The following is a 144,179-nucleotide window of genomic DNA, read 5'->3' as shown; positions in this document are numbered from 1 at the left end:
ATACACTCCGGTGGATAGACGTCGTACGAAATAATAAAAATTATTACGCTCGACGTATAACCGCCCATCGTGTAAAAGTTGTGTTGAAACACTGTTTTGCTATAAATCATTTTTTAATTAACACACGGTGCATAAAATAATTAGACACAGAGGTCCTTTTGCGTAGCACGTTTATGAGCATTCTTCAAGAGTAAATTTTGATTTTCATTGGGCAGGTGTAAGACATTGGAAGATGAATCTTGTTTTGAAAGCATTTAGGCTGGTCGCAGAAATACAAGGTTTGAAAAAGGTTCACCTTGTTTTTTTCCTCGACTCACATAATCAGCCTGTCACGCAATGTACTTTTTACATGTAAATGTAAACATTGCAGGATAATACGCCTTCCTTCCAAGCTAGAGTAAGATTAAGGCGAAACATTACTGAGGGCTTTTTTTTTTTTTTGCTTCAATATAACTCATATCTAAAGCATAATGCCATTATAAATATTCAGACATTGCCAATTATTATGTTTTAAAACGAAGACCCAGCTGCTAACTGTAGGAAAGAATCCCTGAATGATATTTAACTTCTGGACGAATGTAGAATCGTGTTTTATTTTGAGCAGCGCTTTATCTCCAGTTACACTCGTGTCTCTTTATAGACAAATTCAAATAACTTGTTTATCCAAATTCTGCTGCCTAGAATTAGATAAAGAACATCATTAAAATGTCACATCTTGATTAAGATTGTTTTTGTTTTCTTCTGTTTTTGCTGATGTTGTTCTGTGTATGTGCGTTCTAACATCTAGAAAACAGTAATTCGCGTAATATTAATATTTCCTTGATTTGTTTGTTTCTTTTGGATTTGACGTCGTTTTTCAACAGTTTTAAATATTTGTGACACAACATAAAGAATAATGTGCATGTATTGGTGTCTAAGAATGTAATAATTTGCTTAAAGCGGAGTATTATGTTTCAGTTATACCTCGAGTAAACATACATTGTAAAATTTCCAAAGACCTTATTGGAACAAATTTTAAATACTATCAAGGTTGAATATTTCCCGGTCGGGTTTACTTGTTTCCAAATCACCAACGTTCCGATGAGTTAATCAGGTAATTAAGACGCTTATAAATGTCTTCCTAAAACTAATAAGTCCATGAGTTCCTGTTAATGTTAACTTTTTCCTTCAGTAAATATTTTAAGATGTGATTTAAGTTTGTAGTTTATACTAATTTATTTCGATTTTCGATTTGATGAAAGCTTTAAGCTTATTTGAACTGCTATCGATTCCGCTTCCTGGGAAACACAGTACTGGTGTCACAGAATAAGGCGTGATCGAGACATCAGTGGTGCACGAATGCATAACCCTAAGGTTGAGCCTTAAGCACTAGATTATCGCACCCCCCCCCCCCCCCCACCCCCCCCCCCGCTCCCCATTGTGTTGTTCGGAATAAGGAAAAAGATAACACATGTCTGCTTAGGTGATACCGGATAGTCAACCTGTGAAAAGCAGTAACATCCGAGGCTGGTCTGTGTTTTGTGTACCAGATTTGCAATGTAAATTAGTGAATATCACTTTTAAATGATATTATCCATATACAGTCAGACCAAGAGTTCATAGTTGCTTTAGCCGACACTATTTTTGCAAACGTCAAAGACATTCAACAAAAGCGTAAGAATGCAATTGCATAAGTACCTGGTCAATAATACTGAAGGATCATAATCTTTTGATAGAGATGAAGTCTGTTTTTCTTTTTCTTTTAATTTACCTAATGCAAAATGTAAATATGTGGGTCTATCCATATAATAACGTAACGAAAAGTGTACATATAAGGATATTATGCTCCGACATCAAGATGTCACTTTTATGTGCAATGCCCAAATTCATGATTGTTGATATTGTTTGTTCTCTGTTTGTATGTTTGTTTGATAGTTGGATTTAACGTCACGTCGACATAATCTTAGGACATCAAGCGACTTTCTTGCTCTAAATTTTTAAGAAGGCTCTAGTTGCTCCTCCGGGTCTTTCAGTCACCACAAGCGAACACCCAGGTAGAACCATCGGCTTTCGCTTCCTCTAAAGAAAGAATTCCTCAGCCCAAGCGAGGTTCACGAAACCAGGTGGTAAGCGTAAAGTGTTCTTAATTCATCGCTCCTTTTCACTCGGGCACGGAGGCACCTACTTCTTTCTATTCTCATATTGTGATATATATTTATTACATGTATTTCAGTGGATTATTGAGATGATAAAATAAAATATGTCTGGTATTTTTATTTGATATTTTCCCTTGTACGGAACTACAATTGAATGCAGAAAATATGAAGAAGAATACGAGTTAAGATAAGCGTGAGTTCTTGTCTTAAATGTACTTCAATAATGCCAAAGACGTACATAATTTCTGCAAAAACAGAAAAATGTGCACAATTCATTTTTTAAAATGTAATGTAAACCGATATTTTTTATAGAATTATCAAACTTTAATTTACATGAACACTGTGATATCATTATGCTGCACAGACGTTATAAAAGTCATATATCTACATTTTTACATTGTCATGGCAAAAATAAAATCTAAGTTTGCAACTTTCAATAAATGCAAGAACTAAAACTTTTATGATAAAAAGTTTAATCCTTCAGGTCGTTTCTGCTTTATCAGAATCTTACAAAAGATATTTGCTTGTTTTCATAAAGACGACGAATTTACAGTGGCATTATTTTTGCTTAATGTAAGTTATAAAAGCGTACGTACCTATCTCCTGTATTACCCCAGTCACACATACGGCGCGGATAGCTACGTCTAGCCACGGACAGAAACGTAGTAATTCATATTGATAAGTACCGATCCGTAATTGAGCCGTACCTTAAAGTAGTAATCCGTATCCATCCGTACGGTTCAGATATCGTAGTCGCAACTTGACCGCGATAATTGACCTTAGGCTGATAATTCATATCGATTATTTCATTGTAGAAATCAAGGGTGCTTAGGGTAGCCGTGTATATCTATATGGAATTTGTTTGTATACAGTGCAGTATCAAAGTATATATATTTACATTTGATCAGTTAAAATTTTCAAATACACTAATTCATATTTACACAAATTTATATTTCCTTTTTCTCGTGAAGCTCGTGTTTTACGTACACTCCTTTTCAATAATAGCTTGTGCCTCATTATGTATTATAATACAAAAGTCAACCATCGGGGTCAAATTGCGTCCACTATACGGATCTATACTGATTACTACGTTTCTATCCGTAGCTAGACGTAGCTATCCCATAAAAATGTCTACGTCACTGCAAAGGGTAAGACAGGAATGGAAGATAGATAGACGGCCGGAAGTGCTGACAAATAAATAAGTAGGTAGGTACATAGGTACCTTCCAATCTATTCATCTGTCCGTCCGTCAATCCATCTATATAGTTTCGATTGACTGATATTAATCCTGGTCACGAGTTATTTTATTGTCTCCACAACTTATCAAATTGTGGCCACAATTTACTAAGTTGAGGCAACAATTTAATAAGTTGTGGCCACAATTTACTAAGTTGTGGCCAAAATATAAATAAAGGGTTGCGGATGTCACCTCTGTGCCACCGTATTTCAGACACAATGTCTTTTATCAAATCGTCACGGAGAACATACGCCCTGTCCAGTGATCGGACTCACGATCCCGCAATCCGTAGATCTGCGCTCAACTTATTGAGCTAAGAGGGCGGGCCATATATGATTGACATGTATGTAGATATATAGGAAAATAATAGACAGCAATGTCAGAACAAACAATCACAGGAACATAGTGAGGAACCGCCTTGAAGCAGTCAGTGACAAGCATGCGAGTTCGGAATGTACACGGGTTTAATATGCACATACGCTGTTTCCAAACTTTCATAAGAGTGTGAATAAAAGTTATTCTTGACACTCAATGACAACAGGTACATATTTATAAACCACGAAATATATATCAATGTACTTGCTGATATAAAAGGTACAGAAACAAGAAAACAAGTCAGAAAAAAATTGTATGAAATCGTACCATTCTGCTAAACACCAAAATTGACAATATACCAATCAATAAAGAAGAACAGATATACCATTATGATGTAAAAATTGACCTAGAGGTTTTATATAATAATATATATACGGATGATATTTTGCAGACATCGATCTTATCTCCAGACAATAGGTCTATTAAAATGATTTCCTTACATACGTCTGTGTATATAAGAAGATCGCCAGAAAAATACACGGAAACAGACGGAAACTAACGATGTAAAGTGGAAGCAAGCAGCAGGCATTAATTGATAGAAGAATGTAGCATTTTCTTTCGTTTTATTTCTATTTACAGTTACTTAAAGTTTCCAGACATCCATTTACCTTGATTTTAAATGGTTCTTTGAGATTCATAATTATCTGTTTATATCATACACATAATTTAAGAATCCCACAAACGGTGGAATTATCTGAAAACAAAATCAACAAACCACTTCTTCCCGGAAGTGGATAAGACAAAATTTATACAAATCTTATATTGTTTTAATTGAGAGTACTTTATCGGAATATTCTCACAATGATGAACAGAACGAATGTTTTCACATTTTTTAAATAACATTAATTAGGACAGTACTAGAGATCAAAATAAGTATCAATACATATAATAATATACCGATGCACATGTTTAAAAATGTGGCCATTTGTCCAAAAGAATAATATAGAGGACATTTGTTTCTTTTCCGTGTGATATCGGAATATATCTTCACCGATAAGGGAGACAATTGAATATTTTCACGAAGGCGAACAAATTTTTGTTTTAATGTTATGCTAATTTGTGAGGATAAATATTGAATTGTCTCCCTTATCGGTGAAGGTTTATTTCGATATCTCACTGAAAGCAAACAAATTTTCTTTTCATTTTATGCTAATTTGTGAAGATCAACGAATTTTCTGTTTATTACATGCTTACATATTCAAAGAGACCGATACTTCATGAAAGAAATCGAATTTATTTAGGCTACCGTGTTACATATGATGCATCCGCTAAATAGCAATAGTCACTTATGTACATTGATATCGAATATTGGTGATTAGGTCTGTGAAATCTAGACGACGCCCTTTTGTTTTTAAAAACAAAAACTGCATTTAGATATTTTGTTTAAAACTTACATGATTCGCGGCTAACATAAAGTGGCAAATGTCGACAGGTTAAGTATGCCTATTGTTCGGGTCAATGCCGTCAGTTTGTTGAATGACCGAAAGCTTAGTAATACGTTTTACCACAGGAAACACATGCAGGAGGTCAGATTAAAAACAAAAACAAAAAAAAATGTAAATAACTGAGGAATAAACGGAAGACCTAGGTAAATCAAGCTGCAGAATTAATTATTATCATGGAATCAATAGAAATAGCTAGGAAATATTGATCTAGGAGCTGCATAGCATAACAAATTATGTCGCGAAATTCGGATAGAAAGAATACATCTGACAACTGGCTGGGAAAGTACTTCGGCGAAAATGCTGGCATATTACGTAAGGTTGAGATGATGTTTTGTAATAATTTACTAAGACAACAATCAACTACATGTGCCGTCGCCAGTATAATCTACCAAACGATAGTAAACATTTGAAAAGCGGAGGAAGCACACACATTCACGAATGGCAAGTTCCAACAACCATGGTGATATTTCTAGAGCGTTACTGTTTTTTCTTTTGAAATAATCAGTATAGCTAGATTGTTCTACACAGGATTATCTCGCTGTACATAACTCGTGTATGACTGGAAAATTAGGGTAATCATAGGGTACCAGTAACTCTAAATGCAACAAAGGGAGGAAATTAAAGAGTATATTTCACGGGAGATATTTTTTTTTCAAAAAAAAGAAGTTCGACATTGTATTCACCGGTTAGCATAACATAAATAAGAATATTTCATTGGTTGAAGGTGCGGATGGAAAGTAACAGTTACTGTTTGGGCATTAACAAGTCTCATCAACACATTCAACTAATGATAGATTCTTTTTTTTTGCATGCCATATTCTTCAGTTAATAGATGAAATTAAGTAAAAGCAATATTTTTCTTTGTGGTACATTTTTATAGTAGTGTATAGATTTACTCATTCATTCATAAATTACAGCACGTGCGACATTTTCAAGCACCGGCTAAAACATGGAAAAACCTGCCCAGCATGCACAAATTTACTATCTTCAGTTGATATTTCACTTTACTTTTGGTAATGTTAAAAGTAAGGTTTTTAATAAATAAACTCACATAAACACATACTCGTACAAATGTGTATGACCTCCCTTGGATTGCAGCGTATAGATAGATTGCATAATCATGAGCCTACGTACTTAGGGGAGTCTAACAACTATCTAATACATTCTTATATTGATATCAATCTTACTTTCTTAAACAATATGCAAGATAATTTTTGACAATTTAAGAAACTTTAAAATAATTTTCATTGTCTTTTTCATGTTTTTCTTACTTTGAATATTTAATTCATTATACCACAAGAAATCCCAGTTGATCGCTCTTCACTTGTCAGTAGTTTCATAGTATGAATGCATTGAAGCATTATTTGGAGCATCTATTCTGGCCTGTTTCCTCGGGGCATTTTTGTTCTCTTTCTTGATAAGCATTCTGCAAAAGCACTGCCTGCATGCCTATATGATTCGTTCGGTTTTTTCGGGTGTGTTTTACGTGCATGTCATTTTTTACCATTGCGATAGTTAAGTTTATGTTTATACTAATTTATTTTAGGTCGATTGTGAAGCAAGTTCTACAGCTTACATTAATCCCTCTCTGCGCCTCATTCCTGATGAAGGGGCCTCCGTGGCCGAGTGGTTAGAGTCGTTGACTTCAAACCATTTGCCCCTCATCGATGTGGGTTCGAAACCTCATTTGGGGCGTTGAATTCTTCACGTGAGGAAGCCATCCAGCTGGCTTCCGGAAGGTCGGTGGTTCTACCCAGGTGCCCGCTCGTGATGAAATATTCACGGAGGGGAACCTGGGGTCTTCCTCCACCATTAAAGCTGGAAAGTCGCCATATGACCTAAAATTGTGTCGGTGCGACAATAAACCATACAAATTGAAATCATTCCTGAAGAAACCCATCGCCGAAGAAAAGCGAGTTTCCCTTTTAATGCTGATCGCCGAACAAGGGAGCTACTGGTACCATTATTCACGTCATTAGTATGACGCGACCGGGGATCGAACCCACGACCTCCCGCACTCGAAGCGGACGCTCTACCTCTAGGTTATCGAGGCGCTAAACGAGTTACGTACCCAGCTGGTTAAATAGATTTATAGATAGATTTTATTTACACAGTCTTTTAACGCTAGAACATTATTAAGAGTGTGGTTCGGAGTGCACCATTAACAAGTTCCAACTTCATAGTGGTGTTTCTTCCACTGACCTTTCTAATGTGGTGTCTCACTGCGTGCCTTAATTTGATTGTTTTGTACCTGTTGCCTTAATATTTTGCTTTGTCTGTATGTGTTAATGTTAATGGTAGTTATTTATAAACACTGCTTTGGGGCTTCGTTTAAGGGAAGGTTGTGTACTTTGAACATGATTATTCATATTCGATATTTGTCATTATCTATCTATCTAATCATGTCGTTTTTTTTTCGAGTTTGACTGTAGCTAATATTTGTATATAGTAAGTGTTGGCAGTCTCGTTGATTCAGAATTACTCTTTCAATTTCCTGCTTTTTTTATATCGTACTTATATAACATTATTCAAATATGACGGTTGCAAAAATATCTCTAAATGCTATACATATGCATAGTTGATAATAGATACATATAATGATAAAGTAAATGATAAAGTAAACCCAGAAACAGTTGCTAAATAATTCACCTAATGAAACTAGCTTCTCTTGAATTCCGTTTTATAACTGCTAACAAAATCCCTAAAGAACAAATACCTTTCTACAAATGTAGATAAATAGTTTCTTTACCACTTGCCTGTTTTCTTGGTAAGTTAGTCTTTTGTGTAACAAAAGTCGTTTCAGACTTCCCGGCGGAGTTTACAGACATTGTACTCTTATTCAATAATGATAAACATAGACCCTATCATTCACAAATAAGCGCGACTTTGGCATCCTATGAATGGCAATACAGAAAATGTATGTATCTCAGCTATAATTTGCAGTGAAAGGATTTTTCCTGCCAGATAAATTGCTAAGAACACTGATTACCCACAGTCATGTCCGTATTTTAGCCAATTTCAGTATTGTTTTTCCAATGATAATTGCGTCGTTGTGGATCTGCAATATATGCATGGACGCATGTATAATCATTTTTATTATATATATATCTATATAAATTCTGTAAAAAAATCTGCTTGTATTTCACAATTAAATATGAACAGACCGACAAAAATTCAGTATTGTACCTTTTAAATTCCGTATTGTACCTTCCATATTGTATGCTGCCGGACTATTTTCATTAATATGCATGACCCGACACATTTCTATAAAAAGCGCACATAAAAACTTAACTATGTTCCATTTAATATCGATAAACATTGAAGATTTCGTTCAAGAACAAAACAAGAATCAAAGTGGTAAAGGTATATAATAAAAGGGTCATTATAACAGTAGCTAAATCTGGGACTTTGTATTCGGCTCTCGTGGATTTTGCAAGGTCGGATCACACTCGGCGCTTGCGCGCCTCGTGAGATCCGATCTGGCAAAATCTACTCGAGCCGAATACTGCATCCCAGATCAAGCTACTGTTATAATAACCCTATTATACAGTTATTTCATCCAAACAATTCATTGTGTTGGTTTCTCAGTTATATCCTCGTTGTTGAAACTACGCAGCAAGACAAGAGTAGTATAGGATGATCGTAGTCCTAAACCAATGATAAACCCTACGGATTTATCAGAAATTGAATGTAATAAATCATTTTATTTAATTTATACAATAATTGTATATTTGGTGAAGCCTAAATGAAATAATGTTTTGGTTCTTATGAGAAAAAATAAGTTAGACAGGTAAAGAAACTTTCGAATCCTACCCTATCAAATATGGATTACCTGAATTCACTTGAAAACGTAGATACTGGTAAAAGATGTAATAAAAAGGATTCTTTATAGTTTTCCGCTTTTTAGCATATTGCAATGAGTGTACCAATTAAGAACAGAAAATTAAAATCAAAAACGTTTAATCTTCTTTTCTTTTCTTTCTTTTTTTGACATAAGAATAAATTCAGCAGAACTGTGAAATCATTTCGTCGGCACGATATTTCATGGGGATGACAACATCGTTTATCACCATTTTCATTTGAGACGCTTTACTTTGAAAAAAATTCGTTGGTTTCAATTTTTGAACGTAGAATGAACCATAATTTGACAAGATCGTTTTGATTTAATTTTGTGGATTGATTCAACCACGAAATCCATGCATGGTTCAATATCTTATTAATTTCAGTTTGTAAACTAAACGTGTGTAGCTCTTTGAAAGAATTACTGTGTAGGCTAAACTATAAAACGGTCAGAACAGTGCACTTCTGCTCACCTCTTGTTGTCACGTGTTTGTATGTACGTAACAAAACTTGCCGAGATGATACAAAAGTACAAAAACATGTTTTGTGCAATCAAATACATTTTCCGTAATACCAAATCTATACCGAGGAAACATACATCATTACTTATGCACTGAACACAGCAGGGTAAATACTTCATAATTAGAGTCTTTCTCAGAAAGGAAACTTTATTGCTTCACTTCATAGATTCTAGCTATAACTTTGCAGTTTCAGTAATTGAAACTGGAAATAGAGACTGGCACGAAGGTGTTTTCACATGCGCAGTTTAACTTGTAATTAAGTTATTGCACCACAGCACATGGATCATAAAACATGAACCAATACGGTTCATTGGAGACGTACATTTATTTGGCGGCATAATTACAAACACTTTATGCGTAATTATCTTCCAGCAGAAGGTTTCTGGTCGCTTAAGCTTTTGCAAACTGCTGAATTCATGAACGATCTACCAAGCATAGGCATGTCGGTCAAACGGAGGCCTGACAATCCTCGGTTAAGGGTTTCCGAGGAGAGTGTCACGGATATCAGGACGAATTAAGTGTTACTTGCCGTCATAGACAAAGACTAATATTGGGATTTCACACAAAATGTTATGACTGTTCAATATTTAACATGTTTGATAATATAATTTTATTTTCATAAAATCAGCGATTATAATTGATTTAGTTAAATAGTAATATAAAGATAATGCCATTTTTCTGAAATGTCAAATATCATAAAACGAGCAATTTTTCTATGTAACGTATTTATGTTTACCGTGTGACATGTTTATGGCGACATTGTTTTGATTATCGATACTTTGGACTTTTCTTTTACTGAAACTTCGTCTGTGATACATGGCACCGGCATTCCAAGTTCATTTCCAACAAGATTTTCCTGTTTTTTCAGTTGAAGTTGATGTCAGTTTATACATGGACAAATTTTCTCAATGACAATTTTACTAAATCCTATTTTCTTCTCTTTGTCGACATATATGTGCATTTCATTGTTTTGGAAATTGCATGTCCGCTTGAAGGTTTGAATGAATAATACCTGTACTTAGTCCGCCTTTTCTTTTCGCGCAGAATGTTTTCTATCTAGACAGTCTAAGTCAACAGTGTCGGTATCTTCTTTCAAATCTGTACTTGATACATTACCTTACCGCAGCTGTCACACTGCCCATGAATAAGAAGAACTTTGTATGAAATGGAGATAGACATGCAGATCAAAACTCACCTTTTTCTAGACTTAAACGCGTGGCGTATACGTTTTCATGAATGACTTTAACAACATTCCAAAGCAATAGACTTCATGTAAATTCATCTATTTGAAACTGGCCTGTCAAAACAAGATTTTTTTTAAAAAGCAGTCCATCTCATGATGTTTCATTTTTTGACAAACTGTGTCATAAATTCAGGAAACAAGGCTTTGAGGCATAACGTATCTAGTTTAAAACTTCAACTTCAGTTTGATAACTCGTCATAATCCACAAACAGACATTTACTAAGAAGGGTACTGGAAAGGTATCTTCTTTAGTTTTTGGATATGTTGTATTTTCTTTATCGTTGAATCAAACAGTCGTTTCAGTGCTAAAATTGTTTTGCAGGTGTGTCTATGACACTGCAAACAGTAGGTTATCAAAACTTCTGGTTGTGATGTCGATCTTTTTTATTTTGTATGAGCATGGATATTTTCACTTTCCGTAATAAGGCATAATTTAGGAGTATCATCACTAAGATACTCATCTTTTAAATTAAAAGCTCTTAGACAATATACATTTGTATAAATAAAGATGCTCTGTCGAAATCCAAAGAGCAGATGTTTTCAGTGATTTTGTACACTACTTTTTAATAGAGCCGGGGTATCTACAAATGGGAACATGTACCAGGCCTCATCAATTTGTTGAATCAATTAACGAAGTACGTTTCATCTAGCAATTAAAATCAGCAAACTTAAAATCGAACAAGTACAATAACTACTAAAACTGCTTTTTCAGGTATTCCATTCTCAGAATTAAAAATTTCAAGCACAAATAATTGTCGCTGATTCGATTTTACGTGTAAATGAAATAAAAAAATTTTCGATTCCTGATAAAATGCATGAACATACATTACTTGAATTTGAGTTACTAATGAAAATTAAGTTTTGCTTTTTGATCTTTATATGTTATGGCCTCTTTATTGAAATTTGAAGGAAAGAATATAACCGATTCTAATATGACCAGGGAATGCTTAAATCATCACAGCGATATTATGTTGACATCACGTCTACGTGATATTTAGCCCAATGTACGCATCGAGAAATAGGGCTTTCAAATTTGATCAAATATTTTACATAAAAAGGCCTGCTGAATTGCTAAAATGGACTGGTCCACCATTCAATTTGGGCAGTACCATTTATCATTCGAAGGGGTGTTCACTGAAAATTTACAGACTGAATAGCGAACTGTGTAGACCATGATGTGCAGGCTGATCTTGGTCTGCACTGATCGCAAAGACAGTATCACTTGCCACCAGCAGGCTAAAGGTTAAAAGCGAAATATCGCATAGCACAACTGTCTTGATTGATTTATACACACACTGAGTTGGTAATTCGCTGTAGAGAAAAATTTGCCATCATTTTATGCTTTTTAATTAATTGAACTATTCCGCAAGACGTATTACCATTTCCGGTCCAGACGTGCATAAACAAAGGAACGTGACGACCTACCATTTGGCGCCATACATCCGCGAAGAAACAGTTATATCATATTTGAATTATTTTTTACAATAAAAGACGTATTAGAATCAGAATAATTTATAGCAAAGCCATGTTTTAACACTATTAATACACTCCGGTGGATAAACGTCGTACGAAATAACTTCAAATTATTACACTCGGCGTATAAACGCCCTTCGTGTATATATAGTGTTGAAACTGTGTTTTGCTATAAATTATTTCTTAATTAACGCACGGTGCATAAAAATAATAAAATAAACGGACACAGAAGTTCAATTTGCATGGGAAATTTATGAGCATCCTTATTTTGATTTTCATTTAATTAGCAGGTGTAAGACATTAGAAGATCATTCTAGTTTTGAAAGCATTTAGGCTGATCGCAGAAATACAAGGTTTGACAAAGTTTTGCCTTGTGTTTATTCATCGACTCGCATAATCAACTCAATTTACTCTACTATGCTCATAAATGTAGCAAATTTTAACATGATGTAGACATTACAGGATAATACACCTTCCAAGCTAAAATGAGATTAAGGCGAACCGTTATTGACAGTTTTTACTTCTTCAATATAACTCATATCTAAAGCATAATGCCATTATAAATATTCAAACATTGTCCAGTTATATACTTTTAAAATGAAGACCCTACTAACAGAACGAAAGAATCCCTGTTGAATGATATTTAACTTCTGGAAAAATTTAGAATCCTGTTTTATACACTATTGGGCAGCGCTTTATCTCCAGTTACACTCGGGTCTCTATATCGGCAATTTCAAATAACTTGTTTATCCGCATTCTGCTGCGTAGAATTAGATAAAAAGATTATTAAAATGTCACATCTTGATTAAACTTGTTTTTGTTTTCTTCTGTTGTTGCTGATGTTGTTCTGTGTATGTGCGTTCTGACATATTGAAAACAATAAGTATAAATAGTTATTCGCGTAGTATAAACATGTGTTTGATTTGTTTGTTTGTTTTGGGTTTAACGCCGTTTTTCAACAAATATAAATATTTGTGACACAGTGCGCATGTATTGGTGTCTAAGAATGTAATAATTTGCATAAAGCGGAGTATTATGGTTTTATGTATATACCTTGAGAAAACATACATTGTAAAGTTTCCAAAGACCTAACTGGAATAAATTTTAAACACTATTCCCGTTGATATCACCCGGCCGGGTATTATTTGTTCCCAACTTCCTGTGCCGACAAGCGTTCCAGTGAGTTGACCAGGCAATTGAGACGCTTATAAATATCTTACAAAAACTAATGAGTCCTTCCTATTTCGAAGAAATCAAACGACGTTTCATAGATTCTCAATGTTAACTCTTTCCTTTAGTAAATATTTTAAGATGTGAATTATACTAACTAATTCCGATTTGATGAAAGCTTTAAGCTTTTTAGCACCACTATCGAGTCCGCTTCCTGGGAAACCCAGTACTGGTGTCAAAGAAGAAGGCATGATCGTGACCCCAGAATCCACAACCCCAGGATTGAGCCTTTAGAACTAGATAACCGCTCCCCTGTGTTTTTCGGTATAATGAAAACAAAAACACATGCGGGATATTGTCAACCTTTGAAAAGCGGTAACATCCGAGGCTGGTCTGTGTTTTGTGTACCAGATTTGCAAATGTAAATTGGTGGATATCACTTTTAAATGATATTATGCATAATTGTACAGCCAGACCAAAAGTTCATAGTAGCTTTAGCCGACACTATTTTTATAAACGTCAAAGCCATTCAACAAAAGCTTAAGAATACAGTTGAAAAAGTACCTCGTCAGTAATACTGAAGGATCATAATCTTTTGATAGAAATGGAGTATGTTGTTTGAACTTTACCTAAATAAATGCAGAATGAAAATAATTATGTAGGTCTATCCATGAACATTGTACATAATTATAAAGACAGTTCTTTTATATAAATAATGTAAAAACTAAAATTATAAAAAAACACAAATGTAGGATGAAATGAACTACCTGAGTTTATATGAACCTTACATTCAACTTTTTCTTTCAACATATGTATAAATGCTTCATTGTATTTGAATAGCTAGTAATGTGTTAGTGCTTCTTTTGCATTTTGTGAATTATGAAAGAGAGATATTATGCTCCGACATCAAGATACAATTTTATGTGCAATGCCCAATTCCTGAATTTTTTAAACTGATTGTTGATAATGTTTGTTCTCTGTTTGTTTGTTTGTTTGTTTGTTTGTTTGATAGTTGGATTCAACGTCACGTCGATATAAATTGAGGACATCTGGCGACTTTCTGGCTCTAAATTTTTGCGGCGGGCCGCTTGCGGCCTCTGCCGCTTAGTTAACACTCACAGTTTCAAAGTGTGTCATCGCGCGGAAGATCGAAAATTGGAGACAATCCGAATAACACATCAGATTGAAGCGTAATAATTCTTGTAAAACGGATAGTTTAATGAGAAGAAGGGTTAATGGTTTAACTGCGTGATGATTTATAAAGTATTTATATCTTGTATGGTAAACCTGTTTTATACAGTAATAAACCCTTCAAACTAGTTCAATAACAGAACTATTTGACTTCGCGGAATGTCATTGGACAAAACCAAACAACACACTGTGACAAAATAGTCTACATTTTCATTGTTATTACACCGTAAAAATGCATTTGATGAAGTTTGTATATTATCCTACTTTCGTGCATTTTAATAAGAATAAAGAAGAAAATCTAGGCGAATGATATTTTTGTTTTAATAGGTATTACCGGACTTCTTTAATTATTGTTGTTTATGACGCCATCTTGTTTTTGTGAATGAAACAACAACAACAACAACTTCTAAAGGACATATCTGTTTATGCGGTGATATTTTTTTTATAAAACGAGCTTTTAATAGGAACGTGAGACCGTGTGCCCCGTGTCAAGGTTTCACTAATATATAGCGTATGCCTGCCGTATTTGCAATGACCACAAAATAGTTTTTATAACGGAAACGTTCGAAGAAGCGGAAAATGACTCATCGATAGCATTATAGATTTCTGCACTTTAACAGTTTAAAAAAGTCTCAAATCAAGGAATATTGCATTTGGAAGGGAATGTTATTGAGGAAAAGGTTATCTATTTTTCTATCAAGCAGCGTTATGGCTTGTGTATAGATTTAAATCGGGCCTTACGTTTGCTTGGTAAGAATGGGTATTCCAAATTGCAACTAGTACTACTAACTAGCAGAACTTCGGATACTTCACAAGTTTGGCATCAAATTAAAAGAAGATTTCTACGTCATTCATGTTCAGCAGGGCACCGATTGACAGAAGGCGGGTACAAAACACAATGTTAGCCATTGATTTCTCTGCTTTTATTTCATGATGTTTGGGATTTTTTTGTCAGAGCTATTTTATGAAGGTTAATAATGTGTAGGGTGTATTGATTTTTAGCAAAGAAGTATAACTATAAATATACAGAATCGCAACTGGAGATCATCTCCCGCAGGCACGTATCCCCACGATAACTGGTGTTATCATCTTGAAGGGTTAATGCTGACTTGATCAATTCGGATCAAATCGATAGACGCTTATTAATTTAAAACTGGTGATACATGTACGGCCGTCACGTAATAAACCGAATCGGGTCCAATTTTCAAACGAGCACTGTTGATTTCTCAGACTTCCAATCATAAACTCATTTCTTCCCTGTGATCTTGTAGAAAATACTAACAACATTAAAAAAAACACCATTAACATTATAAACAAACGATCTTAACATAGAAAGTTTTTCACGATACAAATTTTTATCCTGCTTTCTGTTTCATACACTGGTAACGGCTGACCGAATCGGGTCCAATTTTCACAAGACCACTTCTGAATTTCCAGACTTCCAATCATAATTTATTCCTTCCTTCCCTGTGTAAAAAATATATATATAGTCAACATTAAAAAAACACCATTATCATTATAAACAAACAATCATGACAATCTAATAGAAAGTTTTTCATGACAAATTTTTGTCCTGTTGTATGGTAAAAAATTTCATACATTTGTAAAACGAGATCTCATTCAGTTACCACGTGATGTGTGCGAGATTTGCTCTATGTGCCTTTCAAGTTGCGGGTCTGTTTATTCTTATAGGCTAAGCGCTTTGTTTTTAGGCAATGATTAGGGGTCAAGACTCCATTACCAGACATCTAGACAAGTTCCATTTATCTCTGTACAGATGAATTAAAAATAAAATAATAAACAATGTTTTCTTTAGAATTAAAGACATGGATTGTGCTCATGAATTGTTGAATTGGTTTAAATAATGGTGACAGTCGTTAATTGCTGTTAAAATTTTCTATTCAATATGCCTCAGACCTTCGAGTGAGAGCAACATACATGTAATTATGATTAGAAGATAAAAAAAATTAAATGAAGGCAACTTTAGGCTAGGCCGTTAATATACTCATTTGGTTTATTGGGATGACTTATTTTATGATATGATATTTTTTAATCCCTCTAAGCCTTACCCGTATCAGCATTTTAATGTTAGGAAAACGAAGACATTAAAAAATAAAAAAAATGTCATATATACTGGTCAGACTTACTGCTACAATATATTAAACATTAATATATTCATGTTGAATTTAACTAATAATTTTAAATAACAGACATAAATCTATATAATATAATGTAAACAGGTGTGAGTAGATATTTACCCCGACACCTGTTTCAATACGCAGCGGACGCGAACGACACTAACTTGCAGAAAGAAAACACATATACATTTAAAAAATGTCAGTGATGCAATTTTATGCTTTAATGTCGACATGAATTCATTATCAGAGAGAGATGTAATCTATACAAATACATTGTACATGTACCAGAAAACATTCACAACGGATTTCACTGAAGATTTCTTAAGTTTGGACATGACGGGACAGCGACAGTCAGATTTATGTTATCACACTGTCCCAAAACGTTCTTCTTTATGACAAGAAATCAGAACTTTTACCAGCAATTACCTTATACACAGTAACACAGTACATAATAAATTAATAGTACATGTATATGTTGTAATTATTGATGCCCGGACTAGGAGTGTAGCGATATGCTTAGTCTCACAATACAATACATATCATGTGACAAAATTAAAAAAAATTAATGTTCCTTCTCTTGGAAAGTACTTGAAATTTTGCTGTAAAGTTAAAGAAACTGTAATAAATGATACATTTGTTTAGTTGCTATCTTCAACAGTGATTGTATGGAAGTTTTCATTCAATGTCGATCTCTACTTTTCACTGTATCGTAAAACAGACCTATGATACGATACTCTTATATATATAACAGTGAATTTCGATATGTCATTAATTACACCTTTAGCCCGGACCTCTAGACCTTAATGTATTTATTGTGTGAAGCTGTACATTTCCGTTTTGCTAAATGAACATGTAATATGATCCATAAGACATAACGTGATGAAAAACAAAAAAATTAAAATATCGTAAAAAATGAAGTTTAAAGGTAATATTAAGCATGTATTACTAAGCTTACTTATAGAAGTAACACATACCTGGATACCAGCTGCTAGTTACTCTAGTTGTTGGGAAATTTTATTTAAAAAAAATGATATTAAATCAGACGATAAATAGAACAGTAGGTTTTTATAGTCTCCTACAGGTGGAACACCGGAATGGATTATAGGAATGACGCCTATTAGAGCGCAATAAGTAGATTTGCATGTACTTGACTTATGCTTATAGGTCAAAGATCAGTGTCACTATTGAAGGTCAAGAAAAATTTGTTTCTGCTGATGGATTATCTAGTGCTACATAAAAATGTTCCCCATGATGAGACAGTGTGTCAATGCTTGATCTATGCTTGTCGGTTAAAGGTCAAGGTCACTGTTCAAGATCAAGTAAAAATTTGTTTCTGCTACATTAATTGCATCAAAGGATATTTTTAGTACTACACAGAAATGTTCCTCATGATTATGCTATATGTCACGCACATGACCCATTGTTGTCGGCCATAGGTCAAAGTCATTATTGAAAGTCAAGTAAAAAAAATTTTCACCGGTTTGGGACTTATGTATTGCCACGGCTATACTCGGTCTCTTGTTCATACAGACCAGGTGTCTCAAGTGTTTTATTTCAGGCATTTTTCATCAACTAAAAAGTTTTGTTTCTTTAAATCTCTTGTTTGATATTATTGCTATATCAGATACACATATTATCTTCATATTCTGGTCGGATGATTTTTCAAAGTTATTGTCCTTTGATTTACATAACATAGTATACAAAAGTTCCATTTCCTGGAATTCATCAATCTTTTATCGAAGATTTAATCCGAAGAGGATATGTGCATATTTCTTGATGTTCCAGCTTCCAGCCAGATGGTTTTTCACTGACTTATTGCCCTTTGGTAATTCAACTTAGTTTACTATAGTACCATTTCTTGTCCAGAGTATTCCTCAGCAACCACTGGCTGGAATTTATAGTAGCTTCATAGCAAGCTTCACTGCCAAGAGGAAATGCGCGTTCCAGTCAGATGATTCACTGAGTTACTGCCCTTTGATAATTCAACTTTAGTACACTATAGTACCATTTTTTTGGTCCTGGACTGGAATCCATAGAAACTTCATCGGAAATTGCATATTATCTTCATGTTTTGGTCGAATGATTATCACTGAGTTACTGCCCTTTGATTGTTCAACTTTAATGAACTATAGCGCCATTCTAGTCAGGATATTTCTTGGCAACAAAAGGTGGTGCGCATTTTTAGCTCATCTGAGCACGAAGTGCTCAAAGGTGAGCTTTTGTGATCGCTCTGTGTCCGTCGTCGTCCGTCTGTCTGTCAGTCGTCCGTTGTCAACAATTTGACTGTTAACACTCTAGAGGTCACAATTTTGGCCCAATCTTAATGAAATTTGGTCAGAATGTTACTCTCAATAAAATCATGGATGAGTTTGATATTGGGTCATATGGAGTCAAAAACTAGGTCATCAGGTTAAATCTAAGATAAAGCTTGTTAACATTCTAGAGGTCACAATTTTGGCCCAATCTTAGTGAAACTTAGTCAGAATGTTACTCTCAATCAAATCTTAGAGGGTTCAATATTGGGTCATCTTGGATCAAAAACTAGGTCACTAGGTCAGATCAAAGGAAAAGCTTTTTAACACTCTAGAGGTCACAATTTTGGCCCAATCTTAATGAAACTTAGTCAGAATGTTACCCTCAAAATAATCTTGGACGAGTTCGATATTGGGTCATCTGGGGTCAAAAACCAGGTCACCAGGTCATATCAAAGGAAAGGCATGTTAACACTCTAGAGGTCACAATTTTGGTCCAATCTTAATGAAACTTAGTCAGAATGATACCCTCAATAAATTTTGGACGAGTTTTATATTGGGTCATCTGGGGTCAAAAACCAGGTCACCAGGTCAAATCAAAGGAAAAGCTTGTTAACACTGTAGAGGCCACATGTATGACCATATCTTAATCAAACTTGGTCAGAATGTTGATCTTAATGATCTATTGGTCAAGTTCAAATTTGGGTCAGGTGGGGTCAAAAACTAGGTCAAATCAAAGGAAAAACTTGTTAACACTTTAGATGCCACATTTATGACTGTATCTTCATGAAACTTAGTCAGAATGTTAAACTTGATGATCTTTAGGTCTAGTTCGAATCTGGGTCATGTCACTTCAAAAACTAGGTCACCAGGTCAAATCAAAGGAAAAGCTAGTTAACACTTTAGAGACCACATTTATGACCATATCTTAATGAAAACTTGGTCAGAATGTTAATCTTGATGATCTTAAGGTCAATAGGTCAGGTGAGCGATACAGGGCCTTCATGGCCCTTATGTAATTTCATCTTATGGTGGGATAATATTCCAGTGAGGTTCTAATATTTTATTAATTCAACATGAGTATTTTTTAAAACTATATGTGCCCAGTCAGCGAATTCCACTTTTTAGCTCACCAGAGCACGAAGTGCTCAAGGTAAGCTACAAGATACAAGATACAAGAAACTTTATTTAACGTCGGATACTATATATAACAAAAACATTACCTTAAAGCTATTTCCCGACAAACATATGTAAAAAATAATATAACTATTAAAAAAGGCTGTAAAAGAAAAGTACATGGTTAAAGCACAGCATAAAAAAAGATAAGCATATTATATTGGTACATGCAAGTAAAAATACAAGTCTATGGACATAAATAAGGAATTAGTAGTTGACAGTCGGGTATGTGACAAGTGTGAGCCAAAAAACCTAATTCCCCAAGTAAAGTACTTATATCCCAACCTACCGAAAGAAAGATGTAGAAAGGGAAAAGGGGCTTGAGAGGGTCATACACAGTGCCACACCCGTCTCTGTCATCTACAATGTTATCACAATAAAAACAAATTGGTACCATGCATGAAAGAGAGAGAAAAATGATATATATAAAAATATATATATTAAGAATATACTAAATTATGACTTATATTACTATTTAAATGTAAGTACTTAGTTAAAATGAAAAAGTATTGTTAAGATAATGAATAAATGGATAGATGAAGTAGTAATAAAAGTTTAAGATATGCTTCGCCTGGTTTTGCCAGCTGTACGGCCAGTCCACACGCGCTGAGACTCCACCAGGCGACAGGTAAAAAGTTTGTCTATGAAAAAGAGTTCTAAGATAACAAGCAGTATGATAATAAGTGGATAGAGTTGGGTATAAAGAAAAAAAAAGAAACTAAGCACAATGCAGGGTAAATAAATAAAATAATAATAATAAAACAAGCAGCACAAAAAAACCCTAAAAACATAAAAAACCAAAAAACATGGAAGCAGACAAACAAATTAAACTGATAAATGCAAAAATGTCTTTAGCTGAGGACGAAACTAAGAAGCACACAAATAAATAAAGCAACATAACAAGCCAAGCAGCAAAGAAAAGTATAAAAGCAACTATAAGCACATGGCACATTTACATTTGGGACCAGTCCAGGTGCGGATCAGCCTGACAATTGTGACCAGTTATTGTCCGGCTGCGTTCGTCATGCGACATGCGTCATCCGTCAACATTTACCTTGTTAACACTCTAGAGGCCACATCTGTGACCCAATCTTATGAAACTTTGTCAGAAAGTTTGTCTTAAAGATCTCTTGGTCAGGTTCGAAACTGGGTCATGTATGGTCAAAAATTAAGTCAGTAGGCCAGATCAAAGGAAAATCTTGTAAAATCTCAAGAGTCCACAGTTTAAGTTGGAAATTCATGAGAATTGTTTAAAGTGTTTGTCTTGATGTCCTCTAGGTCAAGTTCGAATCTGGGTCATGTGGGCTCAAAAACTAGGTCACTCGGTCAAATCCAAGGAAAGGCTTGTTAACACTCTAGAGGCCACAGTTGTAACCCAACCTTTAAGAATCTTGGTCAGAATGTTTGTATAGATGATCTCTAGGTAAAGTTTGAAACTGTGTCAGTTAGGATCAAAAAACAAGTCAGCAGGCCAGATCAAACGAAAATCTTGTTAACCTCCATAGTTTAAGTTTGAAACTCATAAGAATTGGTCAGCATGTTTGTCTTGGTCAAGTTCGAATCTGGGTCATGTGGGTTTAAAAACTAGGTCACCCTGTCAAATCAAAGGAAAAGCTTGTTAAAACTCTAGAGGCCACAGTTGTAACCTGATCTTTATGAAACTTGGTCAGAATGTTTGTCTTGTTAATACTCTAGAGGCCACAGTTACCCAATCATCATGAAACTTTGTCAAAATGTTTGTCTTGATGATTTCTAGGTCAAGTGTGAATCTGGGTCATGTGAGGTCAAAAACTAGGTCAGTGGGCCAGATCAACTCTGGTGTGTGATATAGGGCCACCATGGTCCTCTTGTTTCTTTTAATATGCAATAATCTTATTTTGGTGAGCATCCATTGGGTTTACCATTATTTTCTTGTTATTCTATGCCTTTTATTCTCGGTAAAAAAGGAAAAAGACAATCAAACAGACATGAACTCATCTTTTAGACGTATGTAACATTGCATTAAGTTGATATTCATGCGGATACTTTCATCGGTATATGGCTTTTATCGTTTTGCTAACATGCAGATTAGAATAAAAAATTTGTCTAGTCAAATATGGAATATATAATGGATCCAATACAGTAATATATTGGACAGTCACATGGTACAAATGTGATTCGCTGAGAAAAATATGTATTCAATGATATGTGTATATTCTAGATGCAAATTTATAATTAAAATTCAAAATCTCACTGTTTTGAGAAAGAGAAATTTTAAAATATAATCTTCCATTATATTTCATGTCTTCTATTTAAGCCCGCCGCATTCAGCACTTTTAGTGCTTTGATTTAGGAAGGCTCTAGTTGCTCCTCCGGGCCTTTTAATCCCCACAAGCGAACACCCAGGTAGAACCACCGGCTTTCCGTTATGAAGCTAAATCGTTTCCTCTAATGAAAGAATTCCTCAGCCCAAGCGAGGTTCACGAAACCCGATGGTAAGCGTAAAGTGTTCTTAATTCATCGCTCCTTTTCACTCGGGCACGGAGGCATCTACTTTTTTCTATTGTCATATTGTGATATATATCTATTACATGTATTTCAGTGGATTATTGAGATGATAAAGTAAAATGTCTGGTATTTTTATGCCCCCGAAGGGAGGCATATAGTTTTTGAACCGTCTGTCCGTCTGTCGGTCTGTCAGTCTGTCGGTCTGTCCGCAATTTTCGTGTCCGGTCCATATCTTTGTCATCCATGGATGGATTTTCAAATAACTTGGCATGAATGTGTACCACAGTAAGACGACGTGTCGCGCGCAAGACCCAGGTCCGTAGTTCAAAGGTCAAGGTCACACTTAGACGTTAAAGGTCATATTTCATGATAGTGCATTGATGGGCGTGTCCGGTCCATATCTTTGTCATTCATGCATGGATTTTAAAATTATTGGGCATGAATGTGAACCACAGTAAGACGACGTGTCGCGCGCAAGACCCAGGTCCGTAGCTCAAAAGTCAAGGTCACACTTAGACGTTAAAGGTCATATTTCATAATAGTGCAATGATGGGCATGTCCGGTCCATATCTTTGTCATTCAAGCATGGATTTTAAAATAACTACGCATGAATGTGTGGCACAGTAAGACGACGTGTCGCGCGCAAGACCCAGGTCCGTAGATCAAAGGTCCTAAGCTCTAACATCGGCCATAACTATTCATTCAAAGTGACATCGGGGGCATGTGTCATCCTATGGAGACAGCTCTTGTTATTTGATATATTCCCTTGTACGGAACTACACTTGAATGCAGAAAATATGAAGAAGAATACGAGTTTAGATAACGCGTGAATTCTTGTCTAAAATGTACTTCAATAATGCCAAAGACGTACATAATTTCTGCAAGAACAGAAAAATGTACACAATTCATTTATTAAAATGTAATGAAAACCGATATTTTTATAGAATTATCTAACTTTATTTTACATGAACACTGTGATATCATTATGCTGCAAACACGTTATAAAAGTCATATATCCTTTCCGCAGCCTTAACGTACTAAAACGTATTAGCGTCTGATGGCCCTTTCACGCTTCCGTAGAAACAACATTTATTACACGAAACTTATTTTGAAAATATTTCTGAAATGTCTTGGTCTGCAGCTCTCAAATACGGTTATATCTTACATCAAAAGACATATACTGACTCTCTCAGACAACATCAAAAATGACATTTTGAGCGATTTGATGAAGTTCCAAAATTATCAATGTACCCTTGGTCCGTTATGGACCCCTGTGGGATTTCTGTTTATCCAGAGCTCAAATATTTTTTCATAGATTAAAAGCTGACATGCTGTACTAAAGCCCAGGTAATTTCAATTCGTAATAAAGTGCTGAAAATTGGCTCCCCAATAGCAAAAAAAAAAACGAAGTCCACGCGCATACATTTAGACGGGGTGACCCCTGCGCGTGACCCCTGACTATCTACGAATCAAAATGCGGCTTTCGTTTTCAAGTTCAGCATTTCTACTTTCATTTTATTTACTTCCGGAAATAGCTGAAGGTCGAGTGACGTCATTTTCTGTGTTGTCAAAAACATACATAATGCCTGGCGAGATTGCATAAATATGTGCTGGCCGTCCTACGGTTATCTACATTTTTACATTTCTTAATTTCTGGCTGCTATTTTGCAATGTCATGGCAAAGATAAAATTTAAGTTTGCAACTTTCAATAAATGCAAGAACTAATACTTTTATGATAAAAGTGAAATCCTTAAGGTCGTTTTTGCTTTATCAGAATCTTATAAATGATATTTGCTTGTTTTCATAAAGGCGACGAATTTACAGTGGCATTATTTCTGCTTAATGTAAGTTATAAAAGCGTATGTACCTATCTCCTGTATAACGCAAGAGCCTTTGAGAGCGATTTGTGGAGTCAGCAGTCAGTAGTAATAGACTGGTTTCAACTTCTATTGCGTATTTTCATTCATAGAAATAAATTTGCAGAAGAGATGTCTGACTAAATCCATAGAAAGGAAGTTTCTATATTGAAAGCCAAATAAAAGTAAGTGAAAATCAATAGACATAAGTACTGACATTAACTATATATTTATACAGCATTATCAAATTGTTCTCCAGGAACTGTATTAAATCCTAAGTATAGATTTTACAGAGCTAACATATAGGTGTTCTGCTCCCCGTCGTCTGTATTTACTAAATAATTTCAGACCAGTAATACATTATATTTCCTTAATCATTTCAGACCAGTAATCCATTCATGGAATGTATATTTTACAGTAGATTTTTATATCTTGCCAGAACTAATTCGCTCTTTTCAAATCAATATTAACATCCTAACCTAAAAGTAACTTATGGGATATACAGGGATATTTTGATAGATCCTCACTATGCTAAGGAAACAGCATCCAGTCGCATTTTGTAGGACAGGTTATTGAGCTTTATATATTTACTTGAGGTTGCCGAAGAGATATCTGTATTGTTTTCATTACATTGTGGTAGAAATTGTGGCACAAAGCAAAGTGTGAATTACAATGTCAGTGTGACTAGTAATTGTCACAAATTGACATACGCCTTATTTTATCTGTAGTGTAAATGCAGGTATTGCATCATATTTTTGTAAATTTTTGAGTTATTGAGGTAAATGTTAGATTTCACGCATGAAATACCTCTCATGTTTTTCTGTATTTCATAACTTAAATTTCCATCCATGTAAATTTCATTAAATTCGGTTCAGTAATAAGAAAGTTGATATTCTATAAACTTCAGTAATTTATGTTTTTATCCCCAAAACCACTATAATGGGCCTCAAATTGTCAATTTCAATCCGCGCCAAAGTAGTTAGTTTCCCCGGCTATATCGTGAATCCCGTGGAAATACAAATAGTCAAGAGTTTACGCAAAGGCCGTGAATCCCATGAAATTTAGTATTTGGCGGGACATTACCCTTTAAATAGACTGGACTAGATATGCCTTGCGCACACCACCTTCCGACATTATAGACGAATCTATGTCTGATTAATTTTTCTTGCTAGAAAATTATGCTCGATCGAGGTAAGAAATTTATTTGTTAGATTTTTGTATGATTTTTGCATTACGATTTTTATTTGGTAAATTTTTGTGCATTCTACAGAATTCTGTAACATTTATTTTTCGGCATATGATTTTGGCTAGTTTTGGTATGTCAGGATAATTTATTAAATTTTTCAGACTTTTGTAAATTATTTCGAAAGAGGAATCTAAAATGTTTCATTTATATAAGATGTAAAATTTGTACTGAAATTTGTAACATGATAATTGTAAAGCACTGTTTCAAAAACTTATGTCAAACATTTTGTTAATTATGGAACGCCATTACTGCATTGTATTGTTATGTATAAATCTATATGGCAAGTCTAGTACCATGTATATATTATGCCAGTCTATATTGCATATACATACAGTGTCCGTTTGTTGTATGACATTAGACATTATATTGATACAAATTATTGTATAACGTTTGATTTAAATTGAATTTTGTTAATTTGTAGTTGTAAATAATAGCTGCAGTTTATCATGTTCGTATCTATAATGTTTTCATCATAAACTTTTCATATCTTTTTCATACTTTAACTTAGGTCTTTTAAGTAAGTAATTTTTGTAATAATGGAAGTAATTAGTGAAGTATTTTAATCACGTGACGTATGAACTTAGTAGCAGATATATTTTGTATAAGTAGCACGTATTATTTATGGGAGCCTACGGAGGTATGGTGTACCCAAAGGAGCAGTTTTATGCCCTGACTTATTTGTTTTGCTATGGTGCTTACCATATGTTATATATTTTAGCTTCTTCCGCCAGACGATTTACCTGGTGATGTCATAACCCGGAAGTACAATGCCCGAGGTTCACTTGTCTTCACTCGCCTGGATGTGATTTTTCCCAGCGCAGAGCTTGCGTCCCATGGTTGTGCCGTAAACCGCAAAGACGCTGATTTTTGTTATCCTCAGAAGTCAGCTCAGGGATGCAATCGCCTACCACCATAGGGAGCCAATACGGAATCAACGTATTCACGGTTTAAAGGGACTTTATTTCAAGATACGTTTGATATTGTTTGTGCTACTTAAAGTTCGCAATTAAATTAAAGAACTGTGACACGTCACTTTAGAATGGAACTGTAAATTCTTTTGTATCCGGAGATACTGAACTTTGATTTTTTCTTTTCTTTCTTATAATCAGTGTTTTTTTCATATCATCTATGCATTGTTAATAATCATCTTATGTAAATAAATTTGTAAATATTGTAAAGGGTGTTGATTTGTTCTGATGGTTACTGTCGCCGGTATGGCCTTTCCTGTCACAGTAATACAAGGTCGCATTTCTTTGAAGATTGTTTATCTTATATAGAATATATAGGGAATCAACTGTTGTATTAGATACATTTTGTAAAAGATTATCCTGTAAAACATTGACCATTGAACATTTAATGTCGACATTGACTTAATATTCTAAATGACCCGTAATGACAGTCAGAAATATCAATGTGATTATGTTTTTTCGTTAGGCAATTTGGCATTTTTCGGACATAAATACATGTATAGCTGAACGTACACATGGCTTTCCGTAACAACCGTAGATTAACTTAAATTATCACATGTTTGACGTCGCGAGAGTGTAATAAAGCCATTAGATAAAAAAGATAATACACTATAGTGTAATAAAGCTTTGACGTCGACGTCGTTTATAGTATAGGAGACGTTGGTCAAAATGACTTGTTTATATAGTAAAAGAAAGTAGAATTTTTGGTGTTTCGACAGGAAAGTCTAACATGTGATAAAAAGAATATTACATTTGTGACTTTTCTCGCATTTTAATATTTTATATAACTCGTTTAATAAATTCAATATGAAAAGACACTCATGTAATATCCTCTATGTAAAAATTCGAAAATTTAAGACATTGTGCATTGATACAGCATATTTTTTTCAAAGCAATTATCCTGTAATATCCTGTCGTGTCACGTGTCAAATTACCTTGTGAAGGAATGCCCCAGTGGTACAGACATTAATTTTAGTGAGAGTAAAAATACTGATGTATAATACTTTCTTTGTTACCCTAAGATATATCTTTATACACTAACTGGACTTAACCCTTAATTGACTGCGTTTTAAACGAGCTCACTCACTATATTGAATTGCCTTTTTTTAAACCACATAGTAGGTTAGCTCTTTGTATCTCAAATCAATAATTTTCCTCGGACTACCTACACCAGATTTATTGTATGGACTCACAAACTGCAGGGATCCGACAAATCAATCAATAGTCGTCTCCCTACCCACCCCAAACGTTTACAATGTTTTATTGTAGGGATAATACACGTTTTTTTGTGTATTAACGTCTGCAGAAGCCCGCGGGATTGTTTGTGACCAAAACCAAAGGTCGAGGTCACAAACATATCCCAAGGGCTTCTGCAGACGTTAATACACAAAACAAACGTGTATTGTCGCTATTCTTGCATAAAAATATATTTCACGACGATTTATGTATTGTTTTCATATGTGATAACTTGATGATTCCGGTATATTTTTTATTTATTATTCCTGTTCTTGGAAACGGTAAACATGTTTTAAATATCCGTATCCAGGGCCCAGAAATAAAAAAACACTATCAAAAGCACATCTGAAGGATTTTAAGTGATTTTTTTATCTCTCATTATTACAAACATTAAATTACCAATAATTGTTCATATCATTTCACAATTTGGTGGGCTCGATCACAATTTCAAGAATAATAACTTAACATTCGAGTTATCTTGAGTACGGACACGCAGTTGGAGTACGGATGAGTACGAACGTAGTGACAAGTTTCCAAGCTGTTTATATAGATTCTTCGAGAAATTTGATAAATACATACTGACTGATACTTACCAAAATCATAAATATGATACCTAAAAACAAAGAATCGCACAGGGAAACACGCGATTCTTTAACATTCACGGTTGTCTACAAAATCTGAATTGACGCAGAGTTCTAAAAGGGGCCCTGGGAAAGCATTTCAAAAATAAAAATCGGGTATTAACAGCACGTGAATTGCCTTGTTTGCACACGATTTTTCTCCCGTTAATACATAGGCGGATCCAGTGAAAAAAGTAGTTTTTATGCAAGAATGTGATAAAATATATTTTGTTGACTGGTATTAAAGGCATACCGTCTGTTAAATCGTCCCATTAAATAGCATTTTGTAAATGGCCGACTTTGTGGAGTGTGACTTGTTGTGTTTGCAGTTCTCAATATTTCTAGGGATTATACACTTGAATTTCTTCTTTTTAAGCAATAGCATACAACTGATGATATTCGGCGTAACTTCTGTATAGGCAAGAACGTCTTAACGTGTCTATTTGATAAGGTAATCTGCAGGCAATGTCCTTGAACTAAATCGTACGAATCCTATGGTATAGATGTCTAGCTTTTTTTTTTCGCATTTGGGGCAGATAGTTAATATTTCAGCGTATACCTTACTCAGCTATACCTACCATGTCAGATTAAGTCCCCATTATAATATATTTACAATCATCTATAATGCTACGAGGTTTTCTGCTGCCTTAAGTGCTGAACTTGTTTAATAATGTATCCACTCCGAGCGACACAGAATATGGATAGATCTGACTCAGCTAATATATATTTATATCTAAAGTATTTGACTGCAGTATTGGTATTTCAACAATCTTGTATAGGTTCAAACGTTCGCCTTTAACGCTGTTACCCGTCTATCTTAGGCTGGAACTCTCATTTTGTCTAAATAGTTTACCAACTTTGAGAGGAGCTTGGCTTCGTCACATGGTATGGATAAACAATGGTTTGGAGTTTGTTATCTGTGTCCTAACATTTTGATGCTCACCTTATATATGCTATTATCTATTAGCATTTGACTACCATATGGGTAGATATTCCATGCACTGGCTAGCGCTCTGTAACTTCCCTATTCAACTTTTATTCCGTAACTCTCCTTCTGTCTGTGACACACGCTTCTGTTCACCAACTTAGAGAGAAGTGATCGCGTGTTCTATAGAAAATATAGATTATAGATTATATCCTCCATGTGTCACCTTATTACCTCAAACAAGTCCAGTAGATCAACTTATACTTGATCTTACAGCGATGTCAGGGCAAGGAGAATACATTATGATACTTTGAACAAGTCATCATTGTAATAAACCCAGTTTCCTATATTAAATACCAACAAGTGGTATTAAATACCAATTCGTGTTAGGAAACGTAAAATGGTGTGGAGAGTACTACCTGTACTCATATATCAGGTTATTAGTAATAATATATCAAATACAAATTATTCTGACAGTGTAAAAGGCATGGACATGTGTGAATTTGTGATTCATGCTAATACATGATTTCTAAGATCTTACATTTATATTCAAAAATACGGAAACACAATTTACACCAGCCTCAGTTTATGCGGCAAATAAACAAATTCTGAACTTTGTAACAAATGCTTTTAGTCGAGTGCGGATGTTTAAATGATGCATTTGTATTGTATTGCAGAATGCATTGAAAGAAATGTTTAAGATATTCCAGGAGAAAGTGTTAAGTGCATTCGTTCTTAAAATAAGGTAGTAAACACTTATGGAGCCTAAGTGTTACAAAACTAGGTATTCTTCATATTTTACAAACATGCTGTAAATAACTCTAAAACCGGGCAGGTACTGCTTCAGATATTGATATTTGAAATATTTTAGCCAGTAATAATGACTTACTTCATGAAAATTATATAGCTTCCAGTTCCAAAATATTCAGAATGATTTAAGTGATCATCCATAAAATTGTGTATGACAAAGCAAATATTCTACCTGTGTATGGAGACATAATGTGCATCGAACCACAAATTAGATTACATGGATATATTTGTCTACTGGTTCAACACTATTTAACTATGATTCTATTAATGTTATATAACATGCGACATGTGATTAAATATGTAAATAACAATCAGATGCTGTGATTCAATCATGTTTTATGTGAATGTGAATACAGACAATTGTATTCAACTAGTAGAAAAGAGAGGCAATACGTCCTGTCAACACTACAAAGAATTCAAAGAGCTTCATATCTTTAAGACAACGTTTAACAGAACGTCAATCTAGAGATCGTTTTACAACTAAGAGTTTTAGAGGACACGTTCATTTAAAAGCGTCAAAGACGCGCTTCAATCCTTAAGACACGTTTCACAGACGCGTCAGTCCTTTAGACACGTTTTACAGACGCTTCAGCCCTTTAGACACGTTTTACAGACGCTTCAGCCCTTTAGACACGTTTTACAGACGCGTCAGTCCTTTAGACACGTTTCACAGACGCTTCAGCCCTTTAGACACGTTTTACAGACGCTTCAGCCCTTTAGACACGTTTTACAGACGCTTCTGTCCTTTAGACACGTTTTACGGTCGCTTCAATCCTTTAGATACGTTTTACAGACGTTTCTTGACATGAATACCAACGTAGTTTGCAGCATTGCATATGTCAATAAATGTGTATTAATGAATTGCTTTACAGCTTTACTATGTGATATTTTATTCCACTGGGCGGCTTCTAGGCACCAGGCGACCCAAATGCATTTGACTTGTTCTATACATCATTTGTTCGATGCAGCGAGCATGAGATATGATACCACTAAACAATAAATGTCAAGTTTTACAGTTCTGTCCACTGACTGGCAAACTAGTCTACACTAGATAACAATATATGTTCAATCTATCTTTCTCTGTTTAACACAATAACCACATAATGTTTATATCTTTACCTAATTATGCAATTCCTCTTTTTATTGTTTTAGCGTTTTGTCATACAATTTTTGAGAATTGAGAAATTATTCAAGCCTTATAGTATAGAAATACGCGATTATTGTTCCGTGGATTATTTTTGTAATCTTCAAAAGCCAGTACAAAGCATTTTCAAATTCTATCTTTTTTTAGATAAGTGTTTCAAAGCATAAAATGAGCAGATCAGCTTTTCTACACATAACATCAAAAACAAAAGTTCGCCTAGCTAAAGCGCTGATTAATTTTCCTCCGTATTCTCTAGTGACTTTATTATCTGCACAATATTATATTAAGTATTATTCGTAACAAAAGATAACACAACGACCGTGTAATTCTTAATGATATAAATATCAATTTATATATTGCTTAATGCAGAATTACCTCCGTTTTAAGATGGATATAGATGCCTCAATGTTTAAGGTAACTGATTCTCACCGATGTGGGTTCGAGCCAAGTCAGGGGTGACCATCTGGCTATCTTTAAGATGTGACGCAGTTCTACTTAGGTCCCTGCCCGTTGTGTACTTATCACATATCACATACGAACTAATATACATTCAAACAAAGTATTGGCGGTAGGAACGAGGCGCATTAAAAGACTTTTGATAGGGGAATGGAGATACAATGTGACTTTTGACATTCACTACATATAACAGGTTCATTTTCATATATATGGGGAACAAAATAAGTGCAGTTTTTTAAATTATAGTCTCCAGAAAGTTTTGCTTTGCTAATTTAACTCTTATGTAACTTCAATAAAAATGTTTGTTCCATAGTTAAACTTTGTAAGCATTTTATCTGTTACTGCTGTTTGACTATTGTTATCAGAAAACATTTTAGCCTGATTTTAAAATAGAAATGTCGTAAAAAATGGATACAGCTCTTTTCTCGTTAAATGTCATTCTCAATTAAATTAAAATTTTCTATGAATTAGCTTCCCGTAACCTTTTTATTGCATTTGCAGATTTACATTGTCAATTGATTTAACGCCACGAGTGTTTATTTTCGTAACACCCAAGGCTATCATTCCAATCATTTGATCATCAAATGCATCTTTTTAAATCTATTTTTAGCAACACGAGACAATGATCAGAGCAGAGACCGCTTGGTAGGAATATTGGAATAATTGGTACTAGCAGTTTCTGTTGAAGTGATTTTCTCCTAGGCCTGCAGCTATATATTAGGGCAACGAAGCACACAGCAATCATATATTGGCAAATACTGCACAGTCTTTGCTTCAACTTGGCACTGAAGACGCTTAACAGACGCTTTTAGTGACAAATAAAGGAACTAATCCAGCGTAGTGTCGCTCTCTCAGAGTGTTTGGAGTCGTACATTGTGATTTATCAGTTTTTTCTGCAACGCTTTATTGGCCAGGAAGTTTATTTCCCTAGAAGTTAGATTTCTCAGGGGATGAATAATTTAGATTGATTTTCAGAGTATATTTTGTAATTTCACATTCCTTATTTCTCAGAGAAGATGCTTTGTTCAGACACACTGGACGTACAATTTAGTGGTCGTCGTATAAATGGAATATATTAGTTAAGCGTAAATGACACGGGAACTTCTGAAAAAAAATTGAAAGATAATACAAGAAATGAATCTGACTGGAAATTTGGACAATGAATCTACAACAGAGAGCAAAACTAACATCTTGGATTTGGAGGATGCTAAGTTGCAGACGACAAATGTGGTGGTCATGGCTATTACCTTGGTTGTGATTTTCTTCATTAGTTTCGCGGGAAACGTATTTGTTTTTCTAATTTTCTATAAAAAGCCTGCCTTGGTGACTATTTCAAATAAATTTATTCTTAATTTATCAGTTTGTAATGTTTTAGAAACTTTGTTTGTCATGCCGTTTGTTTTTGCGGCTCTTGTTACACAAGATTGGCAGTTTGGAAGATTTTGGTGCCAAACGACTGGATTTTTAATGAACGCTATTTTCGCAGCTAGCACATTAACACTAGTTATTATAGCTATAGACCGTTATTGTGCTGTTGTTAGACCATTGCACTACTCGATGCACATGACTAGCAGACGATGTTCATCCATGATCGCTTCTGTTTGGTTTTTGGCGGTTTGTTGTTCAATTCCACCATTACTTGGATGGAACCGGTATGAATATCAAAGAAACAAATTGGCGTGTACTGCCGTATCAACCAGTAGAAACTCTAACGATATGACATTTACTATTTTCCTTGTGACTTTGTGCTTCGTATTGCCATTGTTTATAATTTTGTGGGCATACTGTGTAATCTTCAAAGCCGCTAAGACGAATAGCGAAAAGGTTCGTAAGAACAGCATGCCTCCAAATGCATTAGAGGACCAGATTTCCCAAACACCCCTGCGTAATAATCGTCGGATGAGTGCGGTACCAATTCTCGTGCACCGCCTAAGTATCTCAAGCCGCTCCAGCTCCGTCCTCTGGCGTCGGGATGAGTGGAAAACTGCAGTTACCAGTTGCATGGTTGTATTCACGTTCATTATTTGTTGGTTACTATATTTCATCATAATCATCCTTGAATGCCTTATTGATGACCCAAGAAAAATCAAACCTGTCATCAAAACTATATCAATTTTGTTAGCGATGTCAAGTTGTGCCCTAAATCCACTAGTTTATGTGTTCAGGTCGAAGATTCAGAGAGTTGAACTTAAAGGAATTTTAGGTTTACAGATAAAGCGAGAAGTATCTTGTAATGGAAATGCAAACCAATCACGACGTGCTAGTCTTTGTAAAACTATTCGTGATTCCCCGTGCATTTCACGTCAAGGAAGTGAGGAATCAGATATTATTATTACAAAACTACATCACGTGACAACTGCAACGACCTTGACCTCCATGATTGTCACAGAAGAGCCTGAATACCATGATAACGCTCGAACTTGATAAAAAAAACGATTATTTAGATATTGCAACGGCAACCAGAGTGCTTGTGTCATTAATTTTCAGGTCGAGATTTTTTGTTTCTCAGTATTTTAATTGTTTGTTGAGTATAATGATAGTTGTTGTTTTAATACGTTTTACGAAGAAATGCATAAAAGTATTAGAAATATATTTTAGATTTTTTAGATACGAATACGATTAATTTGCAGACAATACAACTATAACATTTGTACAAATATTAAAATAAACATGTTATGTACATAGATGCAATTTAGCTTCACACTAAAGGTTAAAGTTTTGCTTCCTGCATTTCAGGTTAAATGTAGTAGTCCAAAAGTAAAATAAGTTTGAATTTTTCCAACAGTAAAAGTCTATTTGTATTTTTTGTTCAATAATTGTAATAAAACAAAACAACAGCAAAACATGAGATCGAAGGCCAGTAAACATTTAATTCCAAAGTGCACTCAGAGGAAATTACACTTAATCGCCTCAAGAGAGTTGTTCACGTAAATAATAAGAACTGTTCTTGATATAATATCCTCTTATTCTCAATCAATACCAACTGTGCAAATATGTGAGTTCAGACAGTCTGTTTCAAAAGGACATTTCAAACCGGCGTAATATTCTATCTAAACGGAAGTTTTACAATTTGTTTATATTATTTGTTGTATTTCATCCATAAGCAAGGATCCCTACTTTATCACATAGATCAATTCGAATGTACATTTTGGTTTTGTGCTGTTTCTAGTAAAGACAGATGTATTTCATTTTATTCATTATGTTTTTCATACAACTTCCTTTTCAATTTGTATACATATTTTTCGTATTGATAGTATCATTTTGTTTTTCATAACGCAGACGATATTCTTTAACCTTCAAACTCGTCATTTCATGGACACTTTTCCTACTTTCTTTATATGTTCCTTTTTCATAAGATACGCCATTTTGAATGAAATGTGTGTATTTAGATACAAAACATATCCCCATCAGAAAAAACACTTTATTTAAATTCGAAATAATACTCCGTGTACATGTATAATGATTTGAATAAAATCATAAATAATCATACAATTTTCACCTATCGTCGATTGTTCTTTTCTCTTTTATTTCATTATAAGCAACATATCTACGTAAGAGTGTAGGAAGAAAATAAACGATGTTCCTTTTTCTGAATTTAGTACATATTTAAGCCATAGTAGCTGTAAAGTTCAAATTTTGTTTTTCAAATGAGCTGTTCTTATACTTATTATATGTAGAAATGCGTCAAAATATATCAAGCTCTAATCTTTAATCTAAGGTCAGTAAAACAGCTGATTTTACAAATGTAATGGGATAAAATTGTATTTGTCTGAATATTTTAAGATTCAACAACCAATATAAAGAAATCAACGAAAAGTATTTGAATTATTTTTACATAATTACACATTTCACCGTAATCATTCATATGGTAACAAAGGTCAAATTATGTGGTAACATATTTTGGATTAATTATTTACGGTCCTTAAGGTTAACAGCAACTATCAACTCAATAAATGCAACGTTCAGCTCAATGTAGGAGGGACACAATTAACCATGATACCTACACATGGTAAATTCTATTGGAAATTGCATCAATTATTCAAAGATCTTGGTTCACGTAAATACCAAGTACTATATGCCTAATTGTACTAATACTTTGACATTGGCCGGTCATATGGGATGAGCAATGCAGTCTTTTACCTTGGGTCATAAGGAGGTCAAGACCAACTGTTACAGTCACTTATGTTATGTTATGTAACCCCTCTTACTAGAAATTATATTTGTTAGTAAACATTAATATCAGACAATTTGGTTTCTCTCTAACTTATACATGTAATTTGTCTTGATAGAAGCAAGAGTTCCCCTCAAAGACAAATTAATCGTAATAAGATTCTCAACAAAGGCAAATTTACTGTCATACTCACAAGCATAGATTTACTTTCATTACTGGCCATTTTATGTTTTTCTTTCATTTGTTTCTTTTTTTATACAGTTTGTTTACAAAGACAATCAATTACATCTTTATGTGATAATTACGATTTTTGAACGGGTTTATTTCATTGATTCTGAATTAGTCTGTCATTGCAATGGTTCTTTATTACATTCATTTGTTTTCAATATTCACGCCATTTCCCTAGGACTTGAGATGTATAAGATACTGAAATTGTCATTAAGAGCTTATTTAGATGGAATGCGAATATTAGAATTGAATGATGCAATGGATAAATGTATTTCGTTTACCTTTACAGCTATTTCTTAACTTTTAACAGTATTTCTACATTCACACCCATTTCGTGTGGGGGTTTCGGTTATTCAAGTAGCCATTGTCATTTGGTTGATTAGTATGTGTTCTTTGTAAACACTGTAATGAGAACTGTTTAAATATTACTTTACATGCTACAACAAGGAAATTGATTTCCGCAACAGGTACATTAAAAGTGATGGGATTTATTTCGTTCTATTGACTTTTATAATGGTGACCTAGACGCTATTGATTACATAGGAATGGTAACATGCTGGTCATGTTTCGAATTAATTCAATTAATTTCAATACAAACGAAGAAATGAATACGTTATGATAAAATAATACATTTGTATTATTAATAAGATGAATATCATATGAGCCGTGCCATGGGAAAACCAACACAGTGGCTTTGTGACCAGCATGGATCCAGACCAGCCTGCGAATCCGCGCAGTCTGGTCAGGATCCATGCTGTTCGCTAACAGTTTCTCCAATTCCAATAGGCTTTAAAAGCGAACAGCATGGAGCCTGACCAGACTGCGCGGACGCGCAGGCTGGTCTGGATCCATGCTGGTCGCAAACCCACTATGTTGGTTTTCCCATAGCACGGCTCAATTATTAAGATGGAAAAACGTACATACTGAATACGATATGCTGTTATTAGATATTATTTGATATTTAACTGTCATTATCGACTATTAAGCTTCTTTTTTTTAAAATGTTTGCCATGACTAAAACATGGTTAGAAACTAGTATTGTGTTAAATTTAGATATTTAGTATCGAAAGATATAGCTAGCTTGTTAATAATTTTTAACTTTAACGATTTTTATTAGAAACTACTATGTAATATAACTTTTTGCAGTTTCTGGTGCATACCACGAAATGTGTTATTCCAGTCATTGGTGTTTTGAAATTTTGTTGCGCATTTGTTTCATGTTGGTCGTATTGTTAGATAAACAGATATCATCCATACAAATTCATATTTTTGTACATTGTTGTTCTACATTTTTGATAAAGTATTAGTATTATATATTTTAAGTGATATTTTGTTGTGCAATATTGACGTTATGTTTTGTCGTTTGGTGTTTAAACTTTGAGTATTTGCCATTTATTGTTTTGTATATTTTTTTTTCAAATTGAATGTACAATGTATCATATTGTTATCCAGTAAAGTGTTCCATTTGTTTGTACGTTATAAAAAACGTTTAATCATGTTTGTTTTTAGAGTCATTTTGGCGATGGTTGTTACATTTTGCATCTATATGTTTAGATAGATAGAGAATTTAAGATTTAATTGTCCTTGCCTCACACTCGCCCTCTAAAAGTATTTAAAGGTCATTTATGGGTAAAAATATTCGGCCCATTATAGTTTAAATACATATTTGAATACTTTTGAAACGGTAAGTCCCTAGGTCTTTGTCAAATGTTTAAAGATTACAAAGTACTTTCACTAGATAATGATTTGCAGTGGGGTCTCAGTAGCCTAGCGGTTACTGTCGTTGACTTGCCCCTTGCCGATGTAGTTCGAAACCTCGCTAGGGGTCTATAATTCTCCTTGTAAGGCAACCATATAGCTGATACGTGTAAGGTCGGTGCTTCCTCCGAGTTATTAGCCTATGCTTAAAATGATGCCCGTAGGCGCACCTTTGGGGGTCTTCCACCATCATCGGGGAAAAATCGCTATATGACCTCACTTTTGTAGGGTTGACACTAATTTAACAAAACAGTGATTGCACATAAAAGGTAAAACAAAATCCTTGATTGTGTTCCAGATATATTTGATTTCCTAGGCATGCATTTAAAAAAAATGTACAATCGATAATATTCTGATGTACGTTATACATGTATTACACTGTCAGCTTAAATAATTATTCATTGATTTTAAAATTTAATAATGAAAAGTATACCTGGAGGAATGTTGTTTAAAAGAATCAATATTGTAACTTCAAAATGCATCCATTTAATGATAGGATTTTGCCATTTGAAGTCAGGACCTTTTCCTTTTATAAAAAAGGTTAAATTCTTTCAGTTTTGAAAAGCAACCTAATCTTAGACTTATTATTAATATCACTTATTTAAGAATAACTGATAATGTCTTAATCACGACATAATTAAAACAAAATATAAATTATCTCACTTTCTAAAACCTATCTGAAAATCCATTTGAAGCATAAAACACCACCAAGCAAAATAACGGCAGACTTAGTTCGACTCAATTTGTTCTTGAGAAGGTGGTGAAACGTGCAACATATTTACGCGGGACTCTACTTTGGTAGAACTGAAAGGACTTCGTGAGCTCGAACGTACAGAAAATGTAGTAACATTGAGTTTCAGTATGGGGAGTCTTTTTACATCAGCCACACGGCCGTAAAAGACTAATGTTGTGATAGTAAAAGACTTGCATGTTTAACAAATGAAACTCTCGCTTTGATAAAGGCAATTTACCATGAATTTTGTAAAATTTGCTTTTTTCTTTCTGTTTGCGGAATCGGTGATAATAATCCTCCAATAAAATTGTAATGTTTAGGGTATTGTTTTGTCTGTCCGTTTCTTAGATCTAAATTTATCTGATATTTGAATTGACCTGATTTGCTAAAAATCACATTACATATAGATTAATATGAAGTTTGCGCTTTTTTCTAATGCTCAAATATATGTTTTATTCTTCAGTAAGCCTTTTCATCATTTAATACATCAAGATTACAGACAAATAATAGATTACATATATATATGACCAGTTAGCTGACAAAATTGAAAGCGCTGAAGCAGAAGTTTATTCCCTTTTTGTTTTCAGTTTCTCTTTTTCATTACTTTTCTTTGCTAACTGTGAAACTTTGCGCTTCCTTGTAACTGAAAAAATACCCTCGAAACAAAGCAACGAACTTTAGAAAATTTATTTACGACCTGTCTCAGAAGAACACTAAGGCAAAGAGCAGGCGTTTGTAATGTACAAATTCGCGGCTTGTTAAACACTACAAAAGAAATAGATTATCAAAAGAGAATAGTCCATTCCTGTGGATTTATGTTACATTTGCATTTCTTTTGCGTGACAACTATTATGTTTAGTATTTATTTCTGTTAAGCGATACCTTCAGTTAAATGTGGCTATTGAAAAAGTATAGTTCAAATAACTTAGGTCATTATCATTCTCAAGCCATATTACTTTAAGATATTAAATCTACCATTGGTGATATAAAGAACATTCTAAACTATATACATTTTTTTGTGTATATTTCGAAAGTATAACTGTAGACACATTAATTTTCTAAATGGCAGTAATTTTCATACAGAAAAAATCAAAATTTAGCACATTCGTGATCTAGACCAATTAAATTTGGAAACTAGCAAAATGAAACAACACTCAACATACCTTTAATGACTGTTTTATTTGATCTACGACTCAACAATCAATTGTTTTAAAAAGATAAAAGACCACACAAATTCCTTTTTATTTGTGCTTGGCCTTTTTAGTTTACTGAAAGTAAAAATAGCACCTAACAGAAGTACCTTCTAAAATACAATCTTATTACAACAAATCATATAACCTATATAAGAAAACATTAATAGGCCAAATGCAACAAATGAAAAAAATTACCGTCTAAAGTTTCAATCAATTTTAAATCGGCCGTAGCCAGATTTTTCATCCCTTGTCTATATCATATGTTCCATATCCATTTCAATTCGAAAAATAATAAAATTATGTAATTACAGATTTAACAAAAAAATTATAATTATAATGAATTAAAGATAAAAAAAAACAATGAAAGAAAGGCCTAAAAGATGTAATACCCACGGGAGACTCCAACTCACTCCCTGAAAGACTGAACGGTCTTCAGTCCAGAGCCCTGGATTATGGAGTCAGTCAGAAAGTATTGAATGAAGAATAGCAATCCTTAATAAGAATTGAGATTTGATATACGCAGCCATTGTGAAACATTATACACTCAATTAAATCGGTTCAGGAATAGAATTTTCTCTAGAGATGAAAACTAGTAGCTGTAAAATAGCACTTGCAATATTTGAATATGCTGAGGATAAAATGCAGTGTCATTCCTAGTGAAAAGACAATGTTATTGAAGTATATGCATAGGAACGGAACGTTAATTCATTACCATTTCGCCACTTTTTAGGAAAGTCTTAAATTACACTGACACTTTGAACTGTTGTGGTCTTGTAGTCACACTGTCTAACTACAAACCAAGGGGTCTTAAGTGCAACCCCCGCGTCTCCAACTAAAAGAAACTAAGAGTCCCGTGCATGGGTGCTTTACATCAGGCGCGCTAAAAAAAACAGTAAGGCTTCTTGAATTAGAGCGTCTTCTGTATCTTGCACTATTCTCCCACTAACATTACTAACAATTTTCAGGAGGAGTCGCCTATGTGGATTACCGATGGCAATTATACAAACAAAGAAAAATGTTGAATTTTGGGTCTGCTCTATTCCTTTAAACGATTTAAGTGTTGTTGTTTTTTAACGCGCTTCGTGCAAAGAAATTCCAGGTCCAGAAATTTAATGCTGAATTTTAAATTTGCTCTAATTAATTTTAATGGTTACAGTTTCTATGAAACGCGTCGTTTAAAGACAGTTCCTTGAACTTCAAGACATTTTTCAACCAACAAACGTGCGTTGAATAAATGCTAAACTAAAACTTATTTTTTTAATTAAAGCTAGAAAGGCCTTTCAGGAACAGGTGCGCTTAAAAAGACCAAAATTGACCCAAGAGAAAATGTAAATATTAAGATATAGATCATTGAGAAGAAAACAAGTTCATTTCTGTCATACGATTGTGTACAAGAGGAATCGTGTTACAGTTTATTAAATGTCAACACGTTACGTGAAACTAACAGAGTCGTTTTTCAGTATATGTATGTGTTTCAATTCGTGCCTAAAGCACCTGCTACTTAAAAGTTAACAAGACGCATGAGTATTTCGTGTTTAGATTTTATTTAATGTACCTAAGGTGTCTACGTTAGTCTTTAACTTTTCAATTTGAACGGCGTTAGTATTAGCCTTGTTGTAATGAGGTGTATTTCACCATATTTATTGCTTTAAATATTCATTTATTTTGACAGCAAGTAAAGGATAACGCAAATTGTCTGTCATATTTATAGGTATTCGCTTATATAAATGCAATATGAAACTTGTCTGTCTTATAACTGGCTTAAATCTTACAATATATGTTATACAAGATTGGTATGTATTAACATTACAAAAGAAATAGATGGATTTTGTTTAAAAAATAAGTAAAAACTTGCAATATATCAATTTGGATAATCCTGAGAGGAATAACTATTTCAAGACATACACATTTACCTCCCTTTTAAAAGTAAACGTATATTCCATATTATATGTATGGTGTTACATCAACTGTCAATAACTGTAGGTTACCTATGTTTAATGATTTAATTATATACAGGGTATGTTAACTTAGTTATAACTATTACAGGCAATTTAATACAGACTGCTATAGTAACATGACTTTTGTGAACCATTACACATTTAATAAGTTTTCATTTCGAAAGAAAATGATTATTTCTTTAACAATTCACAAGAAACGTTTGAAACTACATTTCATCATAGAACTTCTTTCCCAAATGATCCCGAGAGATGCAGTGTTAACCTTCACCATTTTAAAGAAAGCATTGTATCTAAGTTCCTCTCCTCATTTAACGCTCTATTGTAGTGAATTCGGTAAGGTTAATGACTTTCGTTATATAACCTAAAAGTGTTGAAAAATACGTTAAATATATATCAAATAAACAAAAAATACAGTATATGAAAAGACAAAAGACGTAAAAAGTTCTTATGATAAGATACTTTCATATATTGGGTTCAAATTTCAGTTTCATATTAATCAACACAAAATATTGCAAAAGTAATTCTAAACCATAAAATCGAACATTCAATGTGTTTTTCCGCAATTAAGAGTAGCACGCTGCCGTGGAAACAGGATTTGTAAAAATTGACAACTATTAATGAAAAGAGTCTCAGTTGGGTTCTCATATTTTCACGTATGATTTTAATAACCAAGATGTGACATGATCATTTTCAAATAACTATAGAAACAAAATTGTTCTCGTAGTCATTAGAAATGTCATACTTCAAAATAGCAAACAATTTAAACTTTATATTGTCTTATCGAACGTTCTAACAAACCGCGGTATATCTTATTTCACTTTATAGTAAGCTGTAAGTTTAAAAAAAAAAAAACAAACAAATATTGTTTGCAGATTTGAAAAAAAGACAAGACAATGGAGCTGTCATATATCTCTCTTCTTTTTAACCAATTTCAAATAATAAGTTCTAAATATCTGTAATCGCCGCAGCCTCTCATTGCTGAGAAAATTAGTAAAATATATGTTTCAAGACGTGATGTGGCGGCCATACTGTGCATGTTGTGTAGTTAATACATAGTTAATATATGGTTTAAGCTAAAACGTTACAATATCAAATAAAGTTATGGTCAAAAGAGAATTCATGCATCAACAGTTATCTTATTTTAGTCTTATGTTCAATCTGCGAGGTCCGGAAGTGTTGGAATTCTTTCATCAACAATTCTGAAATCAACTGATCAAGACAATCTAATGACTTTTGTAGTAACTGTTTTTATCTGTATTGGTTTTCCTGTAATGTAGTTAATAAGTTGTGCATAGAATATGTTTGTTATATTGAAATGTTGATGGTTCCACTGGAAAAAAATAAATTGGAAACTTTATTTGTCTTCTTTGTTTTCTTTTTACAACTCCTTTCGGGAGTGAACAGAAATTGTTGATGTCCATGGAGATAATGTAGATAAAAAAGCTACATCCAATTAATAACTTTCAAAAGCAAAGATATCTAATTTTTAGCTCACCTGAGGTGGTATTGTGATCGCTCGATGTCCGGCGTCCGTCGTCTGTCGTCTGTCAACATTTAGCTTGTGTATGCGACAGAGGCTGTATTTTTCAACTGATCTTTATGAAATTTGGTCAGAATGATAACCTTGATGAAATCTAGGCCAAATTGGAAAATGGGTCATCTGGGGTCATAAAATAGGTCACAAGGTTAAATCAAAGGAAAACATTGTGTATGCGAAAGAGGCTGTATTTTTCAATTGATCTTCATGAAATTCGGTCAGAATGATTGCCTTGATAAAATCTAGGTCCAGTTTGAATATGGGTCATCTTGGTTCAAAAACTAGGTCACTAGTTTATATCAAAGAAAATAATTGTTTAAACTCAAGAGACCACATTTTTGGTCCAATCCTAATGAAAATTGGCCCGAATATTTGTTACCATGAAATCACGAGGTCAGACATGTTTACACTGTTATGGTGTGTTTCTCAGGTGAGCGACATAGGGCCATCTTGGCCCTCTTGTATATAAAAGGTAAAGAAACAACTTAAAGATATACAATAGCCATCTTTCACCAAAATGTTTTATCTTTAGATATTTACTTCAAATGTATAAAATCCTAATTAAATGTATTTAACTGTGTTAAATATATAAATTACTTTGCATATAGAACTACCTTCAAAATTAAATACCATGCAGTAAGAATTGATAGTTAAGGTGATGTCACTTTTTGAATTTCCGGTGAATAACAAAAAAAACAAAGAATATTCAGTTCTTTCGAAAAACCGTTATATCATGATTCAACCAAATAGTTTCCTTTGTCTACCAGAAAGGAACAATTCTTATATCTTAATATTGAGATTTGATACCTTTATAACCGACAATAAACTAAAACAATAAACATTCATATGTGACGTCGGTGAGCTCAACAAAGCAATTTCAAGCACAAATATTAATGTGGAATATAAAGTAAGTTGCGCATTACAATATCCGTCCAAGATACTTTCAAAAACAATGCATTTGCAGAATAGAGAGATAAAAATAAGTTTGACAGCTCTCGAAAACTAATGACAAATTTTGACATGTATATGATGACTCATGACCTAATTAATTTTTTTCTGTTATTTCTAACTTCCAGTTTGATTTTCATAAAATGGGTATTCTTTATTGTAGCTTACAACTCATACATTTAAACAATAAAAGAATATATTGTTACCTCACTGTTGTTTTGTCTATCCATCTCTCGTACGAATTCCTATTGTTTCAGTCATTTGTCAGTAATAAGAGCAACTCACAGTGTTGCAATCATACAAAACACATCCCTTATTTTCACATAGATATTGAGGATTTATCTAATTAGCACATGTATTGGAAACACAATTTCAATACCGACTGTGTATTGTAATAATGCTAAACTATCTCAGTCGTGACGTCTCCTTAAAAAAACAGCCAGTTTCTTAGCGGTAGCACACAAGTATATTGTGCTTATCAATACATGTATACCATGCGAACTATTCTAAACCTAATGCACAGTACTGTTGTTTTTTGTTTTCTTTGGTTTGAGTTTAACGCCGTTTTTAACAGTATTTCAGTTATGTAACGCCGAGCAGTTAACCTAACAAGTGTGCCTGGATTTCTGTACCAGTACAAACCTGTTCTCAGCAAGTAACTGCCAACTTCACCACATGAATCAGAAGTGGAGGACGAATGATTTATCAAATCGTCACGGAGAACATACACCCCGCACGTGGATCGACATCACGACCCCGCGATCCGTTGATCTGCGCTCTCCCTATTGAGCTAAGCGGGCAGTATGTTTACATAAACTATACGAAGTAATTGTTTATGTTTTTAGATATCAAACTGGATCTCGTATGCCATTAAACACAAGCACAAGTGCTATGACAAAATATTTCCTATAGGTGAAATGTATTCCTTTCGGAACAGGTTCTGTCTGAGGTAAATCTAAGGTCGTAAGTGCTATTTACTAACGTAAATCCTTTCAGTGAAAAACATCCCTTTTGGAATATGCTCTGTTAGTGATGAACATTTATAGATATAACTATAATCATAAGTATTATTTGTATTGGATTTAGTGAATTAAGAATAGATAGACTCTCTTATTTCCTCCTCGAAGGAGAGCAGAACATACTTTTAAAATGTATAATATAGATATAAATGAGCAAATTCATTACGATTTTACAAGAATATACAAAATATATACAGATGAAATCAACACTCATGTAACTATATGAAGTTATCAAAGATGTTTACAATAACTAACCAAACGTGTACAAATAGCTTTAAAGGTATATATTGTCATTATTAAATGTTTCAATAACGTCTATGGAGATAATACGAACAAGATCTTACAGAAACGAAAAGCAAAAGCAAGTTATAACTAATGTCAAGCGGTACATTCAAAATTCTTTTATATAAACAGATAATAAAAGTATTATCATTATGTTATGCAACTATGCAAATGTAGCAAGGAGCATACTGACAATACGCCACTGTCAGTTGGCACTAACTTACATACTCGAATAACCACACTGGAAATACCATCATGAGAACAAGATCTTACCGAAACGAAAGGCAAGAGCAAGTTATGATAAATTTCAAGCTGAACATTTTCATTAAATTGTAATATTATATGAACAGATAATGCAAATACCTGAGTTATCTTATGAAAATCATCATGCGCATTTACTGTTATACAGAACAAACCAGAGACAACTTCACAACCTTGTCGGGTCTCATTTAATTTTATATATTGCAAAAAAAAAAAACACTTCATAGCCCATGAATTGAATAATACTTCGGAACAGTGATTATCTCAGTTCAGTAGTGTATTTTATGTTCAATATTATCGGTACAGCAGTTACACTTGTTACATATTTCTGTTCTTCCATTTGAGCACAAACGACTTGGGCAATTAAAAGCTGTTATGCAAATAGGCTTTAGAGATGGTTGGTCAAGACATAGCCTTCATATTATACAAAGTTGCTCAGTCCTGAATAGCTCTCTCCACAACTCGTTCAATCCTAGCTTTTCGGTTGTTATAGTTGAGATTGTGGAAGCTTGTCTAGTGCACCAAACATCGTTTGACGAGAAACAAGCAGATGTCAGTAAAATGGTAAGACTATCCATCAGGCCATATTTATTCAAAAGTCTGTATGCCTTGGGTTTGACGATCTTTAATTTGTTCAAATATCTGGTCAGTCTGTGTATGATAAGCCGCTTGGCAATATATTTTTCAGGTAGTCGGCAAAGTTGGCCAAAGAGCTGTAACATTTTATTATCTAAAATTGATTCAATTTCTCCAAGGGCAACATCGGTGGAAGAATATATGGACAGTCCCTGCAAACGTTTCAAACAAAGTCGATGGCTTCTCTCCAGTCTGAGTATATATGCCTAGCATATGGAAGTCAACATTTCACAACCGTAGAGAGCCTTAGGAATTACAATTGAGTTATATATTGTCAACATTGTTAAAGGGTTTAGACCCGCTGGACGAAGTCCACAGTTTAAAAGGCTAAAAGCCGCTTGGCGTAGTTTAACATCGCGAATTGCCAAATTCATGTTTAATTGTTTATCACAGATGATTCCTAAATGTTTATAATGGGGTCCAGTTGGATAGATACAACTAAAATCATAAGTTTCTTTGTATTGGATTTTGTGAATTATTTTGAGAGAAATACATTTAATTTAAGAAAATCATTTTGTATATAAAAATGACCATTTTTTCACACTAACGGTGGAAAGAAGCAGTTTCAAATCATACTTTCCCGTCTATTTACCATAAAATATTTCCAATTCTCTTTTAATATTCTTCATTACTAGATAATTATGTTTAGCGATTGGGAAAAAATCTGAATTTAAAACATTCTGAAGAATAAGGAGTTTTTGCATATATCGCGGATATTTTTAAAAATGTATATAATACAAATAATTTTGAACAATACATTTTTCTTTCATGTCAAAAGTCTACAAAGAAGGAAAAAATCGTAAAATTCATTAAAGAATTTTGATGGAATTAATCTTTAAGTTCTAGCATACCGTTACATTGAATTGACCCAAATTAACCAATAGGCAATAAAATATAAAAGCTTGGGATACCTTTTGCCCTGCTAAATTTCTAAAATGGACTCATCCAACATTCGATGTATCATTCAAAGGGATGTTCACTTAAAATTTACTGACTGAACAGCGAACAGTGCAGACCATCACGAGAATAACAGAAAATGCGCATGATGACCAAGGCAAAACAACTTGCCGCCAGCATGCTAAAGGTTAAAGACTTGTTGTGATAGTGACAAGTAAGATATTAGCAATAGGCATTGAAATGTACAATGCCTTTCATGCCTCCTAGCACCGACGTAAGCGGAACACTAATTGACAGAATAGACCATATGACCAAATATCATGACAGCACTGAGTCTAAGTACTCATGTTATTCTCATGAGGCTACGTAATGTATCCACATGGTGGGAACATAAACAGCTTTTTAAACACAATTAAAATGGTTTCAATTAGCAACTGCTTTTTAGATATATATTCGCAATTAACTGCATTAAAGTTCACATTCTGAAACAAAATATCAAAAGATCATTTCCTGTAGAGCCAAAACATATCATCCCTTGTAAAATGTATGGACAAAATGGAGACGACTCTGCTAAAATTTGATTATAGGGTTACGAGACTACTAGGTACATTTACCTCAAAGAATGGAAAATTCAGGCATAGTTACAAAAGTCAGATTTGAACAGGCACGTAATTTATCAGTGACCAATGATTTGAAAAGGAAAACATAAGCAAGGAATGTCCTGGGGAAATTGTGACATTTTCTGAGGTGAAATTTGTCAATAAACACACAGGATTTCATAAAGTGAAATGTGCTGATACAGCAGCTGATGGAAAGTCCTTTTTTATCAAATAATATATGTATGCGTCAAGTTATAAGACAAATATCTAGAGATATGTCAAAATTTAGAAACACGATTTTAAGACTGATTATGAGATACAAAGGTACGATAAAATAAAATCCTTTAAGTCATTGTAGAAACGACTTTTCTCACATTTTACTGACATGTCTAATTAAAACAGATTCATTTTTATTACTTTGACGATGCGGGTGCCGCGCGCAATATACATGTTCGTTTTAACCTGGCAACACCTGAACATTGATATAAAATGTAACAATCCAAATAATTTTTTGTGTTACCCACATTCACACCGGACATAGTATGATGATTTGAGTTTGATGATGAAATTCTTAACTGGACGATTCGTCATTATTATGTTACCTCACATACAGTCATATAACTGGACGATTCGTCATTATTATGTTACCTCACATACAGTCATACGTCATTATTATGTTACCTCACATACAGTCATATAACGAGATTACATTCGACAACCTCTTTCTTTTTCCATTAATGAAATCACTCAAAGTAGAATTAAATATAACATGGACAAATTTCTTAGAACAATATCAGAATATCCCCTCAAATGCACGACTCTCTTATCCTGTGTTGCAGTAAAAATTTCATTGCACTGAAAAAACATGGACGGCGTAAAGAGTCAAATATTTAGTGTAAGTCCCTATACTATGCCCCGGTATTTATGCGTTTTGTCAAAGTTATTCTACTTTATGCTTTTGTGAACTGTTTTAACATATTCTTTTTTTCTTATCCTTATATACACTGACTCATTTTTCGAAAGCATTGCTATTCGGACTGAATCTATTTTTTTTTTTTTACAAAATCAATGCAAACATATCCACACACTTATCTTCAAAGTATGACATGGATGTGCTACATGCGTCTTTTATTTGATTTATGATTAAAATACCATTAATCTTTGGAGTGTTTCTTTAAGATTTATAACTAGTAAAATACTATCTAAATAAAATCAAGTAGCTTCTACTTATCTCATGCATGATTTTCTCGAGCTCTTGCTCTAAAATATGGACCATAACTAGCAATAAATATGGCTTTCTTCGTTTGCCTAAGCAACACATACGTTATTCATAACAGTTTAGAGACAATATTTCTACGGGCTTGAAGAAACATTTATCGAAAGCGTCTTTTCCCTTTAAGGTTTAATGGCACAGATCTAAAAGAGAACTTCGACGGGATTGAAATACGTCTGCGATTATGAGGGAAGTGCTTGTGTAAAATTAGTTTTAACATTGTTAACTACAAAAACTGTGCATTAAAGTTCAGACATGAACACGAACATTTCAAGAGAATTGCCATGTTGTTTGGACAAAGGTTAAGTATTTGTTTGATCCAATGTCTTATCTAAAAGCCCATACTCCTAAGACATGATACTCGTTAATTGAAGTTTAGATATATTTACATACTGTAATGAATACTACAGTTCTAGGGTGTTATCTCAGCAACAACCATGCATTTGCATTTCATGTACACCTATCACTTGAATGAATTTAGGCAATTACTGGCAATTATCCCATTAATGCTATCAAAAGCAAACACCCTGTTCAAATTTCACCCGGACATGTAGTCTTGGTTTAACATATCAACGAGCAGCAGAAAGGCTATAATGCTTTCATCTGAGTAAACAATAAGGCATTCTACTGTTGTTGACTCAGTTTGCACGAAAGAAAGCAATCCATAACCAAATTTGACAATCTCAACAGCGCAATTTGAGGAAGTTAAAATAGATAAATTATGGTGTTGTCGAACCCTGAATGGGTTAAACACTTGTAAACAAAGATTAATTTTGGCAAAAGTATTCACTTGGACTCTTAAGAGAGCGGGCGTTGACACTTTTATCACAATGCTTGCGTTGTTCTTGAGATTTGGAACGAAGATTTAAATTCAAAAGAGAAATTTCCATTAATATTGCAGAATATTAATTTACTTTCTTAACAAATCAAGGAGATGGAAGAATGATAATTCACTTTTGACTTCGATCTATTATTATATAGGGCTTCGCTATCAGTCAATAACCTTTACTTGTTCGGCTCGCCTGGCAGAGGCAACTTGCAAACAAGGTATGTACGTTTATAATGTCTTGATTTTTTCACTTTTCACGATCAAACTCGTTTTTAAATTGTTCGCGTTCCTGTGTAAGGGAATATTGTGTTTTAAAAACAGGTGTTGAAGTTTAAGAAATGCGCATTCATTTTATTAGGTGTAGGTTTTTCTTATGTATTTTTAGCGGTTGTTAGACGTTTGTACTTTATTCATTTTGTGTGTTTGAAACAATCAAGGTATTTATTCCCTGAAATGACCCGTGAGTATTGAATTTTTTATTTAGAATAAACTTGAATTTTCAGGGTATTTGACAGAGGTAATTGTTAAGACTCTAAATATATATTGTAAAATAATGCTGGAACTTTAGGTACTTTGATTATTATATGGCCAGAAACAAAGTGCGTGTCAACCACAATTATACTGTAGGAATTTCGATAAAACTGAATTTGATGTTTTATTCACTTGTCAATGACACTAATGTGTTTAAAGTCCGGTATTTTATATAACCGTCACAGACAAAATGGAGGCAACTGAAGAACAAATCGAAGATACTGCAGACGAAATTGTCACCGTGACGTCAGAACCGGGTGGCGGTTTTTATGATTTTGTAAAAGATGTTGCTGGGAATGACAAGGATGCACACGATGATACAAGGAACACGGAAAATGTAAATGAAGACGGGATTAAACAAGAAGATGATATGAGGTATTTGCTGATTCCAATATCTTTGTTTTCTTGATTATAATTGAAATTAAAGACTGACATTTGCCGCAACTCGTGGAACTTGAAGGGCTCGCCTCAATGTCCATTACATGTTTTATGGAATTTGGAATGTATTCTTATATGATGATGGCTGTGCAGTTTTTAGCTCTACAGGCAATATATAATTTAAAAAAAAAACTTCATGTACTTTCAAGACGTACAGTCTTTAAGAACTACATCTTTACTTTATTGTATTGATTTCGTCGTCTTAGCGCAACAAGCAGTTGCGGTGATGACTCATGAGTTTTTTAGAGTTTAGAGTTGTCAGGCGTTTTAAGAAGAATATGATAGCGTGACGCATATAATGAAATTTTACATCCTCGATTTCATTCTCCGTTTCATTTCAATGAAAATGGGAACGTCAATATTATTCCAAGTCGAGTGTGTATGACACAATATGTATAGCTTGATTTTGACCTTTGAGAGTCCTCTGCCAATTAGGGAAATCAGCATTTAGGTAAGAACCACTATTCGTACTGAATAACACTACCTAAATAACGGACCGTTCCATTATTTAAAGTACAAAAACATCGCTGACCTCAAAAACCAAATTATATACTTTAGATACGTGTGATTATAACGACTTTATCACCAAAATTTGACACCGAAATAAGATCAAACATTCTGTTCAGGTCAAATTAATCAATAGCGTTATAAAATTATATTACATAGCGTTCCCTTCCTAATACCAAATACACTAAAGACAGTTTAATATCATTATAGCATGCTGTAAACAGGACGGTAAATAAAAGTCAATAGTAACTACTTAAAAGAATTCGTGACAAAAAGTCATAAATTACAAAATCACTATCTTTGATGTAAGGTAGGTATAAAAATACTTGATTGTATGTTTACATCTAAGACAAAATTGGCAGCACCAAGTGTTCTCGGTCAGCCATTTTCACATAGTATAACTTTTGTAAATTTTCTTTTATTCTTCGTAACAATGACAAATGCCAGTCTATTTTAAAGATTTTCTCTGGGAGGTAGTTGTAGTATTATATTGGGCACAGACTATAGACTGGCTACATTCACAGTTTAAAAAAAATATAAAAACAAATATCATAGTCTAGGAGCTAGTCTACGTATCCACTTAAAACAAGATGGACCATAAAGTATTACGACACCTCTATAAGGGCTGAAATTATGTTCCCAAATTCTCGGTGCTTAATAAATGAGCCGTGCCATGGGAAAACCAACATAGTGGCTTTGCGACCAGCATGGATCCAGACCAGCCTGCGCATCCGCGCAGTCTGGTCAGGATCCATGCTGTTCGCTAACAGTTTCTCCAATTCCAATAGGCTTTAAAAGCGAACAGCATGGAGCCTGACCAGACTGCGCGGATGCGCAGGCTGGTCTGGATCCATGCTGGTCGCAAACCCACTATGTTGGTTTTCCCATGGCACGGCTCAAATATATTTTGTACTTTTCGACTTGTGCTATACTGTTTTCTGGATTGATAGCGATGCTTGTAACTTATTAGTATTTCGTAATCTGAGTATACTTCATCTAATATCTGCAATATGAGCTCTGTACTAAATCTGTATCTGCATAAATTGAACGAGTAAACCATTTTAATCTAAAGTATTCACGAACTGGTTGTTCAATGAAACATTCGCATACAGCCATTGCTACAATTATGTACCTTTTTCAACAACAGTTTGAAGGCACATTGACTAAGTATACAAATAAATGAATAAAACAATAAATTGGTAATAATTTCTTTAAAGACTGCAATTTGTCAGGTACCGCACATCTGAAAGCTGAATAGATTCTTTATTTCTGAAACTATGCTTTCTCCAAAACATTTTATGCATTTCCATGGGTTAGCAGATACCATATCCGGACTTTCAGACCTCGGGCAACAGTTTTTACTATTGACTAATAAGCCATTGAATAATTGTACGGCCTCAGTCAATTTCACTTTAGCCAATACCACTTTTGTAGCCCTCGGCCGATATTAATTTTCCCCAGTGTTGGCTTCATAAAAAGGTAATATTTTCCATGTCTTACCGTTTTGATTATATCTGGCGAGGTTATGATTAACCATTTTCTTGGAATAATATCTCCCGTCAGGGAGTGTGGTTCAAAACTATGGAATTTATGAAACTGTTTCGATTTTAATTTGTTGTTTCCGTTTTGATGTTTTGCAAAATTATGTAGGAAGTAAAAAGAATTCTCCGTGTTCAATATACCAGGTTTGATCTGAGGGCACAACATTACATTATCAAATTTTAGCATACTTTATCACTTTATAGAACCGGAACAAATAAATTTACATCTGAATTTCGAAAAAAAAAATATTATTATTATTTTATATAGGATACTCACGTGTTGCTAGTTGACATTTACAGGCTGCACTTTATTGGTATTTGAAAATGAGATTACAACATAAATTACAATGGAATATTCATTTACCAACTTCCCATTAAGTTATATGAACATATGAATGCAGTACTTTTTCTAAATGACAATATTAAAGTCGGTGAAAGTGAAATAGAGTACCGGGCTGGTTGTTATGTGTGATATATTTAAATCCCTTTTCGATAAAAATTTCATATAAAATAGAATTTCCGACTTAAAAACAGATCAAACATTTCTTATACACTTGCCGGTCAATAGTCAAAACTAATGCGAATGTTTGTTAAGTCTTTTATTACATGATATCCGAAAAAAATGCAGTGGATAAAAAACAAATATACTGTCAATTTATAATTGAGTACTGACATCAGAAACAAATTATCATATCTGTTTCCTTATGTTTTGAGTGCCCCAGCAAAATTAAGTGTCGAACTATGGACCGGTCATTGCCGATGCTTTATAAACGAAGTGCATTTATCGTAATACAATGTACAATACAGACAGTTTTATGCCACCATGGATATCTACAGGATGATAAAAAAGACAGGTGTCTTCAGAAGGCTTCCGTCTTCAAATATGAACGTCCTGAGGACTGTTATGTACTTGCTCATTTTCATTACAACAAATCTCTGACGTGATATGTTCCTTAAAAATATATCTTTAAACTGTTTCAGTAAACCGCAAGCAGTTCTTGCAATGATTTATTATATTTCTGCATTTCAAACAACCTTAAGTTTGATTTAATGAAATTATTTGTGTCAACAAACTTCTACAAATTGCATTAAAGTGTTCTTGAGATGTTTAATGACAGATAAGAAGTTTGTAAACTACCCAAAAGAAGTGCCACGTACAGTACAGATCAGAAATTAAACAAGGAAGAGAGAAAATGCTAGCTAGTCGAGGACTACTCAATTTTGATTTATTTCTCTTCATACCCCTAGGATACCAAAGTGGCAAACCATCAAACAGTTTTTCTTGCGAATATGACTGCGTAACAATCCCATTAAGGGGAAGTATACCGCGTTATGAAATATAAAAGTCTCTAAAATCTTGAAACATTTCCCTTTGTCATTATATTTAGTTAGTTTATAACCTGTGCCATCTTTGGAAATGTCTTTTCAATTTGTAAACACTTACGTATTTTGGAATGGTCTTTGCAATTTGTTAACAGATAAAACAAATTTTATCATTCAGTTTGTGATTACACAGAGATATACGGCACTAAAGGGATGAATATGCCTAACCCACGATATTTGAAAAATGCTTACAGCGAAGGGTTAAACCCCATATCAAATATTTTTACTGCATTTCATACTCTAGTCCCTGATTAAGGAAACTGTAATGATTTGTTTCAATTTCATGACTTTTGATATGGTTAATGAGGTATAACCCTCTTTCACTTTTAGTGTATTTGAAGATGCATGCAAAAAAGTGCATATGAGCCGCGCCATGAGAAAACCAACATAGGGTTTTTGCGACCAGCATGGATCCAGACCAGCCTGCGCATCCGCGCAGTCTGGTCAGGATCCATGCTGTTCGCTCTAATTGCAATAGGCTTTGAAAGCGAACAGCATGATTCCTGACCAGACTGCGCGGATGCGCAGGCTGGTCTGGATCCATGCTGGTCGCAAAGCCACTATGTTGGTTTTCCCGTGGCACGGCTCATATCTCCTTCAAATGCCAAACCATAAGGAGTTTCTGAAACTTATTTTCTTTGTTTTGTTTTGTATTAATATAAACTTAAATAAATCACACAACAACGTTCGTCAGGTGGTGTAATTATATACGTAAGAAATGATTTTGTAACAAAAGATACGCTGGTTTTTCAGAGTCAGGACGATATAATTTGTATTAAAATCAGTGGTGATCGTGTATCTTTGCAAAATGATTTATTTGTTTGTTTATGTTATGTAATCCCTGATAATAGTACAAGGCAAGCTTTTACTGATTCACATACGTTCGATAGGGTATTAGAACAAATTGTCGGATTGAGCTCTAAATATGAAAATGGGTTCAATTTTATTTGCTGCGGTGACATGAACTCTCATACTTCCGACAGTCCAGATTTTGTAGCAGACGATAATATGTCACACATGAACGCCTTACCAGAAGAGTATTGTATTGATTCAGATATAAGCGAAATTCACAGGATAAAGGGAGAATAAATAATAACGGTTTACTTTTGTTGGATTTGTGCAAACAGTCTGGTTTACGTATATTAAATGGTCGCATTGGTAATGACAAAGATATTGGTCGTTATACATATGTAGGGCACAAAGGATCAAGTGTTGTTGATTATGTTATGTGTTCACAGAACCTGTTTCAGTTTATAGAATATTTCAATGTATGCGACCCAAATATATTGAGTGATCATTGCATGATTGATTTTACATTGTCGTTTAATGATCTATTTATTTGTAACTTTGATAGAGATGATGCGTATGAAAATATTAATTCTAAATATGTATGGAAAGCCGAGAAGTCTGATGTATTTAAGGAAAGTTTACTTTCTGATGTCACTATCGGTAAATTGAATAGTTTTAATGACAATGTCTCTAATGTTACATGTATGAATGATATTGACAGCTGTGTTGAGGAACTTTCGAATATACTTGACGGAGTAGCCTCCCCTTTATTTAAACGCAACTTAAGTGCCAATTCTTGCAAAAATGACTATGTAGATAATAAATGGTATACATCAGGGTGTGAAGAAAAAAGGCTTTCATTTTATAATGCTTTAAATATGTATAGGTCTAATAAAAGTGAAGTAAATAGATTAAATATGGTATGTAAAAGATCGCAGTACAAAGCATGTATACGCAAAGCTAGACTTAATTATGACAGAAGTGAAACACAGAAGTTGTTAGATTCTAGAAAGAAAAATGCTAAATTATATTGGAATATGTTAAAGGGTGCTGCTGGAGTAAAAGATGCAAATATATCCCTTGATACTTTTGAAAAATATTTCAGGTCTGTTAATAATCCCGAAGACAGATTTTTTACCCCGGATGACGATATATTGTATTTTATTGAGCGATATGAAAATAATGAGTTTAATATTATGTTTGAGGAACTTAATGTTCCGTTCACTAATTCAGATATTATTACGGCTATAAAACAGTTGAAAAATAATAAAAGTGGCGGTCCGGATTTATACTTAAATGAATTCTTCAAAAATGGCAAAGATGTGATAGTTCAGTATGTTCTTCCATTATTTAATAAAATATACGATATAGGATACTTTCCTACTGTTTGGTCTGAGGGATATGTCATCCCGCTTCATAAAAAAGGCAGTATCAATGATGCCAATAATTACAGAGGAATCACTCTACTTAGTACGTTGGGTAAGCTATTTACAAGAATGCTAAATAACCGTCTTTGTGATTGGGCAGAAAGTTATGATGTATACATAGAAGCTCAAGCTGGTTTTAGAGCAAAAATGAGTACAGTAGACAATGTATTTGTACTACATGGTTTGATTAATCATATTATTAATAACGGAACCAAATTGTTCTGCGCTTTTATAGATTTTAGTAAAGCTTTTGACTATGTTTGTCGTGACAACTTATGGTTTAAAATGATTAAATTGGGTCTTAGGGGTAATATCCTTAATATTATACGATCAATGTATGAAGGCATAAAATCGAAAGTCAAATATATGAATAAATTAAGTAACAGTTTTGAATGTCAACTAGGTGTAAGACAGGGTGAATGTTTATCTCCCCTGCTTTTTTCTGTGTTCTTAAATGATATAGAAGACATGTATGTAACCAGTGGTTTAAATGGAATAGATGTTGACATGTTTAAAATGTTTCTAATTCTATATGCAGATGATATTGTCTTGTTTGCAAACAGCCAGTATGAGTTACAAATTAGTTTAGATATGCTGCATGAATACTGTAATAAATGGAAATTATTAGTTAACCCGCTTAAAACTAAGGTTATGATTTTTAGAAAAGGTGGGCGTTTACCCGCAAACATTACTTTTCATTATGGTAATAATACTATCGAAATAGTGGGTAGATTTGTATATCTTGGGGTTGTATTTACAACAGCTGGGTCATTTACTGAAGCACAGAATACCTTAGCGGGTCAAGCGCTTAAGGCTATATTTCAAATGAATAAATATTTGTATAAATTTACGTATATCTCTGTTAAACATAAACTAGATTTATTTGACAAACTTATTGTACCTATTTTCAATTATGGTAGCGAAGTTTGGGGTTTTCACCATGGTAAAACATTAGATAGAGTGTATATGCAATTCTGTAAACGTCTCTTAGGCGTAAAAAAAAGGTACACAGAATGATTTTATATATGGAGAGTTAGGAAGAATGCCTTTACAAAATATAAGATATATGAACATTATCAAAATACTGGACAAAATTGTTACAAGCTGATGATAAGAAATATGTTAAAAAGGTGTATTTAATGTTGTATCAAGATATCCTAGATTACCCACAAGAAAAAACTGGTGTTCATTACTTAGAGATTTACTTTATTCATTAGGTTTAAATGATGCATGGATATTTCAAACTGTTGGCGATGTACACTTATTTTTAGAAATGGTAAAACAGAGGATTAAAGATCAATTTGTACAGAACTGGCAAGCAAGGCTAAATGAGTCGAGCAGAGCTCTATTTTACCGACATGTAGCTGTATTCAGGTTTCAGCCTTACTTAAACATATTGAATATCTCAAAATTTCGTATCAATTTGTCACGTTTACGTGTGTCATCGCATCGCCTTTGTATTGAAACTGGTAGATGGAATCAGCCTGTTAGTACTCCCATTTATGAACGTAAATGTACCTTTTGTGAATGTTTGGAAGATGAGTACCATTTTGTTATTCAGTGTAATATGTACGCCGATTTAAGGAAACAATTTTTACCCTCAAGATTTTGGAAAAGACCAAGTATGTTTAAATTCATCGATCTTATTAATTCAGAAAACACTGTTATAGTAAAAAATCTTGCAAGCTTTGTAGAAAAAGCTTTTGAATTAAGATCTCGTTTACTTTATATAAGACAGTAGTCTGTCACATTATGTTATATAACATCAGCATCAATACAGCAGCTCGAATGATAATCCAAATATTAACGTGATTTATTAACTTTATTGTCTCAGTATTTTGTATAACTATTATGCAGGTAAATTTCATGCACTTAGTATTTAGGTTTTGTAGCATTTCCTATGCATATGAATAACCAAGTTGTCTAATCTTGTCAGTTTTCGCATCCTGACAAGGCGGACTTGTCAACTTTCGCATTCGGACAAGATGGACAACATAATGGTAAATAGTGTGTTGATGTTATACATGATCTAGTTTGATTGTGATGTATGTTTTTTGAGATTTTCTTGATATTTTGTAAATATAATTCAGTTTGCAAAGCATTTTGTAAACAGATGCATGTCTCACTGTTGTTATCTTGTCAACTTTCGTTTTCGGACAAGGTTTACAACGTAGTGGGAAGTTTTGAGTGTTGATCTGAAGTAAGTTTTCATGTCTAGCTCTTCTGTATTAGTATTCAGATATTTAATCATATGTTTCAATTGTAGCAATAAGTTTATCAATATAATCATTTTTAGTATAGTTAGTATACTGACACTATGTACTTGAAGTAGTAGATACTATTATGTTATTAGTGCTCGCATTCAGGTACACAAATACAGAGTACATTACAACCGATTATATTTATTTTCAATTTCAGTGTCTCTTTCTGACCAGTCCGTGGCGATTTATTAAATTTCATTCTAAACCTCTATACTACTAATTGTCTAACGTTTTACTTGACGTTATATTTGATATGACCAATGTCTATATTGCTACAATCAATTGTATTACTAGTTATAAACTTTAAGTCACGTTTGATATGATGACTGTATATACTGTTAACTTTCGTTTGCTGTCACCATATACTTATAAATGCTGTATTTTGCCACATGGGTCTATGACCTTCTGGTTTGTATGAAATAAAATCTTGAATCTTGAAAATCTTGAAATCTTATCTCCTTCAAATGCCAAACCATAAGGAGTTTCTGAAACTTATTTTCTTTGTTTTGTTTTGTATTAATATAAACTTAAATAAATCACACAACAAAATAAACAATTATTCGATACCAAGTGCTCTGTTAGGCAACAATATTATTTGTGTTCGACTCGTTATAAAATGGGATCGGTAACAATGTGAATATCAAATAACTTATCTTGATTTAATTAAACGAATTAATAATGAACGCTACCAGTTGACATTTCGACTCAGTGGATATTCATTAACCTGATTTGCATAAAAAAATTGTAGAGTCTAAATAATATATTACGATTTAATTTCAAACAATAACTGACTGTATGTACATAATACAATATGTAAGGTAAACAATTATGCTATTCGGAGATGTAGGAATGAAAATGACAAGGTAATTTTAGCTCGACTATTCAAAGAATAGACAGAGCTATTGAACTCACCCGTGCGTCCGCGTCCGCGTTCCGATCTGGTTAAGTTTTGTATGTAATCTAGTTTCTCAGAACTTCTCAGTAACCACTTGTGGGAATGGATTGAAACTTCAAACACTTATTCACTGTGGATAACTGACTTACATTACACAGGTTCCATAACTCTCTTTTGCTTTTTTACAAAATCATGCCCCATTTTCGACTTAGCATGTTTTGTTTAGTTTTGTATGTAAGCTGTAGCTTTGTACCCACTAATGGGAATGAATTGAAACTTCACACACTTGTCCACTGTATTAAGCTGACATGTATTCTAGAGGTAACATAGCGCTTTATTGCAGTTATACAACATTGTGCCCCTTTTTCAACTTTTATATAAATTCAGTTGACAAGATGGTTGAATAGCCGAACGTTGCTGTCCTCCGACAGCTCTTGTTTAACGGATTACTAAGTACGAAACTGGAAACTTGACAGTCCAGTCTTAAATAAAGGGGACGCTGAAGGACACAAGCTTCTTATTTTCCCTAAATTAAGACTTGCAACATTGTGACATAGATAAAGATATTCAATATCTTTATTTATGAAGAGCATTGCATAAACGTAGGCAGTTTGATTCTGTAAAATGGTGTCGTTACTTACTATTAAATATGTCCTTTCTTTAAATAGTATTATTTAAAAGGGAAGGACATGGCTACCCGGAAATAATTGATTGTCTGTACATGTACGCCATTTTTTGGTGATTCAGGGAAAATGTCATACACTTTAGGAGTGTAGTTCGTGGAACTCCCAAACTTCATACAATTATTTGACTCATTTGAAGTATTGGTGAGAAAGTTGTATCGATTTGAAGACCCAAATAAATTTAAACATGGTTTGTTTTCTTAAGATAACTTGTTTCCAAATACCGGTAGTCCATATATTCATTAAGATTAAACCATGTTAGCGCTCAGTTTGTCCCTTTTATAAATTCTTGTTAAAGCAAGACACCCATGACCCACTGCTTAGAGTGTCCTTAACCTCTTGCAACAAAAATATTTCCCTGTTTTACAAACCAAACTGTATTAAAGGTTCTAGCAAACAAATAACAACCTTCGTTTACTTTTTCTATGTGTTACCTCTTCTCTGTAGAATCAACCTGGAATATAAACGATGTGCATACAACATTATCCCACTATACTGCAAAAATACTCGTGGACATTTTACAAAATATTCTGAAACATAAACTAGTTTCTCCTTTTCAACAAGGACGAGGAATAAAAGAAGAATTTCGAATTGAATCAGAAAATACAAGACCGTAAGAATATCCGTTGGAAACACATAATATAAGCAGACTGAAGTTGACTGCGTTTATTTATGAAAAGTTATGTGCCGCAAAGCGGAATACTTTCGTATGAAAAAATTGAATGGACTCCATGACCCAAAGGAACAACACCGAGGTTACATACTTGGGGACGCTATACGCCCAACAAATTTCAAAGGTCACAAAATAAACATAAATACAGGAAGACATTTTAAAGTGGCAAAATCAAAACATTTTACAAATAATCTGTAGAATTTACAAACGAAAATCGTTCAGGTCAATTCGATCAATATCATATGGTAAATAAAAACAACTTGTCGTAATTTAACAGAATGATAAAAAGGCAATCGTCGCAACTTTAAAGACCATAAATAAGAAAATATCTGTAACATAGACAGACATGATTAGATATATGTAACATGCAACAGGGGAGAGTTGAGAGGCATTAGTGAAAGACCCATTTATTAAGCAGTCCAGAACATAAAAATAATATATATAATATTAGTCACACAGTGCACGTCTAAATGGTGATCAAATTGCTGAAAATTGAAATTCTACACGCTGCCAATAGCTCGGGTGTTAACAATGAAATGTTAGTGTAACAATCCCATTCATTTCATGATCGCTCAAATTTCATTGCATTTTTTTCGATCGGCGATATAAATGATATGTGTTTAACAGGAAGGATATAAATATGGAGTTAGAAAGGTAGGTTGTTATTTGAACACACATGCTTCTTTAATAGTTTTATAGAACTGAAATTCTAATATGTACACAAAACAAAAAAGTAATTGTTACTGTATACAATAGAATATAGAATATAGTTTATTAAAGTGACATTGTGTTTTGCATAATCGAAATACATTAATATCATAATACATATTCTAACACCCGGCCCAAGTCACCTATTGTGAACAATTATTATCATCACGTGATTCAATGTGCTGGTGATATCCAATAAGTCTATACATGTACAGGCAGATACAAAAGATTCGCACTGTGCTATCATGGTGCTCAACTTATTCATTTGGCAACAAGTTTAATATCAGCACTTTGATTCCTTGATTCTTTTACTTTTTCATCTGCAAAAAATTAATTACTGGTTAATAGTTTGTTCCACATGACCTCTATTACATCATTTTTGAACATACACCCTGAAGAAGAAAAAACTTTGAAGTTATTCCTATTTTAGCTTTGCTTAACAATTGCCTTTCTATTCTATTTTACTACATTGTCATGTATGTTATTAACCATTGGAAGTTCAAAATGACTGAGTATTTTAAACCCATGGTCATTATCAGTCCACAGGGCAATCAATGTAATTAATTTTGAACTGCCGTTGGGATTTTATTTCTAAAATAAATGACTTTTTGATGAAACTTTTAAGCATACGTAAGAAATGAGAAAAACAGGTTCAAAACGTGCAAATCATTATTTCTAGTCGACCTTTGGCTTTTCATCGATATCTTTTTACTTCACCAACGAAACACATTGTTACAGTAATTAGTAACTGTGCCAGAAATTACGTCTGACGCTGTGAAGCGTATAAAACATACCTTATACATATTTGATAGTGTAAGAAGAATAAAATAATGAATACGGTACATTAGGTAAATTATTATGTTGAGAAAAAAACATCGAGGAACCTCGTCCACTCGGTACGGAGAGTAGTTATACAATGATTAATATATTAAAAGAATTATCGACAAATCACCAAGTTTGTTCCCTTTTACACTTTTTAAGAACAGCAGTATAAATGAGTGTTTGTTTTAGATTTATGCAGTTATGCATAATCTTGACATTGTCACATTATGTTATATTGCTCATTGATACTGTTGAGAGACAAATAAAAAAATGTGTTCCAGAATTATAAAAATAAAATAAATAGCGTTAATTTAAAGGGGAAATTTGACTCATATCTATCAAAATACGTAGGCGAAATATTATTGATTTGAATTTAGGTGGAGTCAATTGCTTTTTAGGTAAATGTTTGTCTGTTTACTGTGCCGTATCATCTTATTCATTGCAGTGTCAAATATTTGTATAAAATTCCATTATATCTCTTGACTTAACCTTAACCAACACCAATGAAAAGAAAACTGCCGATAAAAGGGCAAACGTATAACGTTTCCGACTGTATAATAATTGAACCTTAATTTATCATAAAAGTGGAAGAACAGAGATTAATTGTTCATTTTTAAATGTATTTTTGAGCCTGTCTAATGAAGTGAATATATTCAAAAAGTGTTAATCGATATTTTTCATTCCATCAGTCAGATAACTGTGCAATTTAGAATAGGATAACTGGCAAAGTGTATACCCTGAAGTAATAGGCGGCAAAATTAACTTTTTTGCTGCTAGATATCTGCGAAAATAGATTACACTGTACAATATATTCTATTTCAATTGCGCCAGTTTCTTATCAAGACCATAATAATTATATAGCTTTTGTCTTGGCATCAATGTTGCTCAACATATGTTAGGTTATATACTATATTTAGAATGGTCCGAGAGATTTAGTTCATTATACATAGAACAATATGGTAACCCTAATTTGTTATTAGCAACATCACCTTGCGGAGGATCAATCTGCAATTTGTTCGCTGTAGCCTACTTGAATGGGAATCAACTTAGACTTGTCGCCCGTCTGCAATTCTTGCATTTGTGTATTAATGTTAATTTGATTTTACTTCGAAGAGTACAAACCTTTAGCTTTAAAATTGATTATGTAAATATATGTACCTTTTTAAAACGCCCTTGAAAATGCAATTAAAGATATAGGAATATCAATTAACTGGTAGTATGCTAAATAAATGTGCATGTCTGAAGGTTGATCCAATTACTGAAATTGAATTTATACACTTAGCTCAGGTGTAAAATAATAAAGTTAATGTAGCAAACCAATTAATTTCACGGTAGCGCACATTTCATTAGTCTTTTGAAAGTTATTAATGTGAAAATCAATTTACAGGTTTAAGGCCAAATGTTTAATATGAAGGATATGAATATGGACCAAGAAAGGTAAGCTATTTGTACAGACATTACATATAAATACTTTTATAGACGTAAGAATGTTCATGTGTACACTTTGTTCCCTCTTGGCGATACTTTATAACTGTTTATAACACAGAAGTACATACAGCTTACGACATGTTCATCTCACATCTCAAATTCTTTTTGGCATTCCACTGATACGTTCAATGCTGCCATAGTCGTGCTTATTTTCTAATACTTTCCCGAAAAAGTGATTTCTCGTGCTCCGAAGGTACGAGTATAAGGTTTCATAGCCCAGAAGTAACGAAACTGTTCTTGAGTCTGTATTTCTTGATATTTGCCAAATCGTTGAATTCAAAAGAATGATATGGACTGGATTTCACAAGAATGTAAAACTTTGGTCCGTCATCATGTGTTCTCATCAGTAATAATACCAGAATTAGTAAGATACAACATTTGTATATCGTTCCAGGAGGTGTCGTAATAGTAAGTGTCATTATAGAAACAAAATGAGCTTAGAATCGTTTATCCGCATATGAGTCGTATATTATTGTATGGCCAATACACTACTACCAAATTGCTGTAGTTTGAGTATTGATATTTTTCTGAAATTGTCATATTGTATCTTAGAGAATGTAGCAATATTTTATCGGCGGAATAAGGAACACATGTATTTCTTGTAAATTATTCAAGGTAATCAAACGAAGAACTCACTGATCAAATTAGTAAAATTAGTGAGTAGATCTTGCCAAAAATAATATTTTTATATAAGCTGTTAACATAATACACAATTTCTAGAGTTAACGTTGGAGGTCTGACAGGTATGTTCCTAGACTGACTGCTCAATAGGGCCAAGTGCACATAATTTAAAAGACTTGCAGCGAAACGAAAATTTCAAATACCTTATCGTATGACACTGTGTAGGATTGTATAGGTATGTTAAAAAAGGTAAAGGTAAAGTTTCTTGTTTAATGCTGGGTAGTCGACGAACGTCCCCACCTGAAATGGATGGAACAATTAATTTCCAACCGAGCCCACGGCAGGCGTCGTATTTCCCTCCCCCGTTAAAGAATTCATTATGACTGAAGTCGTAAATGTTAAAGATAATGGCCATCGTTCACCTAAATATTTTATCTCTATGTATTTACTTCAAATGTAAAAACAATTCTCATCAAAGAGCTACATTCATAGTTTAATGTCATACAGTGACAATCCATTGTTAAAAACGTTTCCAGTTTTGTTTTTAGTGGCTGTACACATTTATACTGTGTTTAGCTATACATGTATACAGTGTGTAGTATTTTAAACCTAATGCATAGCACTGTTAATACACATATACTTGTTAATTATATATTAATATAAACTATATGCAGTAACTGTTCATGTTTTCATGGGTCTAATGTACCTTTAACGTGATGTCTATAATGTAGCTTGTACCACCAAACTACATACATGTACGACTAAAAGAGTACTGCAACTCCAAGCATGGCCCGTATTAGACAATACATGTGCTTAATGAACATTTGTCTGAAGCAGTATCATATGAGCCGCGCCATGAGAAAACCAACATAATGACTTTGCGACCAGCATGGATCCAGACCAGCCTGCGCATCCGCACAGTCTGGTCAGGATCCATGCTGTTCGCTAACAGTTTCTCTAATTGCAATAGACTTTGAAAGCGAACAGTATGGATCCTGACCAGACTGCGTGGATGCGCAGGCTGGTCTGGATCCATGCTGGTCGCAAAGCCACTATGTTGGTTTTCTCATGGCATGGCTCATATTTATCGTTTATGCTTTATATGAAATGACAAGATAGATGTATTACGTATCCGCATGAGTGTGGTACTTAAAGGCGTACGCTAGAATTCCCTGTATATGAGATGGGCGAAAATTTTCCCAATAACAGAATTTCTTTAAACTTTGGATATTGAAGGACAATCATCTAAGAAACAAAAAATATGCAATAAAAATCATAGGTCACCGGATTCGAAAAAGGGTTATCTGCCCTTGAAAACGTCATTTTTGGGGGAAATGCCGTTTTCAAGGGCAGATAACTCTTTTTCGATACCGGTGCATTTTTTTGTTTCTTAGATGATTGTCCTTCAATATCCAAAGTTTGAAGAAATTCTGTTATTGGGAATACTTTCGCACCAAATTCTAGCATACGTCCTTAAGACCAGTTTGACAATATGCTTAATAGTTAAAACGAACTAACTGGAAATAGAACCATAACCGCTAATCATTAAGGTATGTATAAAATAACGACTATCTGGAAAAATAAAAGTGCAACATGATGAATTACAATTTTTACGCTAAATAGTCAGAAAATATGAGCATTGGTAACTATACGGTAGATCCTATAGCCATGACATCTCTGGCCTCTGTAGCTTTAATATTAAAATGTTTATAGGCCTAACTATAGTAAAGGAACCAGCATGGGAGCCATCTGGTCTAGTAGCATAATGGCGGACAGGTTTTTGAACACTAATTTTTCACTTGGCATGGCCACAGAGGTCGGTTTCTGTTTAAATTTCATTGTGGATGTATTTTTTTGCATTTTGGTAGAAAAAAATGGGAGAGGAGGTTGTATTTGATGAAGTTAAACTCAATTTTAGTATGAGTAGTACTTCCAGGTCACAGCAGTGTGATTGATTTTGATGTGATTTTACAGTAAGCAAATGTGACAAGAGAAATCTCTCTTAGAAGATATATGACCCCAACTTTTCTCTTCATTTTATATCTGTTTTATCATAACTCTTTAAAATGAGGTTAGTATTTGTTCTCTGAAATGGGTCTAGCTATGTTTGGTAGCTCTTTAAACAAGGAATCGGTAAAACCGAATGATGCTCCCCGATGTATGTGCTTGTCCCAATATGGGGAATAACATATTAAAAACAAAAAAGTATATAACGTATTAGAAACAAAAAAAATGGAGATAATAAAAAGAAGAAAATTGAATAAAGGGAGATAATTCAAAAAGTAGGTAAGGTAGAGTTATAGTTTTTTTTTTGACACTGCACTTCCCGTCAATGGCCTCTATCATTTTGTGAAGTTTCAATGAAATGCCTTTATACTTTTCAAGTAATGCTCCGGACAAGCCTTATTTTGTATAATAAAGGAAGATAATTCAAAAACTAGGTAAGGTAGAGTTATGATTCTTTGACATTGCTCTTTGTCTCAGTGGCCTCTATGATTATGAGAAGTTTCAATCAAATGCTATTAATACTTTTCAAGTTATACTCCGGACAAAAGTGTGACGGACGGACGGGCAGACTTCCGGACCGACCGACCGACGGAAGGACGGACAAAGCGGCAACTACATGTTCGTCCTTCGGGAGCATAAAAATGACAGTTTTATATAGAATTTATAGGGAATAATATTTACTAGTGTGTGACTTTATACTACATAGACATATACTTAAAATTAATGGCATTCATGATGATATCACATTTTTTTGGCCAAACAATACATTTGGTCGCATTTCTAGGTATTGATTAGGAAAGATTGGTGAGGCAGATAAAACATTAATCTTAATTTCACTGATCTTCGAAAAACAGCAGTCTTTCAGTTTTATGTTTAATTAACAGACTTTAAATGAATATGGTACACGAAATGAAAGATGAAGATTTTTGTACAAGTAAATCCAATACAAATACAAATAGCTTGTGTATTAAACAACCGTATCAAGCTATACGATTTTTAGATTAACACTCTGACAATATGTGTTAGGGCTTTAACTACTTCGAAAATCAAATACAAAGAAATAACTAAATCTAACTAACTTAGAAGTAATTAAACAAAACATCACACACATTCACTTTGTTTTGCATTTGTATTTAAAGACAGAAGACGATTCATTACAAAACAGCATGCAACAAAAAACCAAATGATATCTGATATGTGAAAGATGTAACAATCCTTTTTATATCTCTTGAATATTGAACCGCATTTAGACAATTTTTTGTGTGATTTAATGGAATTTCTTTGTCATTAGACTTGCATAAATGGATTATGTGTGTCATTGTGATATCTTAATTATAGAAAAGATGTTTGTAAATTACACAGTAATAGTTCTTCTTACGTTACCAGTTAGACAACATGGAACTGTAATAATCATGATACTTCACTGTTATTCAATTTTCCTTATTTTTATGCCTGCTAGAAAACTAGACTATTATTAATCAAAAACGAGGTTTTTCTTGCTAAAATGACTGCGCAATAAAATGATAAAATGTTTGATATATCGACTTTGTAATGTTTTATGCTTAGTCACGTTTATAGCTCGAAAATAATAAAAACAATCGTTGGATTTTGTTGCATGTTATTTGCCAGGCCGGTCATGAATATTACTTTCCAAGGACGAAAAACATTGGGTTTTACAAGAATATGTTACTTAAATCTAGCAACATGTGCTCCTTTTAGTTTAAATCATACTGAATCAAATCATTATTATTCTTGATATAGGAAGGAAAAGCCTATTAAATGAATATCATATCTTTGATCTACACCTGAGCCGCGTATCAGATATCGCCCAATAAACAGTGCCTTGTGCATTTGATACGTGACATTTTATTAATACAAATTGGTGAATTCCAGTGGAGTATTAATTAACAAGCTTTCCATGTATATTGTATTTCAAAATGTAGGGAGGAAATAACAATATTTTATCCGCATGTTCATGATGCAATATGCAATGTCATCGGCCGTACAACGCATTGGAGACATAGCAATTTACATTATTCAATATTTCAAGAGTCAACGGTGATGTAACAAAGAAATTCTTATACGCGTTGATAAGTATGACCAAGCAGACATACCTTAAACACCAGCGATTTAAATCTTATTGTCAGAAAAAATGAAATCGGATCAAACATTCTGTTCAAATCAAACTAATCAGTCAATTACAATATAAATTTTATCTTGTAATACCAAGTTCAATAAAGTTTAATGTTATCGTCTTGTAACATAAATTTAAAGGTGGCTAAAACTGCAATTTTTACTCTGTGCTGGAATAACATTAGTTAGTAGTTCTGCACGTTTGATGGCGTAACGTCAATTATTCAGATTGAACTTTACAATATAGCTGCTGATAACGACATCGCTGAAGAGCAAAATCCTCTACAAAACACCAGTGTTGCTAACGTTTTGATTAGACACTATATTTTGAAAGATCCGAGAGGGTTAATACATTTCCAGAAAACAAGAATTGATTTTGCGAAGAATTAATTTTCAATTTGAACGCTGTACTGGATGCCTGGCCACCGTCTGGATTTCTAGTCTTTGTCCGTTGAAACCTGAAAAAAATATTTGATTTTACAAAACATATAATAAACTACGCTGCTATTATAACTTTAAACTTTACAAATAATTAAGTGAAAATTACTACTAGTAGGATAATCTTTTATTTTTGGCAATATACTTATACTTGTCTCCCAATTGCTGGCACTGTATGTCTGAAGGGTAATTCAATATGCGGTTAGCTCTGGTGTTAATCAAGAAATAATAAAAATCTAAATTACATAAATCTATTTAAAGGATAGACATGAAAATGATTATGCTTACATGTCGTATACACTCGGTGCGATACTATTGTATCTGTATATGAATATAGAAACAAATTTAACTGCTCATTACCATGAAACCACGGTATGCGAGTCGTCAAATACTATAATTATCATAATTCTATATAACCATTTAACTAAGTCCTCTACAAAGAGAGGATTTCCTATCGTCAGGAAATAAATACGTAGCCAAGAAATAATAAAACTTTGCCATGATGGTCGAATGGGTTTATTTCTTTCAATCTTGTAATTTTAGTCTGGCAAAATTTGTCCCTTTATGTTAAGTATTAGAATATCAGAAAAGGCATTCTCATTGTCGTTATAGGAATGGCATACCATTAAATGAATATCATATCATATGAGCCGTGCCATGAGAAAACCAACATAGTGGCTTTGCGACCAGCATGGATCCAGACCAGCCTGCGCATCCGCGCAGTCTGGTCAGGCTCCATGCTGTTCGCTAACAGTTTCTCCAATTCCAATAGGCTTTAAAAGCGAACAGCATGGAGCCTGACCAGACTGCGCGGATGCGCAGGCTGGTCTGGATCCATGCTGGTCGCACACCCACTATGTTGGTTTTCTCATGGCACGGCTCATATCTTTGACGTGCACCTAATCTCCCAGTAGATCTAATTAATTAGTATCTTGTCCAACATGCCCCTGTATAGTCAGAATGTAGTTGATAGATGAAATAAATTTTATCAAAACATTCTAATTAATTCCAGCATAATTTAATTAACCATTTTCTATGAAGCATTAGAGATGAAATATCAATATCAAAAGTAAATAAGACATGTGTACATTAAGTAAAACCCAAGGTCACCGAGTGCGAAGCGCACTAAAGTGTAAAGGAGACCCATTACTAGCAATTAACATAATGCAATATTTCAAGAGTGCACAAACATCCAACTTTGAGATGTAGCTGTAAAACATGACAATGATTTCCTATTGTGTTTGATACAACCAAAGAAAACTATTTTCAGATGCAAGCAATTCAACTCATGTTTTTATGAAGCCTTGTAAAAAGGCAATCAAGACTGTAGTGCAATACGAGTAAAGATGTTCATCTCATAATACCAAATGCTATAACTATCATCGTACTTCTTTAAAGAATTCTGGATAACATTCATCAGTCCAAAGGGTATACCATCATACAGTATCATTCAAGATCAGTAGGAAAATGCTTGTTGGCAGCTAAGTATGTCACTTTATATCAAACGTATCAAAGGTATAAAGCAGATACTTGTCTGATGCTTTAAACATTTTAAGTCACTTTTTCCATCGCCAGCTTCATATAGACTCGCAACTTTGTACTATTACATGCTCCCTTGACTGACTGCTCATCTCAGGTTTTGACTGTGTAATTTATCATAATAATCCCGAAACCTTTGGAGAACCCTAACAGGCGTGTTTCTTGCGTTCCTTTAGTTAGTTATCTCAACAGATTTTCAAACATTCTGACGGCAACTGCCTGTCTAGCCTTGGGAAGCTGTTGGTAATCCACGTTTTGTCAAACTAAATCCTACCTATTTAAAAGCATGCTAAATTTAATTAGTGTAAATTGGTATCCATTGAGTTTCTGGTATATAATTTACATGTTCTTCGTAATCTCTTTTCAGCCCAATGATTGCCATCAATAAAATGAGTTTGACCAATAATGGCGGAAAATCCTAGTTTATTTGTTTATTAAAGTCTCACCGTTGTATAAGTATTAAAATACATACAAAAAAGTACAGTGCCATTCATTATATTGAATTATAAGAGACTGTTAAGTAAAACATTAATATCCTGTCTATTTCACATTCGTAAATTTCCGTTAATTTCAACATCATATCTACACAATAAAAAGTTAAAAACCGCCTGACTACATAACATGTTAGTTATAAGTCTAAGAAAGGAAGAAGAATTGATCTTTTTACAATAAGGTGACTTACTATTAAAATGTATACATATTCAACGGGGAATGATGGTATACCCTCATGGATAAGAGGTATTTAAGAATAGAGGACGTATTTCTAATCCGGAAAAAGACATTGAAACTAAACAAAATGGCAAATACGCGTGAGTTTGTGAACCTTTATTAACCGTCTTCTCTCGTTATTGTTGTTAGTTTAGTTTTAAATTGCGTCTCAAACAAATATTTTCTCTAAATTGTGTCAGTTAGAGAGATTTTTAACGATTATGATTATCCCTAAAACATTGAAACTGTTTGTGAATTCTAATCTCATCTTATTGTCTGAAACCACATGCCCTCTACAGATACAATATTAGATTTCAAATGCTAAATTTATATCTTTGCAAAAGATATTAAATGACTATCAAATAATATTAAACCCACTTGTGCACTTGTAATATTTTGTTAGAAAGCACAAGAATTACTTTTTGTGGGCGACGCTGCATTGATCTTTTATATGTTATATTGCTCCGTAAAATCTATTTGAATATTCATTAACCCACTTTCGATGAAATTTAAATAACTGCGTTTACATAGCAACTCTAGTGCGCATATATTCCAAGAATATTGTAAAATATAAACATGCATAATGTCCGTATGGCATATCATTACAATTTTGCATCAGTATGTGACGTAGCGTGTTACGCGGATTCTCAAAGTTCAAAAGTGATCTTCCTAAACTTTTGGTTCAAATATTGATTTTTTTATGCTTACATTCAAGGCTCAAACTAAATGTGACGCCAGTCAAAAGGGGATGTTTAATATCTAAAAGAGGAGATTGTCCTGTCAACTTTCAAACGTTTGCATGTTGAAGTATTTAAAACCATGTGGCGGCTATAAAAAGTTTTTTACTTGGACTCTTCTGACTCTTTCGAATCATGGAGACCTTCCAGAGTTCCGTTTAGGCCTGTGCTAGAAGGTGTGAGGGGTGTTTCACATTTCATTACCTCTTGTGACCAGACTAAATCAAACCAAGTCGTCTATTGTTTGGCTTGGTTGCGTTCAGTAAAGACAGATCAATCGCGTGTACATATTGTCTCCTCGACACGAAACTAATGTAACTATACGATGACTTCGAGCGAATGGAGTTGTTCTACTTATCCGAGTTCGAGCGACTGAAAAGGCAAATAATAGCTTCGTACCAAGGTACAGAATGTATTTATGATTCCAACTTTGATTCCCTCAACCGCCGCTTAATTAAATGTGATTGACACTGCTTTTGTTTCTTTCAATTCCAAGTGTATCATGGTCTGACTTCAATTCTTCTATTTCCTATAGATAGAAAAGATACCATCACGCCAGGAAGTGCGATTGCCAGATTTTATAGTCCAGAAATAATGACATTACTTGTATTTTAAGTCATTGATGCCTGCCACGCCGGCTATTTTTGTTACTTTCCAAAGACTGCATATTTTTAGTCTGGTAGCAGGTGTTCTTATCAGGCATAATATCAAAATCGCATTAAATGGTTATATTTTAATTACCATTATAGAGAGACAAAGGCTTTTCTATTGATATTAAATCGTTTACACTACATCTGAGTCGTGTATTTTATATCCTAAATAAAGTATTTGAAGATGCTTTTGAATTGCCAGATTGTCGTAGACAGATGATATTTTATTTAAATTTTCATATGATATCTAATTCTATTATGAGTATTCCATAACCAGATTTCCTTGAGTATTGCATTAAAATACTAGAGTGTAAACAACATCATGCAATATTAAAGGTAACAGAACTTGCAAACCATTGCTCATATTCGTAAAACTAGTTGATAGATCACATGAGACGTATTCTCTGAATTTTCAAGAATCAACAAATTTCTAATTCTTAAACTGTCAAAAAGAATGTCTTGCTTGACAAAGGACATTCAACATAGTTCATCCCTATCACCACAGAAGTAGGGCAAATTTTTACCCTATGAGCTCATTAATCGAAAGGTTTTAGACTAAAATACTTATTATTACGAAAACAATTTTTGGAGGAACTCAAAAAAAAAAAATACAAACACACGCATCAGTTTGAAAATATTTGTTTGTAACATTTTATTTCTTCTTTTTACTTATGTTTCAGACTCACCGTTTGTTCAGTCATTTCCTCCAGCTTCCAACTAATCGTACAGACTTGGAATTCTAATTTCTTTTCTTTAATATTTTTTGTAAACGCTTTTTCACCGCAGAACAAAAATATTCGCATGAAAATGTATGTTGTCTGAATACTCATAGTCTCTATATCCATAACATGACAATCAAATATTATTCTTTTGTCGTTGTAAAACTTACAAGAATATGAAATGGATATCAGTTGCTGATCTGCATCTGTGTCCACTAATGCAATGTTATTATCTTGTTGTAGAAGCAGATTGCCAGTTTGCATCTGATATATGTCACTATATTGATCTGAATGATGTTATATTCCTTTGTAAATTTCAAAAGAATATTCATTAGATAACTTTCTATAAATAAGTTCGTATAAAAAGTGGTTGGGAATAAAAAAAAAAACACATTTTATGTGGTTATAACTTAGATATATTAACAAAAGAGGAAAGCTCTAATTTGGTTGATAAGTACGGCCATAGAGATATATTGTTTCATCTCTTGTTCACAGTATAAAGACCGTTTTAAATTATTAAAAGCATTGCTTTAGTACTTTTATGTTTAATATCTAGATTTAAGATAATAATGATAGAATTTTAAGTAATAATAATAATAGTAAAAATGAGTTTATTTTAAAGTTATGTCTGGCCTTTTATAGTAGAAGTTATTTTTTTTTTTTGGCGCAGTTTCTTATAAATCATATATATAACTGACATTGTACATTGTATTCAATGTTTATGATTTATGTTGTATATTGATGTACAGTAAAGAGACTACAATAAAGAATAAAATAAAAAATGTGTTATCTTTTCGTCAAAGACGTGTAACAAGCATAACTGAGACAGAACTGTAAACAGTATTTAAAGGCCCGTTTAGATCAAATTATTAATCATTAATCAAATGTAATTCTAAAATGCATTACCTCTCATCCAGAGAAATGCGCTGTACTACGGGTATTTCTGTAGGTCCCGATTAAAGCGTTTGAATGTGTTATCATGTCGGATTAGATATATTTAATTTTGTGTAATTGTACCATCCAGAGTACCAAGAACTCAATTTTGCATACAACATTTGACCTCTAATGCTAATATGCTTTATATTAAAGGCTCGAGATGTTTAGCCCATTTACAAAATCAAAATACCCAAATAACTTATCAGTAAAGTAGCACTTTGTCGGGCCTCCGTCTATATTTCGCTTTTTGTTGGACATGAACAAGATATCAGCCAGGCATAATTAAGTAAAACCGTCTTTTAATTGTGTTCTTTATGACATTCAGTTAACATGTAGGAAAATAAACCTTGTAACAAAACAATCATAATGAATATGTGCAAACATTTTAGTTTTAATTACCTACAAATAATAAATGATTTGGCCTCGAACGAATTAGTATTGGTGAGACACTGCACATGTGAATGGAGATCAAATAACAGAAAATTGATTTTTACACGGGCGTTAAGTAGGAAAGGTTATTGTTACAACCAAAGTACATTCAGGTTGGCTCAAATTTCATTATTTGCAATTTAAAGGGTGTATGTTTTATCGGATATGAATATAAATCGAGATGGGTTTACTGGAGCAAACCTATAGTTATTGTACATATAAGTAAAAAAGCAGATAAAATATTAGTCTACATAATTTCCTTTTAACGTCTTTATTTTGATAAATTAGCACTTTTGACTCCTTGATTCCTTCTTTACTTCCTTTAAGTAGAATTAATTACTGGTAAATAGTTTGTTCCCAGATTTCTTATTTCCAAACATGCCTTACGAAGGCGAAATGTATCATCGTATTGCTTAACTTGCTTTAGACCCATAGTCATTATCAATCGACCGAGCAATTACCGTATCCAGTTTTGGATCGGCTTTACGTTTCTCCCTATAATAAGAGTGGTTTTCAATAAAACTTTAAAGACTCTGTCCAAACAATAGCAGGGCCTTCATCGGTAATGGGATACTTATCCTACGTAATTGATTTATTTTGCGTACGAAATGAGTCGTTTCAGAATAGACTTAATTCATTGTTCCGATAAAAGATACAGAATGCAGCTAAATTATACTCATGATCGAGTTTGTATCCATTATTTGAAATCTTCTCCGGTTATTATATGCTTTAATTTTGTTTCAGACTCGCGGCTTTAGCCAACAATTTCCTCTTAATACATAGTACAGTACTTCTTTTTGTCAAGAAATGAGAATAAAAAGACTCTTCTAGTTTTTGTTTCCTTCGGGCGAAACCTGGACTTATGGTTTGCCGTTTGCTCCTCCCTCCCTTCAAATTTTTCCGACCAGTCTGTCAGTCGTCCCACCAAGTTGGATACTGCGATATCTTTAAAGTAGAGATCTACAGGTGTTTTTTTTATAAAACAAGATACACTAATAGATGGCAATATATATGCCTTCAACAAATACGGTTGATCGCTGTGGCAACATATAATAAAAATATGACAAAAATGGAGTGCAGTCAGGCAATAACTGCCACGGTAAAAACTGTACTTTGATGAAATTTGGAACACGAATGGAAGACAATATGAAAAATGTGCATTTTATTTTCTTGCTTTGGCGACATATGTGGTTTGTATGGCGACAAATATTCCGAATAATAAGGTCAAAAATTGATCAAGTGATACCTATAACTTAAAGGCACTGAAACTTAGTTTATAGATAGAATACAATGTTGAAAACATGTACATTAACTTATTGTTTCTGTCTGTTCCTGTTTGTGTCCCTACATAATAACAAATGTTGAATTCATCCAAACTTTAAGAAACGTACAAGAGACTGAGACATAGGAAGAAGACTATATACAAAATATGAACATGGTTTTATTTTTGCATCGTAAGTTCCAATAGAATATTCATTAGCCAACGGTTTTGAAATTGTTGTGTTCAAAGTGAAAGAATACTGTAAAAAACACTGATCTGGGGTGAGTAACCAGAAACCTTCGTTTAATATATACCAACGAATGTGTTTGCGACGATTAACGGCCACGGTCGTTCGTTTTGCGAATTCGTAATTTTCATAGCTAGAAGTTTTAGTTGCGACTTCGTCAGTTAAAATTCCCATCAAATGCGTTTTATATTCTTTATGCTTCTTATGGACGAAGGCACACTGATTGTTCCATGCTTAATCAGTGTTCCATGCTTAACAATTAGATCTTTTTTGTTGAATACATTTCTTATTGGTGTAATTCGACTTATGTTGTCGCCTTTTTATCAGCAAACGCCTGTCAAAGGTCAAGATGTTAATGGACTAATTTTATTGACTCTTAGGTACTGAAAATGTATGTTGATACATCTAACATCAGTTGTTGTGGACTTCTGCAATACCTACCCTAGCCTCTAGAACTACTCAAATTCCTAACTGTATCCAGTATATATATTTACATTTTTATGTATAATATGACTTAGTGGTAAGGGCTCGAACTAGATCGAAATTCTTTCAAAATTCTTAAAAAGAATGAAATATTTTAAGTAACACGACCTGGTCACCTTTGATCACTCTCTCTCTCTCTCTCTCTCTCTCTCTCCTCAAAATATGGATTATTCAAGTTCCCGATCTTGGTCGGACTCACAGCTAACCGTTCAATTTTGCATACATAGCGAAACGGCTTCAGGCAAACGGATGGACACATATTCAGGCGGACAGATGTCCGTAGCAATAGTATAATATGTCCAGATTTTCAATCAGACACCTTAAATGTATGGCAAAAAATAAGGGATGCTTTTCTTATATCAATGCGTATCGAAAGTCTAGCGAATATTTGAATGATGACAGGTAAAAATTAAAACAAAACATTAGGAACGATAAAAGTTAGGCGAGCGGGTCCAAAACTACAATTAATTTCCCATAGATACATATATATAGCAAATACCTTCTCTTTAAATGCAAAAAAAAAATCTATAACCTGCTACTTTTCTCCTTACATCTGTCAAAATGAATAGTCTATTGCATTTAACCAGAGTGAAGCGGTCCGAGCTGCTTTTTATACAAATCCACAGTCAGTCGTCTGCAAAAGTAATTATGATTTTCCAGCAATTTTTACCATTTTCTTTTCATTTACATCAGTTCTATAAAATGTGGTTCCTTTCAGAAGCTCTGGAATCTATTTTCAATCAAATCAATCAGTCTAGGACTGCTTCTCTCTCGGATTCATTTCCTTTAGTTGGGGTAACGAGGGGCAGATTACTGTACCTTATTACCAACGAATGCTTCTGGTTACTAATGTTAACCCCAAGTTAGTATGGCGTAAAATAACTTAAAATCATTACCGTTATTAACGTAAAAATGTATTAAATTCGCTCTAATACAATATCAAATTTTCAGTGTATGAGCTATGTTTTATGTCTTGTGGATGTGCCACCAGTTGAAAAGTTTGCGGAATAAACGGGGTTTTCAAAGATATGTTACCCAGGTGTGTAAATAACCAAACACACTAATGAACTCCATTTTCAACTTTTACAACGTTCATAGTTACATTTAACTATTTTGTTTCGATAAAAGATTGTCAAAATCAAATGTTAGAATATCTGTGTAGTAACAGTTATGTTGTCTTGATTATTTCACCCTTAGCAGGTAGGCGGCCGTCCTTGAAGAATGTCAAGTGTCTGCTCATGGTTTTTATTTCAAATTAAGCTCAGTTATATTAAATTCCTTTTATGTCTAACAGTAAATCGCAAACAATTTAAACAATGATTTATTACATCTTGAACAAATTTCCATTTGCTTTTAAGAAACTTTAAATGTCAACAGACTTTCAAAAATTGCATTACAAGGTCCTTGTGATTTTTAATGACATATAAGTCGTTTGTATTTACACTGTAGAAGTACCATTTACGACGGCATACAGTAAGTCCAAATTCTGAACAGGGAAGAGAAAAGATATAAGTACTCGAGCAGTGTTATTTTGGTCCATTCTATACAGCGTACCTAAAGGCATTTCTTTTCATGCGAAATTGACTGCGGAATACAAGCAAGCTCTGGTTGAGCGTTCTAATAATGTGTATAAGTTCCCCTTTAGATTCAGGCGACGAAGAAGATTTTATAATACAGAATTATTTCAAATTAATAGCAGAACATGTACTTCGGTTTCCTACCCGAAGTTAATAGCATTACATATAGTCGGGTTACCCGCTTGAAATTAATAGCACTACATGTACATAGGTTAATGTTACTCTTATTTCACAATTCCTGTAAAATTTATAAGACCTGAAAATGAAGTCTTTCGATGTCTTCGCACTCCTAAGTTATTCCGTGGGACATGTTACTTCCCGTATTAAAACACAGTTTCGCGTTGACATCACATCTACTTACTATATTTGGCGTCATACGTGCGCCATAAAATAGTGTTTCCCTATTTTATCTATCTGTATACATAAAAGACATACTAGAATCGAAATAATATATAGGAGAATCATATTTTAACATATCTCAAAAATTCGAATCTGTTACACGCCACATGTATAATTCACTCGGGCTACGCTCTCGTGAAAGTATAATAACCACATCACATTGTTTCGATATGTTAAAAAAATGTTGCTCTCTTAAATAAATGTCAGAGAAAACACGCAGAATATAAATCAGTCGTCAGCCTATCTGCTTAATTATCCCGAAAGTCAGGCACGTACTTCTTAGATTCATGAATATTTTAAAAACTTACATAATATGGTCTGAAAATCTATATTTATTACCCATTTTGCACTGAAATTAAAAACCCATCTACAGTCCTTCTCAAAAGCAAGGAATCAGATCTTCAAGAGGTTCTTCCTTAAAATAGGATATATCACAGTGGTTGTTATGACAACCTGAGTATTTTTGCTGTTTTTTTTTAAGGTAAATACGGACATGTAAGAGTAAATGTTTCAATGCACGGATAGTGTTTTTCCTTTTAGAATGTCTATATAATCATGACCAATTTAATAGTATGAGGTACATTGCATTTTACGAAACCATGGGTCGTGAGTTCGAGCGGGCGCTCCTCCAACTAAAATTACTAACAATGCGATAGGAGTTCCGTGTATAGGTGCTTTACAGCACGTTTCTAGAATTGGTTGCACTGCCCTTCAACAGTCTTCTGGAGGATTCGCCCATATGCGCTTCCGGTTGCCACTATAAATAATCTCTCTCACGCATGCCCGCATCGCACGCATGCACATTTTTTATATTTTCCGGCTGTCCGTTAGCCTGCAGAATTTTTCGGGCAGATAGTTTCTTTTCTTTTTAGGCGTTTACATTCTTCAGTTTTTTTTTTCTTGTTTTGTGATGTTTACAGAGACACGTCTGTTGAAATAAGTGTTCGAAATACTATTTACACGATTTTAGACAAGAGTCTATCAATTTCTTTTAACGCAAATGTTTGTCTATTTACTATGTAGTACAGAAAGTAAATTCCGCTGATTTTTTAAAGGTATAATTTATTGACGCGCCAGACAAATTGCATAAAATTTCATTATTATCACTTGACTTAGTCGCGGCTGCCGATAAAAGGGCGAATGTATTATGTTTCTAAGTATATAATTACAACTGAAGCGTTATCAATTATGAAAAGGGTAAATAAAGATTAGTTTTTCATTTTTAAAACCATTCACAGCCCGTCTAAAGGAGTAACTGAATAGATTCAAAAAGTATGAATCGAACTTTTTTCCATCCTAACAAATGTGATGCCGTTGCATATCATAGATCTTTAAATCGCATTTCAGTATGAATAGGTCTCAATTTTTTTTTCTTTACCCTTCTTCACCTCGAGACTTAAACCAAATAATCTGTAGATGCTACAGTGAACTGGCAGAAAAACTGTTGAAAAACTTCTTGATCATCTCCAGTAGCTTACTGACATTAAATTATCAATGACTGATGTAAATAACAATCCTGCAAAGTATGCCCAGTTTCACTGTATTGGCAATTGGCATCGTAGTTAAGTTGTTGTATATGAGCCGTGCGATGGATGAGCCGTGCCATGGGAAAACCAACATAGTGGGTATGCGACCAGCATGGATCCAGACCAGCCTGCGCGTCCGCGCAGTCTGGTCAGGATCCATGCTGTTCGCTAATAGTTTCTCCAATTCCAATAGGCTTTAAAAGCGAACAGCATGGAGCCTGACCAGACTGCGCGGATGCGCAGGCTGGTCTGGATCCATGCTGGTCGCATACCCACTATGTTGGTTTTCTCATGGCACGGCTAATATAGACTTTAATTAGCTAATAGCTTCTCTGGGTCAATCAGTAGCGTACTTAAGTTGTTAAGTATACATTTAGTTACGATCACCTCCAGTAATTTATTGTAGCGATGTCTTGGTGAATTAGCATAGTACACATTAACTGACGGTCAACTCCAGAAATTCAATTTATTGTTGTTTGGACTAAGCATTGTTTTCTTATTGCTCATTAAACATTAACTAAGGTCACCTCTTAGTATTCAGTGACACTGAATTCTTCTAGCGATGTGTCTAAGTTGCCGCATTTAAGTTGCCAAATATGCAACTGACGGTCATCTCTAAAATATCTCTCCATCTATGTTTCGGTCAGTTAGCATCGTATTTCAGTTACCCAGTATACATCACAAATATTTCAATATATCGATGCATCGTATTTAAGTTGTTCGGTATACGCCCTAATATGTCATAAAGCATTCTGATATAGCGCATCATGACAAGAAACCTGCTACAGTGACCATATATCGGTAGCCCGTTTTATTATTATAAGCTACTTATAGAAAGCGTGAGAAATATGATATCAAACTAACTTTTCTGTTAAACTTTATAATATTTCCTTTATCCGATCGCTGTTCCGTCGGGAAAATGTGCTCTACTTTTTTCAAATGTTTTATACCGTTAGCTTACTTTATTCAGGTGTGAATTTCCTTGTTTTTAACTAACTAGATTTTTGTAGAATGTCCGAAATGTTTATATAATTAGAACATTTAATTCAAAGCTTTGTCAAAACATGTATGAAATCTCTATATTTTTCCTGTCGAATGTGTCTAAATTTCTAGGTTATTGTTCCCGCCGACGGATTTACCATTTATGTAGTTTAGACGATCACCCCAAGTGATTCACTAATGTTAAACTTCTTTATCGATGTTTGGGGCTTTTGGCATCGTATTAAAGTTGCTCAGTATACATTACCTATCGATCACCTCCAATATTTCATTGACAGTGAAACAAACATATCAAAACATAGAGGTATGATAAACATAGATAAATCATAGATCTATCATAAAACAAGCACTCCTAAATGGATCATAATTGAAGGTAAGAACTAGTTTATACAAATTTTATGTATCTATATGAATTTGTTTTATGGCTAATGTAAATTTGTGGAATTTATGATCGCCGTCCTTGATATCTTATTTTTTTTTAATATGAAAATGGTTTTAACATTTATAGCACTGTCATGTTTCAGTTCTGTTGCTGCTATATTGCTTTTTGATTTATTTATGACAAGGACTGTTAGCATCAGTTCCCTGTCGTTAAACTAAAGACTTATGAAAGAGTGAGGGAACAACGCATCCCCTCGTAAATGTGAACAATAGTAAAGTCTAATTTAATATCTATGAAACGGAAATTTAACATTTAAAATGTGTGTTAACGTTTTTGTTTATTTATGTCTTTAGAAAGGGTTGAATTTTCTGCTTGGTTCATTCTAATTGTTCCCGCCCGCTCTTGAAAGCAATGCATTTTATTTCAGTTTAGCATCATCCTTGAGATGTTTCTTTAAGGTAATTTCATAAAACTTCAGAATGCAATAGAGCCCCACCCGCTTAACATAATATGGAGAGCGCAGATCTACGGATCGCGGGGTCGTGTGCTCGATCCACGGGTGATGCGCATGTTCTCCGTGGCGATTTTATAGAAGACAGTGCGTCTGAATTCGTTGGTTCATTAGGGGGAGTTGGCAATTACTTGCGGAGAACAGATTTGTACTGGTACAGAATCCAGGAACGCTGGTCAGGTAAACTGCCTGAAAAAATGTTGAACCCACAACAAACAAACAAAAGAGTTCAATAAAAAATGTTATATGTCCTTGAGCTTTCAGTTTAGTAGTTTACGAAAATTGTAAAAGTTAAATAAGGAATTCTAAATCAATTGAATGTAACATTAAATGGAAGTCGTATAATTCCCATTAAAACCTCATTAAGGGTTTTATCATTATGATTATAAAGTTTAGTGTACTTGTACTGTCTTTTATGTTGTTGTTAGTGTTTTTGTGTTTTTCAATCGAATAGTTCCATAAAATCAAATGCTAAAAAGGACAAGTACATCGAAGTAAAAAAGTAATATTATGATTATATTGTTATTATATTTGTGTATGTAAGTACATGTACAAATAGTTTATGTGTTTAATTATTCACCATTTTATACAACTTGAAATACTGAATAAATTGAGAACAAGAACAGAAACAAAATTTTTAAAAATTAAGATATTAGGTTGGAGATGTGAAGGAAACAATTGTCAATTTGTATAATACAGTATTCGTTATTTATTTACCAAAGTACTAATCTTCTTTAAAAGTTTTCAAAACTTCATCGTTATATCTTATCAGTGAACGAATCATGTTTAAGTGTTGGTCTAGTTTTTTCTCATGAAAATAGGTTTTGCTATCGAAGCGTAGAATTAAGTGATTAATATTGGTACTTTATTCAATCCTAGTTCACAACGTCTCTGATATGAGGTGAATTATTATAAACTGGATATCGAGTGATTTTATTGACCCGAAATATTACTGATTGATCGGTTCCGTTCAACTCTTACGTTGATAGCAAATATTTTACTGTCAATATTTATTGAACCGCGGGATTTTACTATGGAGATGTAAGTTTGTACGGTCGTGCCATATCAACACGAGAGAGCTTTCAACTTTAATTAGATTACCTTGAACAGTGCAAAAATGAATAAATTACATTACGCTATATAAAAGGTGGATAAATTCAGGCGTAACATGTAATATATCATAAAATTGATCAAATATCCTTGAACTTTTATGGATGAAAAATAACCCGAGTGTACTTTAATCAAATATAAATTCTATTACATAAAGTGCATGCACAGATATCTTACCACTTTAGAACTGTAAACATGTTTTTGATGTTATAATTGTTATCTCAGCCGGCGAGGTCAGTTTCATACACCCTCCTGATTTCAAAAGTGCCGATTAGTCAAAAACTGAAGATTTTTCGTAAAACCGACTCGTCGGGATTTTTTTTCGCATGACTTGTGGTTAAAGAAAATAAATCTACGTAAACATGGTCTATTGCAGTAACTAAGATATGTATATTTTCAGTGTATGTTTATCGACAAATGAATGGGCGATAAAAGATGTTAGCTCTAATACACCTTTAAAACATGTGTTCTCTCCCTTTGTATTTGTTGTTAAATCGCAATAAGTAATACTTATGTGTTATTGACTTGTTCTTTTCTTAGACTAACTGTATTAGAGAAATATGATGTTTCGCATGCTTTCTGCGACATATGTCTAGGTTCAAGTTATGATTGCTTAAATATCAAGAAGTTGTTCTGTTAACAACTGATGTTAACTTTGCAAATGCGAGTCCACTATTAGTCTGATAGTTACTTTTAATGAAGCGTTTTATTCTCAAAATGAATTCATTCGCTTGCCCAGTGATAACTGCAAATCGGCAGTGCTCTTGCAATAACGTATTCTCGTCTGTCAGTTCGGCATCCTTCGACTATAACTTCTTAACAACCGAATAATGCCGAAGAATATAAGCATACGGAGACTACGTAAAAGCCCGAATAATGCCGAAGTTTATATACGCATACGAAGACTACGTAAAAGCCTGAATAATGCCGAAGTTTATATACGCATACGAAGACTACGTAAAAGCCCAAATAATGCCGAAGTTTATATACGCATACGAAGACTACGTAAAGGCCTGAATAATGCCGAAGTTTTTTTACGCATACGAAGACTACGTAAAAGCCAAATAATGCCGAAGTTTATATACGATACGAAGACTACGTACGGTCTGAATAATGCGAATTTATATACGCATACGAAGACTACGTACGGCTGAATAATGCGAAGTTTATATACGCATACGAAGACTACGTAAAGCCAAATAATGCCGAAGTTTATATACGCATACGAGACTACGTAAGGCCTGATAATGCCGAAGTTTATATACATACGAAGACTACGTAAAAGCCCAAATAATGCCGAAGTTTATATACGCATACGAAGACTACGTACGGCCTGAATAATGCCGAAGTTTATATACGCATACGAAGACTACGTAAAAGCCCAAATAATGCCGAAGTTTATATACGCATACGAAGACTACGTAAAAGCCCGAATAATGCCGAAGTTTATATACGCATACGAAGACTACGTAAAGGCCTGAATAATGCCGAAGTTTATATACGCATACGAAGACTACGTAAAAGCCCAAATAATGCCGAAGTTTATATACGCATACGAAGACTACGTAAAAGCCCGAATAATGCCGAAGTTTATATATGCATACGAAGACTACGTAAACGAACGGAAAATGCCGATTATCAGTACGGTCGAAATGTTTCAATCTGTCACTTCTATCAAAGACATATAAAGCATGCATAGAAACTTTGAATATAATCCTAATGGTTGAATGTACTATTATTTAAACCTGTCATTGATAAAGGTGTGTGAAGTGCGACAATGTCACATAAACGTCTTTGTCACCGGCGATTCTTTGATTAAATTATTGACTTTAAGCCATTGTAAAAGAAATTTTATTCCCAAATATTTACCGAATTGTATCATTTGTATTAATACATTATACAATATTTACACTTTACTTTTAAACATAAATAATCCTAATATATACAGATTGCTGGGGTAAACATTTAATGTACTTTAATAGAAGGTAGATGAAATAATACAATAGTAATGAAGAAAGTTGTATCCCATATTGGGAGAAAACCCAAAACAAGTGGCAGTTTGACAACAACAACAACAACAAATTACTTTCATTTCAAGTCAGGTTACAACATGGTAACAACATGACAATAAAGCAAAATTAATTGAAGTGTAAGATGCTCACTGGTTGGCTTCTTTCCGCAGCCGTTATTCATGAGCAAGAACACTTCACACTGTGAAACTTTACAATATTGACGTAATATAATGAATAACGACTCAAACTGATTTGAAATAAATACTTCATAGAGCCATCTTTAAAAAATGATTCTAACATGGCTGGATTTGATTGCCAGTTTAACAAAGAAGAAAGTCAATCTCTGTATAGAGATCTGTTCTGCGATAAATAATAGTTGACGCGCGGACCGGTTAAAAGGCATTATGACGTCTGTTATGACGTCAGATTGCAGCATGACGTCCTGTTTATTACTACGTGGATAAGTGAAGCCCAGTAAAATGTTTATCAAAATATTTTAATGATTAGACTAAGTAAGAATGAAAACAATCAAGGTCTTCTTGTGGTTTGTGGTCTAATACCACCAAACGCCCTCGTCGTTCAATTCCTACGCATCTGAACTCTGAACCGTGACAAATCAGGCGACAAACCACTAGAGGACCTATTTGTTTGTTAAATATTAACGTTAATTAGTATTAACGTGATGAATTTTTACCGAAAATTCGTTATGACTGTTTGGTATTATGCGTGAATCGAATAAAAAACCCTCTCAAACGCTCAATGAACCGTTTATGTTATGCAATCCATGCTGCTTAAGATTGTCTTGTTTTATTTCGACAGATCTTTTAAAACATCGATATTAAATTAGATAACAAATCAGCATGAAATTTGACACGTAACAACTAAATTCATGAGCACGCGTACTTGATTAAGTTTACAAAATGTACAAATTGTCCCTGATAAGAGAAATTTTTATTGTCATATAAAATTAAGGCGTTGACCAAAAATGATTGTAAGTTTAAACTGGTTTTATATTATATGAAACGTACAGAGTAAGAAATTCTATAACTATTTAGATATTTTAAATAATACGACATCGATTCATGCGAAAGAAATATTTCCTCATTTTCAAAATCAGTGTCCGTTGCTCCGGTTTCATACATTCACGAGAACTACGTGCTTTTACAAACGCAAAAATGGTTTGAGCGATGATTTTGAAATGATATCGTAGCTCATAGAGAATTATCATTAAACTATCTAGCCAACTTAATCTTGAATGTTTATATTTATATTTACTTCGACTCAAGAACTCAGTCTTTTCATTCCATTCATAAGGTACAAAAACGCTTGTTAAATTGCTTCAACCGACAAAAGCATGTGCGCATGGAATAAAAAAAAGACGTATATATATTACTTGTCGGATCAAAATAATGATGGTATACCCTGGTTCAAACATTCATGAACTTTTATATTAGAGCGGGCTTTCATATTAATCATTTAATCATTTATTACTTCCCACTACCTTTGAATGTCATGACATATTAAAGGTTAAAATCTAATGACTTCTACTTGGTTATGATCGCGTGGGCCGAATGATAATATTATACATAAAAAAACTGGTATTATGATTGTCCTTCAGTCATTATATATTACAATAACTTTGATATAATATTCTAATTTCACAAACCCCTCTTATAAGACATCAAGACGATATTTTACACTCTCGGCTTTAGGGCATAAAGACAGAAGATAAAAATGGGGGGCTCCCATCGGGAAATTCGTCCAGACTAAATAAATTCTGTATTATTGATAAAATCGCGAAGTAGTGTCTATTCGTTAGATTTATGGTTTTAAATATGTTATTTAAACAAATTACGCTTCTATTGAATATAAGAAGATATTTTAATTGTAAATGTTTTAGTATTGATCAAGGCCCTTTGAAAAAAGCGCTTGTCTTCCTAATTCAAGCTTCCACAAGACCGGAGCGACACTTTAACTGCGGCGCTATTCTTAAAATGAAGACTACCCCACGTAGAGATAAATACGGAGATTTGCCATTGTATTAAAACGTATCACTGCATATATAAAATAATTTAGCTCTAGTTTGATACCTCCTTCGAAGCCGTGGTTGGTGATATATTAAACAACTAGACTTTATAGATAAAATGTGGCGTTGAAACATAGTATGGTTTCAAATGGCACATCCTAAACTCCATTGGTGAATTATTTCAATAAAAAATGACGGATACGAACATAAAAAGAAAAGCGACGAAGGACAGTGAAGAAAAAAGTGAAAGCAATACTACAAGTAAAGATGACGAAAACTTAATGCAAAATTGGAGTTTAACTTTCACAGAATATGCCATGAACGACCAGTTTACAGGGGAGCCGGTTGGGAGGAGCAGGGAAGAGACTCTGAAAAGTAGTCCTGGTCAGTCACGATCTTCTCGGCCTCCTGATGGAAGAGGCTATCACCTTGACAACGGCAGATTACCTCTTAATATTGAAGATCCCGTACAAATACACGGACTATTTCAAAATGGAAGAAATTCAGATGAAAAATTTGTATCTGAAAAAATAGAGGTGCAGTTGCCACAAGCAGAACAGTTAAGTGAGGACAAACAATCAGTGAGTATTGAAGGTAAGGCATTGAGTATAGCTAAGTCACGTGATAAAAACAGTGCACGTACACGAGAAAGAAACAGTGGACATTTCAGAATGACAGAAAATGCCTCTATCAGAAGTAGTTCAGGAAAATCTTATAGTCATACTGAGAAAAGAACCGAGAATGTGCGTGAAAAACGTGCCGATGCAATGAAAGAATCTACAGGTAGTAAACAAGGTGTTATTTACAATCACCCTGTCCTTCCGTCCATAGGACAAAGACAAAGTTCCAGAGAAATGCCGAATATAGTGGGAGGCGGACGCAGTTCCAGAGAAAAGCCGGATATAATTCGAGTCGGGCGCCAAACACATAGAGGAAATATACGCAACACCCCGCCGCCCCCGAAAGATGGTTACGGTGGCAAAGTCCAACCGATCTATGTTAGGTTTCCTGGCCAACGGACAGGCCAGATGATGTTGTAAGTTATTTGAGGAGAGATATATATTTTTGTCTTAAAAGTTATAAAAAATTTCACGCAATGTTTTTCGTGATATTGGGAACAAAAGCACTGAAAAATAATAGGTGTATTAAGTGTTTCATATACTCTTATGTTTACCATTCCACACCTTACCACTATATTCAAGAGTTTGTGATTCTACTTCATGCTTACAAATATTTAAAAGATCTACCGTTCCGTTTTGTACCTACGATATATTTGAAAGTTTGCGATTCCGCTTCGTACCTATGATACACTCTAAAGTTTGCGATTCCGCTTCGTACCTATGATACACCCTAAAGTTTGCGATATGATATACTCTAAAGTTTGCGACTCCGCTTCGTACCTTCGAATTTACGAATGCAACGGGACAACATAAATTTCCTGATGATTTGGGTCTAAACTCGAACATTTTATGTTAAATTAGTCAGAAAATCGTTTTTTATTATTTCATGCTTTTCCGTGAAATGCTGGAATGTATCAGTGAAATAAAATTGAAATTTTCTGTTTTAAACAGTGAAAATATCATTTTATATTTCACTGGTACGGAACTACACTTGAACGCGAAATAATATTAATTGTAAATAATCGGTAATTCTTTGCAAAATTTACTTAATTAAAGACATAGATATATATAAATACATATACGAACATAAAAATAAACGTTACACCGTTAAAAATTGTGAAAGAAATCTGGAAACCTGATAAAACTATTTGACAATTTTTCAACATAGATAACGTGACGCCAAGAAACTGTGACGTTATGGCGCAATGTACATGACGTTACGCGGACACAATGGGTATAATTTGTTTAAATTCATTGGAAATCATAAAATGTACCACTCGTGAAAATATTGCATATGGTGTTCACTCGGTGATCTTACACTAAATCAAACAAATACCCTCTAATTTCAAAAGAAAAGTTTAATCATTTATAAGTGCGGTTGATAATAAAACCTTCAGTCAATGTTGCTTGGTAAAAAATATAATGTTTGATCATATTTTCGGCTCTATAAAAGTAAAATCTGGCTGAGCTACCTTAAATCTAAAATGGAATAAAATACGATTCAGGAAACATGAAAATCAAGCAATCATAGATAAGTACGTTTATCTTATTCAGTTATGTCATACTATACATTATTCATTTATCTATTATTCTGCCATGTAATTCCACGTGTTATATATACATTTTTCTATACCCTATGGCGACAAGCAAATGTTTGGAAGTATTAATAAGAAACTTTTGATATAAGATTTTTTGCAGGCTTAACAAGTCTGTTTAAAATGACAATCTAGAGCCGATTATATGCGCTGACTAAATCAGTGCAATTGTTCTAAACTGTTAATGCAATATCGCAAACTAATTCTCTTTACAAATGCCTTTTGATAAAAATCATCATTCATTTTAGATATCCTTGTTTGTGGGCGCAAAAGAAAGATAAAAAGATAAATTTCAATCAATGTTGACCCCGTAAGTTCTTAAGTCTTGGCCTGACAACAAAACACATTTGGGCCAATGTATCAGCTATTTAATTATATATTACATTGTACATATGATAAAAATGTTTTAATTTGATAATTATTTTTAAAGCGTATTTGATATGACTGACATCGAATTTACCATAATTGGAAAATTTATATCTGAAATATCAATACAATAATTATTTAACGGTAGCAATGTCTGGCATTAAAATCTAAATAAAATAAAATCAAAATATAAAGCTGTGTAAAGAGGACGATTTCAACCACTTACATTTTTTCAATAGTATGCCGATTTGGTATTAGCCATATCGTATACAGTATAACCCCCCTTTATGTCACCTACACAATTAAACACCTGTCTACACAGGCATATACTGCCACCTTTATTAAGAGGCCAGACACGGAAGCGAGTCCGCTTAAGGCAGGTGGCTGCTAAAGACCAGTTCATATAAGAATAAAAAGTCGATTTTGAAAGTTAGCTGCTTAAGACAAGTGGCTGCTTAGTACGAGTGGCCACTGGGATAAGTCTAACTGTATAATATATATATATATAAAATGCTTAAAAGATTAACCTCTCCAGAGCAATAGCTCTTGGGCAACACACACATTTAACTTTCCCAGTGTTCTCTGTAGGCGTGCACTGAAAATATGATTTAATTTATATAATTAGTTCATGTATATACATGTTCAAGTTGCTATTTTGCCATGTTTAACACAAAATAGTCATACATGATCTGTCGTATTAAATACGAAACACTTATAAACGTGATGTATATAGTACAAGTTGCAATCCAAAATATAACAGTTATAAATCAGATTAATTACAAGAAGGCATTGTTACAGAGGCAAGTTGGTACCATTTGAAATATAAAACACATTACATTCATGGAATAATTTGGAATTTACTACCAACTTAAATATTAAATGTAAATATATAAAGATAACAGCTGTGAATATAAATATGTACAAAGTGCAACCATCTTTTCATAATGTTAAACACAAAATCAGCGATTATGTAGATTATGTGCTTGAAATGTTAAACACAAAACACTGATCCATTTAATAATGTACAACTGTCTTCTTGGTACATGTGTGCAAGGTGCAACCAGAAAGGTATACTAGCCATACTTGTAATAATGTAAAAATGTTAAACACATACCAGTGTTGCATATATGAGCCGCGCCATGAGAAAACCAACATAGTGGGTTTGCGACCAGCATGGATCCAGACCAGCCTGCGCATCTGCGCAGTCTGGTCAGGATCCATGCTGTTCGCTAATGGTTTCTCTAATTGCAATAGGCTTTGAAAGCGAACAGCATGGATCCTGACCAGACTGCGCGGATGCGCAGGCTGGTCTGGATCCATGCTGGTCGCAATCCCACTATGTTGGTTTTCTCATGGCGCGGCTCATATGTCATAAAAAGCAAGTAACTGCCGTGCACGTAATACACGTCATAATGTGCAAGTTATTTACTTGCTCTTGAAATGTCAAACACATAGCAGCGACACTTGCAAGAATGTGCAAATTTCTTGTGATTTACGGATAATTATGAATTTAAGAATTTCAACATTGTTCTTAAAATTTGCATAATTTGAAATTAAGAAAAATCAAGTTGCGAAATGAATAGTGGGAACAGTACATACTAACATGAATAGGGACGATGAAATACAATCTCCCACCCACACATGATACTTCAAAGAGTTTAGTATTATATTATATTGTCACGTCTATATTTAAAAAACCTAGTTAGGTATGGATAATGAATTGACATAACGTCTCAAGGAGACCTTGAAAAATGTTAATGATATTTTAGCATTGGTGAGAACCTAAATACAAAAGGTCTTCCAAAACTATGTTAGATAATTAAGACATATCAGAATAATGACTAATCCAAACGGTTTTTTTTTTCTATGTAAAACACATCGACTCTATCTTTCTTTCCATCCATCCATCCATCCATCCATGAGTTTAACTTTTCCACTGCGAAGACGCTGGGGGAAGTATGGAAAATTGAAAGACAAAATAATTGCTGCATGCGACTATTTGACAAAGCTACTAGTATGGGAATTTTACTCTCGAAACAAATAAGGACGACACGTAATTGAAATATTAAAACCGACTGAGTAGTTTGCTACAACCGTTATTAATGTAATCTGCAAAGTTGGAGAAGGGTGACTACAAATATAATAAATTAGCGTTATCAACACTACCCAGTCAGCCATGATGATTTTGATAAAATTCGACAAGTTTCCATTGACTAATTAAGGTATTATATCAAGTGACGTGCATGCCTACAGTACTGAAATGTTAATCGTTTTTGTATTTATTTTATTATATTACGTACTAAATACTTAATACTTACTATGTTTATCTAGCTGCAATAATCGGCCATTGAACCTATTAAAATGATTATCATGAAAATTTCTCATGTATGTTACGTATATATGCTAATGATTTATTTGTATGTTTTATACTTACTGGATGTCACTAATATTTAATATACAGGTACTGTTAAACTTAATTTATTTTCTAAACAGTTTCGTATCGTGCAATAAAATGGCACATTAAATGTCAGTTTTTCATCAAAATATTGATCTATATAGACCTACATTATAAGTTTTTCTCATTAAATTTCACTTCAACACCGTCTTTCATCTAGATATCCTTAGTTGTTGAATATCAGATTTATTACTTGTTTTTACTGGTATTTACCTCTATTTTTATGATATATTCATTACTCGACTATTATTATTCTATTACATATACATGTATAATGACTTTCACCGAAACCATTGATTGTATGAGCTACATTTACTGTCCTAGAATGCCGAAATAAGAGTCAAGATACGGAATCGCACGGAAATTGCCGGAAACCATTACGGGTCCACTATCTTAAATTTACAAGAAAGCGAAATGAGCCGTGCCATGAGAAAATCAACATAGTGGGTGTGCGACCAGCATGGATCCAGACCAGCCTGCGCATCCGCGCAGTCTGGTCAGGCTCCATGCTGTTCGCTTTTAAAGCCTATTGGAATTGGAGAAACTGTTAGCGAACAGCATGGAGCCTGACTAGACTGCGCGGATGCGCAGGCTGGTCTGGATCCATGCTGGTCGCATACCCACTATGTTGGTTTTCTCATGGCACGGCTCATTTAAGTAATATCAAGCGAAGTTGTGATTTAAGTAATATCAAGCGAAATTACGATTTAAGTAATACCATGTGCCTCCTACATTTCAGTGCGGAGATGAATCAGCAGTCGGGTCAAGTCCGCATTGTGGGACGGGACAAAGAGAAGGAGATGTTGGCTCGGTTGGCATGGTTACTGCTGGACGCCGGTACCTCGGCTCTTCGTGCAACCTTCGACAGCATACACCCACCCCTAAATCTTCGAGAACACTTGAAACAGTCACACGTGAAAGCCGTGCTCCAGCGACTTCTGCAACAGGTGATAATTGCGTTTTCTGTAACAAATCTAATACAGCTGTTGTCTGGTAATGATTTGTATTGGGAATATAGCCTGAAACCCCACATACAATGTTGCACTTGACAAATATTTGGCAAACCTGTTGAGAGATGCCATTTAATAAGCAAATGATGAAACTGATTTTGATTTTCAAGTATCCTCTTGCATCATTAGTAACATCAAATACTTTAAGGTTTTTTAAATGTTTAAATTTTATGTAAATTGTTACCCTCTCTAAGTACATATAGGTTGTTATTTACTGTATACCTTCAAATATACATACATGAAAAGGTAGGAGCAGATTCACACGTATCTTTTGCCTCAAACAGTAGAGAGCTAGTGACATGTTTTCAAGCATCCGATTTCTTTTCCTAAATAATTATGTTTTGATAATGTTTATAAAACAACTGTATTAAACTTCTTTTTTTCCAAAGTAATATTTCCAAAACAAGTACCTTTCATTGGAAAATTAAAATTAAACTCGAATTTCAATATCAATATAACAAATATTGCAATATTTTAAATGAGATCTCATTTTGGTTGGCGGCTCACCTAAACACATGTAAAAAGCTATATTTTAACAAAAGGTTTGACTTCTCCAAAAATAAGTCTTTGGTACTAAGTCTTATTATAGTATATACTGGAAAAGGCGAAATATATATCTACAAACACTGCAATATTTAGAGCGTTTTTCTGACTTACTCAGAAACATCTTGTATACAGTTGTACCTGCTTTAGCAGCCACCTGTTTGTTTTCAGCAACGACTGGCCTTAATTAGCCAGTCCGCTAACCTCCTAAATTAGTCTTTGTTCTTATTTAAACTTGTCTTAGCAGACAGACTGCGTCGCTCCATTTGTTGCCTGTTTAGTGTAAGTGTTACTGTATATACCGTAATTCACATCGATATATCAAGTAGCGATAGTGTGCATGTATAACGAAATGTAAAGGAGGGAGGGGTTTAAAATGCTTTTCTGGACCGTTAAAGTATTTCGACCCACTAAAGAACATGAAATTAAGGATCTCTAATATTGTAAAGTTCTACTTTCTGTGTCTATTCATACATGTGTTGATTGGTCACTGTAGACAAGGAAAGAATACGGACACCCGCATGGGTTTAATAATACGGAAAGGTTGTCTCCACGGGACCAGTCATATATTCTGCATAATTGTTCAGGGGTATGAAAAACACAATATTCTGGGTCTTTTTAGAAGATAGTCTAAATGATGTCAAAGAACTATTTCAGTTGATATGTGTTCATTCTTATGCCTTTGTGAAGTCAGTATTTTTCATTATACAGACTGTTCTGACTGAGAAACAATGGCAGCTGCTATACCCGGTGAAGAAGAAACATCAATCGTCACAAAAGTATGACAGTAGGACCTTGATCATTCTTCTAGAGACAATCTGCCATCTGTGCCCACCATATCCGAATGGTTGGGGCAAGGAACCACTTCCGAAAGATGGTTCGCTGAGTGCAGATATAGTCCGTCTGCAGCTACTGTTTCAGGACATTGCTAGACACGGTAAGAACATTGCTAGACACGTTAAACACATTGCTGGATACGGTATATGAACATTGCTGGACACAGTAAGAACATTGCTAGATACGGTAAGAACATTGCTGGACACGTTAAGAACATTGCTGGACACGATAATGACACACTTGATACAGTAATGACATTGTTAGGCAAGGTAAGAACATTACTAGACATGATAAGAATTTTGCTAGACACGGTATATGAACATTGCTAGACACGGTAAAGACATTGCTGGACACGGTAAGAACACACTAGATACGGTAAAGACATTGTTAGGCAGGGTAAGAATATTGCTAGACACGGTATATGCACATTGCTAGACACGATAAGGACATTGCTGGACACGGTAAGGACACACTAGATACGGTAAAGACATTGTTAAGCAGGGTAAGAACATTGCTAGACACAGTACGAACATTGCTAGACACAGTATATATGCCACAATTTGCTAGAACACAACGGTAACGACATTGTAGGCAGGTAAGAACACTAGATAGTATGAATAACGGTATAAGACATTGTGATAAGCAGGGTAAGAACATTGCTAGACATACGGTAAGAATATTGCTAGACACAGTATATGCACATTGCTAGACACGATAAGGACATTGCTGGACACGGTAAGAACACACTAGATGCGGTAAAGACATTGTTAAGCAGGGTAAGAACATTGCTAGATACGGTACGAACATTGCTAGACACGGTATATGCACACTGCTAGACACGGTAAGGACATTGCTGGACATTGCAAGAACACACTAAATACGGTAAAGACATTGTTAGGCAGGGTAAGAATATTGCTAGACACGGTACGAACATTGCTAGACACAGTATAGACACGGTAAGGACATTGCTGGACACGGTAAGAACACACTAGGTACGGTAAAGACATTGTTAAGCAGGGTAAGAACATTGCTAGATACGGTACGAACATTGCTAGACACAGTATATGCACATTGCTAGACACGATAAGGACATTGCTGGACACGGTAAGAATACACTAGATACGGTAAAGACATTGTTAAGCAGGGTAAGAACATTGCTAGATACGGTACGAACATTGCTAGACACGGTATATGCACATTGCTAGACACGGTAAGGACATTGCTAGACACGGTAAGAACAAACTAGATACGGTAAAGACATTGTTAAGCAGGGTAAGAACTTTGCTAGACACGGTAGGAACAATGCTAGACACGGTATATGCACATTGCTAGACACGGTAAGGGCATTGCTGGACACGGTAAGAACACACTAGATACGGTAAAGACATTGTTAGGCAGGGTAAGAATATTGCTAGACACAGTACGAACATTGCTAGACACGGTATATGCAATTTGCTAGACACGGTAAGGACATTGCTGGACACGGTAAGAACACACTAGATTCGGTAAAGACATTGTTAAGCAGGGTAAGAACATTGCTAGACACGGTACGAATATTGCTAGACACAGTATATGCACATTGCTAGACACGATAAGGACATTGCTGGACACGGTAAGACCGCACTAGATACGGTAAAGACATTGTTAAGTAGGGTAAGAACATTGCTAGATACGGTACGAACATTGCTAGACACGGTATATGCACATTGCTAGACACGATAAGGACATTGCTGGACACGGTAAGAACACAATAGATACGGTAAAGACATTGTTAAGCAGGGTAAGAACATTGCTAGACACGGTACGAACATTGCTAGACACGATATATGCACATTGCTAGACACGGTAAGGACATTGCTGGACACGGTAAGAACACACTAGATACGGTAAAGACATTGTTAGGCAGGGTAAGAATATTGCTAGACACGGTATATGAACATTGCTAAACACAGTAAGGACATTGCTAGGCACGGTAAGAACACACTAGATACGGTAAAGACATTGTTAAGCAGGGTAAGAACATTGCTAGACACGGTACGAACATTGCTAGACACGGTATATGCACATTGCTAGACACGGTAAGGACATTGCTGGACACGGTAAGAACACACTAGATACGGTAAAGACATTGTTAGGCAGGGTAAGAATATTGCTAGACACGGTACGAACATTGCTAGACACAGTATATGCACATTGCTAGACACGATAAGGACATTGCTGGACACGGTAAGACCACACTAGATACGGTAAAGACATTGTTAGGCAGGGTAAGAATATTGCTAGACACGGTATATGAACAATGCTAAACACAGTAAGGACATGGCTAGGCACGGTAAGAACACACTAGATTCGGTAGGACATTGTTAGGCAGGTAAGGGCATTGCTAGACAAGTCAAAGACATTGTTACACACAGTAAGGACATAACGAGACACGTTTAGGACATTGTTGGACACGATAAGGACATTGCTATGCCTGGGAAGAACATTGGTATCGTTTATCGGAAAATTTAACAGCAGCAAAATGTAGTGTTTGTGCCATGATGACCCAAACCCGTGTACATCCTAAATTCTGTTCAGTTCAGATAAATCTGTGCCACTGAAGATGCTTATTAGATTTATACATGTATTTGCACTTCGCCAAACAACTTGCATATCAACTTGCTGGTGTTCCGTAAATGTACTAGTATGTCTTTCCTGCTTACAGAAGCCATTGCCGGAGAAGCATATGCGCCATGGTTCATTCAGATACGTGATGTTATCGTCCGCCTTGGTGGTCCTCCTATCAGAATCAAGATTACAAGAATAGAAACAGAGATGATCAACCTTGACATGCAGCAACACTATATCAAGGTATTTGAAAATGCTTTACGAAAGGTTACTCATTCAAACTGCAGAACAATGATAAATGTATACATTTATATATGCATTTGCAAACACAGAAAATACTAATGCTAAGTTATTGAGCTTTGCTTTGTATGAGTCATTTAGAGCGGTTTCATTAAAATGCTAAATGAATATAATCGGCGGTATATTTTCTTACAATTTTATTTGAGTTTCATGTCACATTTCACATAATGTTTGCTATCTTATGAACGATCACTGCTGAAACTCCACGAAAGGTGGTACTAAATCAGCACTTTTCAACTTTCAGTTCACTTAAAAAATTATACTTTTTATAGGTTCAGTATAAAAACGTTCCATTGCTGTTTTACAGCTAGAATAATGCCTCTAAACAACGTGATATCCTGACAGTGTAATTTCATTAATGGTTCTGTGTTGTGTTAAGATAATATTATCTTATTTCGTATCTCTAAAATATGTTTACGGGATTAGATAGATAGATAAACTTGTAGTTTGCATGAAAAATGTAAACTTTTCTGTTTATAAAACATAAGCGTACCAATCAGACACAAAAATGTAAACAATTCTTTTTTATTGGATTGAGTCACGCCGAGGTCATTTAGGTCATCTGACGAGTTTTCAAGCTTTTCATGGCCCGGAGAAGGACCTCGCCCCGCCGAGCATTGACTCAGTCATTGGCGGGTATCTGGGTAGATGGGTAGATGAGTAGAACTACTGACCTTAGGTATGCCAGCTGGATGACCTCCTCACATGAAAAAGTGAGCTTTTGAGCCCACATTGGAAAAATCAAGTTATTTGAAGTCAGCGACCTTATCCGCTCAGACACAGAGCTTCACTCGAACAAATGTAGTAAAAGGATCTAATTTATATCTATCCGGCCAATATGTTGAGGTTACTCTAAAGTAAAAGATGTTTTATTTAAAAAAAAAAGCAATTCATACAATTTACTACCCCCCCCCCCCCCCCCCCCCCCCCCGACATTTTTATAAAAATAACAATAAATCTGCAGTGAAATTATTTCGAAACAACTCTTTTTTTATTTATTGATCATATATGCGTTACTATAGACGCTGAGAGATACCTGGCAACCGGATGTTATACAGAAACTAGAAAAAGTACATGAATTCCGCACAAAGACATCAAAAGCCAGAAAGGCGTATGCAAATTCGAAAGGGGCAGAAGAAGGTAAAATTGATGCATTTTTATTTTTTTTATACGTTTCATATCAATTTCTGTATAACAAAAAATGATTTCGTAAGAAGGTATGATTATTAACAGTCTCTAAACAGCAACATATTGAAGTCTCATGATAAAATGTATCCGGATCTTTGATATGAACTTCTTAATGAAATTGTCATCAAGAGATATCAAATAACTGAATGATTTTCATATACAGATATAGGCTTATATTGTTTTCTGAAAACAGGATCACTATTGCTAACAAGCCCTTTCTATATTGACGAATACGAAATGCACAAGCAACGCAGTGTATGGCCTATAAAATTGCTTTTATTTAGGAAAATAAGATGCACATTCTAATTTACTTAACTTGAAAACGATTTAGATGCTCCACGTGGCAGAAGGTCTGATTCTTATGTTCTTGAGAATGGTTCTAGATAGCGGGTAAAATGTCGGAAAGGGAGATAACGCAATTTAAAGATTTTAATTACCGGTTTAAATAATACATCATGCTGGCATGTCAGATGTGTGCCTGGTTCCCTTGAGATTATGATTGATAAGGATTTGATGTAAAAACCTTAACCATTAGCCTGCTAAATTTCTAAAATGGACTTGTCCATCATTCAGTTTGGACAATACCATTTATTATTCGAACGGGTGTTTACTGAAAATTTACTGACTGAGTACCGAACAGTGCAGATCATGTGCAGGCTGATCTTGCATTGTTCGCAAAGGCAGAATTGCTTGCGGCCAGCAGGCTAAAGGTTCAAGATAAAAAGAAAAACATCTGTAAGATATTATAAGGCGCTTACAATTAAATATTTGGTTTTCGGTTTATGTTTAATTCATCTTTCGCAATTCATTAACTAATGAAAACATACAAAAGGCATTTAGAATTGTAAATAAGTGATATAAATTCAAAGAAACACGCATATATATTATGTATGTGAAAACACCACCGGGAGAGCCAACATCCGTGAGAAACATAAAAACGAACATCACACCCGCGGTAGAATAGACGTCCGGGGAAAGACTAACCAATTTTGTCAAACATTTGCATAAAGTCACAAAAACTAACGAAGAATTGTTTCAACACATCTCAAATATTTCTTGATGTTAACTGTTGATAAAGACTGGAAAGGGGCTGAGTCTCGGTATTTTCAAATTGAATAGGAATTATTTCAATGACTCACTTCAGTAGAATCAAGTGTCGTCTTCACTGTGCATCTTTGCTTTGCTTTTTTCTTGAAATTTACGTTTACGGTTATAAAAATCGTTGTAATCAGTGCAAAGCCTTTTCGGAAATAAATTCAAAGGTCTATGAATTTTAGTGTCTGTGTTAGTTACAACCAAACTATAGATATAATAATATTATGTTTAAATTGATAAAAACTTTCTGGGAAAAGCATGCGTGTATCAGTCACTAGCTTATTAAAAATCTAAGTTTTGTTAAAATGATATATTTTTGAAAGAAAACTGTACGCTCTAAAATCGTTAAGGTATACAGACAGTATACATCTACATTTTGAATACAGCGATTTTATTGCAAACACAAGTTTATAATGAAGTTCATTTACTTAAAATATCGATAGGTTTTATGACGATTTAAAGTGATTTTAAGTATTTTGTTATGGATCCTAAGTATACTGTAAATCTGTTAGATTTGTCATCTACTTAGGCATAAACACTTGAAAAAGTCAACTGTTCTTTTAGCATGTATATGCTAACACTATTTAAACTACTTTCTAAGAGTGTTCTTGAAAATTTTTAAAGTTTTCGTAGCAGATGTATACAAGACATTAAAACATTATAATTAAGATATGAAAAACAATTTTAGAGAAGACTTCATTTTTGTTGTTGTTTAACGTCACGACACAGCTATAGGTTATATGACGGGCACCTGGGTAGAATTACTGACCTTCCGTAAGCCAGCTATATAGCTTCCTCACATGAAGAATTGTATGCCCCAAGTGAGGCTTACATTCACATCGAAAATGGGCAAGTGAATTGAAGTCATGGACCTTAACCACTCGGCCCTGGAGGCCCCCTACCCCCGAAGAGTTCGTTATTACCATGTGGTTTGCTAAGTCAAAGATAAAGGGAAATAATTACGACAGTAATAAAAAATCTAACTTGAGTACCGGAGCCTGTGATGACATCGGTAATTTCCGTTCAATAACGTATCCTTCGTATATGATTTCGGCATTCTCCGATAACTACGGAAAGAATTGCTCGTATGAGCCTCACTTATGGCCTAAAAATGCCGGAAATTGCCGATAGGGTTTATCTTAAAGTATCCAGTCCACAAATAGGTAACATTTTGATGCCTGGTGACACCATGCTTTTTTGTATCATTTGAACGAATTGTGTCTGCTGAACAAGAATTAGTAAACAAGTTAGCAAGAATCATTACAGTCATGTTTGGACAATCTAACACTGTATTAACAGGATTTTTGTTGAAGTATCATTGAAAACTGTCAAGTAAAAAATAGAACTTCTATAAGATAATTTTGTCATGTGATTTATATTTTTTGCAGTAGACAATACAGTTTCAAATGATACCAAACTTACATGAGCTTACAAGGCATCAATATTTGATATATTTTAATAGCACTGTCATATAGACCTTGCTTATTTGTGGATCGGATACCTTTAGCATATGCTAGTACCGTCATCATACCATTCGTGTCAAGGTCATGTTAAAATAAAGCATGTTTGCATTTAGATGTGTGTGCTAATCTTATAAATTTTAAGTATTTGATACTCTCGCATTAGCAAATTTGGATACAGAAATATGCTCAAAGAATGTTAAAACCCCAAATTAAATGTGTTACAGATAAATCTGAGGCACAACTATTGTAAATATTGTATGAATTCAGCGAAAGATTTACACAATTTTATTTTGTTTAAGGACTTTCTCCGGAAGACAGGGTAACGTTAAAAAAGACGTACAAACTTCTGGTAGAAAATGTACAAGCAGAAGATGTCATTGATCGTCTGCAGCAGTCGCAGGTCGTCAAGTTCTCTGACAGGCAGGAAGTTCTCAGTGTGTCCAAGAAACAAGAACGTATGCAAGTGCGTGCTTCAGTTTATTTTATGTTAGATTTGATTGCTTTTTTTCAGATGTCAATGTACTTTTTTGCTCTTTCTGACTGCGTTTTTGTACTCAGGCCCCAACGGCCCCAAGTGATAATTGGTTAAGGGAGTTTAAAACTGTTGATGTCTCAACTATGTAATTTTTGAAAGACATATACATATACAGGTTCGTTTCAGTAATTTTGTACATAATTATGTACACATTGCAAACTTTTATCCCACCGGTAAGAGCAAGTTTTAAAAGATCAGTTCACAAAATAATTTCATCCATTGTCTTTGAATAGAAGACTCGTTCTGTAAAAATATATCAATAGAAAAGGTTTTATTACCGTATTTGTGTATACTGATAAAATTTATGTATGCAAACCCCGTGGAAATAACACAAGAAACATCTACATCGTTTTCATTAGGGCTGAATGTTTGAAAACCAGAATGAAGTTTACGGACATACATGTATATGATTTAATGTTACGATATCTTTGGCCTTCGTAGATGTGACTATGTTTTGGATATTTAAAAACTACTGCATTTTCATATCTTTTCATTATAGATACTAACGTTATATTCTCAAATAATCCTCTTGACAAAAAGTTTGTTGTTAGTACCGTTTTGGACTCTAATTCATCGTTTAAAGTCATTTTCAACAAATTATTTTGATATATTTTCCGACAGATCATTCGGGAGGGTTGCAAAGCATTTTCAATACTTACATTATGTACATTTTTCTTGATACGCCCCTGATCGCACGCATGTTAAAAGATGCATAGTTGGTAAATAAAGAAAAAAAGTAAACTGTTTCTGAAATGCTGTTAGTTCGATGTAAGCTTATACACAGGCACTTCAACATAAGACACGTGATACTTTGCTTACCTTTTAGACTTAATATTTCTGAAAAATTATTATACATTCAACAACAAACACTAGATAATAGATTGAATCAATAACACCCCGTAATACACCTGCACATATGAAATCAAACGCAGCCTGGGCAAAGATAAATATTTGCGTTAACCGCCTCGATAGCCTAGTGGTAGAACGTCGGCTTCGAGTGCGGAAGGTCGTGGGTTAGATCCCTGGCCGCGTCATACAATAGACGTGAAAAATGGCATCAGCAACTCCCTTGCTTGACACTCGGCATTAAAAGAGAAACTGGCTTCTCTTCTCTCATACCCTCGTGGCGATGGATTCCATCAGGAATGAAGTGTCGAGAGTTATTAATATAAATTGTAGAACTTGCTTCACAATCGACCTAAAATAATTTAGTATAAACTTAATATTTGCGCTTTTTTATTACTAAATGCTAAAGTATCTGATATCATCTGCTAAAACCCCAAAAAAGAACTGGATTAGCTATTAACAATAAATGAGATCATAAACACTCTCAGAATATAGTGGAACATAACCTGAGGAAGGTAACTAATCATTTGATTCCTAATAAAACTTTAATAATTCCTCAATTATATCACTTTTAAAATTAGAACATGCAAGTGCACCTATTGCTGGCTTATTGTCAACGCATGAACTTAGAGTACTTGTTTTGTTTTTTAGTTCAGTGCCCTTTTAACAAAAGATATACGTAAGCTTTACCAAAATTGTATAGACTCTGAAACAGTAACGACTGCTTTCATCAAAATCATACAAAATAAGCTTTTAGTGAACGCTAGTGGCGCCCATTATATTTGACATGACACCTTTCATTTAGAAAAAGTCTCTTGGGGGTTTATATTGCAATAGCTGTTTCTCAGCTTGGCAATGCATTTGAAGTTGCTCGCAAACAAAGCAAGGTAAAACTAAACCTCCATAGCAATCGAAAGCTTCGGTCATTTTAGCAAAATATCTTATCGTCTTATCGTAATAACGACCGGAATGATCTCGAAGAGACTCAACAAATAATTAAACGCATTTCAAATTTCGGCAAAATCTGTATAGCACGTTTCATATGTTCTCTTTCAGATGTTGCTAGACAAGTTAGCCGACTCAAAACTGCCATATGCACTGAAAGCGTTATTTGATGCAATGAAGTTCAAATACAAAAAGTTATACGAACATGTCATGGCCATCAGGAAACAGATATATAAAGAAGGCGTGGTCAATACAATAGGTATTGTATACAATCATTTATTATCAGTCATAATAAAAGTTTCAATTTTCATAACCATATCGTAATTTATTTGATTTTTTTTCTAAACAATTATACAATGTTCTGTTGACGAAGTGCCAAGCCAATCTTTTTTATGACATACTAACTACACGGAACATAAAACCAATTGTATTAACCTCTAGCCTGCTAAATTTCTAAAATGCACTGGTCCACAATTCAATTTGGGCAGTACCAAGTATTATTCAAAGGGGCGTTCACAGATAATTTACTGACTGAATAGCGAACAATGCAGACCATGATCAGCCTGCACGGATGTGCAGGCTGATCTTGGTCTGCGCTGGTCACAAAAGCAGAATCACTTGCCGCAAGCAGGCTAAAGGTTAATGAGTTATCTGTACTTGTATTTGATCATTTTTTTTCTTTCCATAACATTTCGATTTATATTGTATTTATTTTCAACAGTTATATATAGTTGATTTATATTATATTGCGGGAGGGAGATGTATTAAATTTCCGTTTTGCTACGTGATTATGTTTATCATTTTAAATGAATAGATTTTACAGTGACTTCTTATATGGAAACAAATTCGTATCTACTGTAACAGTTATATCAACATCAACTATGAGTATTGTCCGAAAGAAGAGGGACAAAAATTGTTAAGCGTGCTCTTCAGTAACAAAGTACATAAAAACAAAGACTGTGTGGTCCCATTTGATTGATATTGTCTATGAACATTTTATATGTACAGATGTGTCTGGTATTGTGCAAGAAGCTCTGATCAACAACTACAAGAACACATTTTCCCGTGTTTATCCTTTCCCGTGGAGTGAAAGTATTCATGGGACTATCCGTGATATTTACACGCCGTTGGATATTGTCGACAGCAATGGGTATGTTTTATTTTTGTCTTATGGTAAAACCTGAGTACCCATAAAGTTATGGTATGTTATGCTGTAAGAATAAGAATTTACTTTGATTAGAAGTTTCTATTTTCCTTTCACTTTGATATTAACCGAATTTCCGGTTTATAATTGATAAAATTTTACCATAAAATATATGACAAATTATTACCATAAAATATATGACAAATTATTTAAAATCTATTTATTGAAATGTTATCAGCACGAGACTATAAGTGTTATTGAATTTAACAAATTACGTTTTGAACAGTCACAAAATCTCACACTGAATGGAAGTTTCCGAAAATAAACAGCTAGATTCTACAAATACTTTTTAATAAAGATATTTCATTTATTACAGTCATAAACTTCATTCAAATGAACTCCTGCCTGCACCATGTCCTGTTGGAACTGGTCGTGGAAACAGAATAATGATTGAAGGGGCAAGCGGTAGTGGAAAATCAGTCCTCTGTGCGTGGCTTTCGTACATGTGGGCCACACATCCGTCTTATTTCAAGAACAAATACACCCATCTGTTATACCTTGATATGTCTTCAATGGAAGGTAATTTTGAAACCGCGGTGTACAAGAGTCTCTTTCCCAACAATTTCAAAATCAGTATAAACGAGGTTTGGAAAATGTTGGAAAAAAGATCAAATGAAGTGCTTGTCATCATCGATAATTATGACAAAGGGTGTAACGTCGATATGACTGCAGTTTTGACTGGTACTAGGTTGAAGGAAAGTACTGTTTTGTATGCAGTCAATCCTGATTTTGTTCAAAACAATACTTTGACACCGGATATAAAGTGGTTCAACTTGGGGCTGAATGAAGTTCACATTCGCCGATGTTTCAGAAACTGCGTGTCAATATCCGAACTAGAACATGAGGAATTCGAGAAACTGTATCATCTTGCGGGTCGTGAATCGTGGCCCCTGCGACAGCATCTTGTGAACCCCATGTTAGCTGTGAAAGCTTTTGGGGTTTTCAGTGTGCTTCGGAAAGGTACGATGTTGAAGGAAATGAAAACCACGTGTGACTTACTGGAGAAATATGGTGCGGCAATGGCGACTCTCTACTGTCGAAAACAGAAGATAGACATAATAGGTTTCGAATTTCCTGATGAGATTTTAAGTGCAATAGAAAAGTTAGACAGATTTGCATTTATATGCATGATGGAGGACAAATTCGTCTTCACGGAAGCCGAGATCCTGGAAGAAACAAAGGATCCTACAGTTCTTAAATTTGGTGCTTTCAGCAGGTTTACTCAGGGATCGAAATTGAAATTTGCTTGCGGAATATCAGCAGATTACCTAGCGGCGCGACATATTGCTGACATGGTATACGAGGACATAGAGACGACTATCTTGAAGAACAAAATGGTCAAATTTCCAAGATACACACAGGTATATTTGAATATTTATAGCACAGAACTGTTAAACGGATGATCATGTTTTATTTCTTTTTTATTCTAATCCTCGACTATAAGTTTTCACATTCTAGTTCTGTCCCAGTATATCTCGATCTTTACAATAACGATTTCATTCAATGTGAACAAGTCGCATTAATCCGTATTGACTGGTTATCAAAATACAACTACAAACAAAAATGTTATCATATTAGCATGCATGCACTTTTTGCAGGTTTTACTTCATATCGTGCGTGTATACATTTGTGTGCTTTGAGTTTTTTATTCAGATTCTTTCATTTTGAAATTGTTAGAAAACATAATATTATAGTTTGCCCCAATGATTACATCTCTCTTTATTTTCAAGATGATGTCTTTTCTTTACGGTCAATATCGGGATGATACAGACACACAGGTTCTTCAGTCATTGTTTGACCAACTGGCAGCAAGAAACGAATATTGTATCCGGGGTTTCTTCCTCCCAGACCCATCAATAAGTACACCCATAGACGGCGAAGGCAAGGTCAAAGTACCACGTGGTGTTTTGCATGACTTTTCTACCAGCTTGCATTGCCTAGCGGAATGCCCTGAAAGACTTGATGCTATATGTACGATAGCACAATCGTTACCACAAAGGTATAACTTTATTTGTTTTACTAATAAAGTTCTAATAAGGTTGAATCTTAACTAGATGTTACTCTGTTTTTGTGTTTGTTATTTCATGAGTCTAAAGTAAGATAGGTAATTTTGAACCATGTAGGAATGTTTCTTGTTGTCACTTGGGAATTTTGTATTACTTCAAAGAAGACAATAAAGACAATACATTTCATGGTTATTTAAAGTTACAGCCCCTGTACAAGTTGGAATTGTTCGTTTTCTAGTTGTGTTTTTTTTCTTGAATACAAACTAAAATCTAAATACCACATTTATCAATGACAACAACAGCAGTCTGGGAATAAAAACAATATGTAATATCAATTTCTACGTTTGATTGTCATTTCAGACTCATAATCAAGATGGACAATTTGCTGGCAATCAAGTGTGTCCAAGGCCTCTGTCTGTGTCTAGAAAATCCAGAGTGTGCCATACAAGAGTTGGAAATTGAAGTTCATCAGTATCATCATTTCCAACTTCCGATATTCCTTCAGCTGGCAAAGGCAGTGGGTAAATGTTCAAACCTAAATTCCATCAAAATTACCTGGTCATCATTAGATGTCATGGCAAAATTCCTCGCACAAGTTATGGAAAACTCTCAAACAATCGACACTGTGGTTCTGACAGAGGACCAAAGCCGAAAGCAAGTGAACGTCAAACAGATATCAGCGGTAACTTGGGCAGCGCTTCAGTCCGCTTGCACGTGCATGACTTCTGTAAATCATTTGTCATTTTTGTCTGCAAGAGTAACTGCAATCGTAAATCATGTGTTGCAGTATATGCCAACAACGATTGTTCACGTCAATCTTACGGGATGTGCATTTAATTTGATGTGTGCGGGTCAAATAGCGAGCTATCTTCACGGAAACACCGCTTTACGTTTTCTAGATCTTAGCTACGCACAATTTAATAGTAGCGAGTTCGTTGCCATATTTCAAGGTATGCAGATGTGCGAAGGAATTCAGACGGTTAGGGTGCGTGGTTCTCGGCTTGATAGGCCTTGTGTCATCGCGCTGGCAGAATATATCAAACTCACACATTCTCTAGAAATTCTTGACCTTAGCGACTGTGAACTGAATACCGAAATGTGCACGAGACTAGTAACTGCCATCCGGCAAAACCGAACACTGCAAAAACTAGTTTTCAACAACACAAGAATTACGACTGAGGGACGGAGGGTCATTGCCAAAACAAAGTCTAAAGTTCAACGAGTATATGTTGAAGGTTTAGTTCCTATCTACGGTTGATAAAGACGAGAGCACACACGCATTGCTCGATATAGAACAAGATAAACTAATTAACTAATTGAATGTTTACAATTTACAATTTGAATGGGAAAAATGTGCACTCATTTCACTTTGCACCTGTGTTTTACTTATTTACATTCGGACTGTAAAGATACAAGAAATAATTCGCAATATCACAACAGACATGTAAACATGAAATATATTTTAGTGATTCTCGTGTTTACAATCTTATATTAAACACTATGAATAACTTGTTATACAATATATATATATATATACTGTTTATTCTTATATATAATAGAATTGAGTATTTATAAGTAATCTTCTTAAAAAGAAATAAATGCATGAACACTTATAAAGCGTTACAATGTTAGTAATAACGAGGTCATGATACATAAATGAATTTGAAATGAGGTTTTTCATGTGCATCTTTCACGAGTTGAAACTTGCCATTTGTGTGTTTTGCTGGGCAGTGCCAAACTTTGTCCATTTTCGTGTTGTTTTCCTCTGTTAGTTGCATTTTGACTTTATACTTTTATATACATATCCGTAGTTTATACATTAATAATTTCACTGCTGTAAGGAGACTGGCTGTTCCGTTTATCGTTGTTTTTTGTCATATCAAATGATGATAAAAGGATAGTCGCAGGACAGTAAAGAACCTTTCTCGTGCATTTTAAACATATCTGTACATAATTGCATTCTTTTACATCAACCTGATTTTCAATTAAAATCATTCTGGTAGATCGTACTTCAAATCTTTTTAAACGTTATTGAAGAATATTTCATATCCTTTGGGAAATTAAATTCCATGAAACAAATGGTTAGGTACGGTTTTAATTTCCAAAACTTTTTACTTATGCCCCTACATTGTGGGGGCATATAGCGTTGCTGCTTTCTGTACGTTCCGAAATCTTGTGTTTCCAACTCCTCCCACACTAAGAGCCTGATTTGCTTTAAAATTTCACAGATGATTAAGCTAGATGTGCAAATGATCATAAAGGAAGGAATTTCTTCTCTGACTATTTTTACCGCAGTTATGGCCCTTTGATAGTTTTGTTGCATAGAATATAGGGAAAGATCTTGGTTGTCCAACTCCTCAAACACTATTGAAAGGATACGCTTTAAAGTTTCACAGATGGGAGACCTTCATGTGAAGATGACCTTAAATAATGGACTTTTTCACACATGTGGGGACATCCGTGACCAAATGACACAATTCTAGTTTTGAATTAATCTAGTCATTTTGACGGCCACTACATCAGTTAAATCATTTACATTACAAGCCCGTACCTTAGTTCTGAAAATTCTTTACGAAATTTAGGTTATCGTTTCTGTAGAAAAGCTGCAGCAAATCGGTATATACATGTATATATTTACATTCTACATTCTACATATTTTCCTTTGAAAATTATGACGTTCTTTTTGTATGAACAGCAACAACGCTGCTTAGTGCTAACGAACCGCGGTTTTGACGACGTCCGCGTATAGTCAGGGAGAATGTTCCTTAGATGACGTCGCAGTTGTTCCATCTGATGAACAGAATGGCAGAGAAGCTGATTTTAATTTTAAATGTAATAAAATGTATGCAATTTTCAATATAAACTTGTTTACAGATGGAAAGGAAATAAAATGTAAATATAAGAAATGAATTAATTGTTTTCGGAGTTCATCCGAATTGATCGACAGCATATGATTGGCAAATTAATTCAATCCAGTTACAGAAATAAGCTGACAGGTCGCTTAGAAAATACAAGATATGGAAAGCACGACACAGGTGTTCGTTTTAGAATAAAGTTTTCTATCGGATTGCCTTACGCGATGAAATTCTTACATTTCTCAATGGGAATTGTCGCGAAGTTGTTGAGAGCAAGGATGTAACGCATGCTACCTTGTCACCATATCTAGAGCTGCTTGCTGAACACTCTGGAGCAGCTTGCACAGAAAAGTCACTTGAATCTTTCTTTCCAAAAATTGGGAAGCATGAATAGTCCCAAATAGATCTACTGCAAGCATTTTCTCCAAATGTCCTTTTGAAACGTCCTGAGAGGACAGCGCTGCTTCATCGGAGAATGCAGCGTTGTAGAAAGCACGTTTGTATTTAGTTCCTCTCGTATTGCATTCCAATGACCAGCATCGGTTGGATGATATGAACATCTGACGGCGTCAAAAGGTTTGCTAAAACGTATAAAATGTATATCCGTGCTCGACCTATTCCTCGACCAGCTCCAGTAATATAACACTTTTTTTCTGGATATTAACTAGAGTAACATAAAGGAGCTAACAGTATAGTTACATTACTAAAAATGTAACTATTTGCAATACATCTACGTATTTGGAAACTTCAAAAGTAGCTTTTGCAGAAAGACAGAATTGAAAAATATGCTATCGGATTACTGTTATCTCTAAGGTCGACTGCACTGACTAAATCTAAACCACATAATTGGCCAGCTTAACTATGATTGACCAAACATTATATGAAAAGAAATATCGTTTGCTTCTCTGATGTTGGTTTGACACCATTTGAAACTCCAAAGGTTACGCAGCGGCGTTTTAGTCATCCTAACCGATGTTACCGGATGAAGTACCGTTGCTGACTTATTTCTGAAATTAACTAACAACTTCCTGACATTAATCAATGATAGAAGATGAAATACTTACTGATATATTTGTCGTGGAGAACATGGCTTGCTTCAGGACCGAATCAGAAATGTTTTCATCACTATGGTGGCCTACAAACTGATATTAGATACTCGAAAGTGAGAAACAAACTAGATGGTGACATGTATAAAAGAAACTCGAAGAAAACAACTAGCACCTGTTCGAAATAAATCATTGTGAGAGATTTATATTTAGTGTTATTATTATAATAATTATAGTTGTTTTGCTGCTGGGGATAGTGATGATGACAAATAAAATGTTAGGATGTTTTAAGCATATACTAATCACATTAAAATTGATTATCCTGCCTGTGGTTACAGCCCAATATAAGTTAGTAGCAAGTGTGCCTATTAAATCTTTATGCTTTAAGTTGATGGGATATAGACAAGGGTGTTTACTAGTATCTTTTATAAGGAGAAAAACGAGAAAAGTTTGCTACAATGAGACGCAAAATCGTTTAGTTAAATGTAAAATTAGCTTTATTTTGATATACCCAACGGGCATGCGTGATCAAGTTGCTCTTAAATGATATCATTAAATAATACAAATGTATATAACTGAGAATGAAATGTTCTCGTTTGATGAAGTGTAACGCATCTGACTTTTTATCCCGACATCTGCAAAATGGAGCCTGTAAAGGAGGCAAAATATTATAGAATAATTTCAATTACTTTAGTGGAGCCACAGTAAAGTATGTTACGAGAGTCAAGTAATACTCGTGACATAATGTAATACGCAATTATTAAAACTCGCCAACATTTGGTGTGAAATTTTTCAGCATGCTCATTTCCACCAAGTTTGGCATGGATTGTATATATGGCCCAGAAAAATGGTTGAAAAGTAATATGTGTTAGATAATGGTATAAATGGAAGCCAAATATTGATTTTCTCCCTTTGCAACGCTTTAATGGTTATGGTAACTATTGGAATATCTTGCACAGATCATATTTCAATAAGTTTCTACTCGTGGTAACTTCCACAGTACCCACATTTTATTGAATTTTAAGAGAAAGAAATGCCAAAAGCTGACGAGTCATTCATTGTAATCAACACTTTTAATTTTGGAATTCTTGTTTCCGTATAGACTGCAATGAATATACTACAGAACCAGTATTTTCCTTGTCTTTTGTCGATGATACACTGAGCTACCTCTCCTTTTTTATTTTTTCGTCGACCTAAATACCTCATGCATACCAGGTATCAGTTAGACACATCTATTAAGTGTGTCATTAAACAGGGTAATATGACACAGTGATGTGCAGCTAAAAGTTTCGTATCTGACAAGTGGAATTTGGTGAATATGGAATATTAGTGCCATAATTTATTGGAACAAACGCCGTTAACTGCAACCTGGCGGATCTGGATATGAATAACCCACCATCCCTACCCTCATAATATTAAAGGCAAAATATATCTAAAACATCTATGTGATTTTTCTCCTCCGACAATTCCTAAGAAACGAATTTAATCAAAAACGTTAAGTTATCAATCAATATGCCATATGTATATTTGTAAATCATAACCTCGCAAAGAAAGCATTCTAGATCTACCAGTGGATAATCTATTTCAGTATGTAAAGTAAGTGATAATGTAACAGCCGTCCAACAACTTGATAACGCTAGGCAGGCTATGTGTGTTATGCCAAACACGTAAACCATATTTCAATCAGTAAAATAACATAATAGTCAGTATGTGAAATGCTTCCGCTTTTATTTATTGATATACGATTACATTTATTAAACTAACAATGAAATAACAGGCACAATACATAGAACTTTCTACAGTTGACGAAAATTACACTCCCACCTTCATATTGACCCGAGGACGAGTAGAATTTTCCGTTGGGTCGTCCTGCAGAACAAGTGCATTTTTTTCAAAAATCAGAAATGCAATGAAAGTACCAATTGATTTAGACCAACCTGGCTGATAATACCGCGCGAAGGTGCCGTATTACCGTTTTGTCATAGTTAAGTAGCCCTTTATTACCGGTTCCGCGAGTATCACGATAGGAAGCGAGTCGGTACTTGCAGGTGCCCGTGATTGCTAGGACGTATATGGCGTTAACATACTGTGCACCGGTTTCATCACGGATATTCCAGTATTTCGGTGTCGTTTGCAAAACAAGATACATGTCGGACATAGAAACATTTCGTACGGGTGGTAGCGAATGTCAAATTCGCGTGAAAGAGAAACAATCTGAATTGGACAAATAGAAACTAGAAAAGAGAAAACTGACTTTAAAAAGTTACGATGCAAATAAACAAAAACGCATAGATCAAGAATCATGGCGAAATGTTTTTAATGGACCAAATTGCAAGGTAACGAACTGTACTGTGAGGTTTGCCATATCCAAATTCAATCTTTATCACGTGCGTTAGAGAAAGTTATAGAAAAGAGTCTTTCAAATTCAATGAAAAGAGTACTAAGCATGTGAGAACAAGTTCTAGCCAGACCTGATGAGACGAGTACTGCGAAAAGTGATGAAACTGTTCAATACAACATATCACATTGCATCAGAAAATGAACCTAAATGGAGATGAGGTGGGTAGTAATTATTTGAAAGAGATAGCATTCGAATTCATCAGATGAGACAGCAGAGAATTTGCAGAAGGCTAGTTAAATAAGTATCTTAGTTGATGGTTCGACAGATAAAGGGATAACTGAACAGGTGTTAGTGTAAGCCAGATATTGTCATCAGAATGGTGAATCAAGGATTAAGTTAGCAGATACAGGTAAGCTGAAGCATGGACATGCAGTTGGCTTTAAAGGCGCTGTTTGATCTGTTTTTAACATAAAATTTAAAGCCTTATGGAACTTTAAGTTGGATAGCCTATCACTTTAGGATTATAGTATTGTTATGTGGTTCAATTCTTCCGGAGGGACTAGACATAATAAAGGGCACCGCTGCACAGGGCCTAGGGGAGCCTATGGACCAAGGGGAAGACAGGCAGGTAGTGATACTGACACCGCGTCTGACATCTAGCTGAAACACAATTGCATTAAAAGTTTGTGTTAATTGGTAGATTGAGGGTTTATAAGCAGGACTTATTAAACATTGCAAGTTATTGGGCTTGTCACAGTTATGGCATGTCAGCGGAATCTAGTCACTCTCTAAGTAATAGGTAAACACTTCTTTGGAATGTTACAAGTAGTATGCATCATCCAATTAATTATAATACCATCAGTATGTCAGTTACATGTTGTAACGTTACCTTGTAACAGACAGTTGAAATGGCCATTATTTTTGTTATTAAAATCTTTTCTAATACGAACAGTTATGTCAATATTGGAGGACCGGAGGACAAATAACAATTGTAAGCCACTATTCCTGCGAGTTGTCTTTGAAAATAATTTTGACCCCTGTTCCTAGGAACCTGAGGTATTGCCGTTTACGTTCTTTAAGCATTAAGATGTTAAAATGTCATTAATACTTGATCTTTGTGCATACCTCTTCTGAACTAACGAACAGGATATTTGTTGCAAACCTGAAATATCAAAACATCATGTATCATGGGCTTTACAGGCTCCTTACAGATTTTTGCTACGGTTAGAAAACATAATTCCTTATATAAAATTCTTCAGTTGATATTTACTCAGCTTTGGCACTTAACCCCAAAACTATTCTATTAGTAAGAGCTCTTTCCAGTTTTTGTTCAATGCATTTTATTCAATTCTGAATTCTGATATTTTTACATTTTTGTAATAATTATTCCATATTCATTATACCATTGTATTATTACTTCTGTAGTCTAACTTATCATCTTTGATACGCAAAACATATTATACTTATTTTTCAGACCTATTACATGTCTTATATATTGAAATATCTAAATAGTTCTTTCTTTGGTTTATGTACTGAACTACAAAAATAGATCGAAATTGGTATGAGCTATTGGAAAGAATTGAAATAAAAATACAATTCATTTGTTTCACGTTTAGGATCAAAATATATTCCGTCATTGTGCACCATATCATACATTTCCACTTGTGGCTACGCCACTTATAACAATATTGCAATTAGTGTCCACTCCGTGAAAGATACTTTGATATAACATTGAAAAAAAAGGAAATATCTTCTAGTTACTGCAAGTGATATAACCGAGGAAATACATACTCCCTGGTGTTGTACGTACTTTAATAATATTGTTTTAAAAATATGAGATAGTAGGTATTCCCTTAAAGAATCGCATTTAACAATTTAACGTACCGATGTATAGCGAAAAATGATATATGTTTCTACAGCCAACAGAAAACATGTACATAACTACATCATGATTCAACCGAGGATGACTGCCAATTTCTACTGTGGTAGGTATTATTATTACTAATGTGTCTGCGTTCCTCTTGAATATAGTTTTAGCTTGGGGCTAAGGGTGTTTTATGAAATAATAATACGGCAAGAAGTAGTAATTTGCCTGTACTAAAACTTAATTGATAGAAATGATTATTTCATTTTAATCGTGCATACATTAATCATCTATGTTAATATTAGAAAGAATCACTCATTGTGCCGACCACCCACCTTTAGTTATGTATTCTACCAACTGGGTATCACCGCAAATTTCTGTCCTTATGTTGCGGCCGATCCCAGAAGTGTGAAAAGGGGTACCGTGGATTAACAAAATGATCTTTACTTAGCTTGAGCAAATAGCAAAAAAAGTATTTATTTTCAGGATAAGTGTACATACACTACTTTTTCAGAATACCGGACACTAGCCTAAAACAATTGTCTTCTTTGTATTATATTTCTTCAAGTAGCCAAAAACCATTCCTTTTTAGACGGAATTTTTATTTACTCTTATCATCAAACTTGCGTGTTGATGATTGTCTGTTTTGACATTCATGTTCTCTGTGTTACAATAGTATTGTCAAACTAAAGTTCAAATTGTATGATTTATATAATTGTTGTCACAACAGTTGTATTTTAGTTCTACAAGTTTGTAAAATAGCTCTGTAAATTTGACGTATTCATGCATTATTTACATTGTCGGATAGCGATAACTTGATGTGTTTTCTACCATATTACCCAAATATATACTGTAATCTACCATCATATTGTGAGCCAGATGCATATACATATGTTTTTATTCTTCGATCAAGTAAAAAATCAAATTCCAATTTTAAATTTCTTATTCGCAAAAGTGTTATAATATAAAAAGTATAAAACAAGAACGTGATTCTAAATTTACGATAAGGAAATAAAACATTCAACAGGAATTTTAGCATTCAATTAAAACAATAATTACAGGAACCAAACTTGAATTAAACAAGTCTCCAATTTAGCAACATTTGCTCTTCAGTAATGAAAGATGTGTGCTGGTTGTTTTTTATTACTATTGCATACACTCCAGGGAAACTTGTTGCAATTTACATATTCATTTTTTCAATATTTGTAAAACGTGCCACTTCTTTTACAAATGTATTTACCGAACAAAATCATAACTTAAAAGTTACCCTGACAATGTTATTGACTGCTGTTATTATAAGGAATGTTTTTTGACATGTTAAGATAATACTACCGGTTTTCTTATCTCATGTTTACGCAATGTGATCCTCAAATGAAAAAAATGTTATTTTAGCAAAATTATTTTCAACTAAAACATGCCGAAAAACATCTGTACATGGCAGATAGATATCTTTATCATATACCTGTAAAAATTCTGTAAAAAATCGGCTTGTATTTCACAATTAAATATGAACAGACGGACATAAATTCCGTACTGTACCTTTCAAATTCCGTATTGTACCTTCCGTATTGTATGCTGCCAGACTATTTTCATTAATATGCATGACCCGGCACATTTCTATAAATATCACACATAAAAACTTCACTAAGTTCCATTAAATATCGATAAACATCGAAGATTTCGTTCAAGAACAAAACAAGAATCAAAATGGTAAAGGTATATAATAAAAGGGTCATTATAACAGTAGCTAGATCTGGGACTTTGTATTCGGCTCGAGTGGATTTTGCAAGGTCAGATCACACTCGGCGCTTGCGCGCCTCGTGAAATCCGATCTGGCAAAATCTACTCGAGCCGAATACTAAATATTATACTGATATAATTGTTTGTATCTATTTCAGGAAATAAAACTAATGTCATTTTGTCTCTTGAATATCACGGATTTCATATAATGGGTTCTGTTTATACTATGACACATTTATGTAGAAATATCTGTAACTTGGACATTTCCTTTATTGAAAAGATGAAACAGACATTTTCATATATCAGTTAGTTATCAACAGGTCGTTCAATCAAACCCGAACAAATTCTCTCAATGATATTTTATCATTTCATGTTGTCAATGAAATCTTTTACCGGCATCTAAACATAGCTTTCATAATATGTGGTAAATCAATCGCTTGGATGTTTGAAAGAATAAGACGTTGGATTACGGTGCCTTTTCTCTCGGCGTAAACGTTTTACCTCTGGATAATAAGTTGACATATTTCGTTTCTCGTTTCAAACCCATATATACTTCATCTACTAATGTTCCCGCACCTTTCAAACCGCCTATGAGTCATGAAATATGGATAAACATACAGATCTTTGTCCCATGTCATAACCTCTGGAAAAAATGCTTTCAATCTATCCGCTATGGGGCAAAGCTTATTTGATTCCACACTTCAAATTTTGCTTCAGAGTGGTTACCCGAGACAGTCTGCTTTCGGATTTTAAAAATGAAAGTGTTGTTTCAAAAGGTTACGACATATTCCGTCGAAAGACAACGGCCACAATAATAGAAGTCTGTTTTGGAAGGTTTTTAAGCAGATCAAGCACTTGTTTTAAGAACATTATTAAATTCAGGAAAATTTATAACGTGTGATATAACATGTGCTTTAGTCCAGCAAAAAAAACATTTTTGGTCTGTTCCTATTTTATACCGTTTATCCAGTACATGTGCGGTTATCCAGTTCATGTGCGGTTTAAAAGCTATCAGCTAGGCAGCAGATAAAATGAAAAAAACAATACGTCAGCTTTTACTGTCCAGATGTAAAATGCTTGCGTGAAGTCGCGATGGACTATTCCCCAATCATAGAAGTTCTATATAGATGCCAACAAAAGATTTCAACAGTTTTTGGTAAATTATCAGTGAAAGTATTTGTTTGGGTATGAACAGTCGCTTACATTCACTGAAAATCATTTTCTTGTATAAGACATATTAGTCTCATGTACATGTACTACGGACGAATTTTCAATAAATAAAATGTCCAGATCACCAGTATTTCTATAGAATAGATATTAAGATATAAATTTATCATCTGTAGGCTAAAATCTATGACATTGAAAATGGGTCGTCGTGAAATCCGTGACATTGAAGACACAAGATGTATTTTGTTTTATTTTGCTTCTTACATAATTTGTTCAATGATTGTCACACTATGTTATAAATAATAAGTTAAATATTTAGCAGACATATTACTTCCGTGAAATGTCGACCTACTTTCATGTTTTTCAAAATTTACTAGATAAAATGCTATATTTTAAAGGAAAAGAAAAAGCAGACAACCTTGTGTTTGGCAGAAGCTGAAGGAATGCATGGATTTTGCACCATTACATAAAAAAACTAGAACTGCGTAGTTTGAGTCTGTGGAAGCAGTAAAGGTATAATTGAGCCGTGCCATGGGAAAACCAACATAGTGGGTTTGCGACCAGCATGGATCCAGACCAGCCTGCGCATCCGCACAGTCTGGTCAGGATCCATGCTGTTCGCTAAGAGTTTCTCCAATTCCAATAGGCTTTAAAAGCGAACAGCATGGAGCCTGACCAGACTGCGCGGATGCGCAGGCTGGTCTGGATCCATGCTGGTCGCAAACCCACTATGTTGGTTTTCTCATGACACGGCTCAATTGTAACAGTTCTCTTTTGTATTTAAGCTTAATAAAAAGCAAGTATCATTAATTGAGCAGACAATATTTATAACCAACCATAAATAAAACAAATATGAAGTTCTCTCTTATAAAAAATATGAGACCATTCATGTGTAGTGTTTACAAAAATTATCACTACAGAATTTGTGAAGTGTGTTAAAAGCTCTTTCATAAGAACATCTCGTCATCGGAACTTATTTGTACTGTCTTCTATTCTGCATCTACGTATATATTTAGATAATGTTCAAGAATAAAGCTTGTTTAGGATCTTTATCACTTCTTAAAATTGATTATACATTTAGGAAATGATTGTTTTGTCTTTGAAGACCCAATAAATGGCAAAAAAGACCCAATAAATAGGAAGAGACCCGGCAATTACGGAATGAATCTCATTGGAGACCCAACAAGATGTTTAAAATAGATAAATATATGTTCGTAAGAAAGTTATAGATCAATGCCAAAGTGACACTCGGCCAATGTCCAAACTGGAAGACCCATTTTTAAAATGACTTCTTTTCATGTTTAATTTATTGCAATGTCAGCCATAGACGTTTATAAGTTTAGGTAAGTGAAATATGTGGTGTAAATATCTGTAGAAAAATGTTCTGAATAGTATGCTAGTCTTCAAATTTCTAATTCTTTGATATTCACGCATTAGCAAATGTTGATACGAAAATATGTTCAAACAATCGTTAAACCAAAAATAAAATTTTATGAATGTGCTAGAGGTAAGTAGAATGAAAGGCGGACACCATGGTCTGCCGATATAGTTTCATTTTTGACATTCACATGGTTATCTAATTTGCATTTTTATTGAATGATATAAATAACCTGTCCTTGAAATTTTCCTACTATTGTTTATTACGTCTTACTGACACAATTATTGTTAATTTATGCTAAATGAATGTTAAAATATTTATCAGAGCTGTTAGTATGTATAAACTCTTGTGGATTTATCGTGTTATTAGAAAAAGGCATAAAATCATGAGTTTATGATTTAATCAATTTATCCTCAGAAATTTATTATATACAGCTCAAACACTGCTACATATATTGAACGGTCTCATTTTGCCTGTGTTTGAGGTCATTCGTCCTTTACCTCTAATGTATGTTGGAACATCGCTCGTAACTTGCAGTACAAGTCCGCTATGGTCCAGATTCCAGGAGCACTGCACTGGCAAAATTAACTGTCCGCCATTATATAGTTGAAATACTGTTGAGAAAAGGCACAAGATCCGAGCACACAAACAAAATCTGCATTGTTACCTCATACCCGGAATGTTTATTCATTATTCTTTTCCTAGCAACGGGGGAATGTAAAAGAATTCACACTGTCCATGTGAAAAGGGAGATTCAAATAAAAAATACATCTTTTCTTTTCAGATATTGATCGTCAGTTCTCACCCTGAGTTGATATTGTATCGATATTTTTTCTGACATGTAAAGATTAGATGTCGACAGAATGTCGAACCAATATCATAAAAAGATATTACTTTGCCATTTGGTAAGTTGGTAATACGCTTGACTGTAAAACCGGAGGCAATGAAAATTCCTGACTGTAAAACAAGAGACAATGGAAATTCCTGAGATGCTCTTGAGTGTCTTCAACCAAACTAGGAGGCCAATACTGTTTTGTTTGCACCGGGAAAGATTGTTTCCAAGTTAGAAGGACATGTCCGTATCTTTCCTTCTGATCTGATGTTTTTTCTCACTGTATCTCTCTTGCCAGATCAGTGTCTATACTGGTAGAGGATGATTTGGCGCAATGAGTGGCTGCCTTTGTATGTAAGGCACATTTGAATGTGCTCTCATGAAAAGGGTGCTATATAAATCTGGTATATAATAAATAATAAAATGTTGGCCTGTTTTCTTTTTCTATACATAGTCATACGTATGACAAAATTGACGCTGTATGACATGAGCGGAGCGTGATTATTACACTTGAATACATTCTTGTCATATCTCACCTCATTCCCCGCATAAACAAATATTATAAGACATGTTACTTGAAGATTCATTCTGTCAGCTATCTGTTAAATGTTTACGTAATAATCTGTCATCAACTAGTAATTTTGTGTTTTTCTCGGTTAGCTACCTTTGAAAGACTAAGGTCTAGAAGGCGATATTTGGAAGCATAGGACGTAAGCAACCACAGTATTAGCAGAATTTGTTTAATATTATTGTTTTATAAAGCCATATTTACATAGGACATTTGATGTTATACATCACCTTCGAAAGTGCTTTCTAGCAGGTATTGAAAACAAAACAAGCAAGCTGTTGTATGAATACAATAACATGAATGTTTGAATAAGAAATATAAGCATCAGCCCAATTCAAACAAAAAATATAAGATTAAAAAAACAACATGAAAAAGAATTATTCGCTCTGTTTGCAAAGTGTTATGAAATGAAATGGATCTTTAAAAAACGGTTAGAAGTAGTTAGTGTATCGATATCTTTAATCTTGATACAGAGAGTGATCCAGTCTCGGAGCTCCTGCTGCCATACATCACGGCTCGAGTCTTTGGTGCAGCTATTGGCACAATATCATTTGATCTTAGCTTCCTAACTGGCATGTTTACTTCCAGCATATCCCCATTAAAGGCTGGCAAATTATCAATAGAGTCTTGAAGGCGTGTGTAAGAATTTCATACTGTACTCTGTCCAATTTAGCTCCTTCAACATAGGAGAAATAAGACTGTATTGAGTCGTACTAGTTATAATGCTAAATGCTGTGTTCTTTTGTCAAATGTTGCGTTAGACATATCTCTTCATCTATGGAATATGATTACATTAGGTAATTCTTGGGATACCAGATGACATGGCAACCTTTATGACTGACTGACTGACTAGCATGTGAGGGGAACACCATGGGACTCTATTAGCCCATAGCGTTGATGTAACATTAAAGTGCCCCCCTCCCCCCGTCGAAGTTAACAACATGAGTCAACATGAGTCTAATGAAGCTTCTCAGTCATTAATATTTATCCAAAGGAAGGCATAATTTCAAGATAAATAAAACGGCTATTAGCTTTGATACTGTGGTAACTGTTATGCTATTCTCACCTTGTGTTATAACCATTTTGCTGGCATCTGGTCATCTATTTTACTCAAAATATTTACATAACCGTTAACCATGTGATCATTTTAGGGAACATATAACAAAATTTTAATACAATTTATTTAGTGGAAAGACACAACTACAGGTTTTTTATTTATGGTTGGTTCATTGAAAACTGTAACCTGGTCTGACCTTGCACGATCGGAAGTGCTGATTGTATGGCCGGGAAAAGCGAGGCTATATGTTAGAACACGCCGTAACATAGGACACTGACTTCCTGTTTGTAAAATCAACCGCTAGTTCTAGTGTTTGGCAATGAATCCCGTGACCATAGGGCATACTGTTCCCGAAATGAGAGGCATGCGTCACAACCAGGTGTACTTGTTCCTCGTGTTAGACACTAAAACAAAACAATATTCCACTGAATTAGAATCGTTCGTTTGAAGTCGTTACTATACAATTAACAACAGAAAAGTTTGAAATTCATATTTGTTAAAATTTTAAACAGAAGAAATTGTATTCAGACATATTCACATCAATCTCCCTTGAGGAATCACATGCGTTTAGAGGTTAATTTTTTTGTCTAATAAATTATCTGTAAACAAACAATGAAAGATGTCATGCAATAATGAATTTCTGCATCTACGTTAATTGTAGCTTGTTATTTCACACTAGCATGAATGAAAGATGGGTTAATAATGTATGCTAAAAAGGCGGTTTTTTGTGCAGACGTCAAGAAGTGGCCAAAAGCGGTTGTATGGTGGACAACATTACGTACGCTTTTGCATATGAAAGAAAGATAATGCGATTTTCTTTGGCACATTAAACCATTATTGATACCGCAATTGGCTTTGAGGAATAACCTTTATTTGAATTATATGTTCTGTTCATACAATAGAGGTGTGAATGATAATCAAGGGATGAGAAATTATAAAATATAAAAATACATGACGTAAACAAACAGCTGTATATTATCAGATTTGGCTTGACAATTTAGGAGACAATAAGATGATTCTCCACAAGATGACCCGGACGTGACCCCTTTTATTCTATATTCATTTGCACTTAAAAGTTGGTTGTTGTTTCCTCTCAGTTAATTTCCGTTTTTGTTTTGCCTTGGGAGTGTGCCTAAATTTGTTTTCATGTATTAGAGTCAATAAACTTTCGCTGATTTGAGGACTGAATTCAAACTATTGTAAGCACAGCTCCTACAAATTTAATCATACAGTCATCCTATTGCCTTATTGATACAAACCTCGACCCCCACATATTACATGAGGGTGCCTGCTACAAATGATATTAAAGGCGACACACAAGTAACCAGTACTTAAAACACCACATTATTCTGTACCAGAGCGAAACACATTGTATTATTTATGCACATACTTTGGAGAAATCGCATGAAACTTTAAAATCATCTTAAACACTAGGTATATGTGTTGTTTCCGTGCTGCCATTACCCGATATTGTCGGCTGAGGAGATCCGCTTTGGATACATGAAAAATGCTGTGAAGAATAACCATTTTCACATTTTATTAGTCCGTCCGTCCGTCCCTCAGTTCGTAGATTCTGTGATAACTTTAAAAAGTACGAACAAATTTTGATGAAACTTGTTTTATGAATAGATAGCACTATAGAGAATATTGTTGGTTGATCTTTGTATGAAACATTGTACTAAGATGTAAGATAATATTTAAATTGTTATTGATATTTCTTCTCGCTGTTAGCTACCTGTTTGTCGGTCTGTCTGTCCATCCTTCAGCAACCAAATATTGAACCTGTCATAACATAAACTGGCGCATTAATAGATGATATAGAATATAGATATTCTTATACTTTGATCGTCAGTGTTGCTGTTCGTCCGTTTATTTGTCCGTCTGTCAGTCACAAACGATGGACTTTGAGAAAGCTCTGATTTAAGTACAAGAAATTTGTTCATGAATTCTCGTGTATCGAAGACGGGAAATTCAGAAAAAGATGCTGGTCCTTCTATATAGATGCAATCTCGCGAGGCATACGTATGTTTTTGATAACAGAAAATGACGCCAGACGACCTTCAGCTTTTCCTGGAATTAAGAAAATGAAAGTACACAGGCTAAACTTAAAAAACGAATGCCGCATTTGCATTGTTCTATAGTCAGGGTTCACGCGCAGGGGTCACCCCTTCTAAATGTTTGCGTGTGGACTTCTTTTTTCTTCTTTTCCTGCAAATGAGGATCGAGTCAAATTTCAGCAATTTCTTACGATTTTAAAATATCTTGGCTTTAGCACGACATGTCAGCTTTTCATCTACGAAAATATATTTGCACTTGGAATAAAACACAGATCCCACAGGGGTCCGTAACGGAGCAAGGGTATATGGAGATTTTTGGAACTTTGTCAAATCGTTCAAAAGGTCCTTTTGATGTTGTCTACAAGTGTCAGTATATGTCTCGGTTGTCAGATATTTCTGTATTAAAGAGCTGCAGCCCTAGACATTTTAGAAATATTTTCAAAATACATTTTATATAATAAAGGTTGATTCTACGTAAGCGTGAAAGGGCTATCAGACGCTAATACGTTTTATTACTTCACGGGTGCGGAAAGGATATGGAGAATATGCGGATCATTTTTGTTTTGATGAATCTGCGTTTGTGCTGTCGTCACACAAGTTAAACATATTTTGTCACAATTTTCCAAGGTTCTATACTTATGCCCCTACTGGTAGGTGACTTTTATTGCTGGGAAAATCTCTTATTTGGTATAGATATTAAAGATTGTTAAAAGAAATGATCCCTCAGTAATACCATGCTTGATAAAAAGTTTGTTTTTACTTTGTATGTGTCCATTTAACCCTGACTGTTTAGCCATGTTGTTGTTTAAGGCGAAGAAAATTAGTCTGATTAGTCCTTTATGAGGACGGCAACGACTTTTGCAATACAGTATGTACGAGGGGTTCCCATTAAAGACCCGAGACATTGCTCTTGTTCCTTCACATATCTTCAAAAATCTATAAAACTAGTTATAATGAAAATACAGACAGGTTAAGTTAATATGTCGAATTCAGCCGAATAACAAATAAATGCTAGACCCCATGGCAACGTCTTGTGACGTCATCCGGTTTAATTTATTCTCCTATTTTGCTAAAGTATTACTTGCTACTTCCCCTTTTCCGACCTACGTTTAATATGTTTTTATGAAATGTAAGCGTTACGCCAATAACGTCAAATTAGAATTTAATGTGACACCACTTAAATCTTTGGCATGGATACTGCGTTGAGGACATCGCCTGAATATCAGTGTTGAGTGAAAATAAGCAGTAATAACTTTTGCTTTTGATTCGAAATTCAAGGAAAAAGAGACGGTTGCTATGTTCAACTTGCATAAGGCTAAAGTGAAAAATATTTATCTTATTCTGAAGTTCGTTATTCAAGGATCCACAATCGGTAAGTTCTAGTCTATCATAGTTTTCAACTTTCAGCAAAATATGAGCCGAAATAAACACAGTAGAGTACTTCTCCCATTACTGTTTAACACCCCTTAAATGCAACTTAACGCATGACTTAAAAGAGCCGAATATTCAGTAGTTTAAAAATACAGTTTTAAAGTGTTTCTATCACCGTGACGTTTGTATGCTCAACCATAATTCTTTAAAACACATTAAGTTCAACTCATTAACATTTCCAAATGGAGCTTAATTTCTACAGCTGTCGATGCTTATGTTTTAATTTGGCTATATATTTTTAAAAACATTTTGTATTCGATCAGCTATTAACAATTGATGAAACCAGCATCGCCCTAAGATACACTTGCCGAATACTTGCCTTTCTCATAACTATATATCTTTAATGCTTCAATAACGAGATCACAATAATACTTAAGGAAAATAAATGTGATATTGGATCAGCTATAAACAACCGATGTAATGGCACATCTAACCACGTGAAAATGAAACACAGCCTTTGGCAAAGCTGTTTTTGTTTGCGGTTCTGATAAGTTAACCATTTTGGGGGCGGTGCGTAAGCTCCGCCTCCAATGAAATTAAGACGGGAAAATGAAAGCCCGTCACTTCTTAGTGCAAAACGGCAAAGGGCATCCACTTTCTACATCCTCTCATAAAGAAGAGCACATAAAACAAAGCGGATGAATATGACCTATATTGCGGCTATTTTAGACTTGTCTGGTTCCCGTCCTACTATGTATTTTAGTACGACAGTGAAGGAGGGGCAGGTAAACCAGTCTATTTTTACACTCTGACGTCATGAGAGAAAACCCCACTCGGTTTTAATCTGAATATTGTCTAAAAATATATACAAGTCAGTAACTTGTAGCCTGGCGGACTACTTTTTTTTTTTTCTTAAAACGACGCCATCTTGTTCTTTCGAATAACTGCAAAAAACATATCTACGCGATTATTATTATAAACTGGACTTTTATTAGGTTCGTGAGACCATGGTACAAATGTATAGTGTATGCATACCGTATTTGCAATTACTACATAAAGGTTTTTATAACGGAAACGCTTGAGGAAACGGAAAGTGGCTCATGTTAGCATTTGTTCAGGATTTTAATTTTCTGCAGTTCAATCTTGGAAGATATTGCAACTGGAATGGAGTGTTATTGAATAAAATCATCGAGGATACGGGTTGCCTATTTGTTCTGTCAAGCGGCGTTATGGCGTGTGTATAAGTCACGTCATTTGTTTGCTTGGTGAAGATAGGTAATTCGGTAAACAACTGAACTTCGGACAATATTTTGCATGGCAGCTAATCAAAATTATTCAAGAATGTTAAGCAGAACAGAGAGGTCGGGCAAAAAGCTAAACAAGGTTAGCGTTTGTTTATCAGCTCATATTTTTAGTCCTATCAATAAGACCTGACATAACATATTTTAACATTTTGACGTCTATCGGTTATGTCAGGTCTTATCGGATCGCCATTTATAACATTTAGTCAGAAGTGAACACACATCATGTCGCCTTTATTCTTCGAATTACGAACAACATAACCCAATCCGAAGTGAAAGAACACTTCTTACACCGAAAATAATCCTTTCTTCAACTGCATATGTGAATAATTACAAAATAAAAGTTACTTTTCATGTATAAATATCGAGTTGTTTCTTTCCACTGTATGTATCGCTGTGTATCTGTGTTATGGTGTGCAACATTGCCGGTCTATTCCGAATGTTGTGTAAATACAATTTATTTTGAGAATCAATTTTAGACGAAATATTTTCGCTCTAAATCACTTGGCAAATAGTTCACGTTGTTTTTCGTCTAAGTCGCATCTAAATATATTATGACATGCTGCATATGCGTGAAAAATGGCGGAATGTGTATTGAAAACTGTACACAATTGGCATATATTGGATATAAGGGTTTTTTAAAGGTAAATTTAAACGATATATTACTAGAATATGATAAATAACAGTAGGCTAAACTGTTTAAATCTGCGTACATCGTATATTTTATGTTTGAGAAAAAGTTACATTCTACATATTAGGGCCCTTTTAGACGTTACAATGCAGATTAAAAATGAAATATAAAGTAATGAATGTTGAAGGTAAAATGAGCATGTACACATCTAATATTTTGGACTACTCTTATTTTATAATATTTTTGATTTATTTCAAAGGCTCTATTCAATAATTTAGCTGTTTGTGTATTTTAGTATTCTACTGTCAATTCTACTTTTAAATTTCTTATACAGGCGCGCAGCTGCACATAATACTCGTAAAGAGGGGTAATGCAGTATAAATAGATAGATAACGCCTTAAACGGTTTGACGTATCAATCTTCAGATTTCTATGCAAGGTAGCAGGGGTGGCAAAATCTGATTTTGACTTGTTTGTCCTTTTTGTCAGTTGCTATTTTGTACTTGTCCGTATAGTAGTTATATAGTAAATTCTAGTCAAATTAGACTCGTCCGTACAAGCTTTGGGACAACCTGGGCAATACGGACTATTGAATTTGCCACCCCTGGGTAGTCGAATGTATTTGAAGATGTTCATGAACGAGCATTAAATTACATCGTCAAAGGTAGTTGGTCTTTGAAAGTCAACTGTTTCAACAGGTGAACGGCTCCAGTCGCATTCGGTTTAATAATATTACAAAACGCACATTTTTACAAATTGGTATCCAATCAATTGGACCTCATTCTATTAGTGTACACTGAAAAACAAACTGTTTGTGCAACAAATACCACTCCAATTAACTGTATCCTGTCGATTTGCCATTTTCGGAATCGATAATAACTTAGGTATTCCGTAAACCACATGACCGATTTTTGGTTTCACGACCTTTTCCATGTCGAATTAAATCTTAATTAAGAAAGAAATCAACTGTTGTTTGTAGCCACAGTTTTTCCTTATCAAATAGGATAGATCACCCTGACGTCACGCATCAACACCTGTTTATCTGGTGGTGGGCAAAAAATAATTTTACATTGTTTGTGTATGGGATTAGAATTTTTAATTCTTAATAATTTCGTTCATTTTTAGATATTAAAAAGTCAAAAAAGTTTCGAAATGCTAACGATATTCATGTTTCGTTATTCAAATATCTTTTGAAAATGAATAACCGTTTTAAATGTCATATGATTCAAATAGCGCTGTAGATGCCCTCAACTTTAAGGAAAACACCATAACTTATTTTACACTAACAACATCTTTCCATAAATGGCATTTTTTCCCAATCTGAACAGTTATCACGCAGAAATTTTCACACTTTTGAGCAAGTCTCCATGAAACTTAGTCAGAATGTTACCCTTAATAAAACTTCTAATGAGTTCTTTATTGGGTCATCTTAGCTCTAAAACTAGGTCACCAGGTCAAATCAAAGGGAAAGCTTGTAAACACTCTAGAGGTCAAATGTTTGGCCCAATCTTAATGAAACTTGGTCAGAATGGAACCCTCAATAAAATCTTGGAAGAGTTTGACATTGGGTCATCTGGGGTCAAAATCTAGGTCACCAGTTCAGATTAAAGGAAAAGCTTGTTTACACTCCAGAGGTCACAATTTGGGCCCGATCTTAATGAAACTTGGCCAGTATGTTACCCTCAATAAAGTCTTTGACGAGTTTGATATCAGGTTATCTTGGGTCAAAACTAGGTCACCAGTTCAAATTAAAGGAAAAGCTTGTTAACACTGTAGAGGCCACATCTATGACTATATCTTCATGAAACTTGGTCAGAATGTTGATCTTAAAGATCGTAAGGTCCAATTTGTATCTAGGTCATCTAGAATAAAAAACTAGATCACCAGGTCAAATCACTAAAGAGGCCACATTTATGAAGATATCTTAATGAAACTTGGTCAGAGTATTAATTTTGATGATCTTTATGTCAAGTGCAAATTTGGGTCAGGTGGGGTAAAAATCTCGGTCACTAGGTCAAATCAAAGGAAAAGCTTGTTGAGGCCACATTTATGACTATATCTTCATGAAACTTGGTCGGAATGTTAATCTTGGTGATCTTTAGGTCAAGCTCGAACTTGGGTCATGTCGGGTCAAAAACTGGGTCACCGGGTCAAATCAAAGGAAAAGCTAGTTTACACTTTAGAGACCACATTTATGACCATATCTAAATGAAACTTGGTCAGAATGTTAATTTTGATAATCTTTAGGTCAATAGCTCAGGTGAGCGATACAGGGCCTTCATGGCCCTCTTGTTTATATTTTCTCTGACTCGCTTAATAAATTTGAATTTATATGACAGTAACCTAATATTCTCTATTTATTACATATTTGACGTTGCAGGAGTGTAATACAGACATTAAAGAAAAACGATACTACATTATTGTAATAAAGCTTTGACATTGACGTCATTTATAGTATAGGCGACGTCGGTCAAATTGACTTGTTTATATAGCAGAAGAAAGTCGAATATTTGGTGTTTCGACAAGAAAGGCTAACATGTGATAAAAAGAATTCATCTTACATTTGTGTCTATCCACGTTGAATTTATTGAACTCTTTGAATATAATTGATAAAATGTGGTGTTTCACATTTTATCATGCAATCTATCTTATATTTGGCATGAGTGTCATCGTCAGTCAGACGAAGTATCTTGCGCAAACCACAGGTTCCTATCTCAATATTTGACTTTCATCTAAGAATGTTACAAAAACAGCTGAAATGCACCACCCCATCAGTACTCTCAGTGCTTTGATTATTCTATCAAAAGATACTAGAGCAACTCTATAAATGCTTTATTGTACTCTTATTGCACTAGATCTACCTTTAGTGGGTCACACACTTTTCATGGATTCTGAAACAGTACCGATGTATGTTCCACAAATATTTGACAACATCCGAACATGAATAAGGGATTGATGAAGACTGAATTCAGACATAGTGCCTTCTGTCATATCTGAATCATAAAATACTGTATCCAAAAAAAAAAAAAGAAACTTCTATATTTGTGCTACTAAGGCTTGTGAGACTGTTGGTGATTGTAACATTATACTGAAAAAAAAACACAACATTTATACTGCTGTATTTCTGCATAAATGTTTGTAAAATGAATAAGATGTCTTTCCGTAATTCGACATTTTAAAAATTTTCAATAATCATCAATTTAATATGTTGATCTTAAGGTCCGCTAAATTTCAATAAATTACCCTAAGTTCGGTTTAAGATATTGGAAAAACATAGCGGTCTAGCTGTTTCCTTTTAATGTATAATAAAATACAGGTAAAGGTCTCTGTAGCCTAGTGGTTAATGTTGCAGGCTTCGAATCATTTGCTCATCTGTAGGTTCTAAACCTCGTTGCGGGTGTAGAATTTACTAATGTTAGGAAGTCAACCAGCTGGCTAATATGGAAGGTTGGTATTTCTATTTAGGTGCTCGTGCCCACGATAATGTCCAGGTAGGACACCCGGGGTCTTCCTCCACCTTCAAAAGCTGGATAGTTGCCATATGACCTTTAATTGTGCCGATGTGGAAAAAAAAAACAGCAAAAATACGACACAGGAATATCTCGATTATCAACTCCAAGTCCGGTGATTCAAAGCATTTCAAAAATCACCATTATCTGAATACCAAGAAAAATACCACTCAAAGCCAGAACGTTATATGAACATTTTATGGCTATCAGGAAACAGACATGGTCACTTCTAAAATATCGTACGTTATCATATATTATCTTTTAGAATAATGCTTAAAACGCTATTTGATAATTATGCCTCTTTTCACAGGTTTTATCACTTGTTTCCTTTCATTTATTTACATATCATTCTTCTAAATTTTATTTGAAACAAGCTCACTTTGAATCTTTGATAGATGCAATATTGACAGTATCTACACTAATGCGACTTATTTAATTTTCTGATGTTAATCTCTTTTTTTTTTTCAATATTTTGAGCTAAATGGATTTCGATCACTACTGACTTCGACAAATTAATATACTTAGTAATTATTTGAATTTTACTAGTCTTAGCGCTACCTTCTAGAGAAAGAGAATGGGATGTTAGCATGTCGACTTTAAACTAGGCAATTTGGTATTAGATTGCTTAACATTATACAGAAATTACCTGGAACAAAAATGTCTGAAACTGCTAAGGAATATTTGTATTCTGCAATTTTTCAGATTCATAATTAAGATGAAAAATATGGAAAATAAACTGACATTCAAATGTGTGAAGGATCTCTGTCTGTGTCTAAAAATCAAAACTGTTTCATCCAAGTGTCATCAATATCATCATTTCCAACTTCCAATATTTAGTCAGTGGGTAAATGTTCAAACATATTTTCCATCAAAGTTATGATCATCATAAGATGTTATGGCGAAATTCAACAAGCTGAGGACAGCAATGGAACAGTCGACTTTGTGGTCATTACAGAGGACCGAATCCGGAAATCAGTGAATGTCAAGCGTCTAAAGTGGAGCTTCAGTCCGCTTGCACGTTTGTAACCTCTGCTGAACATTTGTCATTTGATGGCAAGTGTAAATCATGTGTTGAAGTATATGGGAATATGCCAACACCAATTGTACACGTCAGTCTTAATTACGAAATGAGCATGTGTAGGCAAAAAGCTAGCTATATACAAGGATCTTCTAGATCTTAACTTCACAAATTTAACAGCTGCGAATTCAAGGATATATTTTAAGGAATGCATATGTGCAATATTTATGCGAAGAGATCTAAGTTGCGTGAGTTCGTTGTAGTACATAGACTGGCCTTGTGTCATCGTACTGGCAGAACACATCAAACTTGCACATTCTCTATTCTTAACCTTAGTGACTGTGAACGAAATACCGTGATATGTACGAAACTGGTAACTGCCATTCGGTAAAACCAAACCTTGCGGAAACTAGTTTTCAACGACACAAAAGTCATGACTCGGGGACGGAGATTTTTTGCTGAAACAATGTTTAAGGTTCCACGGGTTAATCCCTGTCTATGTTTGAGAACACATAGAGTGCATTTAGATAAACTAATTACATAATTGATTGTTTACAGTATACAACTTGACCTGAAGGAAAGAATGTGCACTTAACTCAGCAAGCATTAGTGTTATACTTGTTTACATTCACACTTTCAAGATATATGAACCATTTCAGACAGCAGGCATATACCGATTTGGTTAAGACATTTTCTTGATTTAAAGATCCATAATGCTTTATTTTTATCTTAAAATAGTTGAAACAGCATTCCAAGTAGATGTTATTTGATTTACATAGTTATAAAAGCACTACTTTTAATATTGCACAATGACTGTTATAGTAAGAGCCCTAAAGAGGGGCGGGCGGGGGGTGGGGTGGGGTGCGGGGGTAATAAAAACAATAGATTTAATAACACATTCTTGTATATTCAGCAATATTCAAACCTTTGAAAATGTTAAAGAAACTAACTATCAGGAATTAGATTTAACAAGAACTTTTATGTATTTAATATTCATAACAGAAGGCATTATGAGCCTTTAATATCAGCAAGAGTATAAAATAGAAAAAGTGGAAACTCCACAGGTCGCTCAACACGACAACAACAAAAATGTTGCAGGCTCGATTTGATTGAGCCTGTTCATGGACGGTAGCGGAAATGCATGCTACTGTCTACGCCCTCTAGCCGCGGGTTGAGCAGAACTCAACATTTACACATGCTACAAGTACAAAAACAATTTAGAGACATTCGCAGATGTACTCATACGGCGGTGGACATCGAACCTTCAATGATACACTAGCGTGTAATTCCATGAAAAGCGGCGTATGGTCCCTGTTAAAATAATGGGTTTGCCCTAAACGAGAAAACAATGGGCAGAACTAAACAAACTGGAATTTAGAAAGGGGATCTGAGGTTATGGAGCCTGCATATCACAGGAACTGCCAAAAGACAAAATTAAAAAAACAGTCTTCCTAACCCCCGCTGACCGTTTCGAGACGGTGTTCCTATGAGTTCCTTTATGTTTTTACTTTGTCCTAGTTGTCTATTTTTTTACTTTTATCCATTTTCCCATGTTTTTATATAAATCTGTTATACGCACAATATACGTAAGTTGCCTTATGTTTTTGTTCCATGCTGACTGCGTCATTGGAAAACGGCTATTCATTTTAGATCATTGTGCGTGTGCGTTCGTGCGTGCGTGCGTGCGTGCGTGCTGTTTTATTCTATAGTTGGATGATACTCGTAACACTTGAAAACATATAACTTATCTTATCTTACACATTTTATACATAACTTTATACGGTAGTGAATTTTGCGACATCATTCAAGTCAGATAAAGATGTTAGAGGCGTATGTTCTCCCTGACGATTGATAAAAGATGTTGTGTTTGAAATTATTCGTCCTCTGCCTCTTATTCATATGGGGAGGCCAACAGCTACTTGCGGAGACAGGTCAGTCCTGGTACAGAATCCAAGAAAACTGCCTAGGTTAAATGCCGGCCGATACATAACTGAAATACTCTTGGAAAACGGTGCTACACCCAAAAGCAAACTAAAGATGGTGCATCTAATTTAGGTACCATATTCGAAAATTGCATACGTTATGAAAAATTCATTTACGAAAACAGATTAGTACATTTCGAATTACTTTTATAACTTTCATGTGCCGCAGTTTCATTAGACATCCAACACACTAGTTCAATGGTTTTAAACCTAATAGTCTGTGCCTTCATGTGACAAAAAGTTAACAAAAGGGGGATAATCATTTAAATGTGACTTCTGAAACAAAACAAAAAATATAAAAAGGCATAATATGATAATCTGAGTTTAAATATAAAACTCTCCTCAAACTAGTTTTTATACGGTGTTCCATTTATACTATCATGTTTGATAGCTTTTTTTCTTTCTGAAATCACGATAATGAAATGGGAAACTTTGATACTGAAAAGACCAGACCACGATGCTATATAGTCGAGACCAAGATGGCGCATACAGAAATCATGACGATAAAACATGATACCATTTCTGCTTTCATCATCGTGGTTTCAACTTTCAGCATCTTTCAACTTTCGTGTGTTCTCCCATCGTAGATACGGCATACGACGTAAATTTGTTCACTATCGTAGTTTCGAGTTACGTCATCAAAGTTTCGACTAAATACATCATTGTTTCAACTTCATCATCAGAGTTTGGACTTTCGTCATCGTAATTCGGCCTTCCTGTTACGCATGCACAATCAAATCTCAAAAACAAGTACAACAATGGATGACTGTATCGCAAGATATCATGATGGTAAATGTAACTACGGGTATGTTTAAACGGAATTTACCGTAATGAGTAACAGGTAGGCGGATCTCGAAATCACGATTTTGGAAGACGAAAATATGATTATGAATATGAAAAGTGTTGTTTAATTGCCCTCCTGACTTTGCATTTTAATATATCCGAACCTGCTTAAGATTAACTTAACTTGCTCAGACTTATCCTCTGTGGTTTCTATTTCCTTTTAAGATTAGTAAATAAAGTTTTTAAAGTTGAATGTTCAGGCCTTTTTTATTGTCAAAAGATACCTTAGTGCAGCAATAGTGATATAATGCAGTTTAAAACTTATGTATTTGTTTCTTTAACTAACTCCATATTAAAAAAAAAAAATAAAAAAAAATTGATATTTAATGAAATACCGGCTAGAATATTTGAAGCAAACTGGAAAAAAGATTGTATTGACATTCATTCAATTATTTTGGGTGGTGGTATTTTGGCTGCTTGCCAGATACAAAAACAAGCTCGAATACTGCAATTTCTTTTGTCTTTTATTAAAATTAATTCAAAAACCTAAAATAGCCAAACGTCTAGAATGCACAAACAATTCGGAATCGACTATGGTCACACACTAAACGCTGTTGTGCACATTTATCATTTTACACATGTAAGCATTGACCCAGGGGCATAGTCAAACAAATCAGAACAATCATTGATGCATTTAAAGTCAAAATAGTCAAATTCAAAATAGTCTAACATAAATTAGATACATGTAATAACAATGGAGTTACAATTTATAGTAACCTTGTAAACTATCAAAATAAATCAATCAAGACCATAAAGAAATTCACATGGCAACACAAAAAAAAGCAAGAACAAAAGTCACTTCACATGGAAATATGTATATGTGAAACTGTATCTCGATGATAACTATCTTTTAAGAAATTGCCTGTTTCTTGATCAACTTATGCAGATACAATAATCATTTAAAGTATATTTAGGAGATGTTTCTGTTTCAAGTCTCTGCATTGTCGTATTTCTTCCATAATACCTGTGTTGTCGCAACTATAATTATTTCAACATGCTCTTTCGGTTCGATATGCTGACGACTCAACGCTAAGATTTGACAATTTTTCAAATTAAATAAATAATAATAATAATAATAATAATAATAATAAAGACTTTATCTGTGGAGGAAGCACAGTTGGCCATGGACCAATCTTTCCTTTGGTCCTCTATTATATACATTTACATTATAGTATTTGTTAACAAACTGTATTAAAAACATCATGTAAAAAAGGGATTAATGTCGAAAATATAATATCATGCACACATCTTGTGTTTTTCAAATTCTCAGCTTCTTTTGAAAAATTATGTACATGCAGATTTACTAATGGAAGTTTGACTTGATTCAATGATGAGTAAAAGGAAAAATGTAAATAAGTGACGGAATCCTGCTCGTGCCACTTTAATTCTCGCTTCTCCAACACGCGACAGTGCTATAGTTATCGCAATGTCGCCTCGTGCAAAAACATATATACATGCGAGATTCAATAATCATCGCGAGGTTTTCAAGTCGATAATCATCGTCTTAATTCTCACATGTCTTTCTTAATTCTCGCGACTGGAAATTGAAAATTCCCCGAAACCAATTTCACAATGCGAGATTTAGTAAAACCTCACATTGTCGCACTGTCGCTTAGGATAAAATGTTCTGTACAAATTGATCGATATAATTCTTCTTGGGTATTATGTATCAATACACCTAATGTCTTTGCTCATGCCATTTCCCTACAGAAAGTTTCATCCACGGTGCTATAGGCTGATCATCAGTTTTATATTTTCATTCATACAGTCTTATATTGCCAAACGACACATTCACAGCATAATAGTCTCGTTCAAACGTACGCCTGGTAATTAGAATACACAATAAATTAAATTTCTTTCAGAGACAGTAAACATTACATCTTTGTCGCAAAAGAAGACATCATTCCACCGTCGATCACATGAATTGTTCCGGACACCATCGCAGACATATCGCTCAGAAAATACAAAATAGGGGAGACAACTTCTTCTTCTTCTGGAAGGCGTGGCAATGGTGTTCGTTCTAGGAAAAGGTTTTCTATCGGATGACCTTGTGCGATAAAATTCTTAGCTCCTTCAGTCAAAACTAAAGTTGGATTTACAGAATTCACACGAATTTTGTGAGGTCCAAGTTCTAATGCAAACTGCCTTGTCACCATATCCAGACCTGCTTTCGATACAGTGTATGCCAGATACTCGGGAGCAGCCTGTAGAGAAAAGACGCTTGAAACATTGACTATTGATCCTGATTTTCCGGCTTCGATCATTTTCTTTCCAATAATTTGGGTGGCATTAATACTTCCAAATAGGTTTACTGCAAAGATTTTCTCCAAATATTCTTTTGAAACGTCCAGACTGGACTGTGTTGCTTCATTGGAAAATGCAGCGTTGTTAACAAGTCCATCTAAAGCCTCTATGTCCTTCAGTTTCTCCCTCAATTCTTCCCAGTTACCAACATCCGCTTGGATGATATGAACATTTGAACATTCTGCAGCTAGGGAGTCCAAGGGTCCTTTAGAACGACTAAGTGCATACACTTTACATCCATGTTCACTTAACGCTTTTGCGACCGCTCGACCTATTCCACGACCAGCTCCAGTTACAAGAAACTTTTTCCCGGATAAGTTAAGAGACATTATCTGAGCCGTTTCCTAGGTCTTCTGTTCTAATAACCTAGTGAACTAGCGAACAATTTTGTCTGGTATTTATTGATCTAAAACGTAGCGTTTGGAGAATGGCATTATCCGAAAAAACGCCGCAAATTTATACATGAATCTTCGATAAAAAATGCTTGGCTGTTACATTTAACCCCCAACGACAGTTAACTTGAGATTCTGTTATATGCCGTTTATATACTTTTGTTTTCAGTGTGCTAAATGGTAGTAATTAATAATAAATAACTAATAAAGCAAAATATACTTTCTGAGACAAACAATTACTGACTTATACATGAATTTAAGTGAGAATCAATTTTCAATGCGGAAAAATGAAATGCCGGTCTGCCGACCGACGAGTTGCCCTTTCAACGCCAGTGGCACCAGCGCATGCCGGTATGTTGTGTACTACAGTGGCTTTTTATTTAAATTGTACTGTTTTTAGAATTTAGAAACGTAAACTTCTAAGTATTGTTTTGTACGTAAGACCTAAGACTAACATCTTTTCCACATGGACCAAAGATAGAGGATAAGTGACCGCTGTCCATTCGTCACGTGAAATACATCTTGCCTCGGGATTGAACTCACAACCTGTAGTTGGTAGTTTTATGTTCTAACTACTAAGCCGCCCTGGCTGGCTATAAACAGACTCAAAGAATCAAATATATACCAGGTAGTGAGCAAATGAAAAAGGAATCAAATGTCAATGAAAATCAATGAAACTAAATCAGACATTTGAATATTGAAAACATGACTTTCCAAAGATAAAATAGTGTAAATTTGTAATTTCACAAACACTCTGGTCCTTTATTTCAACCTTAATCTTACATTCGTTATCATCATCTTTATCATTCACTACAACAATAAAACACCATCGTTTCATAGCAGCACGAATACGTGTTATTACCGTTATTATCATATTCCTGTCATCTTCATTTTCGTTTATAGCACCCGGGAAACCATCCTCAACAAATTAATGATTATAGGTTATTGATTTGTATCGAGAATTGCGCGATTGTAGGAGCGCGAAGAACGAGTCTAATAATCTAATAATCTTTTTATTACATACACAGGCTACACTATTAATTATTATTTAAATAATATAGATTTGTTCTTTAGCCTCAGTAAAACTGAAAATATCGTCGTTAAAGAACTTTTAAACGTGACGACATGCATGAAAATGACGTCACAAATGACGTCACGCACCCGATATGAAACTGGAACGTCAATATGGAAAAATATTGACGTTTCAGGTTCCACTGTAACTTGAAGGAGTGTATAATTGAGTATGTAATAATCAGCATTGTCATCACCATTAACAAAAATCAAACCATCGCTAAAAGCACTGCTTTTCCTAATTATCCCTGCCTTTCTTAATTCAACAAACATATACAGCCGCATAGAAATGACATCATCAAAAAGAACCTTGACAATTACAAGATTATTATCAGCATCTTATTTATATACAGCAAAAGCAGTTAAATTTTATCAGCAACAGAAGCAGAACCTATGAAAACATCCTCGAAATCACTAATTACTTTATGTTTTCATCATATAATCAGCATAATTCAAATATTTGATCTAATTCCAAATCACTCCTCAAATTTTTCACGCTGAGGACACTCTAAATTACCCATCCCATTTTTTCCAGTATTTTCAGTTAATTTTTAAATCCTTTCCAATAAAAGCCAAATGCCTTGACCTGATTGGAAAGTGTTACACATATCTACAAAAGTTCATACCAATTTGGAACATAATATTAACCCAAAGCTCATGCGTGATCAAGTTGCTCTTAAGTTAGATCATTAAGTAATGAAAATTGAAAAAATGTGTAATGTTGTACTAAAAGTGAACGTTCTCGGTTAATTAAGCGTGAAGTATTAGCCTCGCTCATACCGACATTTGCAACGACAAATGAGACAGAAAGCTAATTTGGAATTGTTTCAATTGCTACGGAAGATATATAGTAAACTATTTAATTGTCTGATAACGAAAGGGTCAAGTAACAGCCGGGACATGATATAATGCGACATGTCTTAATTTATCATTGAATTTAACACTTCAAGGTGGGCGGAAAGGACTGCAAGAAATGTATTATAGCACTGTTTTTCATTGCCAAATATGTTTTTTATTAAGTATACTAGCATTTCCGTTCCCTTTTTACCAATCAGAATAGTTTTCATTCATACCAGAGGAGTTGGAAAGGTTTTCGTAATATGCATCTATTATATCAAGTGTTTCGATAAATAGAATAATATGAACCAAATGTTTTGTACCTGACAGGTTGAATTTTGTGATAACTAACATATCATTGGCAAATTTATTGGAACAAACGCAGTATACTGCCACTAACAGATCTGGATATAAGTAACTCACAATCTCGTATTCTGTTTTTAAAGGACAAAACGTGGCAATATATTTAGATTGCAATCTTTTTCCTGCAAGATTTCCTATAATACGAATATTATCAAATACCTTACTACGTGTACTATCAGCAAACCACCAGTCTTTTACCACCTCGCTGTAAAAACTGAATTCACAGCCTGATTACGCTAAGAAGACTATGTCTGTTATGCCAATATCTCTGTCTGTACGAAACTATACAGCAATCAATATGTGATCTCTTTTACACCTAGATAATATTATTGCTTTATTGAACTAACACTTATAACAAAACGTATGGATTAAGGTAACCCAATTGTGCTTGCTCTAATTTGGGTTAGTTGTTAAAGGTGCTGCTGGCTTATGAGACATGTGCAGGGATGATAAAAATTGACTTTTATATACCAGTTTAAATTTGCTTTTTGTACGTGCCGGTATATAATCTGATTGATTCATGTTTGTGACTGTAATATGCCTGTCCGACTGCATCACTAACCTTTACGGTGTTTAAATAAATACAACATGCGTTTGAAATTACACCAGTCCGGGTTAATTGGAAAGGTTTGCAAAAGTCGCTGTTAACTTACTATACTATTGTGGCTGATTTCTGCCATGTCGTGTCGGCGGGGCGAAAACACAATAACTTGACACGTTCTACACGAAAACTCGACGTTTAGAGGGTGCAGACACGACAAATTCATATGTCGAGTTTTCGTGTTGGCGGGTATATATATGTTGTGTTGGCGCACTGTATTTGTCGTGTAGTCGTGACTTTGCCCCGCCGACACAAAAACGTGACAAATACCTTATCTGTCGAGTTTTCGTGTTTTCGCATAGCCAACACGAAAATTCGACAACTCTCTTATTTATTGTGTTTTCGTGCTTTCGCACTGCCGACACGAAAACACGACAAATACTTTCCGGCCATCTCTAATTTTTCTTTCTATTCGAACGAACCGTTAATACAGAATTTATTTATAGTCACTAAAGCTACATTAGGAGATTTGAGATTATAAAACAGTACAATCATATGTAAGACGTTCATTTATCGTTTTAAGAATACGAAGTGTATGTATAACAGACCCGGATCCAGAAATATTTCATAGGGGTGGCGGGTGGCAGGGCATCAGTTAAGAATGAAGGCGGCCGAGTGGGGGAAGGTGCGGAATGGGGTAAACCCTTCTGGTAGGTTACGCCTGGAAATGTTTGAAATATAGGAATAAAATGGTGCATTTTCAGTCCAAATTTTGAGGTACCGGAGGGGTTAACCCCTCCTGACAGTAGGGTCACAGGGTCTCTTCCTGGTAATGTTTTAAATATAAGTATGAAATGGTGGCTCCTGCTGCATTTTTAGTCTAAAATTTGAGGTACGGGAGGGAGGGGGTAATGCCCTGCTATTTGGGGGTTAGAAGGACGGAAATGTTTGAAATATAGGTATGAAATGGTGATCTCTGGTGCAATTTTGGGTCTTAATTGTGAGAAAATATTATTCCCTTGCAAAATGGTTGGGTGCAACTTTGATGAGTACAGGTCATTTCTCAGCCGGGTCTCGTTGCCGGGGTAGGTCGGGCCCCCGGCACTGCCCTGAATCCGATAAAATAAAGATTAAATGAGTTCCCTCGTTAAAAACGGTTTTGATTTTATTATAATGATATTGTTCGTATAAAACACGAATGTGTATATATAAGCTAACTGCTAACCCACCACTTTCGTACTCGCAATTATCTTCTCTGTAATACTGAGTAGAAAATTAAAAACTGTCAAAAATACAGACTTTATCTGATAGGGTCGTTATTTGAAAATGTTCTTATTATTCTAGTAAGAAATTGCTTTGACACATTATGAGAAAATACACAAAACGTAGGTGAGGGGTAAAAAGGCAAAAGTAATTATTTTGATTTTCGACGTTCGTCTTTTGATATTTTGTTACAACAAAATGGTATTCGGCCGAACTTTACAAATACATGTAGAATGTAATATAGGTCAATCCTTATTCTATTCTTAAAGTTATATTTTCTAGTTGTTTTGGCATATTTGTGCATGCAGTTATGTTGTGTTCAGTTCAGTAACTGTCGTGCGCATGTCTAACGGAAGACACTGAAACGAAAACACAAAAACTCAACAAAATAGATATTTATCGTGTTTTTATCTTTTCGAGTCGGCGGGGCGGAAACACGAAAACCCTTCATATTAGATATTTGTCGTCGGCGGGTCGAGAACACGATAACTCGACACTTAAGGTATTTGTCGTGTTTTCGAGTTTTTGTGTTGGCGTCCAACACAACATATTTATACTCATCAAAACGAAAACTCGACAAATAAATGTTGTGTCGGTGCGCTGTTAACGTCGTGTTTTCGTGTTGTCGCCAACACGACATGGCAGAAATCAGCCACCATACGAAACAGGAATAGGGAGAGAATAGATTTTTTATCTTATACATTAAAGGCGTCGAAAATAAGTTGAATCAGAATGAAAGAATTTCTCTCTTTTTAAATCAACTAAAATTTGTTAAACTGGCTTTAAGAAAACTAAGTAATAAGGAATCTGGACAAAAGTAGGACCAATGAAATTAATGGATACTCTTTCATGATGGGTATTGTGAGCACCTCTCTGGGTTCTATACACACAACAAAAATGAGACCAACATTGCATTTATAAGACAAAAAAGAAGTCTAAAACCTATTTAAGCGCATTGCAATCTTATTCGTAATGTATCTCTTTGCTAAATAGCTTCTCAATATTTCTAGTATTAGGTAAACAGACATGTAATACTAACTGGCTATTTATAGTTTTTTTTAAAGTCTGTAGTTGTAGTCGTTTATTTAGAAAAAAAGAATTTAGTGTCATTTAACCTAAAAAAAGGTTATGAATTAGTTAAATCTGACTTATATGACATTAGTGAGAAAATGTTATCTCTTTAACAAATAATATTTAAGAGGTCACACAGTTCAAGCAACGCTTACATACTTAGACTCATTATTTCACCAAATTATCTGTTAGGTGCAGTTTTGAAGAAAACAAAATTGATATAAACTTCTCCACTAAGAATACTTCTCTTACATATTTCAATACTAGTTTCATACTAGTAGTTAAAGCCTTGAAACCTATACTTTCTATTACTCTGGTTTATAGCTGTCTGGATACTTTAAATAATATATAGTTTTCATGCAAAAACATTTATTTCGTAATGGAAAAAGTTATACTTCGCGATATAATATTGTACAGAGTTTTCTGCAAGGTTTCATCATTCTTCCTTGTTTAGAGATTATTCTCCGAAGACGAAAATCTAGAAACTTTAGTGTTCATACATTCGCGGCATTGTGATTTGATATAAACTTATTTCGTTTGTTAAGACTTAGTAGTACTCCTCGGTCTAAGTCCAACATATTGTGACGTACTAAACTTTCAAATGATCGAGACTGGAAATCCACCTACCGGCTCAGTGAAGCACGAAATAGGAAAATAATGGACCTGCCTCTCAGACTCTGTCTGAAAATTCTTTCCATAGGTCGCAGAATTGATTTATTTGAGAAACCTCCATAGCGTTACGCTGTGTCTGTAGAGCTCATGGTAGACAAATATAAGCAATGTATACACTTGCAGAGAATGCTTTTACAGTAAAAATATCTTCTTCCTTTTTGTAAACAGGTTGTACAATCAGCCATAATTATCAGTAAATAGAAAATAGAATCACACACGTTGATGTTTCAATGGTATAAATATATAAAAACAGATATATATTTCTGTTTTATTTCTTCGAAAATGATCGTGGTGTGCAATTTATATCGAAATATTGAAGGAGTAGTATCAATAAGTTAACGAAGCTGTATGCTTTCAGTATACAGTCTTACATATGTTTGGTAATTTGAACTGAAATATCTCTTATATAAATGTAATGATAAAATAAATTTGAAAATTAAGATCAACCATGATATATTTTGCACACAACTTTTATGTGCTGTTAAATATAACTATATTTGCTGCCAAGAGAACTTTAATTTGAAGTTCGGTTGCAAGTCCCAAGCAAACATCAGGCCGGAGAATATATACAGGCCATAACGCCACTTCATTCAGAAAATGGGTAACCGTTTCCTAGACGATCTGAATT

General features: G+C 34.3%; 3 protein-coding genes across 8 annotated transcripts; 2 read left to right on the top strand and 1 right to left on the bottom strand.

The window, feature by feature from the left end:
- Positions 1-32,718: 32,718 nt before the first annotated feature.
- LOC123535145 (G-protein coupled receptor 161-like) lies at positions 32,719-37,267 on the top strand. The gene has a single exon (XM_045317693.2). The coding sequence runs from the start codon at positions 33,080-33,082 to the stop codon at positions 34,367-34,369; it is 1,290 nt and encodes a 429-aa protein (XP_045173628.2). The 5' UTR covers positions 32,719-33,079; the 3' UTR covers positions 34,370-37,267.
- Positions 37,268-50,261: 12,994 nt separating this feature from the next.
- Positions 50,262-109,480, top strand: LOC123534023 (uncharacterized). Of its 6 annotated transcripts, none has more exons than XM_053520083.1 (12): positions 50,262-50,485; positions 50,984-51,173; positions 93,639-93,846; positions 95,164-95,389; positions 97,994-98,139; positions 99,219-99,336; positions 102,242-102,405; positions 104,380-104,527; positions 105,277-105,418; positions 105,789-106,833; positions 107,203-107,471; positions 107,839-109,480. In XM_053520083.1, exons 2-12 carry the CDS (start codon positions 50,989-50,991, stop codon positions 108,734-108,736), a joined length of 3,549 nt encoding a protein of 1,182 aa, XP_053376058.1. In that variant the 5' UTR covers positions 50,262-50,485; positions 50,984-50,988; the 3' UTR covers positions 108,737-109,480. The 6 variants fall into 6 exon arrangements, with proteins under 6 accessions (XP_053376058.1, XP_053376057.1, XP_053376060.1 ...); XM_053520082.1 differs by lacking the exon at positions 50,262-50,485 and adding an exon at positions 50,706-50,727; XM_053520085.1 differs by lacking the exons at positions 50,262-50,485; positions 50,984-51,173 and adding an exon at positions 61,912-62,049.
- A 25,857-nt stretch (positions 109,481-135,337) lies between these two features.
- Positions 135,338-137,695, bottom strand: LOC123539208 (carbonyl reductase [NADPH] 2-like). The gene has a single exon (XM_045323733.2). The coding sequence runs from the start codon at positions 137,668-137,670 to the stop codon at positions 136,912-136,914; it is 759 nt and encodes a 252-aa protein (XP_045179668.2). The 5' UTR covers positions 137,671-137,695; the 3' UTR covers positions 135,338-136,911.
- Between the last annotated feature and the right edge of the window lie 6,484 nt (positions 137,696-144,179).

The sequence above is a fragment of the Mercenaria mercenaria genome, chromosome 12, assembly GCF_021730395.1.
Source record: "Mercenaria mercenaria strain notata chromosome 12, MADL_Memer_1, whole genome shotgun sequence".
In the NCBI taxonomy this organism is placed as follows: domain Eukaryota; kingdom Metazoa; phylum Mollusca; class Bivalvia; order Venerida; family Veneridae; genus Mercenaria; species Mercenaria mercenaria.
Note: the sequence above shows the minus strand (reverse complement) of the source record. Positions and strands in the feature narration are given on the sequence as shown.

Excerpts from the sequence above, each read along its gene's own strand:
- LOC123535145 (XM_045317693.2), top strand. The coding sequence starts at position 33,080 with ATGAATCTGACTGGAAATTTGGACAATGAATCTACAACAGAGAGCAAA.
- LOC123534023 (XM_045316055.2), top strand. The coding sequence starts at position 88,055 with ATGACGGATACGAACATAAAAAGAAAAGCGACGAAGGACAGTGAAGAA. Across the intron at positions 95,390-97,993 it reads TCAGGACATTGCTAGACACG|AAGCCATTGCCGGAGAAGCA; the intron begins GTAAGAACATTG and ends TCCTGCTTACAG. Across the intron at positions 104,528-105,276 it reads AGGCGTGGTCAATACAATAG|ATGTGTCTGGTATTGTGCAA; the intron begins GTATTGTATACA and ends TTATATGTACAG.
- LOC123539208 (XM_045323733.2), bottom strand. The coding sequence starts at position 137,670 with ATGTCTCTTAACTTATCCGGGAAAAAGTTTCTTGTAACTGGAGCTGGT.